At 38.0% G+C, this 144,179-nt stretch overlaps 1 long non-coding RNA gene across 1 annotated transcript; it reads right to left on the minus strand.

The window, feature by feature from the left end:
- Nucleotides 1–45,213: 45,213 nt before the first annotated feature.
- On the minus strand, nt 45,214–99,355 carry LOC121402172. The gene is made up of 3 exons (XR_005966653.1): nt 99,344–99,355; nt 96,664–96,754; nt 45,214–45,602 (listed from the first exon to the last, which is right to left on the minus strand). It is a non-coding gene; the product is annotated as an uncharacterized LOC121402172 (long non-coding RNA).
- Between the last annotated feature and the right edge of the window lie 44,824 nt (nt 99,356–144,179).

A 144,179-nucleotide genomic window follows, 5' to 3' on the forward strand; every position in this document is an offset into this window, starting at 1 on the left:
ACAGACCAACCTCATTTTCTGCTGGATAATTAGCGACAACCCCTATGCTTAGCTTCTCAACAGCTGCTCAGAGCCCATTGAGCATGTGAATGTCACAGACCCTTTCCAAGACGGTGACCTCCTGAGACAAGTTTGAAGTCCTGGATCATTGCTGCTATTGAGAAGCTGAAAATATGGCATTTTTAGTTATACTAATTTTTAGGGCTTAGTTCACCTTTAAAACACACACACACACACACACACACACACACACACACACACACACACACACACACACACACACACACACACACACACACACACACACACACACACACACACACACACACACACACACACACACACACACACACACACACACACACACACACACACACACACACACACACACACACACACACACACACACACACACACACACACACACACACACACACACACACACACTAACTAATTAGAAAGATTTTTTATTTTGCACAGCCTATCTATTTACCTAGTTTTTATTTTTACACTGAACTTTTCTTTAACTAGAATACAAGTATGCAGAGCTAGACATCAGGCTACATACATGGCAACAAAGCACATGTTGCTTAGAGAGGCTACTTTGAACACATTGTTGCAAAATGCGTAAAAGTTTCCCCCAAGGTTATTTCTGCTTTGAAAAGCTAATTTTTCTTCTACATGTTTTTCATAAACATTACCATTGTTTTTCGAGCTGTGCTTTGTGATTTTGAACATAAAGTCTAAGAAACAGAAACACAGTAGACTCATAAATAAATTATGATTTTACTCTTAATTCTTCTCCTCATTGTCAAATTCATGACCAGTGCAGCAGCAGCACCTAACTTCTGAAAAAATGGCCATTACATACTGACTTCACCATTTTTCAAAATTCTATTTGCAGAAGAAACAATAACTTTATTATGTTTTGTGTGCATAAAAATATAGTGATTTCATATAGTGAAATATTTTAAGGTAGACAAGTACATATTCATGGCATGTGAATGCCACAAGAAAGATACTTAAAGGAACAGTAACACTAATAAATTAAAGTGTATCAAAGTAACGAAAATATAATGTACTGTTGTGCTGCACTGTTAAAACTGATGTGTTTGCTTCAGAACCTCTACAATATTTTATATAAAAAAAACACGGGGCATTGTAGTATACAATGGGATTCTTAAGAACTTATCTGTTATCTTGTAACAATATCTGGCATCTAGTAGGGTCGGGGGTTCTGAAGCAAATACACCAGTTTAACCAGTCCCAGGCAACAGCACATTATATTATCATTCCTTTAAAACACTTTCATTTTTTGGTGTTATTATTCCTTCAATGTAAGGGATTCTGAGGAGGAAACAATGGCAAGGAGAAATTATAATACAGATACTGAACAAAGGACAGAACAGGCAGGAGCAGGGCAGAGCAGGCAAAGAGACCGGACAGAAGTAGAACCAGATAAAACTGAGGCAAGGCAGGCAGGTCCCGCTGGTCCAGATCCGCACCCAGAAACTTTTTGTGCCGCAACCTCCCTTTGATGTGCGGTCATGGCAATAACGTTGCGCGAATGGGCATGCACGCAATGCACCGCGCATGCAAACACACACACGGTGCATCGCGTCAGCGTACCAGTGCAGCAAGGGAGGCCGGAGGGGAGCACTGGGCAGCTACCTCTAAAATTGTCTTCTGCCTACCCCTAGTCTGCACCTCTCAGTAGTACTCCCCATCCCTTCCCTCCTGATACCCTCCCCTCCTTCGATGTCCCTCCCTCCTTCTGTCACTGTTCCACCCTCCCCTCCGTCGCTGTCCCCTACCCTCTGTCCCTTCCCTCCATGGTTCACCCCAACCCTCCGTCACTCTTGCATGTGCACATGCACACTAGGGGGACGGGGCTTGCCGGCCAGGTTACCTAGGGCGCCTGCCAGGCCTGGCCTGGCCTGGCCCTGCCCTGAAGCAACATCTAGGAAAAACCACAATGCTCAAGCTACAGATGTTAATGCTCAGGCCAGGAGCTGGGCTGCTGGCTCTGATTGGCTGACTAATAGAGCTGCAAGAATGACATGGAAAAGCCAAGTGAAAGGTAATTAGAGATCTCATAGCTGCTCTCCTGGCCTAGTGGTTAAGGAAAGCAGCCAGAAAACTGGAGATACCTGTCTTAAAGAGCCTAAGGGCAGGATTACACGGCCGATTCCACCCTGATCCGACGCACTGCGCAAAATCGCAGGCGTCACATCGGAAATAAGGTAAGTAATTCAATTGTCGGATCGTGTTGCAGCATTGATGCAGTCGCTGCACAATGTCGTGTCACGTAGCATCAACAATGCGACACTGGCATTACTTACCTTATTTCTGTTGCATCCGACGTGATGCCTGCGATTTTGCACAGCGCGCCGGATCGCAGTGGAATCGGCCATGAAGTCCTGCCCTTATGCTTAATCAGGTGTCAGCTTTGTGAAACCTGAACAATAACTTGGCCAATAAATGAAGAACATATAAATATTATTATACTCACTGTAATTTTTCTATCAACATGGGTTAGTTATCATCAAGTACAGTTTTTTTTTTATTGTTGCAGAAAGAAAAAGCAAATCAGACAAAAATAAGGAATTGGCATTGCTGTATTTCAGAGCTTCAGGTTTCTGTATAATAGATCCCATACGTTTAATTAAAGCATTGGACCTACTCATCAGGCAAAATATGGACAGAGCTAGGGTTGCCACCTGTCTAGTTTTAAATTGGACATCCCCATTTTTCATAGGATTGTCAGGTTCAAAATATTAAGAAAACTGGACAGAAATCCAGCCAATTGCATTTAAGTGATGCAAAAACCCCCACGTCATAACCCCCACGCAACATCATTGTGCCTGCCCCTGAAATCATCATGACCACCCTCAGCATCTCTGCCCTACCCTGATGCCATCAGCCCCTCCCCCTTTATTCGGTTTAACCACTGGAAAAAGTAGCAACCCGATGCTTAACTGGACCCTTTATGGTGCACACAAAATTGTAAACTGAGACAGTAGCCTGTAAATACTGCAATGTTCTGGAGAACTGAACTCCAAGCAAGTTTTAGACCAGAAGATACATTGCACCACTGTAAAGAGAGGGTAACACAGTGCAGAGGGCTTCCATGTCGCCTTTCCCTAAAAGCGGTTAAATGTAATTTTTTTGGTTATCTTGCTTAACATTCATGCAATTCAATTTACTTTGATTTAGGCTTCTCCAGCATTAGTGCACATATAATCTGTGGAACCCCCATTCTTCTTATGTCACATGGGGGATTAGTATCTAGCTAAAAGTAGGTTTCTTTTATACTATATACCTACTTTTGATCGGCTACATCATCTTACGATCTTACCGTATGACATACAGTATGTGTTGACTATGTGATATAGCCAACACCAGAAGTTTATTAGCTATGGTATACAGATTGTAGGGTTCAGGCTGTTGGTTTCATATATCACTTAAGTTGTAGGTTGGAGGCATAGGCAATTCTTATCTCCCACTGCCCTGAGGCAGCTTTCATGATGCTGCCCCCATGCTCATCTTTCCATGGGGCACATGGGGCTAAATGAAACTAGGGCAATTGCACTTTCAGCACTAGAAGAGCTAAATTTCGGGTTTGAAAACCAGAGATATGGCTTATAAAGTTGCCCAGATTGACTTTTTTGCCACCCCTGGTAACTGGTGGGGAACTGCCCCCTGAGGCGAGTCTCTGAACTCACCTTATTGACTCAGCACCCCTGGTTGAAGAATATATGCAGGAGCCTGATTCCTTGAAAATCAAAGCTGCAGTGTACTATCGTAGTGTTATCTATTACTCTATTTGGCAAACCCTTGTTTCTAGCCTTTAAAGATTGGTGGCTGAGTGTTTTCCCTTTTCCCTCAGAGGAACACTGAATTTACTTAAGAATTTGCTAATGTGGGTCTCTGGCTCCTGCTGTTAGCTGGTGAGAAATTTAAGATAGGTGTAAAATTGTGTAAAATGATGTGGTATTAGGGGGTGTGGCAACAAAAATGGGCATGGCCATCTCACTTTTTCTATTCTTCAAATGTTAGGAGGTATGCAAGTGTACATTATCAGTCATGAAGCCTGCCAGAACTATTGTTTCTTGTTAAGCTGTATATAGATTATTTACTGTGGCATATGTATTTACCGGTAATAATAAGACATTAAATTACCTGGAACTACACACTCCCAATTTAAGACCAACAGAGAATAAACAACAGCATTTTCCCAGCAATACACAACATATTATCTTCAGAGTATACTCCACCTCTAATGTAAAAATACTTTCAAATTAAGATTTGCAGCAGCTCTGTATTGCAAAGTAATTAGTTGTTATTAACATATGCCACAGCTGGAAGGTGTCACCATTAGTTCAAAGTTGTTCTATTTTTTAGTAAAAGAAAAAAAAGACATCTCTTCTGAAGTCACTGAAGTGGAGATTTTGCATCTGCTTGTATTGTATCTGTTTGCACTGTAATTGTTATTTGGATTTACAACTATAAATATTTTTCTGAGCACATCTCATGAATATATTTTTCTGATATATTGCCTCAATTGAGGCTACAAATATAGTTCTACAAGCAGTGATTTAAATAATGTTTTAATTCAGCCATTATTCATTTTTCCCCCAAATGGAAACACATTATATAGATGAATTTACAGCAGTTGCAGCTGAACCAATAATCCTGTTAGGTGAGATGCGGTATTTGTTTTCTGTTGTCAAGAAAGAAAAATATATCCAATTATTAATAGGCACTTAGTTTTGACTTAGACCTATGGCATATGGGGTGGGATTTCAGTGTTTTCCTTGGGCTAAACCACCTGAAATAACCTTATTTAGCATTCCATTGTTTCAAATGTTCAATGCCTTTAAAAAGTCAAAAATAGCGCAGTGGAGACTTTCTTATTTTACAGAATGGAGGCAAGGGGTGTTATCGAGCAATTTGTCACTGCTGCTCAAGGTCTTAAACTGTAAATATGGTCAGAGCTTAATGATTGCAGGAAACATTCATTCTCCACATTTTTTAATTTATGCTCCTCATGAGATTTTCTGCATCAGCCATAAAAGAACAGTACCATCCAGGGGTGAGTCTACAATGAACATATGGAGTAATAGTTGATAGAAACAAATTACTGTTATTATTCTTTATTAATACAGGCTGACATATTCTGCAGCGTATTTAACATTTTTGTCATACACATCAGTCTGTGCCCCAGCAGAGCTTACATTCTAAAGTCACTGTCACATTCATCCACAACAGGGTACATTTTATCAGGAGCCAATTAACCTGCATCTGTATTTTTAAAATGTAGCAGGAAAGCAGAGTAACCCCAGGAAACCCAATCCATATATCTGAAGAACATACAGACTCTGCAAATACTGCCCTGGCTTGTACTGAACCTAGGCCTTAAGCACTGCAAGTGTTAACCATTACTCCAACATGCTCTAATTTAAAAATAGGCTAAATGTTTATTTTTTGATCTATTATTCAGAATACACAGGACTTGGGTTTTTCCAAATAAGGGGCCTTTTGTTTTTTGTGGATCAGTGGATCACCAAAGTGTGCTATAAAGTCAATTAAATGAGAACTGATTTCCCTCCACTGAACCTCCATCCCACCCACCCCTCACCTACATCTATTACATTGAAAAGCATTCCTATGTACTGGTCGCCAGCTTTTGAATTGGAAATTGTGGGCAGTTGATGATTTTCTGGTGGGTCAGTGCCTTGGATGTCACAATTGGCTGATCACATCACATTCACTTAAAAGTTCTTTCTAGATTTTGTGATTTGGAAGTTACAGAACACAATCTGAAGTGAAAGAAGATGGTACCCATGAACTCTACTGCACATGTTTATGTTTATGGCAGCTTCATACAGTAGAGCACTATTCAGTATAACAGGGAAGGGGCAAGGGGGGCTGTTTGTTCTCCTTTAATCATTATTAAACCCAATAGGATTTATCTGCTACCATTATGGATACATGAAGCTTAGTTACTTTCAAGTACACAGTACTGTTTCATTATACCATCATAGCGGAAACAGCAGGCGCTAACAGATCCCACGGACAGCATGTAAAGGAACAGCAAACTTTATTTTATGCAAAAAGTGAACAAACACATAGCCTTACTTGTTTTGTGCACCCAGACACTTAATCATTATTTTTGAATTAATGGCTGGTTGCATAAAAATCTTGTGTACTGCCAAACAGAGGCTCTTCTACATAGGGCTAACAAATGGCCAATCCCAGCACTTATTTTGCACGACCCATAAACATTTTTCATGCTTGTGTTGCTCCCCAACTCTTTTTATATCTGAATGTTGTTCATGGGTACAAAAGGTTGGAGACCCCCGCTATAGAACATGGCCTTCCTGTAATTCAGAGCTTTCTGCATATCATGTTCAAATAAGTTATCCCTTAATTGTAAGCAGTGTGAGGGGGGCAGTTCATATTAGCTATATTACGTTTTTTTAAATGAGTGGAGTAATAATTAAAAATGTGCTTCGTCGGTTCCCTTTATCACATATGTTTAAAGATGAGAAAGATGAGTGCAATACATATACAAATAGTAGGAAAAATTAGATAGGAGCAAGTACTTGTTTCACATCACTCGACCCACTTGCTTCATACTGCAAATGCATTTTATGAAGCAAATGGAGCCTGAATGTGAATTATAACTGTGTTTATGAGACCCAGAACCACTTCTCTTTCATTGTGCCCCTCTCTGCTCATTTTAATCGATTTGTCGCTTGTGGATATTCATTAGGCCTTGTGAATTACATCTTCGCAAAGCTGGCAATGAAAGACCAAGATGTGAATGGAAAAGTCAGCAAATTGATGATACCTGAATGTTGTCACAATTTACTGATTGCCATTTGCCCTTGCTGTATAATATTTCTTACTGCTTCATCCCTGTGATTTGCAGGCAACTTCAAAATACTTGAGAGAAGGCATTTACCTACTATAGCAGTAACAATAGCAGGGCTAATGTGCTGAACACCTACAAAATTATCTTTTCAAAAACTGCATTTCATCTAATTCTCATATTTACTGTGTTTGGGCCTTCCATGATCCAGACCTAGGTAAAAGGTTACTTAGGCTTTAGAGCAGGCATGTCCATAGTCATTTTCAAATTTACACCGGCCTCCATCATGAAACTAATAATAATGTGGCCCCCCCAGCACATTGCAATCAGTAATCACGTAGCCGTAGCAGTAATATTTGGGCACATGATTAGTGAAAGGATCGTCTATACTGCTGCCTGTGTGCTGAAGGTGTTAGCAATAGACACGTACTGGAACATAATGACGCACCGCTCTCACATACTTCTTTAGTTTACTGTACTGGCACGTCAGTACGTCTATTGCACCTTCAGCCCTAAAGTACGTGTCTATTGCTAACACCTTCAGCACACACGCAGCAGTATAGACGATCATTTCACTAATCATGTGCCCAAATATTACTGCTACGGCTACGCGATTCCTTGTCTAAATGAGGCGCAGAGATTATGTCCAAACAGAATCCACTTCCATCGTGTACGTGTCCATCTCCAGGAGTAAAAGATCCTGATCACAAGCTAGCTACTTCGGAATAGATTTCAGCCCTCACACATTTTCACCTCACTAAACCTGGCCATCGTTGCAAAAAGTTTTGCTTTAAAGCTTAAAATCACTATGCAATATTTGTGGTTTCTGTACTTGTTACATTATTTAGAATAAATAAGTTTTCCAGATGTCTTGGGTCCACTGTTCAGACATGGCAGCATACAAACCTGCTACAAAATTAAACTGGCTGGGCTGTAGAAGGGGATTTTAGACATTTTTTATGTATGAAAGGGTGTAGAAATTTAGGGAGGCTGTACTGCCATGTATAATAAGTTTGTAATGTTGAATTAATATTTATTAGAATGATTTAGTAATCACAATTAAGGTTACAAATTTGTGTAACTATTGCTGCTTTACCCAGTTAAAATTTCATACTCAACAAAACCAGTTAAAATGCAATATTTTGTCAATATAAGTGGAAATGTTACCTTTAAGTATCTTATAGAATGGCCTAGCCTTAGCAATTTTTATTTTTAGCAATTAGTGTTCATTTTTTGTATTTTTATAGTTTGTTAATTATTTAGCATCTTCAAAAAACATTGGCGCCAGGGCCCCCCTTACAAGTGAAAAATAAATTGGGGCCTCAGAGAATATATTTTAAAAGAAACATTTGTGGCAGGGGCCTATAGAGTATTAAAAGAATAAATTACTGGCCAGGGGATTAAAAAAAAAAAAAAACACACATTGGTGTTTAGTAGAATTGAACTTGTGGCTTCAGGACTTCAACTTCGCCTCCTTTCCTGACTTTGGGTCTTTTCACCGCTTTAGGACTTCAATTTCGGCTGTTTTCATGACTTCAGGTCTTTTTGCCACTTTGGGACTTCAGCTATTTTCATGGCTTTGGCTATTCGGCCTTTCAGCACTTCCGCATTTTGGCTGTTTGGAACTTCAGAAGGGTGTCACGGTTTCTGTGCTGTCAATAGGGGCCCGGATCTGTACTGCTCGGTTCAGGTGTGAGTTCTGGTCCACCGATATGGGACGTAGGACGGGTTGCGCAACCTATACTGTAGGTTTCGGCTCTTCATGAATGACTGCCGCTTCTGAGGTCTGGATGCTTTCCTGAGGTACGATGAACTTTGAACACAATGCAGTAATAGTTTTATCCATTCTCCCAACACACCGGTGTTTACATTACTTATTTTCCCTGGTTACACTGGTTGCTGGGGGACCCTAGCAACTACTTTTGGTACCAAATTCTGTACATTTAAAGTGCCACAGGTACCTCTCATTTGTGTGCATTGGTTACATGAGCACATAGCCAACAAGGGTGCAGATATTCCATACTTGTAATGATTCTAGTGGTGCACAAATGGGAAGCAGCCTGTGACACATTTATCTTTTCTGATTTACTTGGCAAATGGACCAGATTAAATGGTGCTAACCAACCTTAAACATATTCTTACTTTGCTGCTTCAGGAATTTTTAGGCTGTAGAATATCATTAAAGCATGCATTACACTGCTAGCAATCATTGACAGTGAATCATATATCAAACATCCTATGCACACAAGCAAACACAAGAGTCTTATAAGCAATAAGTGTTTCACAGCAGTACTGGTAGGCAATGCAGCACAAACATTTCGGAACAAAACTCTTTCTATTTCAGCTATCTTCCCAGTTATAGGCTGGTTTGTACTTCTCAGAGGGGTTACATATGCTGAACTAAATACTCGTACTCAATAAAGCTTATGCATCTCATGCGGCTTGCCCTACATAAATCTAAATATAGATATATTTAGGAGCACTATTAAGAGTGGAAGAAGAATGTTTATTCTGTTTGGGAAAATCATCAGCTGACAATGATCATTGCAGGGACTGCATTATTTCTACATATAGATTTGTGCTCCTTCTCTGGGTACCACTTATTTTTTCATTCTGGGCTAATTATTGTGCCTGCCCTTAAAAATGGCTTTGCACCTACTGTGGAAGGTGATAATTGACTTTAGCAGTTTGTATTTCAGCTGTTATTCTGCAGAAAGAATCTCCAAGCTTCCATATGGTTGCAACACCCCCCATCTGTAACTTTAATGGTGGTCTTACATCTTTAAAAAATGTACATCAAAATCCACATTTTTCTGACTATTTAAATAAAATAAGTCTGACCAAACTAGAACCACAATTGGACCATATTTATTATTAAAAAAGCAAGATTTAATTGGATAGGGGACAAACACAAAAAAATTAAGCAAAAATCCAATTTTTTATCCCGAATCGCTTGATTTTTTTGTGCTTTTTCCGTAAATCCCAAATTTTTCTGATTTTTGTCCAAAAAGTCCTAAATAGTCGGGTATTCAGGCTAATTCCAGCGCAGAACACAGAAATTTCCATATTGGATATGGACTTCTCCCATTGACTTTATATACAACTTTGGTAGGTCTAAGATGCTGGATTTTTGGATTTGGACTTTTTCTATCCTCGGGGTATAAAAATCTCGAAAAGTTTGAGTTTTTTTTCCACAAAAAAAAACCCTTGAATTTTTCAAGTTTTTGTCATTCAGACTTTAAGAAATAACCCCCTTTATCAACAGCTATCATTAAGATAATCACTGGTACAGAAATAGCTATCGCCATCAATCAGTTGTGCTACTATACACACACACACACTGAACACTACTGTTAAGTGGTAAGACTGAAGATATCATTTCACAAGATCTTAAAAATAAAATCGAAATCCCATTATACTGTGTATGAATTTTTTTAAATAATTTTGCTTAAAGGTAAAGAACCATCATCATGTTCTGGAGCATTTGGCCTCACCTTCCCCAATAGATTATTATTAGTCTCTATTTCTCCATTCTGTGTTATGTTTGCTGATTGTGCCTCCTAAAGAGGAGCGACAAATGTACTTTTGGCAAGCTGATGTTTTTGTAAAAGTGAATCCTAACATAGTGTAAAATGCTGCTTAACCTTTGGATATAAAGACAAGTCTGTTTTGCAGTATTATGTGACGTCTAAACTTGTTTTACATATTTTCAAATTTTTAACAATAACATAGAAAAAGAACTAAAAGAAGCATGACACGTAGGGGCCGATTCACTAACTTCGAGTGAAGGATTCGAAGTAAAAAAACTTCGAAATTCAAAGTGTTTTTTGGGCTACTTCGACCATCGAATGGGCTTCTACGACCTTCGACTACTATGGGGAAGGTCCCCATAGGCTTGGCTAACTTTTTTTGATCAAAGGATATTCCTTCGATCGTTCGGTTCAAAGGAATAATCCTTCGATCATTCGATCGCACTATTTGCGCTAAAATTGATATTCGAAGTCGAAGGATTTTAATTCCCAGTCGAATATCGAGGGTTAATTAACCCTCGATATTCGACCCTTTGGGAATCGGCCCCGTAATGCTCAATTTATAATTAACTATTTCAACATATAATTCATGTAGTAGCTAATAAATTGTAACTGTAATTTTACTTTTCATAGAGATTGTTGGAGACCATTCCAGGTAATATAATTAGCAAACTAGTTACATAAATAGCCCCTGGCCAATTGAAAATGATCAGAATGTTAAAAGCTACTGTATTTCTATAGAAAGGCGTGAGACTGCAGGCTGAGTTCTTATATACAGGTCACAGAAAGTAGCAGTAGGTATAGCACTTTTTTTCCCGCTGTACCACTTCTGTGTGTTTGCATATGTTTTTGCTGTGCCTTGTTAAATAAAAAATAACTGAACGATAAGAACAGTATTGCAGGAAGGGGTCTCTCTTTTATAAATCACCCCTGTCCCCTAGTATGCCATAGTTGTTTTTTTAGCAAACAAAGTTGCTGTAAAATGAAAGTAGTATGCTTACAAACCTTTATACAAGATCTCTTGCTTTAAAGGACATAGCCTTGCCATATTTTGTATATGCTTTACAAAAGGGTCTGGCCTTATGGCTCTACCATTGTTCTACCATGACATCCCAATGGCATTATTTTTTGGCTGTGACCTGTTTGGCTGACTGTGGAATAAATATCATTGTACAGTATCCATTCTGCATAAATGCAACATTTTAGTGAATAGCATACAGTACACAGTTACATGGTTAATTTTGGTTGACTTTGGTTCACTCTTCTATATGAATCTCAGTGCATATATATATATATATATATATATATATATATATATATATATATATATATATATATATATATATAATTACATAGAAAGCCCTATCTATGCATAATCTTGTACTTATCCACATTTAGCCTCTTTTGCCAGATTCTCTAATTCAGTCAAATTGCTCTGCAAACTGGCAGCATCTTCCATGGAATTTATATATAGCAAATAGTGTAGCTACATCAAAGGCCCAAATGAACTTGTATAAAAATATTGGATATGATTGCAGAATTCTTAACAGTAATACTTTGTAGGAATCAATGACTGTGTGGAAAGGCTTTTCCACAGGGGTGTAACTATAGAGGAAGCAGACCCTGTGGGTGCACAAGGTCCTAATTCATATACAATTTAAATAAATATTGGTAAAAATGGTCAACCTGGGGGCCTGAAAAATAATCTGCTGTGGGGCCCAGCAACATCTAGTTACACCACTGCTCCTCCAGGATATATAACTTTACATCCCATTCAATAGGAAATCACCTTATTTAGTTCTGCATTATTTGGGCTACATAAAAGTGTGAAGCATAACACCTCTGTTGACATTGTTCATATATGACTATTCTCCACAAAGGGTTTAGAAACATTTAATATATACATATATATATATAGTCTATACCAGAGATTTAAGTACAGGTGTATTTATATAGTATAGTCTTTTTATCCTTTCTCCATTTGATAAATATACACGGATTTACTTGCACTGCCTCTTCCTCCTCTACACTGTACTTCGAAAATAATTTAAAAAATCAATAGATTTGGATTCTTACGTTAACAAATAAATTGTTGATATCATACAGGAAGATGGATGTACATTTGTATTGAATAATTAAACCAATGTCAACACCAATAATTGAGACATTACTTATTAGGGTCTTTTGTTTAAGATTCAATGTAGATAAAGTAAATGTACTGCCAGATAAGAGGTACTCACAAATTTTCATGAGTTATTGAGATTCAAATTTCTGTTCTATGAATGTCAACTCATGGTCATAAGTAAACCTTCTCTAAAGTTTCTAAGCATGTGCATATGATTGTGGGCATTTCATCTAATTCTAATGAGTTGTCAAAGAGATCAGATTAGCTGATGTGCTTAATGTATATTTCATTGCTTATTTATGCATCACAGCACCTCATTTTCAGCGCTTTCAGTAAGACAGTTATGCACTGCGTGGGATGTAAAATGTTAATAACAACCTATCCGGTAGGAGTCTCAGTAATGCATATTGCACATATCCACATATCTAACAGCATGTGATTGTCCCAGCATCTAACATTCATGATGTTCTTCTTTCTTTCTGGTTCAAACTAATTATAATGTTCACAATAGCAGAGCACAGACTCACCTGAACTCCAGGTGTGCCTAAAATCATGCAGGGCTCCTCAACTGCAGCAATTCAGAACTTGAAAAAAATTAAGTGGCACACTGCCTCTTGAATTAAAAAATACTATTTATTGAATTATTTAAAAAATTAGGTAGCTGGAATGCACAGAGTGCCTAACGCAATTCAGGAACACCCATTAATCATATGATTAAGGGTTGTTCCCGAAACGCGTTAGGCGCTCTATCCACTCCAGTTACCTAACTAAAATTATAACAAAATGATTACTTCCTGAGTAGAACATTCTCTTAAATATTTAGTAATTGTTGAAGCCATTACTTTTAGCAGTTCTGTTGGCTAGAGCTGCTCCACTATATAAAAATCGAATTTCTTAGGTTTAACAAAAATTTGTATATGTAGTTCTGAGGTTAAGATTTTCTTACTGTTTCTGATGAAATATAACATTTACAAGCTTTATATAGTATCACAGAGGAGTGGTACTTTACTGGCTCATGTATCACCAAGCACCAGATTTAAAAAAAAAAAACTGCTCAAATTTAATTTTATCAAACCATTCAAAATTCATTGTTTGCTCTTGCTTAGTAACTTTTGAAATGCATGTAATTCTTGTAACTTGCAAAACCATTTTACAAAGGCTTAAAAGGAAACTAAACCCCTGAACATTCCAGGTCTCTATGAAAATATAGCCCATATGTAAAGCACTGCTTCATCTAAATAAACCATGCTAAAAAAATTAAAATATAGTTAGACGTATCTGAGCCAGATCACCATTTCGTTTTTCTTTTTTTTAAAATAAAAAGCATAATGAGAATAATTCTAAAATGCCTGTGGTGTTTATACAAATGGCCTGTAGATGTCACTGTGCTCAGAATTATACTGTGCATACTTCCTGGACAGCTTAAAAGTGAAAGTTACTGTTGTGTAATGCCTGCATGACTCTGCTAATAAAGCACTGTTATACTCTACTCATCCTCGGCTTCCCAAAACATAACAATGCCCCTTTTCCATGTCCATTTCATCAAAGTCTATGTGAATTGTTTTGAGATAATATTTTTATATAAGAAAGAAAGAAAATCTGTTGAAATCTGCAGTCTGATTTGTTTTGGTACCTTCTGGGTATCCAAAGTTTTGAAACATGTTTCCCTGATGGTTAGCTGCAGAATCCTTTGGCTCAAGGCTACTGAGCATAGATTTCATCATATTGACTGCAATTCACTTGTTGTTTATAAGACTAAAACATCAGATTTATTTTATTTGGTACCTGGTGTGTGTAGTCAAATTTTCAGTAGGTCTGGTCATGAGGAAGTCACTATGCTCCATTAAGCTACTGTTTGTTTATGAGGTTTAGCTGTAGCAGTAATTATTATTTAGTTTTTATGATACAGTACATCTTTCCTCTCACTCACTTGCTTTTGGCACATGTGCAGGGTTGTCCCACCAAACCCTGTGCCAGTTGCACGATTTATTGAATTTGCTATGTTGTTCTTATGGTTATTTTATACTCCCTTATAGTCTGTTGTAGATGGGCCGGGCATAATTTACTAACACAAAGAAATGACCACAGTATTGTCCTTTAGCCCCAAATCACCATAGGAGCATACTTTTTTTAACAGATTTTTTTAGAATTGGCATTAAAGGAATAGTTCAGTGTGAAAGTGAAAACTGGGTAAATAGATAGGCTGTGCAAAATAAAAAATGTTTCTAATATAGTTAGTTAGCCAAAAATGTAATGTATAAAGACTGGAGTGAACAGATGTCTATTAAAACAGCCAGAATCCAACTTCCTGCTTTTCAGCTCTATAACTCTGAGTTAGTCAGCGACTTGAAGGGGGGCCACATGGTACATTTCTGTTCAGTGAGTTTGTAATTGATCCTCAGCATTCAGCTCAGATTCAAAAGCAACAGGTATGACCCATGTGGCTCCCCCTCAAGTCTCTGATTGGTTACTGCCTGGTAGCCAGGGTAACCAGTCAGTGTAAACCAAGAGAGCTGAAAAGCAGGAAGTAGAGTCTGACTGACATGTTATATATCAAGTCACTCCAGCCTTTTTACATTACATTTTTGGCTAACTAACTATATTAGAAACATTTTTTATTTTGCACAGCCTATCTATTTACCCACTTTTTATTTTTACACTGAACAATTCCTTTAAAGAGGCACAGTTCTGATGTTTGTTATTGACTTCTTTTTTAGTTTGAGAAAATGAAAATGACATTTTATTATCTAATTATATTTAGCTGCATATCAATTGAGTGCGTTGATTAATATTTAGGGAGTAAACAAACCATTTTCATCTTATCTGATGCAATCTTGTTGTTTTCTTAGGAAGATGTTAATCAAACATTGAAGTGCTATGTGCGTTTCTGCTGTGACAAAGTGCTTTGCTTTTGCTGGGAATCAGGCAGCAGATTGTCATTCAAACTGACAATGCAAAGAATTATGCATCTGCATTAAAATGCATCCAGATATATGACAAATTTAATTTGTCACCTCCAAGCTGGCAAATCCTATTATTTTCTACTGGAATATAAGGAGACAGCTCTGAAGTAAATAGTTGTATTAGTGTCTCTATTGAAGAACCCGTTCTTAATTTAACTGAATTTATTCATATATATGTATAAAACTAACTATAAAGGCATATTTGTTCAACAAGAATATATGATGTATTCCTGGTTTTCACACATCTGATCTGTTTCTTAAGCTACCAATTTGCATTAGCGTTAGGGGTAAGAATGCATTTATGACCCATAACTTTGCAGAATTATATATAGATGTACATTTTAATTGCTAGCACTTGCCATTGGATCTAGTCCAGTGGTTGATTCCAAAAGATTTCCTTTTCAGAATATTGTCACGTATTCCAAGGGGAAGGGGAAACAAAATTTCTCCTCTTGTAAAAAGGATTGATCAGTTTAGGTAAGTACATCACATTCCTTAGGGGTACGTTTAATTGCATGACAAACTGGTTATATGAACTTCCTGGAGAAAAAGTTTTTGGCATCAATAACAAATGCAGATAATGCTTGTGGTGTTTACTGGGCTAAAATAAAACCATAGCAAAATGATTTACTTTATTTAGATGATATATATAATCCCAAAATGTCATCTTAAAACATTTTTTGAATTTTAATTCAAGTATCTAACTAGTGGTGTGTATTTTTGCTGTTGTATATGCCTACAGTTTCCATTTTGTTTCATGGGTCAATGCAGCTGGTACTGTACCTTCTAAACATCACAGTCATTTATTTTAAATAGAAAACATGCAATATGGAAAACAGTGGCCTTTATATACAGGTACTGTAACCCATTCCTATATGGGTTATGTTATCAATGTGCAACAATATACAACAAACGTGGAAATGGTTAGCCCTTTAGAATGTCTCTCCTGCCGTTCCTTCTCAGTGTCTCAACTGCATACAAAAATATAACAAAAAAAGAAAAATATTGCTAATAACAATATATATATTTTTTTACAGTGGTTGGTGGAGGAGAGGCAGACACTGGGAATTGATATTACATGCGAAACAACCACCATTATCATGTAAGTAGGCATTTCTGCTAAAATTTGGTGAAGGATCCTGAAAACACCAAGTTGAAACTGCGTACACTCTCGGTACAAGAAGAAAAAATCTCTTTAAAGGGGAACCCACACTACCAAATATATACTTTTGTTTTTTGTTTCACAAGGGTGTTATAAGATTAATCAAAAACACTACCCCATATTTTGCTCCTGTTTTTTGCTTTCTCCATATGCTTTAGGCGCTGTTCCACAAGAAAATATTGGGATATATATTTTTATCAGCAATATTTTTCTTTTTTTGTTATATATGGGTTATGTTATCACTGACCATAACGGAGAAACCAATAAGCAAAGAGAACAAATATAAATCCTCAAGTTATGTATCACTTTTATTCTTTTGTGATTTACCACCAACCCTGTTTCTTTGAATTGAATGTGCATGCATTTGTTTTTAAACAGATTCCTACATAGCAGGATCTAAGTGCATTATTCACTGCCAAAAATGCTATAAAATAATATCCATTTACTATAAATACAGGATGGCTGGCCTGATATCTTAGATCAATAAAACACAGTTAATCTGTGGAAATATGTATGGCAAGAAGGAAGTATGCACCACAAGACTGACATGCATGTCTTTCTCTGATATGCAGAACATTTAATTTTTTGGCAAATGAAGCCATATCGGAAGCAATTTGAATCAGATTTTTTCCCTTCCTTGTGGATGAAAAGTAGAATAATTGGAAATAAGTTGAAGTTGATGGATTTAAATATGCTCTCTCTATTATTTTCAATAATACTATGTAACTTACAGTAAAAGTAATAATCATATATACTGTATATACGATTCTGATGAAGATGGCATTTTCAATTGATTGATCCTTTCTGAAGCAGAACAATCCCTCTGTGTGCTTGAAATTGGGCAGGAAATGCTTTAGCTTTATTTTAATTTTACAGTATATAGATGATGCATTAACTAAAGGGGTAATTTACTTACCCTCAAGTACTGTGTGCAAAGTGCGATTTTAGAAGCAATCTCCATGGTTTTTATTACCCACAATACAGCATCAAAATGAATACAGTTGCTTGTGTACTAAAATGCAAATTGAACAAAAATGCACTTAATTGATTACAATTCCGGCATTCTGCATAGAAATGATGTTTGTTTAATGATGTGTGTAATTTTTAAGTTAACTTTGGCAGTGATGCAGCATACTCTGGGAATCCTGGAGCTACCACCACCTTCAAGGGTTAGTGTAGATCTAGGCTTTTTCTGATCGAAGGAAATTAAACGACCAACTTTAGTACCTTTAGACAGAGCTGGGCCAAGCTGGTGGGATGCCCTAGGCAACCCTGCTGACTATTTCACCACCTCCCATGTGCATGCGCTAATTTGCATGCTGATGTACTACAAAGCTGAATGCCAGGGCACCAGAGAGCAAACATAAAATGTTCATGGGGGGGGGGGGGGAAGAGGGCCTGGACTAGGGCAAGTGGATGGAAGAGGTACCGTATATATTCGAGTATAAGTTGAGTTTTTCAGCACCCAAAATATGCTGAGAAAGTCTACCTCGGCTTATACTCGAGCCAGTGCTGAAAGTATACATGTGGCTTCACTTTTTCATGAGTTTAGAATACCAGAAATACCTGTTTTTAACTTTTCCCATCTGGTTAAAACCCCATTGGGCCCTGGCGCTTCTTGGGCCCCACCGACCCAGACCCGCATTTGCCTACGGCCAGAGTTGCCCCCTGATTACGCCCCCGGCCCTAACTGCAGTCGCAACTGCTGCACAGGTACGAGCAGGTTTGTGGCTGGGGTAGGGGGGCATGCACGCTCAGAAGACACAATGCATATGCATGCGCAGAAGAAGCACTGCATTGTTAACTGTCTTTTCTGGGAGAGCAGGTCTGGGCCAGGTAGGAGACTAGAAATGAGGGTGCAGGGGCCCTGTGGCGGAAGCCTCAGGTTTCCAGTCCGACACTATTCCCTGAAGATGGCTGCGCTTCTTACCTGCACCTGCACTTCTGACCTGCACCTGCACCACAGCAGGTCTGGGCCAGGTAGGGGGCTAGAAGTGAGCACCTGCGCTTGTGACCTGCTCCTGTCTGGGCTAGGTAGGGGGCTAGAAGTGAGGGTGCAGGGGCCCTGTGGCGACACTCTTCCCTGAAGTTGGCTGCACTTCTGATCTGCACCTGCTTCTGACCTGCATCTGCTGCATTTCTCACCATAGGCTTATACTCAAGTCAATAAGTTTTCCCAGTTTTTGTAGGTAAAATTAGGTACCTCGGCTTATACTCTGGTCGGCTTATACTCATGTATATATGGTATGTGCTTGGTGGCCCCTTAACCATTGCGCCCTAGACACATGCCTTTTCTGCCTACCCCTAGTTCCTGCTCTGCCTTTAGGGGCAGATTTATCAATGTCTGAAATTAGAGCTCACCATAGAAAAACTCACACACTTTCTATTTATTCTTATGGGATATTTATCAACGTGTGATAAAACGAGTTCACCGTTTAATGAATACACTTCTAAAAATCCCATAGGAATGAGTAGAAAGTTGGTGTGTTTTCTGTGAAGAGCTTTATTTCACACTTGTGTGATGACAGCTGCAGCTGTGGGTCATAAACGACCCCTAATGTTATGGCTATAAAATACAAGTGTATTTGACTGGTGTGGCTCAGTTGGGTTTAAGGCCCATCCCAAAACAGCCCACACTGAGGGATCGTTAAAGACCCTAACCGTATGCATTTCAGAGCATGGTGGTGAAGTGGCTAGCAATGCAGTTGCACTATGCAATGCACTGATAATGTGATTTTGACAGTAAATGGGCAAATGTTTTAAAAAAAAAATTGGAATTTATAATGGGATGAGTTTAATATACATAAAATGTACAGCTTGTAAATATTGATATTTTTCTTTCAATCTTTTTTATTTCTTACAAAATAATAAATCATTTTATTAATGACATTTCCTCATTCCTGATTAAACTAGATTTTGTTAACCTGAAATATTTCACCACAGGGCAATTTTTCTAAATGCTTTTTCCGAAACCATCAATTGTGTATAACAAGTTCCATCATTAGGGGTTATAAAAGTTAATGTAAGAGACTGTGGCAGCTTTTGTTGAAGTAAATGAAGTCACTTTCAGAGGTACAGTATGTGCTCTCAAAACCATTTCATATTGCCACATCTTTCATTAGTGACATCTCATACAAGATGATATGAATTAAATATTCATATGTTCTTTTTATTTTGCAGTCGCTGTGAGGCATTTACTACTAATTGTAATAACTAGTAATAACACAATGCTATTATAACTATAACTAGATTAGACTGCCTTAAAAATCTCCTGTTCCAAGAAAAATGCATGGCTAGGAAGCAATGAGTTATATATATAATATATAATATTTTCCTGAAAGGCCTTAAGGACTGTTGCCAACTGAACACAGACTCTGTGGTTTAGAATTTATGATCACCAAACAGCATATACAAATTATTTTCTCTTGTGGTATGTTTAATGAGTTCTTACATATGCACTTTGTATTCTGATACTGTTTTTATGGTTAAAGAGAGCCTGATGTATCTTTTAAACTCACTGCGAAATTTTGGTATCTCTGTATAAATTATAAGGATACAGTATAAGGCATTTTCAGATTTAAAAACATTTTTTTTAGTATTTTTTATCTGTGTGCGCTATATAGCAACATTGCTATACTCTTCAGAATAGCAAATGCAGATATAAAAGTCAGAGTTTTATATATGTTTATATATGCAACTCAGAATCTACATATCAACCTGACATGATTGATAGAGGAGTCTCAATAAAAATCCCAGGGCTTGTATGAAATTTATACCATACAAAATCCTCAATTCTCATTCTGGTAGATACAGTAACAACACACTCATTAAAACCTCAGACACTTTGTTCCAATCTGCAGTACTTTTTCTGTTGATATAGTGAATAAAGTACCCCCTATTGTAAGATATAAGGATATTATAAGTCACCTAGGAGTTCCATAACCATCTCATTATTTTCTGAAATATACTATGACCAAATCTGCACAGGTTATTTTCCCTTTATATAGATTTGAATTGTACAAATTTTCCGGATTTTCCACTACGAAAACTCTAATTTTTTTGCACAAAACCCAGTACAGATCAGGATATCTTTGGGACTTCTCCCATTGACTTATATACAACCTTGGCAGATCAGAGATGCCGGATTTTCCAATTCTGATTTTTTCCATCATTGGGGTATAATAAATCCTGAAAAATTTTAGGTTTTTTTTTCTTCGAGTTTTTGGCATTCAGACTTTAATAAATAACCCCCTAAGTGTTGTTAGCTTTAAAGTACAGAAGGTTAATGTCACGGTTTCTTTCAGTGCACTAATTGTAGGAAGTTAAATTTGTAGTTGAAACCAGTCCTTGTATCAACCATTCACCTATTAGACAAGTAATATTTTTGATCACTGTGTTTCTTTGTCCCACCCTTCACCTTTTCCCATCTTATGGATTTTCTTTTGTCCTCTGTTTCAATTTTCATTTCAATTTCAGATCTACCAGAGTTATTTTTCACCCCAATAGCTATAACAAGCGCATCATATTCAAATAGGAATTGAGTCACAGTATAAAAAGGGCATGTTTGTGTAGAAGAGTAATATCTATTTACAGTCTCCCAGCTGCTGACATTTACACCCTATCTCTTGTTCATTCTGGTTTTATCTTTGCACATATTTCACTGAAACACCTCAAATTCATGAAAGATTGTTCCAAATCCCATGGGTCAAAGGAAGACTCACAGAGTTAAAGGAATGAGTTGCTCTAAAGGTAACCTGACTATGAATGCATTTTAGCAATCTGACATTGTATCTGGTGTTAACAACTGTATTTCAGGGTACCGTAAAATGGGCCAGCATAGAAATGGACACTTCATTCTCTCCAATCCCTGGAATAAAAGAGAACATAAATTACAGGTTGTGGAAAAATATTATGACAGTATACAATGTGAATGTTATGGATAGAGCAGGAAACTGAATGGTAGAAGGGAAGAATTGTAAGTGAGTGGGAGCATTAATGACGTACTTAAATTACAAGTTAAATTATTATTAAAGAGAAAAGAGAGGGGGAAGAATAAACACAAGAAAATGGCCATATGAAAATAATAAAAAGGAAAACTACTCTTGTATAATGTTAATATGGTGCAGAGCAAAAAAAGAGGGGTTGTGAGAGCACTTCAAGGTTAACTAAAAATATATAAATACAATGGAAGTGCTACTAATCATGTCAAATTAACTACAAACATGCAAAAAAGAGGGGGGCAATTGAGCAATGCACATTCACTAGTTCCCTGTTTCATGAGTATCTATGCAAGTGCATTACAAAAACAGGGGGTTTTAGTTACAAATTTACTATCATAAGATTGGTAAGCCACCATGCCATGTCAAGGTAAACCCCATGTGGTGGTCCCTAAAATTTTTTACTTCCGATCATAGTATTAGAAAGCTGGCACCTCCCTCTTGGGATTAAAAGGCTGGCACCATCCTCACAGTATTAAAAGGCTGGCACCTCCCTCACCTAAACAGAAGCTCTGTCTTATTTATAGCAGTATTTTTGGATGAACTACCAGTATCGAAACCAGAGCCCAACAAGACAAAGCAGAATCAGTTACTCGAAAAAAAAAAAAGATTAATTTAACGGTAACTATTCCTCACTCAGAACAGCCTGCTTTCCCTGTGGAATGACCAGGCAGGCTTTTGAATGGAGGTGCTGCCAGCCTATTTGCGGTGTGTATCTTGCTTTGCATTTCCCATTTAGGGGCCTGTGCTGTGATAAAAATTGATTTAATATGCACAATGTTAAGAATTGGAGTTCTACAGGAGTGCCACCATTTGCTTAGCTCTAAAATAGATTGTCCCCTTTTGAGGAATGTTTGACCATATTTTCTAAATAATTTAGGTCACATACAGATGTAAGGTTAAAATTCTGCACAAGTGAATACAGGCAGATTATAAAACTCCATGAATAACATGTCTTAATTCATAGTTATATGCTTCTCCCAGTGGAAAATAATAGATAGTGTTTCATTTCTGAGCAGGAGGTAGGATTCCCAGAGGGCACTGTGGGTCTGTACAGAATACTTGTGAATATAAAACTGGATTTATTCTTGGACACAGACTAAGGTGTATTCATAACCAGCTGCAAGGCTCTCTACCTAATAATAATCTTGCTATTTGGTGGTCTTATTTTTGATGCAATTCCATACTGAGTCCTGAACATGCACTGATTCAGGAAAGTATACTGTATGTTCTCCTTTAGCTGCTAGGACTGTTTTAGGTAATTGAGTTTGTAGACAAAGTGTTAGATAACTTTATGGACTTTAAGTGATATTTGAAGTTCTTTTGCCTTCCCAAGGTTAACCCCCAATAGAAAGGGCTGAATTACCAAAGTCTGAGCTTTGGTCCTTATAAGGAATCATTAGTGAAAATAGAACCGTTAGTGGTAGTAAGGCTTAATAAAAATATATTATTAGGTATTAATTGTTATAGCAAAATACAGCCTGTTCTAAATGTTTCGATTCTCTGTTGCCGTTCATCAGTAAACCATATAAAACTATAATGTATTATTCTTATTTGCATATGTGCATTTAAATATAAAATGGAAATATGCCATCTGTCATTCAGAACTAAAAATTATTCATAGACAGCAACAGAAAGTCTTCATTTGAATGACCACGAGAGGTGCACTTGTTATTAAAGCCTGTGGTCAGGGCCTAGGCAATATGTTAATAGTGCAATCCTGAGATGGATAAAACAGAGCATGTATGAATGCTTATATGCATAGAATAAATGTTCTTTTACTGTCATTTTAAAGTAACAAATAAAATAAAAACTGTACTCCTAAACGGCATGTATTAACATGTAAATATTTCCTACCTGAACTAACTTGGTAATTGGAAATAGGTTGTTTTTACCAAACTATGAAAAACCCTGAAAACCTCTGCAGAGAGATTTCTAGCAAATACCATAGACAAAGGCCAGCTTTATGAAGAGGAACCTTCAGCAAAGATTCATGATTCATATTTATACAGTGGATGAACCAACTTAAAAAAACTCTCTTAAAAACAAGGGAAATATAATTTAAAACTGTAATGGTGCTATACCCTGGATGAGAAAATTAAAGGAGTGGAACAAAGCGTAACAAGGCGCATAGATTTCGGTGGCAGTGGAATTTGTTTTTTGAGGAATGTATCACAACATGGCAGGTATGCACACTTAAGGATAATTTACTAGGAGGAAACTAATCTCTTGGGGGATTGTGGCCATTGCCAGGATCCTGCTGTCACTTCTTTGTGATCTGACTGTTTTGAAAGTGTGTTCACCCATAAATATGAAATATTAAGCATGAAATGAAAACAGTAAATAGATACAATGTTGTCAGGATAATTTAATTTGTATCTGGTTTTATGGGGAATGAGAAAGAAAGAGAGTGAAACTGAGTAATAGTCTATTTATTTGCTTCTATACATTATTAAGAATTTGTATTGTCAGTTTCAATTTGAAACATGATGCACCGCATTGCACTGTACGCTTCCGCTTTTGGGTTTCTTTTTATTACCTCACACAGAAATGTTAAACACCATGGATTTCTCTCTGTAATAGTTTTGAGCTTGGGGAAAAGGCAGCGAGATATTTATTTTAGTGACTAGGCAAAGAATACCTGGGGCTTGCTGTAATCACCTTAACCCTTTCACTGCCAGTCAATTTGGCTGATTTGGTACTTTTATTGCCAGACCATTTTTGAACATTTTGTACTCTTTCACTTTAAAGGAGTTGTTCACCTTTGAGTTTACTTTTAGAATGATGTAGAGAGTGATATTCTGAGACAAATTGCAATTGGTTTTCATGTCTTATTATTTGTGGTTTAAGTTATTGAGTTATTTAGCTTTTTATTCAGCAGCTCTCCAGTTTGCAATTTCAGCAATCTGGTTGCTCGGTTACCCTAGCAACCATGCATTGATTTTTTTGAATAAGTATGAATAATAATCATATGAATAGGAGAGGGCTTGAATAGAAAGATAAGTAATAAAAAGTAGCAATAAAATAAATTTGAAGCCTTACAGAGCATTTGTTTTTTAGATGGGGTCACTGACCTTCATTTTGAAAGCTGGAAAGAAACAGAAGATTAAGGCAAATAATTCAAAAACTATTCAAAAAAACAAGTAATGAAGACTAATTGGAAAGTTGCTTAAAACTGACCATTGTATAACATAAGTTAACTAAAAGGTGAACCATCCCTTTAAGGGTCTTTCCTGGGGGGGGGGTATTTTAGTTTACCCAGGAAAACAATATATTGCTTTTTTCAGGACAAACTGAGCTTTCAAAAAATGCTAGAATTTTAGTGTAATTCCACTTCTGTAAAAAATATATATCTAATAAAATGAAAAAAAAATCATGTTTCACATAGTACAATCACATCAGAAACATAATTTATTTTATATAAAAGAACACAGCCGATTTGGAACGTTATATGTCTCCTGAACGCGTCAATGCTAAATATATATATATCTAGTTTTATGGAGATTTCTCACTTGTATAGATCAATATCTCTAAGCAGTACTCTACCAAATTTCCAAAGCACCACTCTACAAAACCTTAGAAAACTATGCATTATTAGAAAGAGCAGATTCTGGCTAATCAAAAATGAGTAAATATATCTATGTACTCCAAACAACCAAGTTGCAATTCTTTGAATTTTTGTAAAAAATTTACCTCAAAGCTTCCAATCTACAGCATCATATCTCTCAGACATAATTAGGTACCAATGTAAACCACCCTAAATATGAATGCCAGGAGTCCACTGAACAGTTTGGTGGGCAATAGGTATAGGTTTACCTAAGCATGTGCCTTCCACCCTCACAGTGTTCTACAGGGGCACCATAGAGAGCGTCCTAATGAGCTGCGTCTCTGTCTGGTACAGTAGTGCCAGCACTGCTGACCGGAAAAGTCTAGAGCAGACTGTCAGAGCATCATTGGAGTGGCTCTTCCATCACTACAGGACATCTTCGACAATAGCTGTGCAAGAAAGACCTCCTGCATTGCACTGGACTCCACACACCCCTCACACGGACTGTTCACGCTGCTCCCATCCGCCAGATGCTTTTGCAGCATTAAAGCCCGATCAACCAGGCTGCACAAAAACTTTTTCCCACAGCTATCCGACTCCTTAACTCACTGCCTGCTGTCCCACTACATTCCAGACACACCTGAACTGTGAACTGAACTTTTGTTTTACACTTCTGTACTTTACACACCTGGACTACCTCAGAGACACTCTGATATGTACTAGCTGGAGCCACGTCATCTCATCTCACTGTGTATTCATATACTGCTGAGATGACAATAAAGTTTACTTTGACTTTGATATAGGAGCACCAAAATGTAGACACCCCATTCAAGTTATCAGTTCTGTAATTCCAGAAACTGCAAAATCAACACATTTACATCATTTGGCGAGAGAGGCAAAGATAGAAAAAAGTACCTTCACCCCAGTAAACCATATATTTTCGGAAAATACATATTTCCCTGAATCCAAGTTGGGTATGCATGTCTTCTACTCCAAAGCACCTAGCTGAAAACCTTTCCTAAATTTGATGATTTTGGTGACATTTCCAAAAATCACCTCAAATCTTTCACCCTGCAGCATCTTATTTCCCACATACTATTAGGTATCAAGACAAATCATCCCAAATATGAAAGCCTACGGTCCTCTGAACAGTTTTATGTCCAATAAGTATAGGTTAACCTGAGCATGTGGCATATAGGAAGCCCCAAATTTAAGACCCTCCCATATGCTTATTCTGCATAAGCAAAACATTTACATTTTGGGTATGCTTGTCTTTATACTCCAAAGCACCAAGCTGCAAACCTTCCCTAAATTTGCAGATTTTGCTGACATTTCCAAAAATCACCTCAGTATCTTTTTTCCAACATACTATTAGGTATCAAGATAAATCACCACAAATATGAAAATCTGGGGTTTGCTGAAAAGTTTGGTGCCCAATGTACATAGGTTTATTGAAGTACATGGCATTTAAAGACCCCAAAATCTACATTGTGCATACTTATTTGATGGGCTACATTTACACATTTTCATAAACATTGTCAGATTTATGTGGGATAAAAACTACAAAAATTTATGGTGACCCCTAAAAACCATATATTTTTGTAAATACATGTGGGCCATACGGGGTTAATTCACCAGCTAGTGCACTAGAGCATGGGTTACACGTGACTCTAACACTTCAGGTTAGGGCCTTCGCTATTTGGAAGTGTAACTACAACTCCCACATGCTACTGCGCAATAAACAAAAGACTTGAGCACCAGGAGGTTCTTAATGAAACAGGTGACATCAGTTGTCTACTCACACAGGAGTTGAGGCAACAGCATATAGAGAGTTCACACAGATCTGCAGGCAGGCTCACTTAGAGCAGACACAGGCTGACACTCCCTGGGGACAGACTTGGCAGGTAACCCACTTCACCTCTGCGACAAATTCCAGTAGTGGTCTCTGGATCAACCTCAGGGCAATCACTCTCTCCCGATTGCCTCTCCCCTGGGATCCTATACTACAGGCAATATGGCCTGGGAGCAGGGCCGGATTTACATAGTGGACGCCCCTAGGCCCACTACCGTTTGTCGCCCTTTTCCCCTCCAGGGGAACAGGAGCATTGGGGATTGGTTTATTATCTCCAGCGCATCCCCAGTGTTTTTAAACCAATGTGGCTGTGGATGGGCAGCATGCCGCCCCCCTAAAATCCAGCGCCCTAGGCCCGGGCCTAGGTGGCCTTTCCACAAATCCGGTAAAGCCTGGGAGAGATACCTCCAATCTATCACTCCTATGTTGGAGCTCAGAACTACTCTTTCTCTCTAACCTCTCTGCCTTTCTCTCCTAGAGAGAATATTACAAGTCTGCCCTAGTATATCTATTCCTCATTCACGGGGTTGCCTGGTCTCTGACTTGGACACATGCCTTCTTCTGGGCCTGGTGTACCCAGCCCCTCTGAGCACACCCAGCTGGATCAGCATCCAGAGGCGAAAGAGGCTGGAAGCTGTCACACCTCTACTGGTAGATCACTCTAAGAAAAAGGTGGGGGCCTTAAAGCTGCAGGGCAGATTAACTGTAGGGGCCCCTACATACACATTCTGACAAATCCAAAATAGGTAATTATGTCTTTCTACTCCAAAGACAGCGGTTTTTATGACATTTCTGAAAATTGCCTAAAAATATTGCAATTGGCCGCATTTGTCTCACCCAATTTTTTATGTACAATTGTAAAACACCCTAAATATAGATGCTAAGGGTCTACTGAACAGTTTGATGCCCAATATGCATAAATATACAAAAGCAGCTGGTATGTGTGGACCCCAGATAAAATAGTGCATATGAATTTTCTTGGCTGCCGATTCGCCTTCTGTGAACAAAAACCCCTGACTGCATATTATGTGCAACAAGACCGCCTAACAGCACAAAGACCCACAAAACCATATATATTTGTAAAGTACACATTCTAACGATTCCAAAATAGGCAATAATGTTTTTATTTTATTATTTCTTTTTCCCAACTTACAAATAAAACAAAAGAAGTTCCACTAAACACAGCAACACAAAGAAAGAGGAGAAGAGGAAGAGAAAAAAAAAATATATATATATATATATATATATATATATATATATATATATATATATATATATATATATATATATAACTAAATAAATAACTAAATAAATAAATAAATAAGTAAATAAGGGGTGTTGGTGATATCTTAGGGGGCCAAAGCCCGTGTTTTATAAAGTAAAAAACCTGTGTTTTTTTTTTGTTTTTTTGTTTGTTTTACCAGTGTATTTAAAGTGTAGGTGTCCGTGCTTTTGTAAGGCAAGTGCCACTTTTATAAAGGACAGTTACCCGTGCTATTGTCGTGAAAGGAAACAATAATATCACAGAGGGAAAAAAATATATATATATATAGTGATAGTAATATATAGAGTGTAAGTGCCGATAATCTTATACAAGGCCAGTGAATATATGATTGTTTTAGGGGCCGATGTGGTAGTATTATTTAAAGTGCAAGTGTCGACGATATTGTACAAAACCGATGAGTGTATTGTTTTAGGTACCTATGTGTAGTATTGTTTAAAGTGCAAGTGTCGACGATATTATACAATACCCGTGAGTATAATATTTTGGGGCCCAAATGTGATAATATTGTTTAAAAGTGCGAGTGCTGCCGATATTATACAGGACCCGTGAGTGTGTTACTTTAAGGGGCAAATGTCCATATTATTATTATTATAAAAAAAAAAAAAAAAAAAAGGGGGGGGGAAATATTGTAAGTACAATACATATGACAATAAATACATATAGGAAAGAAAGAAAAAGAAAAAAAGAAAAAGGAAAAGTTAAGAGAAATGAAAGAAAGTATATAGAACAGTAGTAAAATGACTTCATCTCTCTCTCTTGTCATTAGTATCTTAGTATCCATCATGGATGCCTTTATGGATGGTTACCCTATATCCACTCCATAACTGGACTATGTTGCAGGTAAGTGATAATTTCTCTTCCAATTTTCCCACAGGCGTTTAGAATGATCACAGTTTCTATTGGTTTTCTTTGTTCCGAATGACATTAATTCGTACACCAGATTTAGATCAATCAGCGATATTAGTTCTTGTTTATGAGGCACTAGTAGCTGTCAAAATATGAAATATGAGATGTTGCATTGTTTTCGGAAAGCTCTCCAGATTATAGTTAAATAGAGCTAAAGGCTGGGTCAAATGTATCTGTAGCTGAGTGGCTTGGTCCAAAATGGTTTCTGTAAGTCTCCAGATAGCCTTGATTTTCAGGCAATGCCACCATATATGGTTCAAGTCTCCAATAGCATTGCATTCTCTCCAGCACCTTTCTGAAACTTCAGGGTAGAATTTATGTAGCGTATTAGGAGTTTTATACCACCTGTAAAAAAGTTTCCTGGCATTTTCAACATGATAAGTGCAATTTGAGTGTTTAAAAGCCGCATTTGACATAATTGTCCATTGTTGACGGCTCAGCTCTATGCTTAACTCTTGTTCCCATTTTTGTATGTGAGTAGGTTTCTCCACTAGGCCTTCATCCATTAGAAAACTGTATATTATTTTTATCCCTTTCGTGCTCTGTGGGTTCCGTGAAACCATTTTTCCAAATATAGGACTATGTGGTACTAGATTATCTCTTGTACTTCCCAAAAAATTTTTAATTTGTAAATATTTATAAAAATCTTGTTTAGGTAAATTATACTCTTGCATTAACTGATTAAAAGGTTTCAGGAGTGAGTTCTCATATAGTTGGCCTATGGTCTTTAGATGTGCATTTCTCCATTTGGTCAGCTTTAGATGGGGAATGGATACTTCCAATCCTTCTAAATTGGCACTCTGTGATGGAAACTCTAATAATGGTCTTTTTTTGTTAAGCCTGGCCCATACTTCGAGTGCTGTCACCGTGGCATGATTAGCTGTTAAATGACATTTTAACCGAAGTGAATGTCTTGCCCACATCAGGCCTCTGAGCGAAATTGGATGGACAGAGTCTTGCTCTATTTGAAGCCAGTGTAGTTCCTCAGGAAAAAGGTTCCAAGCTCTCATTTGATTTATAATTGTGGCTTGATAGTATGTTTCTATCCTGGGGACTCCAAATCCTCCTTTTTCCCTCACCCTGTGCATGTATTTCTGTTTTATCCGTGGTCTCCGATTAGCCCAGATATAATTTTGGATTATTTGCTGTGCTCTGGAAAAAAATAGATGTGGTATTGTTATCGGTAACATACGAAACACATAAAGAAATTTGGGAAGTATCATCATTTTCACAGTGGCAATTCTGCCCAGCCAGGATGTATAAAGAGGAGCCCATCTAGTTAATAATTCTTGAGTTTCAGCAAGCAATTTGGGATAATTAGCATCATAAGTTTTTTTAATGGAACTGCCCATTTCTATTCCTAAATAGGTAATAGATTGTGTTTGCCATTGAAAAACATAATTCGCTTGCAGATATCTTATAGATTCTTGTGTCATCACTAAAGGGAGAATCTGTGATTTTGCTTCATTGAGCTTGTAATAGGATACTCTACTGAAGTTTTGCAGGGTCTTCATGACCGCCGGTAGTGATGTTTCCGGATTAGTTAGAGTGAGAATAATATCGTCCGCAAACATGGCTAACTTATGATGCACGTTACCTACTTGGATCCCCAAAATCTCTTCTGTCTTTCGTATAGTCCTCGCCAAAGGTTCCAGCGTAAGGTTAAAAATAAGAGGTGAAAGAGGACACCCTTGCCTGGTACCATTGGAGATCTGGAAGGTTTTGGAAAGGAAGCCCATGTTGTTAACTTGGGCAGTAGGTTCAGCATAGAAAGACAATATTGCGTGTTTGATATGGCCATTTATGCCAAAGGATTGCAATGTAAGGTCTAAATATTTCCACTCCACCCTGTCGAAGGCTTTCTCAGCGTCGAGGGCCAACAGTATGGTGGGATGTTTCCTTCTTTTGGTAATTTCCACTAACGCTAATAATTTTCTAGTATTGTCTGATCCCTGCCTGCCTTTTATAAAGCCAGTTTGGTCTAAATTAAGCAAAGAGGGTAAGAAGAGCATCAACCTATTAGATAGGATCTTCGCAAATAGTTTCAGATCCGTATTTAAGAGTGAAATGGGTCTGTAGTTAGCACACTCCGCTGGATTCTTTCCTGGTTTCGGAATCGTAGATATAGTAGCCGCTAGCATCTCTTTTAGGAAAGCTCCTCCTTGAAGTATATAATTAAAAAGTTTAGTTAGAAATGGAAGTAATATATCTTGAAAGTTTTTATAGTACCCGTTGGTAAGTCCATCTGGGCCCGGTGCTTTCCCCCGTGGTAGCGATTTTATAGCTGCTTTTATCTCTTCCATAGTGATGTCGGAGTTCAGTTGCTGAAGTTGGTGAAATTGGAGTTGTGGTATATCAGCTGCTGCTAAAAAAGTTTTAATAGTATACTCAATAGGTTGTTGTATTGTTTTATCTTGATTTAAATTATATAAGGTGGAATAGTAGTCTGCAAACTGATTTGCTATTTCTTTTGGATTTGTAACAGGAAGACCCTTTGTAGATGTCACCTGTGTTATCACTTGGGCAGTTTGTCGTTGTTTAAGTGTGTTAGCTAGTATTTTAGATGCTTTATTACCCTTAGTATATCTATTAAGATTTAATCGTTGTAATTGCCATTCAATTTTTTTATTGTCTATTCCCTGTATCTGATTTCTCAATTCCTGTATTTGTTTTGATCGCCTACGATTAGGGTGTGTCTTATTTGAGGTCTCTAAAGCCTGCAGTTGTTGTGTTAGCTGATTCCTACTCTCCTCATTGCGTCTTTTCGTTTGGGAGGCTATTTTAATTAAGTGCCCTCTAATTACGGCTTTATGTGCACACCATAATGTTGTTTGCTTTATCGGCGGTGTTTCATTTAACTGAAAATACTCTGTGAGAATTTTTTTACACTGTTCTAAGTTTGATTGATCTATAAGTAAAGATTCATTAAGGCGCCACTGCGGTTGTTGACGAAGATTGCGATTATTATCTATATAGATTGCAATTGGGGAATGATCTGCCCATGTGTTAATCCCAATAGTCGAATTTGTAACACTTTGTAGTAAATTTTTATCCACCAAAAAATAGTCTATGCGAGAATATTTAGCATGAGAATGTGAAAAGAAAGTATAGTCTCTTTCCATATTATGCTGTGTTCTCCATACATCAAACAGAGTTCTATGTATGAGCTGTTTCCTCAAAGCTTTTGCATGACGTACAATATCTCTCGGGCTCGCAATTGTTTTTGAGCTACTTGTATCCATGTCATAATGCAAAGGAATATTGAAGTCCCCTCCAATAACCAAAAACCCAGTCTGCACTTTATCGATCTTTTTAAATAACATATTAAAAAATTTTGTCTGGCCTCTGTTGGGGCTATAAATGTTAACAATGGTATAGATTTGATCTTGTATTTTGATTATGAGAATAATATATCTGCCCAAAGGGTCCATCACTTGCAGCAGCACTTGATGCGGCAGGTTTTTATGTAACCAGATGGCCACTCCATTTTTCTTAATAGTATTAGAAGCATAGATCTGAGTGGGGAAATGTTTGGAGGAGAGCCTTGTTGGCTGGTGCTCTACTAAGTGCGTTTCTTGTAATAAAAGAATATCTACACTTTGTTGCCTACTCCAATTTATCAACTTCGTTCTCTTTTGTGGACTATTTAGTCCATTAACATTCTGTGACATTAATTTGATCCCCATGCTAAATTATATATATGTCTATTGAGTGAAATGGACTTACTCAGCTTCGAGAAAACCTTACTGTAGAAGAGTTGTATTGACATCCTGAAAGAACTTGTAGTTCGAGTTTTCACTTTCCAATCAAGTGTTGAGAAACTTATCTTATTCTGGTTAGTCCTGAGTGACAAGAGAGAGGAAATGGAGAGAAAAAAGAAACTACAAATCTAAAAAAAACATACATGTTAGATGAGAACATTATGTTTAAGAATTATATATAACAATACTACAATGGTATTGACTACCAGGGGGGTTCGCCCACTATGCCCTATAAGAGGGAGTACAAAAATAAAGTTCCAATCACAAATAATCTACGAAAGTGGGGTTTAAGATTATTGAGGGGGTTGTGGGGTGATATCCACTCTGAAGAGGTCTCCAAAATTTCTCTTTTTTAATGAGTGTGTACACTGGACTATCTTTTCAGATCGATATGCCCATATGTTTCTTCATGTTTCCAGATCCATCTCTTCCATAGCCTTTTGAGCTTTTTGGCTTTTCCTATTCTGCCTTGTTTGAGTAGCCCATTCGGGCTGGAGTTTTGCTCTTTTTTGGGGTTTATCTCCTAGGTGACTTGGTGTTTCTGGGGACATACCCCATTGCTTCAACAATTGTTCCCCATGCTGTGGTGTATTCATTATTATTGGCTTTCCATCTTTATTAACCCACAGCCTCACCGGGTACAGCCAGCGATACTGAATGTTATTATCTCGCAATTTGGCTGTAACATGGATAAAGTCTTTTCTCTTTTTCTGTGTGTAACTAGAGAGATCTGCGAAACATTGTAGTTGGTTATACTTAGTTGGGATATCTTTTTTATTTCTAAAACACTGCTGCAGCTTTTCTTTTGTATGATAGAAATGAATTCTCATGATCGTGTCTCTAGGGGCCCCCAGTGGGGCATTTTTAGCGCGAGATACTCTGTGGATTCTATCCAGCAGCATATGTTCCTGCGACATTCCTGGCATTAATTCCCCCATCATAGTATTTACATAATCATTAAGCTCTGGAGCTGAAATTGTCTCCGGAATGCCCCTTAATCTAAGGTTATTCCGCCTGTTCCTATCTTCCATGTCGGCCACTTTAATTATTAAACCTTGTACTTCCTCCTGTAGTGCACTATTGGCATCTATAAGTTCATTATGAGAAGCAACAGTTTCTGCCATTTTGCCTTCTAGGTGTTCTGTGCGCTCACCCACCTGTTCAATGTCTGTGCGCAACGATGAGATGGCCGACCGGAAGTCTTCCTGAATCTGTACTCTGAGACCCGCAAGCAGCAGCTTCAGTGAGGAAACAGTAAGCGGTGAGTGATCGCCATCTGTTTGTATAGACGGCTTTTCCGGAACCCGTGTCTGATGTATGGGGCTGCTACCGGCTGAGTCGGCTGAGTCGCCGCCATCTTGGGACGGATTCCGCGGGCCCCGAGGGGAGACTGCCTTAGGATAAAAAGCAGTCATCTTTACCGGGGATGTTTTTTTCCGCGACTTCCCCATGGTATGCCAGGAATCACTCCTCCTTTAGCTGTTTTTGCAGCGTATATTGCGTATATTGCGTATATTGCCAGTCTTCACTCTTGTATATGCTCCCGACTACAGAGAGCTCTCCTATAGCACGTCCAGCTTGCTATCTGGCTTAGCTCCTCCCCTCCATCTGCAATAATGTTTTTCTACTCCAAACTACTATACTGCAAAGCTACGCTAAAGGCAGCAGTTTTTATGACATTTCTGAAAATTGCCTAAAAATATTGCAATTGGTTGCATTTATCTCACCCAATTTCTTACATACAGTTGTAAAACACCCTAAGTATTGATGCCAAGGGTTTACTGAACAGTTTGATGCCCAATATGCATAGATATCCCAAAGCAGCTGGCATATGTGGACCCCAAATAAAAATAGTGCATATCAATTTTCTGACCCTGACTGCATAATATGTGCCCCAAGACTGACTAACAGCACAAAGATTCCCCAAAACCATATATTTTTGTAAAATACACATTCTGATGAATCCATGATTGCTAAAAATGTGTTTGTACTGTGTTAGTGCAAATGACGCTAAAAAAAACATAAGGAACAACAATGCAAGCATAAAACCGCAATAAAATCACAAAAATCAATTACAATTAAGCAAATCAATGAAATAACAAAATAAATGTTCCAACAGCATGGTTAGCGGTCAGAATGCTTGATCCAATAGTCACACTGGGAAATCAACAGTTTTTAGGGGAATAACATGAGGGAAATTGAACTAAAAAAAAAAACAAGTTAAAATAAACCTATAAGTGTGTGCTTGTGTATGTGTGTGTGTACAGCTCTAAAAAGTGTATAAATTTGTGTGTATGTGTATGTGACTAAATATGTTCAAATGTGTTAAAAACAAAAAAAAGCCTGAAAATGTAAAAAAAAAGCTACCTTTAGTTATATGTGTACTGTGTTTGTGTAAATGCATGTATGTGTGTGTGTAAATGTGTAAAAAGAAGGGCACTTACCATTCCTAGGAGAAGAAGGGGTCCTTAGAAGAGCTGGAGGGTCCAGGATCGCAGAGATCAGCAGCAGGAAGTGAGTGGGTGGCGCTGATAACATGAGGTCTGGTCCAGGAAAAAGCCACACAGCAATAGATCAGGTAGAAAGTCAGATTCTGTGATGATCGCATCACAGGACCCGCGTGACAGCCCCCAGGCTCATTGTCTAGGGTGTTGGGGCAGCTAAGACTCGATGCACAGCGTAAAAAACGCTAGTGCAGCGAGTAGACCCTGTACTGCTGAGCACTTAGGTACTACGTGCTTGGCAGTCAGAGCAATTTTCTGCGAGCAAGTAGTATCTATGTGCCTGGAAGTTCAGGGGTTAAAATGGTAGTTGGATTGTTAAATTATTGGGACAATTACATATATATATCTGTGAGAAGGTTGCAGTATAATACATAGAATGGTGCCCTGAACACAAAAGTTCACATAAACACTTCTAATGTGTGCATAGTACCAAGCTGGGAATACTTGTGACTGAAACATGATGCTTGCTTCACTGACAAACAAGTTAGTGTTTTCGTTTTCCTGTAAATCTGAACTAAAGAATCTAAATTTGCCACATACATATCTGTAAATATTGCCTTTACCTTGAGCCACCATTTTGTGATGGTCTGTGCGCTCATTTAGAGATCACCTGACAGGAAATAATGTAGCTCTAACTGTAACAGGAAGAAGTGTGGGAGTGAAAGACAGTTCTGCCTATTCATGGGTGGATTTAAACTTATATAAATATGTGCCCTTAGTGCCCCATAGGAGCTAGAAGGATGGAATTAAGTGCCTAAAATGTTAGTATGGGATTGTTATACCATGGCACATACTATCAGAAAAAAATATTTTCATGAAAAGGTTTTATTTCCACAAGAGAAAAGGCAGCATTAGTAGCAAGGCTTTTAGAGAATATAGATTTGACTGATTTAAAAGCACAGTCTGTAAGGGCATAATGAGTTATGGAAAATGAGAAGTGTTCCAACCTTGACATATATAATTTCCATTAAAAAATCCATTACTTGACATAAAATATGTTATTTTACATATACATTTAAACGCATTTCATGTAAATGCTTTAAGTAAATCTTTGATGAGAAGGTTGAGAATGTTACATTTTATAGCTCTGTGAATAATTTTGGCCACTTGGAAGATGCAGTGTAAAAAACAACTAGCAAAACAATTAGCAAAATGTATTTCAGCAAAAGCTACACAACTACAACCTCAAGGCTTTTCCAAAAGGTTGGTAGTAGTTCTGCAATATTTGGAGTGCAGAGAGTTGCTTTTCTTGCCCTACAAGCTCAATGAGACTAGATACTTTTGAAATTAATTAACTAATCATTTAATGTAATACATTCATGGGTCTGAAGCCAGTTATTATGAAAATCCAACTCAATTCCTACTAGGTGTGACTTGGAACCTCCAGCAAAGCAGAGCAAAACCAACCAGTTTTTATTGACAATCTCTCTATCACCAACCTTTATCTTCATCTTCAAACCTATGAACCAGTCAACCCTACCACCAATGCTGCAATCCTATGGCATTTTCCCTCTAAACTAATTTATAATACCACACTCAAGCTGTAGCAGTATTAAAATACATTTTTGAGGGAACCGCAAGAGGCAAGGCAACATTAGCAGCAAGGCTTTTAAAGGAGGATTTGGATTTGCCTGATTAAAAAGCACAGTATGAAAGGGGACAAATGACTCATAAGAAATTAGAAGTGTTCCAACCTTGACATATATCATTTTCATGAAAAATCCATTACTTGACATAAAATAAGTTATTTAACATATAACTTCAAATAGATTTTATGGAAATGTTTAAGTGAATCCTTGATGATAAGGTTAAGGTGGGTTAAAGAGTGCCCTGGACTAGAATTCACAGGATAATTTTTTCTTTCCATACACCATGTTGAAGCTGTGATTTACATTTTAAACACAGTCCTGCTTATTTACAAATGTAAAACACCAGTGCAAAGATCTAAGATGGACAAAACAAGTGTGTCTACATTGATGCCATTCATTAGAAGTACATTTGCCCATACACACGCCTTGCACAAAGATGCTCACTGATGCAAGGAAACCCTGAAATCACTGGACATCTGCAATCAGTAGTACACTTCACTATACTTGTGCACTTTCCATCAATTATAACAGACACTTACCTAGAAGTATCTTTTATTCTGATATTTTGGGGGGAAATGTTGTATTGTGGGCAAAAAATATAGCCATCTGTGTCAGAAAATTGCACTTTGCACCATACACTGCATTTCTAAATGAGCCTGCTATAATGGTTATTGTGCAAGTGTGCTTACTTATTCACGGCAATTCTAGAATTACACTCAGTTTGGACAGGGTAGTCCAGAGTAGTTCCAAAGCAGGTAGGTATTATTTACTTGCACAAAGTGAATCACAGGCTAATGCATTAATAAACTCCTCTCAAAATGTTTGTTACACTGTGTGTGATTCAATAAATTTGTGCTGTAGGGAGAAAGTGCAGAATCCTTGCACTTACCACTCTTCTGCAGCAGTTCCCTGTAATGGAGCAGGTACAGAGCTTGTGCCACTGTGTGCTATAAGCCCTTGCCTCAGGGCTGCAAGAAGTTATACAGCAGCCTGGGAGTGACTGGCAAGAAGAGGAAGTAGAAAAGCCTAGCAGAAAAAAGCCTGGCAGTAAATAGCCTGGCAGAGAAAGCCGCAAGGTGGTGAGGGATCAGCAAGTTTGTCGGTGGGGCCCATAGAGCTAGAATGCCTCACCAAAAGCTGTCATTTGGATCAGGCTGGCACAAGGAAACCAGACACTTGAAAGACAGAGAGTGTCAGAGGAATCCTGACTAGAGGAACCAGCATCTGCAAAAGATTCCCATCCGAGTATCCAAAGGGACTGGTAGTCACACTGCGTGTCCATAAGTGCTGGACTCCCCTGAAGAGTCACTGTAATGTTCCCAAAAAGACATTTGGAGTATTACTATTTAAAGTGACGGTATCCTAAAGGAAGGTTTGAAGATTTCATAGACTGTGTTTGTAGGACTGAGTACAAAGACTTTCCTTATTTTAGTTAGAGAGGTAGATCACTCCTGCAGACTTAATTAGTAAGGCCCCCTTTGTTAGGAGTTTTTTCTGTATTAGTTGGCCATTTACTTTTAGATAAACAGTTATTTAGTTTACTAAATACTGTAAATCATTACTGTTTCCAAGTGGGGCCACCCATAGGTGCATTCCTGGATCCCACTAGGTGGAGGCACTGCACTAATAAGTACCAGATACCCAGTCTCTCCCAATACCGCTGCGAAGTGGCTCAGGATTGTCCTGTGCCATCAGGTAAGAGTCACATGTGAAGTGTAAAACCGACAGAAGGTCTGTCGAAGGTGTTACACCGACTAACCCCCAATTATGACACATTCAGCTAAGTGAGCAGCAGTTTTTTTCTGGAATTTGTGTCATATCATTATTTACCATGCACTGCTTTTGAAAATGAGCCTTGTAATTAAAGGTCTAATGTTTGCTCAAATTTAGTCATAGCAACCAGTCAAGTGCCTATTTTTCAGCAGCTGACCAGTATATACTGCATGGCTGAGGTTAATGTCTTTAACTAGATCCAGTAAAGCAAAGCCAAGAATTAATGTTAAGAAAGAACTGGGATAGAAGGGAAAACTAAACATGGGGTCAGGGTTGTTTCTGTCCTCCCTGCCAGCTGAGGCAATTATGGAGGTAGGATTGCTAGAGCAGAGAACATGCTTGAGTGAGTTTCTTACCTTGTATTATGACAAAAACAATCCTCACTGGGGTTGTCAAAATAGAATGCTATAGTATTCATTTAAGCAATGATCCCTAATCCCTTCAAGATGTTACTTTTGCTGTATTCATATTTGCTTACTCATACCATACCTTCCTATTAAGCGAATAATTCAGATTCAATGCAATTGCAAATACCCAAAAAAAGACAGTTTTGGCCATATTTGAAACATATCTGAGCAAACAACAACATAAGGACTTGGCATAAAATGCCCAAATTTCTAGAAATGTTGGAAGGTATGGTCATTTGGGTTCATTAAATATCACAGGGCAAATTGACATCTGGGCAGTAACCCAAAGGAACAAATAATAATTAACTATGTTCAGAGAGATGTATGAAAGCAAAACTTTGATTAGATGCCATAGGTGGTATTAATGTGTTCAGTATTAGTATATAAGCCCCACTATCTCTAAATTTTACTCCTCACTGTTACTTCTAAAAAAATGCTCTTCTGCTTTAATGTGAAGTAGAAAAATCAAACAATATGGAGGTACATTTGTAGCCAAAAGGTGATCTTCAAACAACACTTGTCGGGTTCAAAGTTATCAGCACAACTGTCAGAACTCCTGCTTCTTTTATAATAGTTTTAGAGGTTTCTGAAACCACGACTAAACTCACAAACTCTAAAACCACAATTGTCATTTAATTTATTAAAAGAACGGAATTTAAGAAATATGAAACAAACAAAAATCGCTAAACGATATGAAAAAAATCTGAATACCATGAAAATCTCTAAAAATTCCAAAATCCGAAAACCTCTAACATTCTGATTTAAAAATGGCCCAATAGCATCAGTGCTTCTCACATTAATTTCTACAGCACCGTGACAACTTTCACTTGTCGAGGTTTGACATTAAAGGCTTTTGTGTTTTTTTTTTACTTGATAAATCTTAAATTGTAGAGCTTTTTAGAAAACCAGGAAAACCAAACATTTTTGTTGATTTGTGGAAATTTTTTTAATTCATCCCCCTTAGAGAGAAGGGTTTAACAGTCACAGTTACAGTATATCCTACAGCACTTAATATCCCCCCATAAGTTATGTTCTTGCAGCAAGGCAGCACATTTTCATACTAAGCTATGGCTTCTTTCCAATTCTATAGAATAATCTAAGGGAGGTGTGCCATCTCTTTTCAAGGGCATTCTTTTTCACTATTATTTAACATAGTTAGCTGTTAACCCATGACCTCAATTTGTGGAGATGATATTTATTTTTTCGATATACCTCTGCGTTCCTGAGGATTAGTGGGGTCGCTGATACAGCAACAGTGAGTTCTGCATATGAATTAAGACAGAGAACAGCTGCTCTGTGGCTTAGGTGGCAACATAGTTTGCATTTTATTGCTATGTACATTGCATTCAGATCTCCTCTGCTAAAATAGTATATAGTAAGAAAAAATCTGCAGAATTCATTCTGCAAACCAGTTCTGTTATGATTAACACCTGTGAAATTAGATGGTGATTAGCTCCTTGGTCCTCTCCAAGGAAAGCATAATTCTAGCCTGGTGACTAAGATACAGTAGTTCTTGCTTTCCGTAATGTGGCATTAAGATTTCTATTAATAAAATACAGCTTATCTGCAATGCTTAGAAGAGAGAGAGAAGGTAAAATATTTTTAGCCTCAGCATTTACTTTCAAAAGCAATGTGATGTGGTTGGCTGAGAAATTATACTGTGGGCAGCAAAACACTTATTTGATCATACATGATATTGCTTAAAGCACTCTAAATCGCTGGTGCATAAGAATATTCACTGCATAAGCAGGAGTGGGATGCAAAGAGAATGAGCTGCATATGATCAATGATGTGATAAATTGTGGCATGTGAGCGTAACCCTATCGACACTCCCTCTGTCAGTGTTAAGCTCCACGTGTGGCACGGGACAAAACTGAGCCATTCTGCAGTGGTATTGAGAGACACTGGGTACCTGGTACTTACTAGCGCAGTGTCTCAACCTTAAGATTGCCAACTTTTCCCCCGGTGGAGGCCAGGCAGGGGGCGGACTGTGATACAGAGGGGGCGGGTCCGTGATGTAGAGGGGAAGGTCTGTTAAATTGAGGGGCGAGTCTATGACACAGAGATCGGCAATTGGCCGATCGCTGTGTCAATCATGGGGAATCCTGCCCAGTTTTCCAAATAAGAAAAGTTTTAAGAAGTTTTGACCCTGCGGGCCCTTCAAAATACCTGGCTGTCTGGGTCAAAACCAGACAGGTGGCAACTCTACTCCACCTAGTGGGATCTGGAAATGCACCTATGGGTGGCCCAACAAGGAAACAGTAATAATGCACATAGACTAAACAAAATAACTTTTTATCTAACATAAAAGTAAGTAAAGGGGAAACTTATACATGCAACACTCCTGAAAAGTGGCAATGGGACCTCACTAACTAACTAGGGACAGTGGAAACTATCTCTCTTACTAATAAAATAAAGTTGTTTACTCAGTGCCAGACACACAGTTTCTGTAATCTTCGTGCACTCCTTTAGTATGGATAATGGTAATACTTTACAATAACTCTTCAGACGAGTTAAGCACTTATGGACAAGCAGGCACAGGCACAGTATCTAGCTTTCCTGTGCCAGCCTGCCCCAAATAACTGCTTTTGGTGGGGCCTTTCAGATCTTTGGGCCCACATGAGCTCACTGATCTCTTTCTCTCCCCACCTTGTGGATTTCTCTGCCAGGCTTTCCTGTTTACTCCCTTGGCTGGCCACTCCCAGACAGATGTGCAACTTCCTGCAGCCCTGAGATGACTCTGCAATTGGTTGCTAGGCAACCTCTTGCAGCGGACAGGCAGACTCCCACAAGAAGACACAGAATAAGAGCCTACTTCACTACAAGGGAAGGTGGTAAGTGCAGGGATCCAGCGCTGTCACCTTACATGAGCTTTAGTTTGACAACAGGTAGAATAGCAACACTTTCAGCAAACATAAGTATGGATGGAGCACATAAGACGCAGTCTCTGCTGCAAATAATTATTTATTGAATCACAACATGTTTTTGGATCACAAGGATCCTTTATCGACTTGATACATTAGATAGCTTTAAGAAGGGGTTGGATGGCTTTTTAGCAAGTGAAGCAATACAGGGTTATGGAAGATAGCGCAAAGTACAAGTTGATCCAGGGACACAGGAAGGAAATTTTTTCCACTCTGAGGCAATTTGGAGAGGCTTCAGATGGGGGTTTTGCCTTCCTCTGGATCAACTGGCAGATAAAATAAAGTTAAAAGGTTGAACTTGATGGACGTGTGTCTTTTTTCAACCTAACTTACTATGTTACTATATTCATATTTTGTGAGTTAAGTCGTGTTTCAAAAACCTCAAAAACCACCAAAATCCGACCTTTGATAAATAGGCCCCCCAAGTTTCTACATTCAATAAGCAATGTTTTAGGTGTTGCCTACACATTCATTTTTATAAACCTGGCTAATAGAGAAGCACCACAATTTAAATACAATACAGAAAGGCTATGATGCTTTGTCCTCTAACCTTTGTCCAGTCTCCTGTAATACAAGGTGGAATTCTTACTAATCCCTGTATTACTGAATTTACTTATTAATTATGCGACATAAAACTGCGCTTGATTCTGGTATGTGCCCTTATTTCTTCTTTTATGGTCTAATTTATTTTAACATATACTGTAAACAAACCCAACTTTATAGCTTAAGGACAATGGCACAGGTAGCAAGGTTGCCCTTGAGAGACAAGAAACTCTTTTTTATGTTGTTATATGTGTTATACCCTGAAACGCACCTGGCTACACTGAGCATTTCCCTGACTTTCCCAGACTTGCTAACCAGTCCACAGCAGTGTCTACATCATTGTGCCCTTTCAACCACTTGCTTAGATTAGCATTAGGGATGTAGCGAACGTCGGAAAAAATGTTCGCAAACATGTTCACGAACTTCCGGACAAAAATGCGAACGGTTCGCGAACGTCGCGAACCCCATAGACTTCAATGGGAAGGCGAATTTTAAAAGCTAGAAAAGACATTTCTGGCCAGAAAAATGATTTTAAAGTTGTTTAAAGGGTGCAACGACCTGGACAGTGGCATGCCAGAGGGGGATCAAGGGCAAAAATGTTTCTGAAAAATACATTGTTGACACAGCGCTGCGTTTTGTGCTGTAAAGGGCAGAAATCACACTACGTCACTCAGGTGATGTTTCTGGACACGGAATGTGAAAAAGCTCACACAGCTAGGTGGCACTTGGTTAAAGACTGGGCAAACAATGCCTGCAAGGGCAACGTATACACTACAGCAGTGGATATGGAATATATTATTGCTGCTTGAAAAACGTCACTCAGGTGGTGTTTCTGGAGACGGTATTATTATTGATATTTAGACAGAATGTGAACAAGCTCACACAGCTAGCTGGCAGTTGTTTGAAGAACACACTGGGCAAATAATGCCTGCAAGTGCACTACTATTGGTGCACTACTATGAAGAACAGCAAACAGCACTGGACACGTTAAAGAACAGTGAGATAAGTAAAATAAAAAAAAATATATATATATTAAAAAAAAAATTACTCTGGTTGGTGCTGAACTACTAGGAGCAGCACACCAGTCCCACTCCCCAACACAGCTAGACTAATAGCACTGGGCTCTTATAGTAGCAAAGTAAAAAAACAAAAAAGAAAATAAAAGCAGTCCTTACAAGGACTATTGGGTTACAGGCAGCAGTCAGCAGATGAGAGATCAGCAGCAGTGCCCACAGCAGCTACATACAGAGCACTGCAGTAGAAGGTAGATTACTAGCCAGCAAAGCTACCTAACCTAAAATGTCCCTCAAAACCCTGCAGAGTTATGTCCCTACAATACAGAGCAGTATCAAGTAGATTACTAGCCAGCAAAGTTACTATCAGCTGTCCCTCAAATCACTAACAGCTCTCTCCCTACACTAGCTCTTGCAAGCACACACAGGCAGAATGAAAAAACGCTGCAGGGCTTCAGTTTATATATGGAAGGGGAGTGGTCCAGGGGGTGTGGGGGTGGTCCAGGAGGGAGAGCTTCCTGATTGGCTGCCATGTATCTGCTGGTCTGGGGTGAGAGGGCAAAAATAAGCGCCAGCTAAGGCGAACCCAAATTGGCGAACGTCGCGCGACGTTCGCGAACATTCGGCGGACGTGAACACCCGATGTTCGCGCGAACTAGTTCGGGGGCGAACAGTCCGCGACATCCCTAATTAGCATTAGCATTAGATTTGGAAAGACCTTGCCTTCCAAGAAGAGAACAGTTGTTAAATATTAATATTTAATTAATAATATCCAATTAAAAGTCTTTAGTGATGGGCGAATTTGCGCCGTTTCGCTTCGGCTTAAAATTTGCGAATTTCGCGCGAAATTTGCGAAACGGCGCCGGCGTCTCGTTTTTTACGCCGGCGCCCGTTTTTGATGCCGGCGTCCGTTTTTTCGAAAAAAAAATTTGACGCCGGCGAATTTTTTCCGCTAATTTTCGCAAATTTATTCGCTGGCGGCGAATCGTGCGAATTCGCCGCGAATTTGCGCCTGGCGAATAAATTCACCCAACGCTAAAAGTCTACTATTTATAGGCACCACAAACAAAAAATTTCACCATATTCCCCAATGGACACATAGCAAACTATCTTCTGTTCCTTTCTACACAAACATTGAAAAGACTAAAAAGCCTGTACTGTCCATAGACATAGTTTATCATAGGGTGGAGTGTTGTTTTTGTCCCCCCATATTCCCCCATATATTGTGTTATTGCACAATAGTGAAATTGTATGTGTTTCAGGCTTCGCTTTTTTTTTCAGTTGACTTTAAAGTCTCAGTACAAGCAAGTTAAGCAATCCACAGTCATGTCTTATATATATATATATATACACACATACATAAAATAATAGTGGTACATTTGTATAAAGCATACATATACAAAGTAATTGCCTATGCACATGTTTATAAAAGCCTGCACTTTTTCATGAATTTTGTTTTTATTATAGTAATATACAGTATATAACAAAGTGTACACTTTTAGCAAACAACAATATTGGAAAAGTAAGAATAAAAATCCTACACAGCAATACACAGTGTTTTCAGCAGTGACAGCTATGAGTTGTTTAGAATAAATGGCTACCAATTTTCTGCAATAGGATGGGAAAGCTTGACTTCTTCTTGGCACAGATGTTCAAGATCTTTAGGAATGACTAGGGATCATATGTTGACTGCAGTCTTCCATTCTTGCTGCAAATTCTATTTTGGATTCTGCTACTCATTCCAGGCATATGTACTTTATTCTTGCTGAGATGCTCTCTTGTAGCTTTTGCTTTGTACTTAGTATAATAGTCCTGGTGAAAGGTGAATTAGGCTGCTGAGAGAGCTGAGAGGAATAAAAAATACAATATACTGTCAAAAACAGCATACAGTACATATACATCACAAAGCCCTCATTTATATGAGACTGGCATATACTTCATGGTGGTTATTTTTCAAAGGTCGAATTTCAAACTTATGTGAATTTTTTTTAACTCTAATAAATTCAAATGTACTCACAACTTGAATGGGAGGTAATTTATGAAAAAAACTCAAATGTCTAACATTCGATCAAATAGGAATGAACCGAAAATTCAAATCAAATTCGAATTAAGTTGTCCTCTTGAATGTCAGGAAGGCTATTAATGTCTTCAAATAATTCAATGGACCTCTGCCATTGACTTCTACATGAACTGAGCAGGTTTTAGGTAGCAAAGTATCAAATTAGAACTGTGTCAATGGTCGAGATGTGATAAATCTCACATTCGAATTCGAATAGGTGGGTTTTAAATTTGAAATTGTGAGTTTTGACCAAAAAAATTATTTAAAAATTCAAAGTCGAATTTACCATTCGAACATTAGTAAATCTCCCCCTATATATCCTTTAAGGACAGGCAATGTTCATTATTTTGTGGAAACTGATGTGTGTTGTGTGTGGGCACTGTTCTTCCATATCACTGTTATGTTTATATTGCATAATATATTCAAGAGTGCAACTGGAACGAGGTACTTCTGTGTACTGCAGTAATATTTATTTAGGGGAAGTAATATTGGTTGCTTAGTTTGAAATTTGTTCACAATGGTTTTTTGAAACCTTAACTCTGTGACTCCAAAAGCGAGTGTGGGAGCTGCTAAGCGAGTGTTGCATGTGATCTAAGTGTTGCATGTGAATTAAGTGTTAAGCAGTGTTAAAAACCGTAAGGCATTGGTGTTTGTTGTTCATGCTGGGAGTGCTGTGTGCAAGGAGGGAGTAAGTGCAAATAACTGACTGCTGTGTGTTCTGAGAGTTATCTGACTGAGACAAACAGCTTTTTCTTTTCTCAGTTTGGGGTAAACTGGTAGATACATTCCAGGGCCCGATGGCATACACCCCCAGGTTCTAAGAGAGTTTAGTTCAGTTTTAGACCAGCCCCTATTTCTGATTTTCATCTGGTATGGTACCTATGGATTGGAGAAAAGATGATGTCATTCCAATATTTAAAAAGGGATTATGATCTCAGCCTGGCAATTATAGGCCAGTACGTTTGACATTTGTGGTAGGCAAATTATTTAAAGGCTTGTTAAAGGATAACATTCAAAATTTTGTCCTAGTGAATGGCATTATGAGCAGCAATCAGCATGGCTTTATGAAGGATAGGTCATGTCAGACAAATTTGATTGCTTTTTATGATGAGCTAAGTAAGATGCTGGACAGTAGGGGGCAGTAGATGTGATACATTTGGATTTTGCCAAAGCGTTTGATACTGTGCCCCACAAACGACTGCTTTCTAAACTAAGGTCTGTTGAGCTAAATGAAGTTGTTTGCACATGGATAGGAAACTGGCTACAGGATCGGGTACAGAGGGTGGTTGTTAGTGGTACATTCTCTACTTGGAGTAAGGTTCTTAGTGGGGGCCCTCAGTGTTTGCAATAAACTTGTCTGTAGCAAGCAATGCCAGTTGGCAACATCAAGGGCAAATAAGGTCTTTAGTTGTATTAACAGGGGCATTGATTCACTGCAGGAAGTGGTCATTCTTTCACTTTATAGAGCACTGGTAAGGCCACATCTAGAATATGCCATACAGTTCTGGTCTCCATCACTGAAACAGGACATTATTGTATTAGAGAGGGTACAGAGAAGGGCAACTAAGCTGGTAAAAGGTATGAAAAATCTTAGCTATGAAGAAAGACTGGCCTAATTGGGGATGTTCACGCTGGAGAAGAGGTGTTTAAGGGGTGATATGACAACTATGTATAAATATATAAGGGGATCATATAATAATATCTCTAATACTTTATTTACCAGTTGGTCTTTCCAGCTGACACAAGGTCACCCATTACGTTTAGAAGAAAAGAGGTTCCACCTAAATATTCAGAAGGGGTTTTTTACAGTGAAAGCTGTGAAGATGTGGAATACTCTCCCTGAATCAGTTGTACAGGCTGATACATTAGATAGCTTTAAGAAGGGGTTGGATGACTTTTTAGTAAGTGAGGGAATACAGGGTTATAGAAGATAGCTCATAGTACAAGTTGATCCAGGGACTAGTCCGACTGTCATTTTGGAGTCAGGAAGGAATTTTTTCCCCCTCTGAGGCAAATTGGAGAGGCTTCAGATCAACTAGCAGTTAGACAGGGTAAAAAAAGTTAAAAGTTTGAACTTGATGGACATGTGTCTTTTTTCAACCCAACTTACTATGTTACTATGTAATGCAAATAATTGTTCCCAAAGTGAACAATTTTGCATTTTCTAACCCTTTGCCCCTCATATAACAGTAGGTAGCGATAGCAAATTTTATAGTTTGCAAAAGTGTTCAGTGTATGTAATAAAACTTCTTAATGAAAAAGTTGGTATATTTGCTCCAAATGTTTTCACCACCTTCAAGTTGGTCTTAAAGGTTTGCAATCCACAATTAACATTCACAATGCAATACAAGCCTAATGAAAAATATAACATGAGACATGCACATTTTTATTCGCAAATTTGTTCTCTTTGCTAATTTTATTACATTTCTCCCATTGTGTCATAATGATAGTGTTTTTACAACAATCTACATAATGATGAATATTTGATAGGGCACAAGAAATGATAATGTGCGCCTTCTTTGCTCTAAATCCTAAATGCTGCACATCAATTTTTACATGGTTTACTTGTGCATCATTAAAGAATATTTTATGTTGTCTAAATAAATTGATTACATATAACTGAAAGTATAGGCAGAATCTGACAGAATAAAAACATCTTAGTGAAGCACTGTACAGTAGCATACAGTCAAAGGGAATAACATGGATAAGTGGACACATAGGGGCAAATGTATTGAATAAACAGCACAATTGCAAATAAGCAATTAGTCAATATTAGTCAAGAAACGATTCCACTGAAAACCTGCCAAGATGCCATAGAAGCCAAAGGAAGGTATATCTTCAACACTCAAGCAAGTTTAAGGTTCTATATCGCTATTACTACAACAGTTGCAATCTTTAGCTTGCTTGAAAATGTGGCTTTCCTGGATTGTTATTAATCCATTCAAAATTTTTCATAAATATGGCACAGTTTTGTCAGCACCTTACAGATCCCTTATTTATATTCCACCAACATGCTACACAGCACAATAAATACACAGCAATATATAATAAGAAATTTGCTTGGGAATAACTGTTTTTTTTTTGTTTTTTTTAAACCGTTAAATGCTCATGCTCTTTGGAATTGAATTGTAGGGTTTCTAAAATGTATGTAATATTTATCATTAGGACCTAAGTTGTGGGCTTGGCTGAGGATACTAACTTTATATAAAACAAATAACAATAGCAGCACAAACAGCTATTTTAAACATGACTCAAATGAGAGAGCATTTTTACATGATTTTTAGGTAATTTATAAATTTATATTGAACTAGCAAAACAGTCATATTAATTTTGAATAAGCCTTGCATGTATGATAGGCAGATGTCCAAAAGAACAGGAAAACAATCCCCTGTAGAATAGCCAATGCTTCAAAAATGGTCCTCCATGTCAGCAAATGATTTATTTATGCAGACAGTGTGCAACATTGGATGTTTTCTGAACACATTCCCCTCTGTCAGGGCTTGCTGTCATACAATATAGAAAGACCTTCATCTTTCCAAGTATGTGTATATATACAGTATATATATATATATATATATAATCACAGACCAATCACTTTTGTAGAAAACCGTGTAAACATCATCTTTTAGACTGCAATGGGTCAAAAGTCTTGACATCATAGAAGAAGTTGTCATAGCAACAAGTATAATGTAAATAAAAACAAAGTATCTGTAAAAAACACACTTGGAAAATGTACAATGGTCCCTTTGTGAAAATAGGCATATTAGTTATGCATCATTTTACTTTTCAGGTAAGCACACTGTATCAAGTATGCACAATATTTTCTTGCCAATCTTGTCAATGCATAGTGAATACTGCCCTAGACAGTATTCACTTGCTTATTCCAGATAGTGAAACACCAAAAGGATTTTATGTAATTGTAGTCACATTAGATTACACTTTGTGATATACAAATATTTAATGAGTTGGAGTGATTTGTTTGTATTAGCACTATCCACAGTGTCACTTTCTTCCTGTATTTTGATATGCAGTGTGATTAAAGGAAAACTATACCCCCAAAATAATACTTAAGCAATAGATCGTTTATATTAAATTAAGTGGCAAATTAAAGAATCTTACCAAACTGGTATATATACTGTATTTAAATAAATATTGTCATTTTACATCTCTTGCCTTGAACCACCATTTTGTGATGGTGTCTGTGCTGCCTCAGAGATCACCTGACCAGAAATAATACAATTCTAACTGTAACAGGAAGAAGCGAGGAAGCAAAAGACATAATTCTGTCTGTTAATTGGCTCATGTGACCTAACATGTAGGGGTTGTGTGGTTTGTTTGTGTGCACTGTAAATCATAGGATCCCAGAGGGCTGCCCTCATTTTTTTAAAAAGTTAATTTTCTATTTATGATTACCCAATGGCACATACTACTAAAAAAGTATATTATTATGAAAATGGTTTATTCACCAGTAGAATAATGACTCTCGTCCTGCAAATCTATATTCCTTTCAATACAGCTCAAAGCCTTGTTTACACTTGCAGCTGCTGACTTGCGTGGCTTGCTACAGCCAAGTTTATTATCACCAAGGATGCCAAGGTCCTGCTCCATTATGGATTTGCCTAATGTAGTCCCATTAGGGATATAAGTGGCTTACAAATTTTTACATTCCAGGTGCATGACCTTACATTTCACACAGAAGCACATCTGCCAATTAGCCTTCCAAATTGCCAGTTTGTCAAGATCATGCTGCAAGGATGCCATATACTATATGGACACTGATACATTACTTATGATACTATCCCTTAAGTTATTAAAGGAACAGTAACACCAAAAAACTAAAGTGTTTTAAAGGAATTGTTCAGTGTAAAAATAAAAACTGGGTAAATAGATAGGCTGTGCAAAATAGTGCCAGGCCAAGTCAGCCGGGTGTTCAAGGCAACCTGGCCTACTACATAGTACTCTCCTGATGCACACGCACCCACAAGCGCGCGTGCACACTCGTGTCCAGAAAGTGGGGATTGCTGCCACAGGTGGGGAAACAAGTGTCTGAACTAGGGGCAAGGTGGCAGAATAGGTATGGTGCCTGTCCCCACCTCCTTTGCACCCTAGGCATGTGCCTCTTCTGCCTACCCCTAGTTCCGACCCTGGTTTTCAACATAGTTAGTTAGCCAAAAATGTAATCTATAAAGGCTGGAGTTACTGAATGTCATAATAGCCAGAACACTACTTCCTGCTTTGCAGCTCTCTTGGTTTACACTGATTGGTTACCAGGCAGTAACCAATCAGTGACTTGAGGGGGGCCACATGGGTCATAACTGTTGCTTTTGAATCTGATCTTCATGCTAAGGATCAATTGCAAACTCACTGAACAATTATGTCCCATGTAACCCCCTTCTAGTCACTGATTATCTCAGAGTTAGAGAGCTGAAAAGCAGGAAGTTGGGTTCTGTTCTGTTATGTTAGACATCCAGTCAATCCAGCTTTTATAGATTATATTTTTGACCAACTAACTATATTGAAAACATTTTTTTATTTTGCACAGCCTATCTATTTACCAAGTTTTTATTTTTACACTGAACTGTTTCTTTAAAGGAAAGTCAATGCAATGTACCGTTGTTCTTGGCAAAACTGGTTCATTTGGTTCAGAAAATCAATTATAGTTTATAAAAACAAGCTGTGTAGCCATGGGGGCAGCCATTCAAGCACAGGACACAGAATAGATAACAGATAAATTCTGAAGAATCTCATTGTAGACTATAGAGCGTATTTATTATCTGCTGTGTACCCTGTGCCTTTTTTCCTTTTCAGCTTGTTTATATAAACTATAGTTGTGTTTCTGAAATAAACACACCAGTTTTACCAGTGCAGCTCAACAGTACATTATTTATTCATTACTTTTGGACACTTTAATTTTTTGGTGTTACTATTTCTTTAATAAACAAATTAAATATACTTGGTTATCTTCTCTGCTTGCATTTAAATGCTGCTACTGTATCTCAGGCTTTAACAAGCTTTAACATCACTCTGCCAGGTTATTATTAATGTTATAATGTTGTAATGTTATTCAGTAAATTTTATTCGATTAAAATCTGCTGGAATGTTGTTGTTGATGCTGTTGTTACCAGTCACATACCTTACATGCCTCTAATACATCTCATACATCTAACACATGTTTATTTTATATTAGTGTGCTGTCCCTGAGTCCCATTTCTTAAAGGTCGAATTTAAGTGTTTCTAGAGCTTTTTGAAACCATGATTAAACCCTATTTCTCTTAAATGAAGAATGACATTAAAGTTATTAAAAGATCTCATTATAAACATTATAGAATGTATGAATAGAAAGAATAAGATATAAATAAAAATGTAAATCTGGAAACCTCTAAGATCCCTAAGAAACCTTAAGATCTTAATGGTTAAAATAGTGGTCTAATAGGCAGTGCCGAATTTTGTGGGCGGGTGCCTCTAGTCCAGTGGTCCCCAACCAGTAGCTCGCGAGCAACATGTTGCTCTCCAACCCCTTGGATGTTGCTCTCAGGGTCCTTAAAGCAGGTGCTTATTTTTTAATTCCAATCTTGAAAGCCAGTTTTGGTTGCATAAAAACTAAGTATAGTGCCAAGTAGAGCCTCCTGTAGGCTGCCAGTCCACATCGGGGCTACCAAATAGCCAATCACAGCCTTTATTTTGCACCCCAAGGGACTTTTTTATGCTTGTGTTGCTCCCCAACTCTTTTTACATTTGAATGTGGCTCACAGGTAAAAAAGGTTGGGGACCCCTGCTCTAGTCCTAGCTCTCCGCATACCCTGGGAGTGCATATGCGCGCCTGCACCGGAACGCTGGGGAGCTGTGCTCCTCAGTGCTACCCGGAAAGCAGCATGCCGCCCTAGGCCCAGGCCTTTGTGGCCTCCCCACAAATCCAGGCCTGCTAATAGGATCAGCGCAGCTCCCATTGACTTCTATAGTACCTTGACTACTTTTACTTGACAAAGTTTTGTATTAGAATTTTTTGTGCTTTTTACATTTAACAAATCTCAAATTTTTAAGGTTTTAGAGCAATTAAAAAAACAAAAATTTGTACAGAAAAAATATGATTTGTGAAAAATATAGTGAATTTTAGTAAATCAGCCCCTTAGAGGCTTATTTATCAACATTCTCATTTTAGTGAGTTTTCATGGTTTATATATTCAATACATCTTTTACATTTAATACATTTTTAGAACTTTAAAGAGATATAGTAAAAATTTTTCAAGATTAGCGGAAAAAATAGAAATTGGATTGTTACTAAATGGGCCCCATAAAGTGTCTAAGTCTCATAAAGACTAGTATATTGTTCATCTCAAAACTGATCCACCAATTGGCCCCTGAAGAAACAGCAGGATCTTTGCTGCGTAGTGCTTTAAAGATAGATTTTTTTCTATCTTTTACCAAAATGTACACAATTATTGATAGAAAGCAAGGAAGCAGATCTAGCTGCTAAATATTGTATTAATCACACAACATGTTTTAAGATCACGGCTCTTCTTTAGTGTTTCACAAATGTTTTACACTTGATAAAGAGCCTTGAAACATGTTATGTGAATAAAGCACTATTTAGCAGCAAGATCTGCTTTCTTTGTTTCTCTCAATAATTATATATATTTTGGCTTTCAATCTATACACTTCAAAGCCAATAGATAGAGAACTTTTTTTTAGTTTTATCCTTTAAGGTTTATATCTCATTTCTTCTACTAAGATTGACCTTGAAAATATGAGGATGGCTATAATTTCATTTATTACTTTATTACTTTAGTATCTTATTACTTGTGATATAGAAGGGATCCTCCATCCAAAAACCATTGTGCAGTAAAATAAAATTAAATTATAAGCAACTTTTCATTATACTTTCATTCAAAATGTTTTTAAAATTATTTCTAAATGCATTTGAAAGCAGTATCTGTCTGGCTGTTTCTGTTCTTTGAATTCCTGGCTCTAACTCCTAAACCTATTTTTTACATTGTTATAAGAGCCAGACCCAGAGAATAGGAAAGCATAGGCATATTCACTCTCAGTTATACTGACAAATAACTTTAAAACCATACAAATACCATAATTAACCAGAGCCATGACAAGGGGTGTATGTAACAATAGAAGAACAAGTTTGAATGTGATCCGATTCTTTTAAGAAGAATTTTTCAATTACCCTTTATGTTCCCTTTAAATAAAACAATATCACTGTCGATATGTCAAGTGCTCCATATTTGGCACTTGTAATATGTTCCCTAGTTGAACATGAAATTAACTGTTTTGGCAGTAGAACTACTTCAGTCAGATCCACCTTATTACTAAGGGCCCATACTTGCAGCGTTTGATATCAGCCAGATTATATTATTATATTATTAGCCTTTTTCTCTATACGTCTTCCACTTGGTGAGCAAGTTCTAGCAACACTTGATTGCCCCTTAATTCCATATCATGTTGAAAGGGCACTTTGTGACCATTAGTGTTTTTCAAGGTAGATTGCATAATTAATCAACATAAATATGACATTTGCCAAGCTGTCTTTAATGTCACGTAAATTGAAACCATAATGCTGGCTATTTTCAAATACATATGCACAGTGCACATTTCAGTCATATTAGCTTGTAAAAAACAGCTTTTTTCTGTGGAAAATAATGAAAAGTATTTTAATTTAATTCAATTTGAAGCATCCTCAAGAAGTTAATTACATGTGAAGGCTCTAAAAAAGATCTTTATTTACATATCTCCCTGAGGTGTATACATCATATTCTGTCCTGTCCAAGGTCAAGTTAATGTTCATTACTTCACACATGTATCACGATTTACTTAAAGTACAAAAACAATAATAATAATAACAATAATAAAATAAAATATTTTGCAATGAATCTTTATCTCACATACCACTTTCATTCTAGAATTCTGCTAGAGTGAAAGGACAGCTGTTAGTCTTGAATAAGGCTGCACCTACAAGATATTGTAAAATAATGAAGGTCAAAACCAAAATAACTGTAGTTGTGCTAATTTATGTTCAACAAAAATATGTCCCTCTACTTTGAGGTAATCAGAAATGACTCTTCATATTCATACTTACTTGGGATTCCCTGATATTTATAGAAGGGCACTTATATGTATAATAACTGTATTTGTAAGGCACTCTTAATGAGCCACAGCCAGTACAGTTCATAAAAGTACAGTATAAACAAAGGTATAGTATATAACAGTACACACAGGGAGGACAAGTCAAGCAATAAATACAATAAATACAATAAATATGCACAGAGCTCCTATAAGGACACAGAGCATAAGTGCTTTGTGTTAATATACACAATGGGAAGGAAGTCCTTGCCCCGTAGAGCTTACAGTCAGTGGCATAACTAGATGTCACTGGGCCCCATAGCAAATTCATTTTAGGGTCCCAATATATCCCTAGGTTGTCCTGTTTTATCAATATATTTTAAAATGTCTTATTATTTAGGGACTTGTAGGCCCCTTATACCTCCTGTGCCCCCCTGCAGCCACAGGGTCTGCTTCCTCTGTAGTTAATCCACTGCTTACAGTCTGGAACTCATTTGCCATAACTGTTCTGTAGATAATGTTCTGTGTTCCAGGTAATATCTAAAGAGTTCTTTAAGTTTTGCATGTGCTGCAAAGCTTTGCAGCTAACCCACTGCTTTCAGTAGTGACAGGGTTTTTTTATGTTAAACTCTAGTGTAGTGTAAAAAGAACACTATTCAGTGCCTTGGTACCCTGAATTTATTATTGTAAAAATAGAAGTATTATCTCTATTTTATCTTCTTTACTTTTGCAAAAGAATAGCCTTAAATAGGTCACAGTAAAATTTGCAAATTAGGACATTGCTAAAAATGGAGCAAATGTTTTCCATATTGTTTCAAAGCTATAAGACTACAGCAGCCCTGTTATACTGAGGATGTTGTGCTTCTGAACCCTGAGAACTGCACTGAAATAACAGCAGCCTCGGGTCGAAATATTTAGCTTCATACAGTTGGTATACTTCTATTGCAGTCCTAAGATTTATGTACAATTGGTTTTATTTACCAATTTAATATTGCCATGGAAAACTTACCAAATGAGTTGTACTGCAGATTTTTTTTTTTTTAGACAGAAAACATTTTTTTTAAACAACCTCAATTGTGGCAGGATTTACAGCCATAAGTACAGAAGCGTGCTCCCTAAATTCCATTTAGGTCCACAAACACTGGTCTGACAAACTGTCACCATACTTAGGGGCAGATTTATCAAAGATCGAGGTGAATTTTCGAATGAAAAAAATTCGAATTTCGAGCTATTTTTTGTGTACTTCGACTAGGGAATAGTCCAAATTTGATTCGAATTTGAAAAAAATTTAAAAAATTAGAATATCGAAATGTATCATGTAGTGTCTCTTTAAAAATTCGACTTTGATCATTCGCCATCTAAAACCTGCCAAATTGCTGTTTTAGCCTATGGGGGACCTCCTAGAACCCATTTGGAGTCAATTGGTGGACTTTGATTCGAATTTGGACCTATTCAACCAAAAAAACCTTTGACTTAATTTCGGTTGGTCTTTTTGAATTCGAATTTCGAAGTATTTTCAATTCAAAATTTGACCCTTGATAAATATGCCCTTAAATGCTAAATGTTCTGACTCTTCATAGCCAAAGAGCATTTAAATGAGCATTGTGGAACAAACTCTTCTCTCCATCTCCCCATGGGAATTTCTTTGTGCGGATTCTCAAGTGCTCATATGGAATAAACTCGGGTCTCTCATGGGAATGGTGTTGCATATTCAGGTAGACTTTCAATATACAGACTGCGACCCCGGGTAAAGCAATAATGCAGATCAAGATCTTCCAGGTGCGAACTGCCCGGCACGTTCTTGCTCTGCAGCTGCTGCGGAGAAAATGTCTCCTTTGAATGGGCAATGAACTGCGAAGAATTCCTGAGAGCCTTCCTAAAGTAGCCATAATGTCAATGAAGTCTGTGCAGTGATGCTCCTGAAATTGTACTGCAGATTTCTCAAAACTTTCATTCTAAAAATGAAGTCTGACATTTTGGAATCTCTTAATGCAGTGGCTGGATAACTGTAATCTTGTCTATTTGAGAGAGAACTGTCAGATACATTCCAGGGAATTAGGTGCAACGTGTAAACCTTTTCACATCTAACAGATGATTGGCTCTTGGGCCCTGCATGCAATCTGATATTATTTGATGCAATCGTCTCCACACTTAAAAGATCATGCAAAGGTCCATACTGAGATGTTGAAAGAAGGAATTTGGTACATGTGTAGCAATTACAAATTGAATGTAAAGGACAACTATACCCCCCAAATCAAGTGGCATATTAAAGAATCTTACCAAATTGGTATATGTGAACTAACATGTATGGTTTGTTTGTGTGTACCTAGGATCCCGGGGGGGGGGGGGGGGCGAGGCAATTAAAATGGCAAGTACCTAATGGCATATACTACTAAAAAAGTATATTATTATAAAAAAATGTTTATTTACATGAAGCAGGGTTTTACATATGAGCTGTTTTATGCAATATATTTTTAAAGACCTACATTGTTTAGGGGATATAATTTTCCTTTAAGAGTTGAATACAACACTGCATTGTCATACAATTAAAAAGACAAAGTAGGGACACATGTAACAATGTCGCTACACTCTGCACTTGTACAGTATATGCAACTGGATGTAGCCCCTTGGCTATTGTGAGGCTGGCCATGCAGATCGGAGGAGGTTTGAACGGATAGCTTTGTTCTCAGGCTTTTTGTTTACAAACATAAAATGAAAATGCCTTTGAAATGCCAGAATCCAGCTCTGTGTACTACTGATATACAAATGTATGTCCAGTCTACATGTTAAGTGGGTGCTATGTACATTATGTATAACATAATTTCCAAACGGAAATCTGGCTGCCAGCAATGATCATTGAATGCAGCAATGTGCTTCAGTAAGTAAATGACATCTGTGTTTAGTAGACAGCATAGGCAGAAGTACAAGTTAAAGTGCAGGCTGTGCTTTTCTGTCATTTCATTACATTTAGGAACATACTGGGGTCCTTTATAACGTTTGCGCAGCACATATTTATATGCAAATGGTTGTATTGCCCATTTTTTTCCTGAATGCTAAAATATTGCACTGCTGTGCTCGTCTTTTCAGTTTTTATGAATACGCATTGAGAATAAATTTTCACAAATAGCTCGCAAACGAGACAAGTCTTTGCATGAGTGCGCCCACTGCGCGAGGTTGTTATTGCGCGAAAATAGCATTGACAGTAACTTAAATTCGCAATTTGCTAAACTTCTACGCCGCCAAGGTTGTGGTGTAATTCAAACGCAGAGTGTACACATAATATAATCGCAATTCTGTTTGCATACTCTTATTTAGCTTTATAAATGTAATTATGTGCAGGGCGAATATATTCACTGTTTGAACCAATCTGCCCTGCGCAAAGTTTATAAATGAGCACCACTGACATATACTGACATTAATGTATAGGTAAGGAAAGAAGCAGTGAATGATGTGTTTAATAGGGAGAGAGATATAAAGAAACAGGTATAATGTTGATGTTTCATGAGTGAGGGCAAAAACCAGTTTACTTCAGGGGATAAAGAATCTGCTTTTCTAGAAAGAGAGGTGCTAGGATGTATTTGGTGAGCAGAGAGATTCAGAGACTGGTGTATTAATAATTTAGGGTCTGGGGAAGAATACAGAGGTTAATGCTATGAAAGAATCTCATTAAAGCTCATGAACTGGGAAGAGATGTGCTGATGGCAAGTTTTAGGGAGAAAAACAGCTCAACAGCATTTTCAATAAATTTAACTGAAGTGCCACCCTCCTCTTTATCTTCGATGATGTGGCTGTTTGTTTCATTGTATAATTACATGGCAAGTTCATAATGTTTAAAGCATTTAGTTCTACTGGTATGACTATGATCATTTTTGTGAAGACAACGTAAAATGTATGTAACAGCAATAGTTGCACTAGGCACTGAAATCTGAAATGAAAAGGCTTGTTGTAGATGTATGCTTTGACGCTTTCAGTACCAATGTTATAGGTGACATTATCAATTGATGGCAGGCTGAAAACCTTTGAAAATTGTTCCTTATTGGTTGCCAGTGGCATATACATGGATAAATTGCATTCATTGAGTGCCTGCTCCAATAGTTTTTGTTCAGGATGAAAAGAATAATCTAAAGCCATGGCTGCCAAAAGATCCAAACTTAACACTGTTAAACCCAGTTGTAGCACAACCAATTCCCACAAATGACATGTATAAAATAGTGAACTAACTGGAGTTTTCATAAATAAGCAAACATTCCAGCTTTTTTAAATTATGAGTTTATTTAAAGTAGAACAAACCTCACTAATTAGATTTTTGATAAATAAGCCCATTAATGTTCACCGAACAAGTCGAACCTGCTGATTTCAGAAATGGTGACGGACAGTGTAAAATCTGGAATAATATAACAACACAGCTTTTTAAAGAAAAACCCCCAAACCTCATAAATTGTATCTTCAATAAATAAGCTGATTACTTCTAGACAATAAAGTTAGGGGGTTATTTATCAAAGGTCAAATTTTAGAGTAATGTGAATATTTTAAACTCTAGAATTTATTCACAATTTATATGGTATGTTTTTAATGAAAATATTTGAACATCTAAAATTAGATCGAATAGTCCCGACCTGAAAACTCGAATCGTATTTTTCCTCCAAAAAAAGCCTTGACTTTTGAGCGGAAATTATTTTTTAAGAAACATTTTTTATTCAAACAATAGTTCAATATAAATCTTCCATTTCCACATACATGCTTTTCTTTTTTGTTTTCTTTTACATCTTTACATTGTATGCATTACATTGACAGTGATTAGCATTTACAGAAATTATAAACAGATAAATCTTATGCATGTCATAGTTTGTTCTGTCTGTGTTGGCTTTGTGCATTCTGAGTTTCTGTCAGAATCCATGTGTTTAGAAATGGAGGGTTAGATGCACATTGTTATGTCAGATAGATAATCTCATTGCTTTATGCAAGCTTGTAAATGTAAGTAACATATTAACCTTTTCTTTAACAAACAAAAGAATGATGATCATTTAAATTACTCTTTCTGTCTCTTTGTAGGTCTCATCTTGTCTCTAAAGCTGCGATGCCGGAAGCCCCACCTATTTCTCAATATGTGTTTAATCATAGATTGATAGGAGGATCTCCACTTATAGTCCTCGTGATACACCATTCTGTATAATGGAAGCATTCATGGAGCCTTATCTTTACTGTTTGTGGAATTATGTCAATAAACGTTTCCCAAGTTTCGAAAAACCTTTTGAAAATTGCGTTTTTCTTCAAAGATGTTTCTATCCAGTCCATGTGAAAAACTGACTAACTTTTCGAAGAATAGTTTAATAGTGGGGGGGGGGGTGTTCGTTATCCATACTTGTAATATTGTTTTTTTTGCTACAGCTGATATGATCGATAAGAGCCTTTTTGCACCCAGTGTGATTCTGGTATGAGTGCTCGGAATTGTGCCCCATATTGCCCAGGCTGCTAATAATGGGACACAATTCACCAAATGTCTACTTGCATAGTCTCGTATCTGATTCCAGAACCTTCGGATATATGGACAGGACCATAAACAATGTATAAGGTTAACTCCAGTTTGTTCACATTTTGGGCAGTTGCTACTCTCCCTCCTCTGCATTTTATAAAGAATTACGAATTCCCCTTGGCTATTCATTCCTTGGTAGATTTGTGGACCTAAAATGCATTCATGTTGTGACTTCCTCTAGCATGTTAGGTGTATAAAAAATGCACAATAAGCATTTCAGGTTTATAAGTAATCAATATGCCATAAATGTCATAACCACTATAATAACCACTAGTATAACCAATAAAATAATGCTTTTTTTTATTTGAAATGTGTACATGATTGATATTGATCTTTATTTGATTGAGTAAATATTATTATTGTATTAAAGAAATCTGATTATCATGAGTTTAAGGGGAAGAGGAAGATTAAAATGCAAACTTCTGGCTATTCCTAAACCACAATTCAACCCTTCAACTAGTGAAAAGGATACTGGGAGTTATAGCTTAACAATACACAAATAGTCATACAGTAGTACATCCCTGCATTTTAATGTTGCCAGTAGGCACACAATATATTACAACCCCTACTAGAATTTAAATAAAGCTTGACAGAATTTCTATAGAAACTAAACATGCTTTTCTATACCTTTAACACTTTTGTATCATATGGAATAATAAATGCAATTAATTTTTCACCCTTGTAGAGTAGAGCATAACACACAATACATCCATTTAGAGAGCTATACATTGAGAAGAGAGAATGTGAATTACATTACTGTACAGTATCTCCAGTGGTTGAGGGCTTCAGGTAACCAGACTCAGAGTTGCTCTAAAGGCCTATGGCCCTAAATGATGTAGGTGTGCCTATGCTGTATACATAAATATCTTTCACTGTTATTTCATGTTGATAGAGGATAGCTGGAGCCAAGTCGTCTTGTCTCACTGTATATTCGTATACTGCTGTGATGACAATAAAGTTTACTTTGACTTTGAAAAAAGGGATAAAATGTTAAATTAGCTGTTTAGGCTGTTCAGAGGGAAAAAAGCTGTTCTTTGAGTTTAAGGCAAGAGTGTGGACTGTAGCTTAGAGGTTCTAGAGTTAACTCTTTTAGAACGGAGGGAAATCAAATGCATTAAGCTGGGAGGTAAAGAGAGAAAAAATGTTGGGTTGTGACAGAGTTTATAATTCCAAAATATAAAGCGCACTTGTTCAAATTACCCCCAGGGGCACATCAAAATCACCAGACTGCCTAACCCAATTCAAAATATCCACAAGCCATATGATACACCAAAAATTTAATCTCAAAAGAGAGATGTTTCCAGCGTACCAGGGACCCTTTGTTAAAACATATGTACCCAATTTACACACATTAGGAAATATTGTGTCAGCTATTAACATGATTAAGGGGCCCATTCGAGTGAAGGAATAGAGGAAAAAATACTTCGAATTTTTTTTTTTTTTTGGCTACTTCGACCAACGAATGGGCTACTTCGACCTTCGACTTTGAATCGAACGATTCGAACTAAAAATCGTTCGACTATTCGACCATTCGATAGTCGAAGTACTGTCTCTTTAAGAAAAAACTTCGACCCCCTAGTTCACCACCTAAAAGCTACCGAAGTCAGTGTTAGCCTATGGGGAAGGTCCCCATTGGCTTTCTAAGCTTTTTTGGGTCAAATAAAAATCGTTCGATCGATGGATTAAAATCCTTCGAATCGGAGGATTTAATCATTCGATCGAGTGAATAGTGCTAAATCCTTTGACTTCGATATTTGAAGTCGAAGGATTTAACTTCCACAGTCAAATATCAAGGGTTAATTAACCTTATTGACCTTAAGTAAATTTGCCCCCTAATTGTGGACCAGCTACCTCTTTAGGGAAGCTCACTAGGGATGTAGCGAACTGTTCGCCGGCGAACTAGTTCGCGCGAACTTCGACTGTTCGCGTCCGCCGCAAGTTCGCGAACGTCGCGCGACGTTCGCCCATAGGCGTTCGCGTCAAAATCGTTCGACCATTCGACCATTCGATCGCTAAAATCGAACGATTTTCGTTCGATTCGAACGAAAATCGTTCGATCGAACGATTAAAATCCTTCGATCGTTTGAATCGAACGATTTTCGGATGTTCGAAGTTCGCGAACAGTTCGCGAACTGTTCGCATTTTTTGCCGGTGTTTGCGAACGGCGTTCGCGAACACATACTCGGCGGTTCGCTACATCCCTAAAGCTCACATTGACTTATTATGCTAGACCAAAGATGTTCCCTGACTCAGTTTAAGATAATTTAGTACTTTTCAAAGAAATAAAAGTGCACATTCCTAATGTGTTACTTTTTGAATACACAAATAAACACAAATTTAGTAAAATAAATATGAATCCATTTGTTTCATGAGACTCTTTCAGACATTGTAGAAACACCCCCAAAAGAGGAGGCATGACTTGCTTCCAGGACAATCTAGGAAAATTTGAAAGGGAATCCCAACAGGCACAATAATCAATAGTCAGATTTCGAATTCATATGAGTTTTTTCCCATAAACTCCTATGAACTCCCATAAATTAAAAATTCCACTAGTCGAAGTTTATTAATAAAATCAAATTTTTAATACTCGGATGAATTAAAACGACCCGAAAACTGAAATCAAATTCAATTTGAATTCAATCCAACTTGATTCGAGTTTTTTCTCTGAAAAAAACTTGAAGGTCAGACTTGATTCAAATCAAATTCAATTTGAATTCAATCAAACTTGATTGGAGTTTTTTCTCCGAAAAAAACTTGAATGTCAAGAAGGCTGCAAACATCTCCAAATTGATCCCTGCACCTCTCCCACTGAGGTTTTCGGGTAGAACTCCATGGACGATTTTAAATGCAATACCGTTCGTTGAGATGAATCGTAGGTATCACGTCAGATGTGCCAACTCTAAAGTAAGTAATAGGAATGTCGGACGTTGTAGCTGCATGCATCCGACACAACAAAACTGTCGGATGCAAACGCTACATGTTGCGTTTTCATCCGACAGCCATGACGGATGCACACAGCGTCAACGTCCAGCATTCCTATTACTTATCCTAGATTCGGCGCATCTGACGTGACGCCTACGATTCATTTCAACGTGTTGGAACAGATGGTATCGCACTAAAAATCGTCCATGGATTTCTACCCTTATGTACGCTAATTTGAATTCTTAAAGGGCCAGAGTATGATAAATTTTGAAAATCTAATTAGAATTCTTTTTAAAAACTCAAATCGAGTTTGGATAACTCCCTAGTCAGATTTGATAATTTTTCAATTTGACCCTTTACAAATCTGCATCTTAGATTTGCCATAAGTAAGTATGTTTAAAAAAATTTTGTAAAGAGATTTTCCCCAATGCAGCAATTTTCCCAGAATTCCATTGTCATAGTGGTAGCAAGGGCATAATGTGCTTGATGCCATTGTTCTGCATTTGACATAAATCATTAGATTACCGTATATACTTGAGTATAAGCCGAGTTTTTCAGCCCCCAAAATATGCTGAAAAACTCTACCTCGGCTTATACTCGGGTCAAGTGCAAAAACGGTCGCCGGCATCTAAGAATAGTCGCCGGTGCCTAAGAATAGTCGCTGGCGTCCAAGAATAGTCTCCAAGAATATTCGCCGGCGTCCAAGAATGGTCGCCGGCATCCAAAAATGAGACGCCGGCTCCTCCAATGGGAGCAGAAACCCTCAATTTTTTGATTGAAACTTACCAGAAGCTGCTGCATTTCTCACCCTCGGCTTATACTCGAGTCAATAAGCTTTCCCAGTTTTTGGAGGTAAAATTAGGTACCTCGGCTTATACTTGGGACGGCTTATACTTGAGTATATACAGTAACCAAAATGTATCCAACTAAATGTTATTGTTAATTGGACATTTCTGGTGTTTGGTGTGCAAGTGATGTCCATGCCTGACTCTAGGGTTCCTCTGCTTCAGTAGGTGATAAAGTGATCAATTTGGAATGGAAAGCAAGAAGGACTGAGTGGCACCAACCATAAGGAAGTATATTTTGCCAGAGGTACCTTTAATGGAAATAGATTTACACTTAGCTGATTGCTGGGCAATTTCAGGGACCGCAACTGCACTTGCAGACGTAAATAAGCCCTATTGAGTTTTGGGGAACAAGTTGTAGCCTTATGCTGATAAAATGTAATGTTATTACTGTGCTTATTTTTTTATTGTTGTTTTTACACTGTGAAATTTCCCTTCTGTCTTTGTATCCCAAGTATTTGTTTCACAGAAGCAACACTTTTTTGCATTTTAAAACCTATTATGGTTATTTGTAGTTGAAGATCGAATATGCACATCTTTGTACTAGATGCAAAAGGTAATAACTATAATTGCAATACATTAAGGGCAACGTTACTATTAACCACAGATCAGCCTGCAAATTATTTCACAACAACCTCGAAACAGTTAACTCGTCATTTTCTGATTAGCTGAGAACAACCCTCAGTACTGCCAAAAAAGCAAGCTACATTTTCTAAAAGGGCATCTTGCCATTTATATTTAATGAATCCGTATTCCACTGACACAGCTCCGCTTCAGCACCCAGCAGGGATCCAATATTAATGAAAGATTTCCCTGCAGGTAACTTGGGAAAAGTCTCTATACTCCAGGCAACAAACCTTAGGGGAGAATTATTCTGTTAAAAATAAAGAAAAAGAAAGAAATAAATTGTTGCCTTTATGGACTATTTAAACAAAGAAATGAAATGTGTTTTGTCTTTCATTCACTAATATCTCATGACTGATTTACTGATCACTAGGCACAAAAATATTCCATGAAATGTTTGTTTTAAACCCCTTGGGGCTTTGCACATGAGCATTTTTCCAAGAGAGTTTGTGAATTGGTTTATGTGAGAAATTAAACTACTGGTTTAGTACACACTTTTTTGTGCTGTTTTGCATTAATTTTTGTGCCATTTTGAAAAGACCTCCCATAACATTTTCTGGCTACTGACACTCAGGTTTTCCTGTTTGGTTATTTTTCTAGAACACAGAAAACCAAATGCTCAATTTACAGCAATAATAACGCAGTGATAAAAATGAAATTATTGCATCTTTCTTACTGTATTGTCCACAGACTTTATTATTATCTTCCATGCCTCTCCTATTGTGTTACAATAACAAGAAGCTAGAGGAAAAATAGCCTGGTGTCTACTCCACAGTTGCTTAAATGGAGCTTTCTGTAGTAGTTAAAGCTCTCTTAGCCTTTACTTAAGGGTGCTATTAAACTATATAATGACAATGTAGGCATTCCCCTTTACTTGGCAAAATGCCCCTTTGCAAAGCTTTTGTCTCCTGGTCGAGAATGTTCCATATATTTTATTTCTCTGTATTTGTGATTGTATCATCAGTACTTGCTGAGGTCTTTTGATGCTCAGCAGTGTGCCAATTTGTTTGATCCTGTGTCCTCTGCCTGATTTTGCCTCCCCTTGTTAGTACAGTCCTGGTATCTAAATCTGGCCTGTTCTCAGCCCCTCAGTCATCCTCATCATTGCCTGTTTTATACTTTAACATTGTCTCCTGATTTGGTACTGTTGACTCAGATCATCTGAATTAATTTTTGTTTTATTCTTGCTGTATGAATTGTTAACTTGGTATTGTACCTTGTTTGTGCTGGCTCAATCCTGGCTATATGACATTTATTATTTCCCTCTCTACTATATCTGCCTCTGCTTTCTTTGTTAATGATTATTAGGGATGTAGCGAACGTCGGAAAAAAAGTTCGCGAACATATTCGCGAACTTGCGTCAAAAATGCGAACGGTTCGCGAACGTCGCGAACCCCATAGACTTCAATGGGAAGGCGAATTTTAAAAGCTAAAAAAGACATTTCTGGCCAGAAAAATGATTTTAAAGTTGTTTAAAGGGTGTAACGACCTGGACAGTGGCATGCCAGAGGGGGATCAAGGGCAAAAATGTATCTGAAAAATACATTGTTGACACAGCGCTGTGTTTTGTGCTGTAAAGGGCAGAAATCACACTATATTTCTAAACCTGTGTAATAAACTGCTTTAAAACGTCCGGCGTCTACATGCCAATCAAGTCGTGTAAAGGTTACAGCCTGTTCACACGCAAAGACGAAACGCGGCGCTTACTGCATCGCAAAAAAACGCAAAGAGCTTTAATGAATGATACCGTCAAGTGAGCAAATAATAGTTGTTAATTACTAGTTGAGCTTGTCACCTCCAGGATGTTCGTCCTGTTGGTGGCAATATTTCTGTAGTGGTGTGTTTAGCAGTCACCGTGCTTGTGTGCACGTGCACGGTCAGGCAGAGGTAATTCAATGTACAGTGAAGTGAACCAAAAAACACTGATTCTGCAGTGTGGGCCCAGTTTTGGTCTACTTTATTGATCACCTGCGGTGACCATAAAAGATGCGATTTTGCCACTGTTGCAGAACCCTGAAAAATTAGGCATGTGTACTTTCCTGAAAAATTATGTTTTTTTTGTCGCAGCCACTGAAGCACAGAGGCCAGAAAAAATATGCCATATGAATGCTAAAAATATAAAAAAAAATTGTCGCAGCCACTGAAGCACAGAGGCCAGAAAAAATATGCCATATGAATGCTAAAAATATAATTTTTTTTGGTCGCAGCCACTGAAGCACAGAGGCCAGAAAAAATATGCCATATAAATGCTGAAAATATAAAAAAATTTTGTCGCAGCCACTGCAGCACAGAGGCCAGAAAAAATATGCCATATAAATGCTGAAAATATTCATTTTTTTTGTCGCAGCCACTGCAGCACAGAGGCCAGAAAAAATATGCCATATAAATGCTGAAAATATAAAAAAAATTTGTCACAGCCACTGAAGCACTGAGGCCAGAAAAAATATGCCATATAAATGCTGAAAATATGTATTTTTTTGGTCGCAGCCACTGAAGCACAGAGGCCAGAAAAAATATGCCATATAAATGCTGAAAATAGTCATTTTTTTTGTCGCAGCCACTGAAGCACAGAGGCCAGAAAAAATATGCCATATAAATGCTAAAAATAGTCATTTTTTTGTCGCAGCCACGGAAGCACAGAGGCCAGAAAAAATATGCCATATAAATGCTGAAAATATGAATTTTTTTGGTCGCAGCCACTGAAGCACAGAGGCCAGAAAAAATATGCCATATAAATGCTGAAAATAGTCATTTTTTTTGTCGCAGCCACTGAAGCACAGAGGCCAGAAAAAATATGCCATATAAATGCTGAAAATAGTCATTTTTTTTGTCGCAGCCACTGAAGCACAGAGGCCAGAAAAAATATGCCATATAAATGCTAAAAATAGTCTTTTTTTTTGTCGCAGCCACTGAAGCACAGAGGCCAGAAAAAATATGCCATATAAATGCTGAAAATATTCATTTTTTTTGTCGCAGCCACTGCAGCACAGAGGCCAGAAAAAATATGCCATATAAATGCTGAAAATATAAAAAAAATTTGTCGCAGCCACTGCAGCACAGAGGCCAGAAAAAAATATGCCATATAAATGCTGAAAATATTCATTTTTTTTTGTCGCAGCCACTGCAGCACAGAGGCCAGAAAAAATATGCCATATAAATGCTGAAAATATAAAAATTTTTTGTCGCAGCCACTGAAGCACAGAGGCCAGAAAAACTCAGGATTTACCTGGATTCAAATGAAACCAGTAGGGTTTGCACCCTAGTTTGTAACGGTGGCGGAGGGAGGAGGACGCTAAAGAACAGCTGTGTGTGGAGTCATGAGGCGTGCAGAGAAGGACAGCTGCATGGGGAGTCAGAACAAGTCTTCCGGCGTGCAGTAACCCTCCGAGATCCACGCCTCATTCATTTTAATAAAGGTCAGGTAATCCACACTTTTGTGACCTAGGCGAGTTCTCTTCTCAGTTACAATCCCTCCTGCTGCACTGAAGGTTCTTTCTGAGAGGACACTTGAGGCGGGGCAAGACAAGAGGTTCATGGCAAATTGTGACAGCTCTGGCCACAGATCAAGCCTAGGCACCCAGTAGTCCAGGGGTTCATCGCTCCTCAGAGTGTCGATATCTGCAGTTAATGCCAGGTAGTCCGCTACCTGCCGGTCGAGGCGTTCTTTGAGGGTGGATCCCGAAGGGTTCTGGCGCTGCCTTGGACTGAAAAACATTTGCATGTCTGACGTTACAGAGTGGCCAAAGTGCTTTGTCCTTGCAGGTGCGCTCGTGGCAGGATTACTGGCACCTCTGCCCCTGGAATGTTGATGAGTTCCTGAAGTGACATCACCCTTAAAAGCATTGTACAACATGTTTTGCAGGCTGGTTTGTAAATGCAGCATCCTTTCGGACTTGTGGTACGTTGGTAACATTTCTGCCACTTTATGCTTGTACCGAGGGTCTAGTAGCGTTGCGACCCAGTACAGGTCCTTCTCCTTAAGCCTCTTGATACGGGGGTCCTTCAACAGGCATGACAGCATGAAAGACCCCATTCTCACAAGGTTGGATGCAGAGGTATCCATCTCCGCTTCCTCGTTATCGAGGACTACATCATCCACGGTCTCCTTCCCCCAGCCACGTACAAGACCAGGGGTCCCCAAAAGGTCACCACAAGCCCCCTGGGAAGCCTGCTCCTGTTGGTCCTCCTCCTCCACAAAGCCACCTTCCTCCTCTGACTCCACTTCTGACACCTCTCCCTGCGTTGCAGCAGGTGCCTGGGCTCGTTCTGGTGATTCCGACCAGAAATCGTGCACTTCCTGCTCCTCGTCACGCTGGTCTACAGCCTCATCTGTCACTCGTCGCACGGCACGCTCCAGGAAGAAAGCAAAGGGTATTAGGTCGCTGATGGTGCCTTCGGTGCGACTGACCATGTTTGTAACCTCTTCAAAAGGGCGCATGAGCCTGCAGGCATCGCACATAAGCACCCAGTAACGAGGGAAAAAAATCCCCAGCTCTGCAGATCCAGTCCTACCACCCAGTTCAAACAGGTATTCATTGACGGCTCTTTGTTGTTGCAGCAGACGTTCCAACATGAGGAGCGTTGAATTCCAGCGAGTCTGGCTGTCGCAAATTAAACGCCTGACTGGCATGTTGTACCGCTGCTGAATGTCAGCAAGGCGTGCCATGGCTGTGTAGGAATGTCTGAAATGGGCCGACACCTTCCTGGACTGCCTGAGAACGTCCTGGAATCCTGGGTACTTCGAGACAAACGTTGGACTATTAAATTCAGAACATGTGCCATGCAGGGCACATGTGTTAAATTGCCCAGTCTCAGTGCTGCCAACAGATTGCTTCCGTTGTCACACACCACTTTTCCGATCTTCAGTTGGTGTGGGGTCAGCCACCGATCGGCCTGTGACTGCAGAGATGATAGGAGTACAGATCCGGTATGGTTTCTGCTTTCCAGGCACGTCATCCCCAAGACAGCATGACAACGGCGTACCTGGCACGTCGAATAGCCTAGGGGGAGCTGGGGGTGCACAGGTGTGCAGGAGGAGGACCCAGCAGCAGAGGAGGAAGAAGAGGAAGAAGACGAGGTAGAGAGCGAAGGAGGAGTAGAGGTGGTGGCAGAACCGCGTGCAATCCGTGGCGGTGACACCAACTCCACTGTTGTTGTTGAGCCACACATTCCCTGCTTCCCAGCCATTACCAAGTTCACCCAGTGGGCAGTGTAGGTGACATACCTGCCCTGACCATGCTTGGAGGACCATGCGTCAGTAGTCATATGGACCTTTGGCCCAACACTAAGTGACAGAGATGCGGTGACTTGGCTCTGCACATGGTGGTAAAGGTGTGGTATTCCCTTTTTTGAAAAAAAATTGCGGCTGGGTACCTTCCACTGCGGTGTCCCAATTGCTACAAATTTGCGGAAGGCCTCAGAGTCCACCAGCTGGTATGGTAAAAGCTGGCGGGCTAAGAGTGCAGACAAGCCAGCTGTCAGACGCCGGGCAAGGGGGTGACTCGCAGACATTGGCTTCTTACGCTCAAACATGGCCCTCACAGAAACTTGGCTGGGGGCAGATGACTGGGAATGGGAACTGGTGGTCAAGGTGGAAGGCGGAGTGGAGGGTGGTTCAGACGGGTCAAGGACAGCAGAGGTAGAGCAGTAAGATGCTGGACCAGAAGGAGGGTGGCTTTTAGTTTGTCTGTTGCCTTTGAGGTGTTGCTCCCAAAGTGCTTTGTGCTTGCCGTTCATGTGCCTTCGCATAGAAGTTGTACCTATGTGGCTGTTGGGCTTCCCAAGACTCAGTTTCTGACTGCACTCATTGCAAATTACAACGCTTTTGTCAGAGGCACACACATTAAAAAAATCCCACACTGCTGACCTTTTTGAAGCTGGCAATCTGGCGGTAACAGTAGAAGTTGGCGGCGTTGGCCGGCTGACCACAGGTGCCGATACATGTTGTTGCCCTACTGTTCCCTGCGAGCTGTCCTCCCTGCTTCTTCTAAGTCTTATTCTCCTCCTGCCTCTCTGACTCTCCGTCTCTCCATCTGAACTATCCTCCTCTTGCTCTCTTCTACTGGGCACCCACAAAACATCAATCTCCTCATCATCATTCTCCTCAGATGCATCAATTTCTTCTGACAGCTCACAGAAGGAAGCAGCAGCGGGGACCTCCTCATCGCTCATTATGTCCATCTCTGTTGTGTTCTCTGCCAGAATTAAATCTGGTGTAACGTCCTCATCTCCTTCATCTTCTTCTGCCAATAATGGTTGCGCATCACTCAGTTCAAGAAACTCATGTGAAAATAACTCCTCTGACTCCAGTGAAGAAGGGGCGCCGGTGGTGGAGGAAGTGTTACGTGGGGTGGCCATAGCAGTGGAGGATGAGGATGTTGTGGTAAAGTTAGAAACGGTAGAGGATGGGGTGTGCTGTGTAAGCCAGTCAACTACCTCTTCAGCATTTTGGGAGTTCAGGGTCATTGCCTTTTTAAAACTGGGCAATTTCCTAGGGCCACAGGATAGCATAGCAGCACGGCCCCTAGTGCCTCTGCATGGCGGCCTGCCTTTGCCTGGCATTATTTTTAAAACAACAACAACAACTCAGGTGGTGTTTCTGGAGACGGTATTATTATTGATATTTAGACAGATTGAGAAAAAGCTCACACAGCTAGATGGCAGTTGTTTGAAAATGAAGAACACACTGGGCAAACAATGCCTACAAGGTCAACGTATACACTACTACAGCAGTGGATACGGAATATATTATTGCTGCTTGAAAAACGTCACTCGGGTGGTGGTTCTGGAGACGGTATTATTATTGATATTTAGACAGAATGTGAAAAAGCTCACACAGCTAGATGGCAGTTGTTTGAAAATGAAGAACACACTGGGCAAACAATGCCTACAAGGTCAACGTATACACTACTACAGCAGTGGATACGGAATATATTATTGCTGCTTGAAAAACGTCACTCAGGTGGTGTTTCTGGAGACGGTATTATTATTGATATTTAGACAGAATGTGAACAAGCTCACACAGCTAGCTGGCCGTTGTTTGAAAATGAAGAACACACTGGGCAAACAAATTGAAACAATGCCTGCAAGGTCAACGTATACACTACTACAGCAGTGGATACGGAATATATTATTGCTGCTTGAAAAACGTCACTCAGGTGGTGTTTCTGGAGACGGTATTATTATTGATATTTAGACAGAATGTGAAAAAGCTCACACAGCTAGATGGCAGTTGTTTGAAAATGAAGAACACACTGGGCAAACAATGCCTACAAGGTCAACGTATACACTACTACAGCAGTGGATACGGAATATATTATTGCTGCTTGAAAAACGTCACTCGGGTGGTGGTTCTGGAGACGGTATTATTATTGATATTTAGACAGAATGTGAAAAAGCTCACACAGCTAGATGGCAGTTGTTTGAAGAACACACTGGGCAAACAATGCCTACAAGGTCAACGTATACACTACTACAGCAGTGGATACGGAATATATTATTGCTGCTTGAAAAACGTCACTCAGGTGGTGTTTCTGGAGACGGTATTATTATTGATATTTAGACAGAATGTGAAAAAGCTCACACAGCTAGATGGCAGTTGTTTGAAAATGAAGAACACACTGGGCAAACAAATTGAAACAATGCCTGCAAGGTCAACGTATACACTACTACAGCAGTGGATACGGAATATATTATTGCTGCTTGAAAAACGTCATTCGGGTGGTGGTTCTGGAGACGGTATTATTATTGATATTTAGACAGAATGTGAAAAAGCTCACACAGCTAGATGGCAGTTGTTTGAAAATGAAGAACACACTGGGCAAACAAATTTTAACAATGCCTGCAAGGTCAACATATACACTACTACAGCAGTGGATACGGAATATATTATTGCTGCTTGAAAAACGTCACTCAGGTGGTGTTTCTGGAGACGGTATTATTATTGATATTTAGACAGAATGTGAACAAGCTCACACAGCTAGCTGGCCGTTGTTTGAAAATGAAGAACACACTGGGCAAACAAATTGAAACAATGCCTGCAAGGTCAACGTATACACTACTACAGCAGTGGATACGGAATATATTATTGCTGCTTGAAAAACGTCACTCAGGTGGTGTTTCTGGAGACGGTATTATTATTGATATTTAGACAGAATGTGAAAAAGCTCACACAGCTAGATGGCAGTTGTTTGAAAATGAAGAACACACTGGGCAAACAATGCCTACAAGGTCAACGTATACACTACTACAGCAGTGGATACGGAATATATTATTGCTGCTTGAAAAACGTCACTCGGGTGGTGGTTCTGGAGACGGTATTATTATTGATATTTAGACAGAATGTGAAAAAGCTCACACAGCTAGATGGCAGTTGTTTGAAGAACACACTGGGCAAACAATGCCTACAAGGTCAACGTATACACTACTACAGCAGTGGATACGGAATATATTATTGCTGCTTGAAAAACGTCACTCAGGTGGTGTTTCTGGAGACAGTATTATTATTGATATTTAGACAGAATGTGAAAAAGCTCACACAGCTAGATGGCAGTTGTTTGAAGAACACACTGGGCAAATAATGCCCGCAAGTGCACTACTATTGGTGCACTACTATGAAGAACAGCAAACAGCACTGGACACGTTAAAGAACAGTAAGATAAGTAAAATAAAAAAAAATATATATGTATATTAAAAAAAAAAATTACTCGGGTTGGTGCTGCTGAACTACTAGGAGCAGCACAGTAGCACACCAGTCCCACTCCCCAACACAGCTAGACTAATAGCACTGGGCTCTTATAGTAGCAAAGTAAAAAAACAAAAAAGAAAATAAAAGCAGTCCTTACAAGGACTATTGGGTTATTACAGCAGTCAGCAGATGAGATCAGAAGAGATCAGTGCCCACAGCAGCTACATACAGAGCACTGCAGTAGAAGGTAGATTACTAGCCAGCAAAGCTACCTAACCTAAAATGTCCCTCAAATCCCTGCAGAGTTCTGTCCCTCCAATACAGAGCAGTATCAAGTAGATTACTAGCCAGCAAACTTACTATCAACTGTCCCTCAAATCACTAACAGCTCTCTCCCTACACTAGCTCTTCCAAGCACACACAGGCAGAATGAAAAAACGCTGCAGGGCTTCAGTTTATATATGGAAGGGGAGTGGTCCAGGGGGTGTGGGGGTGGTCCAGGAGGGAGAGCTTCCTGATTGGCTGCCATGTATCTGCTGGTCTGGGGTGAGAGGTCAAAAAAAGCGCCAGCTAAGGCGAACCCAAAATGGCGAACGTCGCGCGACGTTCGCGAACATTCGGCGAGCGCGAACAGTCGATGTTCGCACGAACTAGTTCGCCGGCGAACAGTCCGCGACATCCCTAATGATTATTAGGCTTCTGTACTGCTCCAGTTTTCAACTATGTAATATGTAGAAGATTCCTTGATACACCTGGGGTTTTGGTAGGCATACATGACACCCCTTGCATGGAGGATCATGCTTTCTAAAGAACTGCTGACAATTGCAAGACATATGGGGGCAGATTTACTAAAGGGCGAAGTGACTAACATTAACGAAATTTCGTTACTTTGCGGTTTAATAACTTCGCTAGCGAAGGAGATAGACTGTAGCGGTAATTCACTCCCTTACGCCAGGTGAAGTTGCGCTCTGGCGAAGGGACGTGCAAAATTCACTAAGTTGCTGATTTTACTGAACGTTACCTCTTGAGACAGACTTTCCTTTGCCACCTCAGACCAGGCAAAGTGCAATAGATTAGATAAGACTTCCTCAAGAAATTGTTGAAAATATTTCCCAAAAGTCCCAAAAAACACTGGCGACCTTTCATTTTTCAGGGTGATAGGCTGCAAAAGATCGTAAATTTGGCTCCCCCCCTACATTTCCTAACATATGGCACACAAATTATACACTGGGATCATGTGTAGGGCAATATAATAACTCTATTAAGGTTCCCTGGGCTTGTGTAGTGTAATGTATTGGCTGCAACATATACGTCCATTCAACTTCCCACCGTATGCAAATTAGGCAACGCTATTGCAACTTCGATTTGTTTGCCGCTATCACTACTTCGCCAGTGTTCGGCGCCCTGGACACAACTTTGGAATTTGGTGAATTAGGGTTGTCCTGGTGAATCTATGCCTGGTGAAGAGTTGCGATGTGAGTGAAGCGGACGCTATCGCAAATTTGGCGCTTAGTGAATCGGCCCATTGGAGTCAAGGAAGGAATGCACTAGAGATACTTGTTCAGCTTCATGTTTGTAATGCTTGCTGTTCATAAACAGCTATATAGGACAATTAAGAATCACTAATGAATGGAACAAAATTTAACTAGAGTCATTGGGTTTTAGCAGCTTCGTTACTTCTTGTTACTTCCTGTGGATTGCTTTCTATTGAAGTGATTTGCAAACATGGCAAATTAACATGAATAGACAGTTGATCACATAAAAAATTCAACTGTGTATGACCTAAGTGAATCAACCCATAGTGCTGCCCCTTCATGCCAAAAGGAAGTGATCCAAAATGGGTAACAGTGACCAAAGCACTCTGGGTGCCTGTGGTCTTACAGAAACTTTATCACTGCAATATGTGCAATGACAGGGAAAGCCTGAATTTAAGAGGACATGAAAGTATTCTATATTTACAGAACATTCTGCATGGCTGCATCAATTTTTTTTAAGATCACTTCATTAAAAGGAAGGTTAGATCACTATAGCTTAGTCTATTTCTATTCTAAATGCTGTATATGTATTTAACATTTACAGGGACCCAAAAAATTTAAAATGAATGAAAATATAGAAAAATCTAAACAAGCACATGCAATATACATTTATATTTATCTAAATAGTTTTTGAGATTAGGAAATTATAAATGTAGAAAAAAGATCATGTGTGATGGTTTTCAGTGAAATGTGCTGGCCAGGCAAAATATATGTCAGTATGATTCATGTTTTGGACTACTCTATTACAGAAGCTTACAGTTTAATTAACATGACCAGGGTTGGATGCTAGAGGGCAGAACAAATGCATCGTCTTTGACCTAGCCTTGATAAGCTTAGCTTTTTTTCAGCATGGTTTATATCAGAGATGTCAAACTTATTGCCTTGCAGCTTTGTCAAGCCAAAAGCCTTTGTTCGGGACTACTGAAGAACAGATCATTTCAGTGTTTATGTACTGCATATTGATTCTTTCAAACCTAAAATCCTTCTTAAGTATTTCCATCTTGGTTTATCTGCTTAATGCTATATAAGCACTTTGGCTCCTGAAATTGTGCTTAAATATTTTGCAGACATAAAAAGGTCCAAATTTTCCTAGAAAAATTTTGGAAAAAAAATATTGTTTTCAAGTTTTCAAACTATGAAAGGACAACAACTGGTGGGAGGTAAAGATACATAGGGGCAGATTCACTAAGGGCCGAATTTGCGCTAGCATCCGCTTCACTTACATTGCAACACTTCGGCAGGTGTAGATTCAGCAGGTCAATGCTAATTCACTAAAATCTGAAGTTGCATCCAGGGTTACTGTGGCAAGTGAAGCGAAATTGCGCTAGTCTTGCCTAATTTGCATACGGCGAGAAGATAAAGTTGAATGGACGTATATGTTGCAGCCAATACATTATACTACACAAGCCCTCTAAACCTTAATAAAATAAAATTGAGTTGTTATATTGCCCTAGACATGATCCCAGTGTATAGTTTATGTGCCATATGTTAGGAAATGTAGGGGGGAAGCCGGGTACCCCAGATAAAAATTATGATCTTTTGCAGCCTATCAACCTGAAAAATGGCTTTTTTTGGGACTTAGAAAAACTTTCTATTTTTTGAGGAAGTCCTATCTACTCTATTGCACTTCGCCTGGTGGCGAAGGCAAGTCTGGCGCAAAAGGTAACGTTCAGTATAATCCGCTCCTTATTGAATTTACGTAGTTACATCCCTTCACCAGATCGCAACTTCTCCAGGTGTAAGGGGGCGAATTACCGCGTCTATATCCTTCGCTAGCAAGTTACGCCTGCGCCCATTAGTAAATCAGCGAAGTAACGAAATTACGCCACACTGGTGAATTTTCACTAACGTTAGTCACTTCGCCCCATAGAATATTCAATCATATCTAGAAATAGGATCACTGGTGTTCCATGTCTGCTGGGTGGCAAAGACTCCATCCTTTATTTTAGTACAGGAGCAGGAATATTTTATCACTATTAAAAAAATAATTATAACAATTTTTGTATTGCTGTCAATTAACCCAATTAGTAGACTATGATAAAATAGTTCATTTTGAGAAATCCATCCATATAATAATTGTTTCATTCCATTAGAAAGACTGCTGAGAAGCAATCAATGATGAATTTAGCAGACTCCTGCACAGAAGACAAAGGTACCATTGTTACTCCAAACTTGCTGATTTCATGCACAGCAAATAATGCATTTCAGGAATAGAAATCTTTAGCGGTATACTATACACATTAAGATAGTCAGTCTTTAGGGGCTTATCTGGACCTCTAACTCTTCTCTCCAGACTCATATGCACTCTAAGAAGTACATGGACAGAAAATCAAAAGGGGAAATTGGCTAGGATAGGAGTGGATAGGAGAAGAAAAGAATGGGTATTGTGTGATGAGGGATAGGAAAGAATGGAACAAAAGAAAAAAGAAAAGAATGAATGGCAAATAAAGAATGCTAGGCAACATATAAACAGGGAAAACTGGCTACTCTGGATGCAGGGAAGGCAGAACCAAAAAAATAAAAAATAAAGATTGACTGAATTCCAGCAGATAGCACTCATCACCACAAGGTGCAAGATAATAAATACATAAAAATATAAAAAAGATTATCAACACCAGGAATCCAAATCTCAGGGGGTTATCTACAAAAAATCCGACAATTTCTCATTATTTCCTTAAAATTACTTTGACCAAAATCCTGTGCACATTTTTTACTGTGTTTATCAAAAAATTAACCCAATGAAAAGACTTGATTGTGTGAAAAGACTCGATTAAATCATGAAAAAATAATTTCATGATTTAACACCCTTAAACTCAGATTTTTTCAGATTATCACCCAAATTATTCAGATTATTGTATGAAACCCAGAGCAGATCATAATATCTTCCAATTGTAAATGGGACATCTGCCATTGTCTTCTACATGACCTTGGTAGGTTTGAGATGGAGTACTTTTTTATTCGGACTTTTAGCAGCCTCTGGGTTTAATAAATCACAAAAAATTATATATATTTTTTTCCCCTTTAAAACTCTGACCAAAAAAAAAATGGATTTTAATAAATATCCCCCTAAATGTGTTTTAAAGGTCACAAGGGCATTGTCCAAGAACACATTGAGAAATGTACTTAGGGGTTTAGAGAGCAAACATATTGCAACCCCGCCCTTATCTTTACCCATCGAGAACTGATAAAAAGGAAAATGTTTGTCATTCTCACTTTTTGTACGCTTTAACTTTAGGGCCCCACTTATAGGCATATTTTAAGATTTTCAATATCCTTATATGTTTTTCAGTTATAGAGATCTAACACTGAAGACACTGATCAGCTGTAACAGATGTGTGAACTAGTTGCTCTGACAACTGAGAAAGTTACTTGTTACACATGGAAAATAATAACTAGGAATTTATTGCACTTAAAGTTTTGCTCATTATAATCAACGATTTTATAGATTAGTACCGAAAAAACAAAAAAAATATTTATAGCAAACAATGGTTGCAGCATATGACACACATTATGCAAATAAATCATAATTGAATTCTTGGCTGCAAGTTGGATTCATGAAGCGTGGAAATGAGAGCGACACTTGTGACAAGCACAGCGTGTACAGACACTAATGAAGTGACAGCAAATGAACTTAGCTTCACTCATTCAGTGTAGTAGGGAGATAAATGGGGAACAAGAGAAGTGATGGATGGTAAGTGATGGAACTAGATAAGCAAGAGATGGATGGGAGCAGAACATATAACAATATATGGAAGGAAAGGAAATAAAAAAGTAGACCAAAATATGGGAGCTGTTGCATTAGAGGATATGGTTGAGACCAGTTGCTTTCTTTTGATATCACTTCTTGCTACCGAAATGTGCTGCTGAAGGAGCTCCAGAAGAGGTAAATCTAAAAGGGTACCTTTCCTGTGTGCTTGGAATAGTGACACTAAAAAAGTGTAGTTAGTACTTTTTAAAGTGAGTTTAAATGGGGATATTACTTGGAAACGTACCCTACAGTGAGGCAGTTGTGCCCTGTTCTGGAAGTTTGTATTTTTATAAAAATTATAATGCTGTACTTATAGTTTGTATTATTTACAAAAATCTGATTAACCAACATATTATTGTTGAAGGTTAAGTTGCACTGAATAAGCATCGCATTAGACATTTTTAAATTAGGACTTAGTAATAAGAAATCTAATTAAGATACAGTAAACCATTTTTAGGAAATGAGAACTTGTCTTCTTTTCTCAGATTTACTGATAAAATAAGTGATAGAAATGCTGGTAACTGATAGACTCAGGAATCTGATGTGAAAGTCATCCTAATTACAAGAATCTCTAAAAAAAAAAAAAAAAAGACCATGTCACTGATTAATCTCCTGTCACGTCTTCTTACAAAATTGCCAGCGGATGTTATACTGTGCCAGAAATATAAGGAAAGGAGTTTTCATTCATTGACTGGCAAATTGCTCATCATCATTTCTTTATGGTCACAAAGAAATCTTACATTAGAGAAACAAGTCCCCATCTGAGTAAATCAGAATACGAAGGCATTAACAGCTACTTTGTCATAGACTTTGCAGAATTTAGCAATGGTTTCACATATTATTTAACTTTTGCTAAAATTAAAATAGTTGTGTAATTTTTAGATAATATTACATTATCCATTTCATCTAGCTCCTCCCCTCATTGCCATCCAGCTCTTGCAAGGAGAGCAATCTAATTGCTATTTTGTGAAATCTAGCTGTTGAGGCATCCAGGAAGCTGCTAGTCCTACCAGGAGAGAATGGTCTTATCTTTCCATCCATGTAAAACAAGTTACTGCCATGTCATTGGGCCCAATATCAATATTGGCAAGAATACCATCTAAAATAGAAGACAAAAAGGATCTCCTGCACAAGCCATGAGGAGAAGCCTGGAGCCTAACCTCAAATTTACTAAAGGGCAAAGTGCCCGTTGCTAAAATTTGCCAGAAATCCAATCCGCAGAGACATTGCCAATTTTTAATAGTAAGTGGCCACTTTAAGCATTTTCACCAACATCTTTAATCAAGACACATATATGACCTATATGTCACCGCCCTTTTTAAATTGACTTAAGCGTAAGTGTGTTAACGAAGTTTCGCTATGCAGAAATGAACGGTAATGAAAATTTGCTATGAAATCTTTATGCTGACGAAGTTTCACTGGCGAAACTTCGCCAGTGTTCGTCTGCCGAGACGTAACTTTGCATTTCGATGAACTAGTGTATGCACTGTGAATTACCATGTGGAGCCTTCAGAGGTGAAAATTCACCCCTTAGGGAATTTCCTCCCACGTGTCTATATTGCATACTTCTCTATACCGCTACAGGCAAGTAAGCTTATGTGAGAAATTCTCCAAATTTCACTAAATGGCTTTGAGTGGAATTTTTTGTGTTTCTACCATCCATACTGAGCAGTTATCATGTGTATAAAGCACTCTACTAATACTCACATAAGATACCTTCCTTTGCAGTGAATTGTGGACATTTTACATTGATAGCATTCTTGTCATTTCAGGACATCTTTTAATGTCATTTGTTCATGTTGGGGACTTCAGGATATTACCACAAAGCATTTTTTTCATTTTTTTAATCTCCTAACACATTTTACAGACAGCTTTAAATAAACCAGTGTGTGTGATCTCAAGGAATGTGAACAAATAAATACTCCTTTTCAAAGACCTATGTAACCTCATCACATTTTCTTAGTTGCTATTTAATCTAATTCTGACACTCTGCCAAATGTAATTTATCTCTGTAAGGAAGGGGCTCTATTTTAACATGGCTTAGCAACAGCACAGTGAGTGGGTTGCCATACATACAGGATGTGACTTGCACATAAAGTATAATTTTTCCATAATTGAAAAGATGCACCAAACCTCCATGCACCTAGATTTTATTGTATGAGTCTCTGATGGAAAGTGGAGGCGCATGTGAAACCAATGGTGGAAGATATCTGTGGCCTGCCCAGTGCTATAACTGTACACTGCTATCACAATGCATGTAATGAAATTGAAATGGCATGTGCACATGAAAAGACAATTGTCACGATCAGCACCCAGAATCCAGAACCAATGCTAGGCTCCCTGGTCTCGGCTATTGCTTCCACAGCCGCCTTTCACCTTGGGAGGAGCCCTCGGTTAATTGGATGCCGCCAGGTCTTTAAAGAGAGGAGCCAAGCTAAGGGTTCTGGACGAGCAGAGAGGCACGATTAATCCTTTTGCAAAGTATTTTGGGCTGAAGGTCACAGTTCATGGAGCAGACAGAAAGCGTAGTCAAAACCAGGCCGGGTCGGTGGAGGCAGAATACAAACGGAGTCAAACAGGCAGAGGTCAAAGCCTGGAGATCAATCAAGAAGAGTCAGGACAGGCACGGGTCAGAATACGGATAGCAGAATAGTCGGTTTACCAGGCAGAGGTCAGGAGCACGGAAGTCAGATTAGTCAGGCAGGCAGGGGTCAAAACAGGAATCAGGTACTAGATACAGACAGAGCTCTACTCACGAAGCGTTAATGATGAAGTGCCCAGCTATGGGGCATGAAACGCGTTAGAATTGTACACCCTCCACTGTCATCCTTCCTATGCGTGAATAAAGCCGAACGTTGACGTTAACTGTGCCGGATTCCTGGTATTCTTGATCTGCGCCTCTGTAGCAGTTTGTGGCTTTGATGGACTAGATAAAGACAGGAAAAACACCCAGGAACTCTTGGAGATGAACCTAACAACGGGCAAACATTATTGTTACAAGGTTCCTTTAATACTACTTGAATTTGGCGCCTTTGCGCAATGACGTCATGATGCCAGTGTTAATTGAGTATAAAACAGGGAAATTCGCACCGTGTGTGCCATAGAGCAAACCGGCAGCCACAAGAAAGGATCAACGTGGTGGGCGTCCCCGCCGAGAGCACGGCAGGCATTCCTGCCGGCCCACTAGACCACCAAGGTGAGTGTTTCTCAGAACAATATTGTTTTAAAGAAATTTGCAAGTGACGATTATCTTTTCATTCTTTGTAATTTTTGAATGACTAATTATAAGACAGATAAAATACAAACTGAAGAGCTTTGGAATAAAAATTGAATAACGGTAGTCCCTTTAACCTGGCAACCAGTGCTCTGAATGGCATTAGTTAGGATGAAATCCTGATTGATGTAGAAAAAGACCTGAATCAATAGAATGATACTAAACTATACATATTATAAGTAATAATATAAATAGTATTTCTCAATGTTGCTGCTAACCCCGACAAACAAATAGCTAAAACTTTGAGAAAGATTTAACACATCAAAATAAAAATTCCAAAACTTTGTTGCTTTATGTGTATTAATTCCAGTAAAGCTTCTTGAACTACTGGTTCTGCATTTTGGTAAAAAATAGATATATGGGGCCTGTAGACCACCATTAATTCATTAAAGCATGTTATCTTAAAGGAGAAGGAAAGCTACAGAGGTATTTTATTGCCAATAGATTAGCTGCAATAGTGCAAGCTAGAATGCTATATTTATTCTGTAAAATGTTTTACCATACCTGAGTAAAAAGCTGTAGAAACTCTCTGTTTGTTTAGGATAGGAGCTGCAGTATTAACATGGTGTGACATCACTTCCTGCCTGAGTCTCTCCCTGCTCTGGGCTCAGATTACAGTAGAAAAGGGAGGGGGTGGGGAAAAGGAGCAAACTGAGCATGCTCTTGCCCAGGGCAATGAGGTTTAAGCTGAAGGCAGGAAATCTGATACAGAAGCCCATGAGTACACAATAGAAGGAAAGAAATGCCGTGTTTCTTTTGACAGGGGACTCAGAGCAGCATTACTTTGGGGGTTTACTGGTATATTTAGATGGACCTTTCTGATAAGGCTTACTTACCTTTCCTTCTCCTTTAAGGCAAGGAAAAAAGGTTGATCAATGTCTATAGCAATGATAGTGTAAAGTAAAGCATTAATATTCTGGATATGTGTCTGTCACCTCTTTATTTTACAACCCCCCCCCCCAGTGTTTTTCAGTTTGACAACATGTTATTCTTGCTGTATTTATTTTATACATAATTAAAGAGCTCCATTAAATTCTAGATTGTGATAATATCAATTATACATGAAAGAGAAACTGTCGGCTCTACAAGGGAAAAGAGTTTCACAAAGAATAATACATTTTAAAAGCATTTATGATCGTGAAAGTTGTTCAGCATGAACTTGCAGTCCCATTACAAACCAAGAGTACTAAGAGGATCTATATTTATAGGTCAGCCACTACTAGAAACTTTAAGTGGGTAATGGTGGTAACCAATTTAAAGGATTGGTATGCTGTGTTAGTGTATAAGTGCAATTTCTGCATTTATGAAGCTCTTTGTTTTTATAATGGATCTCAACTCAAAACAGTATTTATGAAGCTATTTACTTTGTTTTTAAAATGGATCTCAACTTAAAACAGTAGAAAATGAAGTCACAGACAAAATGAGTGCAGCCACAAAAGCCACAACATGATCACAATTCTGATGATTCCAATGATATAATCAAAAAGTTCAGCAAATGTATCTTATTTATTTAACTTGTTATTGAGAACTTACATGTTTATTTATCTTTATTGCTTGTGTAGCGCTATAGTAAACTGACTTTATTTTGGTCAGTTTAAGCTACTATCGGTGTGGGGTTATACCACATATGAAGCCCTCTCTCTCAGGGGTAAGCCCTCGCAGCGGGGTGGAGGCAGGGTGTAGTGCAACTGTAACCAGGTGCAATAACACAATGATGGGCACCAGTAGTTCTTTAACACTTGAACAATAAACTGTCTTTATTTAACATAGCACATATCCACAATGGAGCTTAGAACAATCAGACAGCATAAAGGTAGCATATACTCACAGAACCAATATAGTCTGAATCCCTGCAGGCCAGGGAATATACAGCAGAGAGAGTTGCAGTTTGTGAGGGGTATTGCCCAGTTTTCAGGATCTCTTTTAGTGGCAGTCTAGGGGAATTCCTACCATCCCTAGTCTCAACACTCTGGATCAGTAATAACCTGGGATCTTAATCCCTGTAATATCCTTGGCGGAGCCTTGAGCTGCTCAACTATATATCCTCTCTATCACTCCTAGAGTGATCTATAAAAGTGTATGCTATCTAACTTCTAGAGCCAATGCGCCTAGGGTCAACAATACCCATTCCCTTCCAGCCTACTTGGTTGGGCTAAAGTAATAGACCCAGACCTCATGGTTTCCAAGACCTTTATACTCTGACACAGTGCCATCTGGTGTACACTGTGAGAACTACAGGGATTACATAAGCACAAGGTCCCCATCAGGACCCACTTAGGTGTCCAGATTACTAGTGATGTGCCTGTCAATAATGTGTAAGGGTGTCTAAATTTTTACATCCCTACACTTATACCTATTATTTTCTCTCTCCTAAGAAAAACATTACATTAAGTGAGAGTAGATTACCACCAAGACCAAACAGCAGCAAGTCAATGTAAGTTTAAAAAGACCCCAGATTTTGAGAAACTTGCTTGTACAAGTATGGGATCCAATATTATAAAGCAGTTTGTCCTTTGCCCTTTTCAACCACACACCAATAATATCTTTCCAATAAGTTCCCACTAAAGCTGGAACAAAAGGGAATATTACAGGCTGGATACCCAGGTGAAAAAAATTGAATTTTAAATCTTCCTCCAGTTTCACCATGCTACAACTAGGAGAACTTATGAGACGAATTCAAACTCCGTATCCTGTGTCCTAATGAATGGCATTATTAGCAGCAATCAGCATGGCTTTGTGAAGGATAGGTCATGTCAGACTAATTTGATTGCTTTTTAAGATGAGGTAAGTAAGATGCTGGACAGTGGGCTGGCAGTAGATGTGATCTATTTGATACCGTGCCCCACAAACCACTGCTTTCTAAACTAAGGTCTGTTGGGCTTAATGAAGTCGTTTGCACATGAATAGGAAACTGGCTACAGGATCAGGTACAGAGGGTGGTTGTTAATGGGACATTCTCTACTTGGAGTAAGGTTCTTAGTGGGGTCCCTCAGGGCTCAGTATTGGGTTCACTTTTATTTAACTTGTTCATTAATGACTTAGGGGAGGGTATTGTAAGTAATGTATCAGTGTTTGCAGATGACACAAAACTATCCAGCCCAATTAATTCCATCCAAGATGTGGCATCCTTGCAACAGGATCTTGACAAACTGGCAATCTGGGCAGCTAAGTGGCAGATGAGATTCAATGTTGATAAATGTAAAGTCATGCACCTGGGATGTAAAAATATCCAAGCCACTTATACCCTTAATGGGACTGCACTAGGCAAATCCATTATGGAAAAGGACCTTGGAGTCCTTGTAGATGATAAACTTGGCTGTAGCAAGCAATGGCAGTCAGCAGCATCAATGGCAAATAAGGTATTGAGCTGTATTAAAAGGGCCATAGAGTCACGGGAGGAGGGGGTCATTCTTCCACTGTATAGAGCACTGGTAAGGCCCCATCTAGAATATGCTGTACAGTTTTGGTCTCCATCACTCAAACAGGACATTATTGTATTAGAGAGGGTACAGAGAAGGGCAACTAAGCTGGTAAAAGGTATGAAAAATCTTAGCTATGAGGAAAGACTGGCCAAATTGTTCATGCTGGAGAAGAGGCGCTTAAGGGGTGATATAACTATGTGTAAATATATATTTTTACAGTGAGAGCTATGAAGATGTGTAATTCTCTCCCTGAACCAGTTGTACTGACTGATACATTAGATAGCTTTAAGAAGGGGTTGGATTTTAGCAAGTGAAGGAATACAGAGTTATGGAAGATAACTCATAGTACAAGTTGATCCAGGGACTAGTTCGATTGCCATTTTGGAGTCAGGAAGGAATTTTTTCCCCCTCTGAGGCAAATTGGAGAGGCTTCAGATGGGGTTTTTTTGCCTTCCTCTGGATCAACTGGCAGATAGGCAGGTTAAAAAAAGTAAAAAGGTTGAACTTGATGGACGTGTGTCTTTTTTCAACATAACTAACTATATTACGTTACTATGTTACTATGTATGTGATATATTACTATTTTTAGGTATTTAAGGCATTCTGTGCATTCTTTTCACTACTGTACACTCTGTGGCCATCTGGCACATGTTGAAATACAAATGCTACATTCAACAAATAGTTGGCTAGAGATATAACTTCTCTGATTTACCTTTATTTACTTCTATATGGGGAATCATTTACACTACTCTTTATTCCTAATCCACAAATCACTCAAATATTCCAAACAGATTTTGCAGCAGCAAAACAGGGCCCACTGAAGCCTAAAATCAGCCACTCAATATAGGATAGGGGAACATAACACCACTTAGTATTTGCTAACTGTAGCATATGCATGTTTACATTACAGGCTCGGTAAGAGGCAGGAACGAGAATTTAGAGGACTGGCATGAGAGAGAAAGCAGAGGAAGGAATGAGAACTGCACACTGAATAAAATTTGGATCTGGATGGATGTGTAATTGTTGCAATCTTAATCTTTGTAATCTTAAACACACACTGAATGATGCAGACATAACACTAACCTGTTCTTTTAGTTACTATATCTAATAAATACAATAAGGGGGTTATTTATCAAAATCCGAATTTTTGTCAGAATTTTCTGAAAGCTACTCTGACCAAATCTGCACAGATTTTCCCCCTTTTTATCAACCCATTTTCCTGAAAATTTCTTGTGCAGTAATAAAACTCAATAAAATCTTGAAAAAATCTGAATACCATGACTTTTTAAAATTTGACTCCTGAATACCGCAACTTTTTGGGATTCAACGCCCAAATATTGCAACTTTTTGGATTTGATGCCCGAATACCACAACTTTTTCAGGAACCCAACGCAGATCAGGATATCTTTGGGACATCTCCCCTTCACTTCTACAGGAACTCAGCAGGTCCGAGTTGAAGTATTTTTTATTTAGACTTTTAACACTCTCGGGGTTTATTTTTCCATGAAACAATTGTGTTTTTCTCCTTTCAAAGGCCAATGAGAAAATAAATCGGACTTTAATAAATAACTCCTAAGTGTTCTCATTTATTTATATATTTAAGCACCTTAAAGGAAAACTATACCCCCAAAATTAATACTAAAGCAACAGATAGTTTATATCAAATAAAGTGGCATGTTAAAGAATCTTACCAAAGTGGTATATATATTTAAGCATATCTTGCCCTTTTACATCTCCTGCCTTGACCCACCATTTTGTGATGGTCTGTGTGCTGCCTCAAAGATCACCTGACCAGAAATACTACAGAATACGGTCTGTTAATTGGCTCATGTGACCTAACATGTTTGGTTTGTTTGGTATGTATGTACGATCCCAGGGGGCAGCCCTAATTTTTTAAAATGATAATTTTCTATTTATGATTGCCAAATGGCACATAATGCTAAAAAAGTATATTATTATGAAAATGGGTTATTTACATGAAGCAGGGTTTTTACACATGAGCTGTTTTATGCAATATCTTTTTATAGAGACCTACATTGTTTGGGGGGTATAGTTTTTCTTCCAGATAATGGATCCCATACCTGTGATAATGATAGTTAACACAGTGTTACTTTGCAATTATTACACTTAATAAAGGGCACCCAGGGGCCAGAAACATGTTGTGTGGGATGCAATTAAAGCATTTATTTGCAAATATTAAGTGATGTGGTGTTCCCCTATACTACATCGAGTGAGCTCTAATTCGCCAGTGTGATGTTACTGGCGTAACTTCGCTAGCGAAGGAAATAGACTCTAGCAGTACTTTGCTCCCTAACACAGGGCCGGAACTAGGGGTAGGCAGAGTAGGCACGTGCCTAGGGCGCAAAGCTGGGAGGGCGCCAGGCACGTACCTCCTCTGTCGCCTACCCCAAGTCGGTTTCCCTTCTCTGCCCGACTCTATGCATTTTTCGTGCTTTGTGCGCTTCAACTTCAATTCACGCATGCGCACGTGAGCGCAAATTCGTGCATGCGCACGTGCACGCTAAACAGGTGCCCCAACTGCCGAGCTTGCATAGGGCGCCTGCCCAGCATGGCCCTGCACTGCCCTAACGCCAGATGAATTTGCGCTCTAGCGAATGGCTGTAACTACGCAAATTCACCAAGATGTGGATTTTTACTGAACATTACCTCTTGCGCCACAATTGCCTTTGCCACCTCAGACAAGGCGAAGTGCAATAGAGTAGATAGGAGTTCCTAAAAAAATAGCTGAAAAATTCCCAAAAAACGCTAGCGTCTTTTCCTTTTTTCAGGGTGATAGGCTGAAAAAGAGCGTAACATTTTTTTGAGGCAACCGGCTTCCTCTCTACATTTCCTAACATATGGCACATAAACTATACACTAGGTCATGTGTAGGGCAATATAACAACTCTATTTTCTTTTATTAAGGTTTCCCTGGCTTGTGTAGTGTAATGTATTTGTTGCAACATATACGTCCATTCAACTTTAACTTCCCGCCGTATGCAAATTAGGCAACGCTCCCGCAACTTCAGCGCCCTGGATGCAACTTCAGATTTTAGTGAATTAGCATTTTTCTGGCGAATCTATGCCTGGCGAAGTGTTGTGCTGTGAGCGAAGACGATGCTGGCGAATTTTCGGAGGTTAGTGAATTTGCCCCATCATATCCTGTGTGCCGAAAATGCATTTAAGTTCAAAAAACGCTGACGACTTTTCCTTTTTTTAAGCGGGATTGCCTGCAAAAGTCCTAACAAACTTTTTTTGGGTAACTGTTTTTTTGCAGACATTTCATAACATATTTCATAACTTTCATTTTACAGTGGGCTCATGTGTACGGCATTATATAAATTCTCTTTATTAAGGTTCCCTGGACATTTTTAATAAAAAGTTGTAACTTGTGAATTAGTGTAGTGGTAGTGAATTTGCACGTGGCGAAGTGGTGCGATGATACAGAAGCGGTCGCTGGCGACATTTCTCCCTTTTGTGTATCTGTCCCATGGATGGGATTCAATTTGAAATGCAATTAAATTCAGAAAAACTTTTCTCATGGTTTGTTACATGAAAACTCTATTGAAAACTATGGGAAAAAATTGGAACTGAATTCGGAAAAAAGTTTTTGTGCCTCAAAGGCCATGACTTTTTATGTAATAAAGTATGAGATAACGTTTTCTCACTGAATTGAATCTGGCCCTATATTTGAATAGAATTGAAGTGTTGTCGTTTTTCGTTCGTTAACCCCAGTGCTTCAGAAGAATGACTTAATTTGAAAAAGTTACCAGTATGTCTACTTGAGACCTATTATAGGTGTTCCTTTATCGCCATTATATTACCTGACAAAGATTTAATGCTGCAAACAGCGTCAATGGCATTGCTCCTTTATATGCTGTAGTTTCTTGATGCAGTTTACTAGTGTTTGTAATTCTGGAGTTGTAAACAATCTTCACTGGGTGCTTAACTATCTTGGAGGAGAATGTATAGAAACCTCACGGAGAAGCAGGGTGGAAACTGTTCATGATATATTCAGCCAGAAGGAAAGGCCTGAATTTCTCATGGTCATTACAAATATAGGCCAGCCAGGAGAAGTGCTGCAGGCTGATTTCAAGGGCTTATATTCCAGATGGATGAGTTAGACCTGAGACTTATGTCAAGAGATGCAGAAGTCAGTAACCCAATGTTCATAATACAGTAAATATTTTATTAGGGACTACTAGAGAATTAATAGATGTATGTGCCCTCTGATTTTATCTGGTGAAAGGGGGTCCTACCTGGGCATTAATAAAATACTGTATTTGTCATAAAATTACTTATAGGAAGTAATGTAATGTGTGCTATATTAGACAATTGCTTTCCATTGCCAAGACAGCACAAGGCATGGTGAAACTCATTCTAGTAAAAGCTTATCCTGGTTAATAACCATTTTAATTTGTTTAAGAACCACCAGCAAATGTGTGTATGAACAACCCCCCCCCCCCCCATATATACAAAGACCTGCACTGAGTGTAAGGAGCCTAATGTAACTCATGTTTAGTAATGAATGAATTAATCTGTCCTGTGAAAATTAGCAAAATGCATTGAAGTCAAATATTGTTTTTTTGTGGAGATTTTACCACAGTTTTGTGAAAAAATGTGCCCAGAATTTCACTGCAAATCCATACCCGGTGAAAAATTTTGCTCATCACTACTTGTCTCCTACCTGGGAACTGGCTACTTGAACTTACTTAATTTACAGTCTTCCCCAGTGTAACTTACTGAAATATGTCAAATATTCTTTGCCAAGAGGAAACATATAAGCACTCAATAATTAATTTCCTGGTTTCCCAAGGCAATATGTTGCTGTAGGATTGCCATAATTCAAAGAAACCTATTACTACAGTACAGTTTAGTCTGCGTTTCTAACATCCATCCCATTTTAAATGGTAAATCTGTTTTTTCTTCTTTGACTTACCCTATGCGTGGCAGGTATTCTTTTATCCAGAGCTACAAAATTGCTTTACCTGGGGCCGCTAGTAAACTGCCAATGTCTCTTTCCAATTTCCTTAATCCCTTTTCCTCTTGCTATACAGGCTGATCCCCTTCTGATGTTGAACTACCCTTGCGGCTGTCACTGTCTATTTCTTTTCTTTTGACATATTTCTTTTGCTCACTTATGATTTTGAAAGTTGTAGTTACATCAATATAAAGCGTTAAGTAAAAAGAATCTGAAATTCTAGTTCACAGGTGTTTGGTGCCATATATAACCATGTTTTTTGTGCCTGCATTCTTGTAAACTTTTATTTAGGTTATAAAGGTAAATGAAAGTCTTTATTTATGTGGTAGTGAATTACATGTTCTTTTCATTATTTACCATAATTGGAAAGCCCCACTATATAATCCAGGATATTAAACAGGAAGCGTTTTTAGTGGCAACAGCATTCTATTACTACTTTTCTTTACATTCATACCCCTGGTTACCCCCATTTTACATGATGGTGATGTTCTATAGTGATTTATATTAAATAGCCTATAACATTTAACTTGCTTTCTAATTGGCAAAACCAGTCCTTGCTAGAGTAGACTCAATCATACTCAAACTAATGTTTGGTCAGTAATTAGGCATCTTGGTGCAGGGGTGATTTAAAAAGGCAAGTAAACCCAAAATTAAAATTTGCTCAATAAGAGAAAACATAATTCTAAGCAAGTTATTATAATTAAAAATGTAGTGTTTTTAAAGTTAACTTTAAAGGGGTTATTTATCAAAATCAGAATTTATCGAATTATTTTCTGCAATATACTCCAACTAAATCCGGACAGTTTATTTCCCCTTATTTATTAATACATTTTCCAGAATTTCATCGAATTGTACGCATTTTTCAGATTTTCCACCTGAAAATTTGGATTTTTATGATTTTTACCCAGAAAACATGAACGCAGCTATCAATAGCAAGACATATACAAATAACTTAAAAACCATGGAAAATTTGTAATGACTGATGAATCATGTTTTCTATTATAAGGCAAAACATATTTTTTTTGGTTGACAGTCCCATTAAATCTACATTATTTTATTTAGTAAAACTGTCAAACTTACTAGAAAAGACTGCCTTGGATAGGCCGTTTGCCAATTCATGGCTGCGTAATGCTCAAATATATATTTATATATATTTTTATATAGACCCCAATGCTGACTCTAGAGGGAATCCCCTCAATTCCAACCTTGACTCAAGATGGGACCTAGAGTCACCACAATGGTCAAATGACTTATGCTATCCATATACAGGTAGTTCCATCCAACTGAATGTTTTTGAAGACTGACCTGCCTGGATATATAAAACAATATATATAAAATACTGGTTCATGAAAGATGCTTCGTTAAACAGAAAGATTGTTAGTATCTCTAATGAATGGTAAAAGGAAAAATTACTCCAGTGAAAAAATTTCAAGTAGGATTCCCTGTGATTGCTATTTTATGTGGATGTTATAAATACATTTAAAATAACTTCTTAAGCTTGGCCCCAGGCCCCACAACTGATGAATGTCTTATGGGCATTCTCAGAGCAGCATTGGTAGTTCTGTCAGAATTTCCTTCCTGTGTTGCTGAGAGGATTTCCAGAAAACCTACACCACTGGTGATGCCTGAGGACTTGTGTTTGATATTCTATGCTTTGAGAGCACAGAAAACGTTACCTTCATAGTAATAATGGCTGCTGTTCTTATTTATGATTCATTAAACACAGACAAATGTTGAAACAGTGATAACATTTGATAGGCACATTTGCCATATTAACTGTATTTGCCTGTTTTTGACTGAAGCTACATTTGTAGAGGTTTCAGTTCAGCTTTTGCATTTCTTTGGTTGAGTGCTGTGACTGAGCACTGAGTAAGACAGATAGGCTGCTGTCTGTTTGAAACTTTAGGATGTCATTTGAATTATTGCTTTGTTGTAGGAGTTATTCAGTACTGTATTACAGTCTAATAGCATAGTATTACAATGAACCCTGTTTTCATATACGTATAGCCAGAAATCAATGAACAATCAACAGCAGGATCAGGAATCCTCTAGTAAAGTGATGACCAATGGATGCATCCCTTCTGCATTGCACATAAAATCTAACATCAAAGTCAAAGTAAACTTTATTGTCATTTCAGCAGTATACGAATACACAGTGAGACGAGGCGACGTGGCTCCAGCTAGTACATATCAGAAAAAGGCACTTAAAATACACAATAAATATGTAAACATTTGAAATGTGCAATATATTGGCAGAAATTGGATATATACATGTGTAACCCTTTAGAATTGTGCAAATAAATTAACAGTTCACAAAGTTAAGTTCACAGTTCAGGTGTGTCTGGAATGTAGTGGGAGGGCAGGCAGTGAGTTGAGGAATCTGATCGCTTGTGGAAAAAAGCTTTCGCGCAGCCTGGTTGTTCGGGCTTTAATACTGCAAAAGCGTCAGCCGGATGGGAGCAGCGTGAACAGTCTGTGTGAGGGGTGTGTGGAGTCCAGTGCAATGCAGGAGGTCTTTCTTGCACAGCATTTTGGAAGATGTCCTGCAGAGATGGTTGCCAGCTGCTCTGACAGTCCGCTGTAGACTTTTCCGGTCAGCAGCGCTGGCACTACTGTACCAGATGGAGATGCAGCTCGTCAGGACGCTCTCTATGGTGCCCCTGTAAAACACTGTGAGGGTGGGAGGCGGAAGGCTGGCCCGTTTCAGTCGTCTTAGGAAGTGAAGATGCTGTTGAGCCTTTTTGGTGATGGAGACAGTGTTGGTGGTCCAGGTGAGGTCATCAGAGATGTGGACTCCTAGGAATTTGGTGTTCTTTACTGTCTCTACTGTGGAGCCGTTGATGTTGAGTGGTGTGTGAGCAGGCAACCCTTTGAGGGGCATTATATCCCTCCCATTACTTCTAGGAACAGGGTGGAACATTTGGTATATAATGCATCTAATATACACTGGCATGCCAGTCCAAAAGACTAAATAATGGAGATACAGTAGTTTTACCACCAGCTTTATTCTTTTCTGAGTGTCCTAGCTTAGTTTAAAGGTTTTATAAGGTATAGAGTGGTACTATCTGGACAGGGAAGTTAATGTTTTAGGTAAGTGGGTAACTGAGAATCCACAGACTAACTATAGTTGGCGTCAGAAGCCCATTTTGATGTAGAGCATCACTGGCATGACAGCTGAGAATATTCCCCTGCACTCATTCTATTGTAACTGATAACACTCCAATAAAATGATATGTTAGTATTCTGTCATTGTAGTCACTGTAGGATTTATTACACTTCTTTCAGGCTATCAATGAAAGTATTCTTAAATATAAAAAACACACATGGCTTTAAATACAGCTTCAGCACAGTAGTGCAGTTTTTATACTCTTTGTAAATGTGGAACTCTACATGACTCTAATAGAAGGAAATCTATTTGGAGGCTTTTTCCCTATAGCATTGCATTTGCTGCTGTCTGCAATGTTCATTTTCTCTCAGAAGAGCAGTGTTCTTCTATTTCTTTTCTATCTGTACTGAGAACATCATGTTTGATCTAGATGAAGACTGTTCTATGTGATTGGAATTATATAGTTTCTATCTGCTCTATCGGATACCTGTATTTAAAGGGCAATTAGGGAGTCATTTTCATTTTTCTTTTTTAAAGAAAACACTTGTGGAAAATTAGGGTAAACCAAAAACAAATAAGTTCATGTTCTTCTGCACCAAAACAAAAGAATGTGCATAATTAGACCATGATCTTGTGTGTGTGACATCAACACAATTTGCACGCAAAGCAAGTTACAATGATACTGTAATCTCATAATGAAATAATGATTTTTTTAAATATAACTTCTCTTATCTCTTCCCTGATCAATGTTACGGTATATATTCCATAAGTATCTGTAAGCATAAATAAATGTCATATAAATGCAAGCAGTTGCTTAGATGAAGGCACCAAGACAGCCACTTAGTATTTTTTTGGGAAGTGAAGTAAAACTTTTTTTATCAAAATAATACTACTGTACACTATACTGACCCTTGTTTTCTCACAAGTGGAATACCAATATCAACATTTGTATTTTAGTGGTTTTAGAAACCACAGTTAAGCTTATTTTCTCTAAAACCAGAAATGCAATGTTATTTATTAAAAGACCCAAATATAAAAAGCATGAAAGCAAAATTACCTGAATGATGAGCTAAACAAATTAGAAAAACTCTAAAACTCTTAAAGGGGTCCTGTCACCCAAAAAAAATATTCAAAATCCTATTTTATCACATTAGTCAAGCAAAATGAACTTTAATTACGCTATATAAATTATTTTAAACTTGTTTCCTTCAGTCTGGGGATTCATACTTATAGCAAGCAGACAGGCACCCTTAAGTGCAAGATGACTTTCCTTCTCCTTTAAGCAGGACAGGAACATAAACTTTGAGTAAAATAGAGATTAAAAAAGGTGTCTCATCTCTTAACCCTCCTAGGAGTATGTGGAGCAAGAGCTTATTAAGGCTCATTTAATAACATAGGTGCTAAATTGCACCGAGAGTTGCCCATTGCTACTATGCATCAAATAAGGGCAGATTTATCATAGAGTGAAATTAGACCTGACCAAAGTCACATTCCTTTACTCTCTATGTAGGGATTTTTAGAGCCATTTTATCTGTGGGTGAATGTTAGAGATCACCATCTGATAAATATGCCTATAACAATCCCATAGGAATGAATAGAGAGTGGTGGAATGTGACTGTGGTCATCTCTAATTTTACTCTTTGATAAATATGCCCCTCACCTTGAATACTTCTATATCCAGGTAAAACTTGAAAGGCTGTTTGCTTGCTATGATAACTACACACAGAATTGCTTTGTAAACAGCACTAAAATAGCACAGGAATACATTTTTCAACTGCGAGGAGCTACAGAACAGAGCAGACCTTTCTGCCCCTGCTTGAGTAAAGAAGATACAGTTAATGACATTGTGCTTAAATAGTTAATAGGAGCTCAGTGTTAAGGGTTTATAATTAGTGTAAGTAGTCAAATGCTTGATAGGTCAGGAATGAGCTGAAGTGGATTTTTGATAAACACTTGGATAAGAAATCAGAGAGCAAAGTTTGACATTTAATAAATAAAGTCATTGACTTTTTCAATGACTATACCAGTGGAAATGTGTAAAACCTTGCAATTTGGAGCTGATGTCATTTTTGGATTTAGCCAAATACTAAACCAGATCCCAAGTATAATTTTCACTTTATAATGTCAATAAAATTGATTAAGAAGAACTAAAGCCATTTTTTTTTAAAAAAAAACTCCTAATCTACTTCATTGAGAACCATTGGAATCTAACTTTTACTCCCCCCCCCCTTTTGCACCATGCTTGGTTCTCCATGATTGGTGAAAAAGTAGAAAAGTACTGGCCCAGGACCTCTGCAGGAATATCTTCATTCCTTATCTCTCTGGGTGTCTCCTGTCCAATATGACTTCTGGGTGCCTTTATAGGGAGTGGTGCGTCACTCCCACCCATGGGCACCAGATCTGTGTTATTTCCAGCCTGTTGTATCTCCCAGAACTTCTTTTCTAATCCACCTTAGAATTAATTCCTCCGTAATATGAATTTTCTACCTTCTCATCACACTGTATATTAAAAACCTGCATAAATGCATAGCTGGCATGCTATGTAGCTATGTAGCTATGTTGTGATAAAGCTGCAATGTTAAATGTAAATATATATCCAGTTTTTCTTATTTTCAACACATTAAAAAAAAACCCTTGCCAAAACAGATATCCCTATTCTATCTATAAATTGATTTAATTAAAGTCTGGATGAGGAAACTGCTAGTATGGTATTATTGTGGGTAATAAGTGTAGCAGAAGGGAATAGAAACATGCCTAGTGTATTAACTGTGCCAATCTCAGCAACCTTCAGCATGTCACTATATTTCTGCATATAACTGCATTTAGTGTACCAGTTGAGGGCACTAGATTTAATGTCTGCACTATTAAAGCAGCAATGAATACAAAACAGAATTACTCACAGCAAAAATTGATTTATAGAGCAGTTTGAGCAGTTTTCAAAGGCAGGAATAACTTCCACTACAGTATAAGAGTAACCAAACAGCTTTTTCTTCTATAGAATATTGTACACAGATCAATCAATGTCTGCAGAATAAAACTCTCAACTGAGACCTGTCAATAATCTGCCCTGGGATCAAGTTATTTATACATTATGTGCTTACCTTTATAGTGACTCGTTGGCTTGTATTTCTTTTACTGTTATGATAAATGTTGTATTGGTAAGTACTGATCTTGAATCCATTGTCAGCAAATCTATCAGACAATAAAGAATAATGTTCTATTTGAGTGGACTGATTTTTTTTTTATAGATCTTGAGGTTTTTAGAACAAGGGACCCAAATAAAGTTTATTTTTTCATCAGAAATAACACTATAGTAATTTGCAGCTGGTTTCAGAGAAAAAGTCCCCAGTGTCCCTGGGTGAAGACCCTGGAACAGTGAAAATCATGCAAGTGGGAGCAGAAAGGCAGCACCGTGAAATGAAGAAAGTAAACAGGAGAGTGAGGAGCCTCTGAGGAGGGCTGCCACAAAGTATAACAAAAAAAATTGCAAGCAGCCTGCCAGTAACATACTGTGTTAGCTCCTTTGAGTCAGCAGAAAAGAGACCAAGATCTCTGAAATGAGGCTGCAGAGTAACCAACTATTATAGCCCTTATCAGACTACTTCTACTTTGTAATTTTTTGAGTGCCACTCACTTTCCATGATAGGAACCATAACAACCAGGTTTGTGGTTGAGAGTGTAAGAATTTAATCATATATGAGTGGAGAGGGCCCTACTGAGTTAATTACTATCCTGATGTCCAGGTAAGTCCTGAGGGACCAGTGATCCCTGTTTCTGCCAGAGAACTCAGCTGGAAGTCATTGGCAAGATTAACTGAAAAATATCATATACCGTGTGTATGTTTCCAAATTTTCATGGAAGAAGACCTGCATTTTAGATAGAAGAAGCTTGAAAAGATACAAGATCTGCTACAATGATGTAATGCTGCACCTGGATCTAGGGAACTGGCCAGAAGTTGCATTATTTCTGCTCTAGGCTGTTTGAACAAACAAACAAGGTTCTTCAGACATTGTGCCTGAAGAATCTTGTTGGTTAAAGTTTGACTTTAAATTAACATTAAACCGCCCATTTACATAACAATCAAACTTTTCTATAACCCTTTCCCCCGATATCACTTTTTTTGTTCCAAAATGATCACAGTTTACGGAAATGTGATGTACCAAATTTGTCCTGGATAGTTGGTGTTATTTACAAGTGTAGCAGGTACTGTAATTTAGTTGCCAGTTTTTTGGCACCCCATTCTCTGATTTCTGATTATTTTTTGGCACCATCATAAATAACAAAATTAATAAATAGTTTATAGCAATAGTAAAGCAATTATTACCTATTGATGTTGTGGTATGGTGACAAAAAGGTCCACAGTTTCCTGGGGAAAAGTGATTGATGGAATGTATTTTGGGCCACGGATTCTGAGATATTGTTACTGAGGTGAGACCAGTAGTGCTGTTAGCAGAGAAACACTATGGGGCAAATTCACTAAGATTCGTAGTTGCGCCAGGCGTAACTTCGCCACACTTCGCCAGGCGTAGTTTCGCCAGCGCTTCGCAAATTCACTAAAATCCAAAGTTGCGATCAGGGGTAGCGTAAGGTTGCGAAGTTGCGCTAGCGTTAATTCGCTAAGTGAAGCGAAGTTACGCTAGCGAAGGCTAATTTGCATACGGCGCCAAATTCAAATTTCAATGGAGGAATACGTATCAGCACTACAAATGGCTAGAAAACCTTCAAAACCTCAAATAAATTTTTTATTTTGCCCTACACATGTGCCCACTGTCTAGGTAAGTTGCCATGAGTCAGGAAATGTAGGGGGGAAGGAGGGGAGCCCCAAAATTTTTTTCGATCTTTTTCAGCCTATCACCCATAATGTAGAAAACACGCCAGCGTTTTTTTGAAGCAATCCCTATCTACTCTATTGCGCTTCGCCTGGTCTGAGGTGGCGAAGGAAGTCTAGCGTAAAGGTAGCGTTCAGTACACTGCGCGCGTTAGTGAATTTGCGTAGTTACGTCGCTAGTGAAACTTCGCCAGGCATAAGGGTGCGAAGTAACACTAGCGAAACTACGCCAGCGTTCGTTAGTGAATTTGCGCAGTAACTAAAATGCCAAATGCTAGCGAAGTAACGCTTCGGCGCTTAGTGAATTTACCCCTATGTCTCTCTGCAATGTTTTTGTAATTGATGATCCGGGACTGGTCTTACTGGGAATCCGCAAGAGTAAGGTGGGACGGATTCCCAAATCCGTAGGCCAGGTTTTCAAGAGGCCCTAGGCCTATTTAGTACACCTGATGCTGAGCAGCAGTGCTGAATGTGTGTGAGACAAACTGCTGGTATTCTCAGCTTCAGAAGAGAAAGAAAAGCATTTGTTTTGTGTTAACCAGAAGGTTGGATTTTCTGTTGAACTGCTGTGTTTCGGTTACCTTCCCCCTGCGAGGGGAAATTTCTGCAGCCGCTGGAAAATAAACGAGGGCAGGAAGCCCTTAAACCGATCCTGGTGTGTGAAGTTGCCTCTTTTGCAGCCTACCAGCGAGTGAACCCCCACAATGTATTATTACATTTGATTATGAAAAAAGAAAGGTTGTGGGTGCACACCTGAGGCCAATTTCAAAAAGTCTAATTCCCTGTCTCAATGATTCAAATAAAAATGCTAGTGCATATAGTTTTGAAACAGGGTTTTTTAGTTACAAAGTTATGATCATAAAATTGATAAGCCACCATACCACGTCAAGGTAAACCCCATACGGTGGTCCCTAACTTGTTTACCTTTAATCATAGTAAAATAGGTATCTTACCTCTCTTCTTAACCTTTTAAATGCCACAGATCGTAGAATCTACGTTCTGTGGCAAAGGTACTTGAAATGCCACAGAACGTAGATTCTATGTTCTGCAGCATTTCCTGTTTCAGGAGCGGAGGAGCGGCTGTTAGAGCCGCTCGCTCCGTTCCTGCTCGATCCCCTGCCCCTAGGCAACGAGCAGAGCAGGGGATCGAGTGGCCCCTGGGGCGCGATCGCCCAGGGGCCCAAAAACAGCAGCAGGCACGTGTTACTTACGTGTCCTGCTGCTGCAGCCTGCACCGGATCGTCGATCTCCGCCCCCACAGCACACAGACAGGAACCACGAGGCAGATGTCTTCCAGGGGCTCTTCCTGATCGCCTGCAACAGTCTCCAGCGATTTTTTCAGGTTAGTGCAACAATTACACACACAAACACACCAACACACACTTATTACAGTAATACACACTTAGATTCACACTTACACACACTTACACATACATTTTTGGGGATTGGGGGGGTCACTTACACTCACTGCACTTACACACATGTGCACACGCACACACGCGCACATAACATGTAATTTACCATTTGTACACACGCACACGCACATACATGGCATTGTGGCCTTTTTTTTTTTTTTCTTATCGCATCGTTTCTTTTTTTGGCTGAAAAAAATGTTTTATTGCCATTACGCATAGCGTATTCGCTAACCGTACTGTGCAATACCTTTTGTATGTTATTTCGGTGATTATATTGCAATTTTGGGTATTTTGGTGCATTTTTAGCCATTTTATTGAATTTTTAGCCATTTTATTGCATTTTCAGCTCTGCATATATTGTGTTCACTTTTTTCTAGCCGTATAACCTGTTTGGCCCATCTAAAATATTCAAACTGTGATTCTGACAGCTGATAACACTAGTCTGGAAAAAAAACATTGATTTTTGTGGTTTTATTGGATTTTTTTGCATTTCACCCTTTACTGCCTTATTTTGTTTTGCCTTGTAAATTTTATCTACTATATATCCATTTGGGGGTCTCTGTGCGCCACATAGTTTGGTATATCTATGCATTTTGGGCATCAAAGTGTTCAGTAGACCTCTGGCGTTCATATTTAGGATGTTTTATGCTGATACGTTACGAAATGTGGGGCATATAATGGGGTAAAATTCAAGCTTTCTGACAATTTTCAGAAATTTGATAAAAACCGTTATGTTCAGCATTGCTTTGCAGTTTGGCAGTTTGCAGTAGAAACACTTATTTACCCATATTGGATTCGTCAGAATGTGTACTTTCTGAAAATATATGGTTTTCTGGGGTCTCTGTACTGTTAGGGGGGGGTCTAATGTCGCATAATACACACACCAGGTGCTTATATTGCAGCAGCCAGCGCGTCAGCTGTGAAAATGTATATACACTATTGTCATTTGGGGGTCTCTGTGCGCCACATAGTTTGGTATATCTATGCATATTGGGCATCAAAGTGTTCAGTAGACCTCTGGCGTTCATATTTAGGATGTTTTATGCTGATACGTTACGAAATGTGGGGCATATAATGGGGTAAAATTCAATCTTTCTGACAATTTTCAGAAATTTGATAAAAACCGTTATGTTCAGCATTGCTTTGCAGTTTGGCAGTTTGCAGTAGAAACACATATTTACCCATATTGGATTCGTCAGAATGTGTACTTTCTGAAAATATATGGTTTTCTGGGGTCTCTGTACTGTTAGGTGGTCTAATGTCGCATATTACACACACCAGGTGCTTATATTGCAGCAGCCAGCGCGTCAGCCGTGAAAATGTATATACACTATTGTCATTTGGTGGTCTCTGTGCGCCGCATAGTTTGGTATATCTATGCATATTGGGCATCAAAGTGTTCAGTAGACCTCTGGCGTTCATATTTAGGATGTTTTATGCTGAAACGTTACGAAATGTGGGGCATATAATGGGGTAAAATTCAATCTTTCTGACGATTTTCAAAAATTTGATAAAAACCGTTATGTTCAGCATTGCTTTGCAGTTTGGCAGTTTGCAGTAGAAACACACATTTACCCATATTGGATTCGTCAGAATGTGTACTTTCTGAAAATATATGGTTTTCTGGGGTCTCTGTACTGTTAGGGGGGTCTAATGTCGCATAATACACACACCAGGTGCTTATATTGCAGCAGCCAGCGCGTCAGCCGTGAAAATGTATATACACTATTGTAATTTGGGGGTCTCTGTGCGCCACATAGTTTGGTATATCTATGCATATTGGGCATCAAAGTGTTCAGTAGACCCCTGGTGTTCATATTTAGGATGTTTTATGCTGATAAGTTACGAAATGTGGGGCATATAATGGGGTAAAATTCAAGCTTTGTGACGATTTTCAGAAATTTGATAAAAATGGTTACGTTCAGCATTGATTTGCAGTCTGGCAGTTTGCAGTAGAAACACTTATTTACCCATATTGGATTCGTCAGAATGTGTACTTTCTGAAAATATATGGTTTTCTGGGGTCTCTGTACTTTTAGGGGGGTCTAATGTCGCATAATACACACACCGAGTGGTTATATTGCAGCAGCCAGCGCGTCAGCCGTGAAAATGTCTATACATATTGTCATTTGGGGGTCTCTGTGCGCCACATAGTTTGGTATATCTATGCATATTGGGCATCAAACTGTTTAGTAGACCCCTATGTTTATATTTAGGATGCTTTATGCTGGTAATGATACATGGACAATACGATGCTGGAAAGTTGAAGCTTTGAGGCAATTTCCAGATATTTCACCAAAACCGCCAAATTTGGCAAAGCCTTGCGACTCAGTAGTTTGGAGCAGAAAGGCATGGGTACCCATTTTAGATTCCGTAGAATGTGTACTTTCCAAAAATATATGGGTTTGGGGGGTAAACATATATTTCTGTGTTTTTACCCCGCAAAAATGCAGTCAATGTGTTGATTTTTCATTAGCTGAAGTTACCCACGGGACTGTTTGTATGCGCTAACTTCATTTTGGGGCCTCTAAATGCCAGATACTTTGGTAAACTTATGAACAATGGCCACCAAAATGTTCAGAGGAACCCTGGCAATCATATTTAGGGTGCTTTTTCTTAGTACGTAATGACACATGGGTGATATGGTGCTGGGAAGTTGAAGCTTTGAGGCAATTTTCAGATATTTCCCCAAAACCGGCAACTTTGGGAAAGCCTTGCGACTCGGTAGTTTGGAGCAATAAGGCATGGGTACCCATTTTAGATTCTGTAGAATGTGTACTTTCCAAAAATGTATGGGTTTGGGGGGTAAACATATATTTCTGTGTTTTTACCCCACAAAAATGCAGTCAATGTGTTGATCTTTCATTAGCTGAAGTTACCCACAGGACTATTTGTATGCGCTAACTTCATTTTGGGGCCTCTAAATGCCAGATACTTTGGTAAACCTATGAACAATGGCCACCAAACTGTTCGGAGGAACCCTGGCAATCATATTTAGGGTGCTTTTTCTTGGTGCATAAGGATACATGGGTGATATGGTGCTGAGAAGTTGAAGCTTTGAGGCAATTTTCAGATATTTCACCAAAACCGACAAATGTGGGAAAGCCTTGCGACTCAGTAGTTTGGAGCAGAAAGGCATGGGTACCCATTTTAGATTCTGTAGAATGTGTACTTTCCAAAAATGTATGGGTTTGGGGGGTAAACATATATTTCTGTGTTTTTACCCCACAAAAATGCAGTCAATGTGTTGATTTTTCATTAGCTGAAGTTACCCACGGGACTGTTTGTATGCGCTAACTTCATTTTGGGGCCTCTAAATGCCAGATACTTTGGTAAACTTATGAACAATGGCCACCAAAATGTTCAGAGGAACCCTGGCAATCATATTTAGGGTGCTTTTTCTTAGTACGTAATGACACATGGGTGATATGGTGCTGGGAAGTTGAAGCTTTGAGGCAATTTTCAGATATTTCACCAAAACCGACAACTTTGGGAAAGCCTTGCGACTCAGTAGTTTGGAGCAGAAAGGCATGGGTACCCATTTTAGATTCAGTAGAATGTGTACTTTCCAAAAATATATGGGTTTGGGGGGTAAACATATATTTCTGTGTTTTTACCCCACAAAAATGCAGTCAATGTGTTGATTTTTCATTAGATGAAGTTACCCACAGGACTATTTGTATGCGCTAACTTCATTTTGAGGCCTCTAAATGCCAGATACTTTGGTAAACCTATGAACAATGGCCACCAAATTGTTTGGAGGAACCCTGGCAATCATATTTAGGGTGCTTTTTCTTGGTGCGTAACGATACATGGGTGATATGGTGCTGGGAAGTTGAAGCTTTGAGGCAATTTTCAGATATTTCACCAAAACCGACAATTTTGGGAAAGCCTTGCGACTCAGTAGTTTGGAGCAGAAAGGCATGGGTACCCATTTTAGATTCGGTAGAATGTGTACTTTCCAAAAATATATGGGTTTTGGGGCTAAACATATATTTCTGTGTTTTTACCCCACAAAAATGCAGTCAATGTGTTGATCTTTCATTAGCTGAAGTTACCCACGGGACTGTTTGTATGCGCTAACTTCATTTTGGGGCCTCTAAATGCCAGATACTTTGGTAAACTTATGAACAATGACCACCAAAATGTTCAGAGGAACCCTGGCAATCATATTTAGGGTGCTTTTTCTTAGTACGTAATGATACATGGGCGATATGGTGCTGGGAAGTTGAAGGTTTGAGGCAATTTTCAGATATTTCACCAAAACCGACAATTTTGGGAAAGCCTTGCGACTCAGTAGTTTGGAGCAGAAAGGCATGGGTACCCATTTTAGATTCAGTAGAATGTTTACTTTCCAAAAATATATGGGTTTGGGGGGTAAACATATATTTCTGTGTTTTTACCCCACAAAAAATGCAGTCAATGTGTTGATTTCTCAGTAGCTGAAGTAAAGTCCTGATCAATTTGGATGTGCTAACTTCATATTGGTGTCTCTAAATGCCAGATACTTTGGTAAACCTATGCATAATGGGTATCAAACTGTTCAGTGGACCCCTGGCAATCATATTTCAGGTGCTTTTTCTTGGTACCTAATATAGTTTGGGATATGCGGAGCAGCAAAATAAAACCTTTGAAATGATTTTTCAGAATTTTGAATTTTTTTTTGAAAAACCGCTATTTTCAGACAAGCTTTTATGTTTGGTAGTTGGGAGTAGAGAGACATAGTTACCCATTTTGTAATCGGCAGAATGTGTACTTTTCAAAAATGTATGGTTTTCTGGGGTAAACCTACGGTTTCAGGATTTTTTGCCTTGGAATCTAAAGCATGCCGTTTTCTGCCTTAGTGCTTTCAAAATTCGGTAATATACTGCCGGGAGTTTTTGCTGTACAGAAATCCTAAATCTCCCTAAAACTATACATATCTGGTATTGGCACGTTCGAGAGACATAAGGCTTTCCAAATCAGTTGGATTTTCATCCCTAAAATGAAATATTTTTCTGGTATAAATTGATATACGATGAAAAATGGTAATTTTTCATTTTTTTTTGGTATTTAGCACTATAAATTTTTTTGCACAGGTGGAAATACATGAAAACTCCGGCAGATTTAGAAAGCTCAGTTTCTACCGAAAAAAACAATGTATAGTTTTCCTAGGTAAACTATAGGTTTCCCCTCAGAAAATGCCCCTAAAGTGAGAGAGCACAAAATGTTTCAAAAACGGCTGGCATTTCGCGTAACCAAAATGTGAAATTCTGCTGGCACTTAAAGGGTTAATAGTATTACTTCATGAGAACAACTCCTATGCCTTGGTTTTAAACTGTGTGCTAAATCCTCCCCCGCCAACTGCTATGCGGCTTTTAAATGGGAGAGACTGCCTTCAGGCTAGATCCTCCCATGCCGCTAGCATTTTCGGCTTTTAAGGGAGAGTGATTGCACAAACCAAAGCAAATAATTAAAGGGACAATAGGACAATAGGATCATAACTTTGGTAACTAAAAACCCCTGTTTTGTAAACATGCACTTGCATTTATACTGAATTATTTATGAGACAGGGGCCCAGGGAAGTGCATTGTAAGTAGCACTTCCATTATATTTAAATATATTTTGATTTAGCCTTGAGTGCTTCCACAATTTTCCTCTAATATAGTATATTGGCCTGAAGCTGTGGCATAGCTTCATGTGGTTTTTCAATAGCACCCCATACCCACCCCTTAAAACTAATGGTGGTCCTACGCTTTTAAATGTGGGCGTTGGTTTGGGCAATCCCTCTCTCTTAAAAGCCTTTACTGGCGGGGGAGGATTTAGCCTTCAAATTGAAACCAATGCTCAACACACACTGAACACAGGTAATGCTATTATGCAGAGAAATATTTTTTTTTTTAAAATAAGTAAGTTAGGGACCGCCATATGGGGTTTACCTTGACGTGGTATGGTGGCTTTTCAATTTTATGATCATAACTTTGGTAACTAAAAACCCCTGTTTTGTAAACATGCACTTGCATTTATACTGAATTATTTATGAGACAGGGGCCCAGGGAAGTGCATTGTAAGTAGCACTTCCATTATATTTAAATATATTTTGATTTAGCCTTGAGTGCTTCCACAATTTTCCTCTTACATTTGATTATGACCATTTAACTTCAGTAATCAGTCAACTAACATGTTGAGTGGAATGTTCTAAATTTAACTGTAGTCTAATCCTACGCTAAGGATGCCTGGAGAAAGTAGAAACTTGGGCAGTATGGTCCATATTTTAACAAACACTGTGAACTGTATTGTTGTACAACAAAAACCTGCAAATAAATGTTGCTCTTGTAACAACCTTCACACCAATGGAGTTGTAATTTTGTATATATGGACTGAGATTTGACTTGCTAAAAGTCTTCCACCACATCTCTCAATCTCATGAGCCAAACATGAACCAAACACTAAAGTAACAGGTAATTTAATTTGTTATATAATATATTTATCTTCCAAATCTACAGTAGGATATTGGCGATGGATGTACAAAATTATGGAAGATCAGAAATTAATGATTAATAATATCTATAACTGTTATAAATTCAAGAGTTTCAAAGAAATTAAGCACTGCAAAAAGAATATGAAACCTTACATATATAATCATAATAGTGTTTTTTATCTTTAGCAATGCATACCTTAGACTAAACAAATATTTTGACATCAACACCAGTATATTTAAAGTCATTGTATAATAACTTTTTACACATAACCGAAATGAATACATTTTCTTCAACTATATGCACATAGACCAAGCCAGGGTGCAATGTGCAAAAAAGACGGGTAAAAATCATCATGTTTTGTGCAGCTTTGCACCCTGTCCTGTGCTTTGCACCATGGACTCCTTGCACTCATATACAGCTTGCACAGCAAGGTCCTCCCCTGGCCTTTGCAGTTAACCCTTAATATATTTTATTGTTAATTATAATTCACTTTGATTTATATTAGTGTGGTTTAAGCTTTAAGAGCTTTGTTCAATAGCAACATGTATAGAAATATATAAATTCACCCCCAAAAAGAGGGATCTAGTAAAGTTTTTCTCTGTAAGCTAAAAGGCTGATTGAAAAATTAATAGAGTGTAAAATCAAATTCTGCTTGTGCCATATAACCAGTAATAATTTACAGATACCAGAGCAAATGAAATTTTGTGATGCCTGTCAAAAAAAGGAAAGAATGTGGATGGAGTTTTTGTTATGAAACAGAAAATGAATCGATATTCTATATGCTTTGTTGTAAAGGGTCACAACACAAAGTAAAATACATTATTTAACAGGAAAGCATACAATAAGTTATTCCCTACAATATTTTAATGTATTTTCAGTAATAAAAACACGTTCATTGCTTGCTGTTATGGGGTTGATAATACATCTATTATTTGCTGTTTTTAGTGATTAATAGCAAATGTAAGGATGTGGAGAAATTCATGCATAGGTGCTGCTGGTGTTCTGTATGGAGATGTCACCTGGCATTGAATGGTGTTATGAGGAACTATACAGGTATGGGACCTTTTTATCCAGAATGCTCGGGACTTGGGGTTTTATATGGATCTTTCTGTAATTTGAATCTCCATACCTTAAGTCTACTAGAAAAGCACGTAAACATTTAATAAACCAAATAGCCTGGTTTTTCTTCCAGAAGGATTAATTACTAGTGATGGCCGAATAAATTCGGCAGGTGAAAATTTAATTATATCTTACTTTGGATCAAGTACAAGGTATTGTTTTATTATTACAGAGAAAAAGGAAATCATTTTAAAAAATCTGGATTAGTTGAATTAAATGGAGTCTATGGAAGATGGCCTTTCTGTAATTCAGAGCTTTCTGGATAACGGGTTTCCGGATAATTAATCCCATAGCTGTATACAGTTGTGTTTAGAATAATAGCAGAATGTTTAAAAAAGTGAATAAAGCTCAAAATCCTTATAGAGGTTTAGAATTCGTTATCTGGAAACCCATTATACAGAAAGCTCCGAATTACGGAAAGGCTGTCTCCCATAGAATCCATTTTATCCAAATAATCCAATTTTTAAAAAAGGGTTTATTTTTTCTCCGTAATAATAAAACAGTACCTTGTACTTGAGCCAAACTAAGATATAATTAATCCTTATTGGAAACAGAACCAGCTATTTTGGGCTTATTAAATGTTTCCATGATTTTCTAGTAGACTTAAAATTTGAAGATCTAAATATTTTGTTTTTTGAGCTAAAACACAAATATTTGAATTAGGGTCTAAAAAATGTGAATTTAAGAGATTTATTAAACACAAAAAGCTTAACTTAAAATTAAAATTTAAATTGAAAATTTGACATCCAAAGTCTGTAGAAGTTAATGAGAGTTGTCCTAGGCAAATTGTAAGCGTTTTTTTTTTTCAATTTAAGTTTAAAACATGTTTAAACTTGTAAACTAACAAATTCAAGGTGTTTTTTTCTGTGATATATACTGTATAATTCCATACTGTAAATGTAATAAAAGCCAAACAATAAAAAGAATAATTAGCATTTCACAATAAAATATTGTTTATTAGCTAAAAACTAATTTCCCCACATCAAACAGTTATTTTATGCACCCCATATGTACCAGATTGGTGACAAAGTTATGCTTTATAATAATTTAACAAATTGTGTTTTTTTTTAAAAATGTTTTAATGTGTGATAGAGGTACTGTAGAAAGGTAAGCCATACATTGTCATACATATGATGACTTTCAATGGCCTGAGAATAAAGTTTATAAATATATATATAATAATAATAATAATAATAATAATAATAATAATAATAATGTAATAGTATTATATTAATAGTATAATAATTGTGGTATTATAATAATAATAATATAATAATAGTAAAATACTATTTCTGTGATAGTGCTTAGTTAGAGTCATATTAGTTTGAACACACATAAAATGAGAAACCTTTGTCAACTAGATAACTAAATGTGGCAAAAAATAAAAGAAACAGGAAAAAACCTAGTAAACAAAATGCTGGTTTGTAGCTTGATGTGGGAGGAAATAAGCTGAGATGCAACATAAAAAGGCTTTCCCTGTGGACTTATAAATAGTGATGGGCGAATTTATTCGGCAGGCGCGAATTCACGGCGAATTTGCGCGATTCGCCGCCAGCGAATAAATTCGCGAAACGCCCGCGAAAATTCGCCCGCAAAAATTCGCCGGTGTCAAAATAACGGGCGCCGGCGTCAAAAACGGGCGCCGGCGCTATTTCGCAAATTTTTTGCCGTTTCGCCAATTTCACGCAAAGGAACAGCGCAAATTCGCCCATCACTATTTATAAAACATAGAGTAGAAAATGTCCTATGAAAGGTGTTTCAGGTGAAGTGTGACTTTTGCTCATTAGATGCTTACGGATATGCGAGTCTTTTTGCCAGGCTTTTGGGCTTTCATATTCTTATATTTTCTAATATAGGCCTCTTATATTTTTGCTATGTTTAGGTGCAGAATTCTGTTTTGTTAATAGAAATTATGGATGTTAATGGTGTGTGTGTGGGGAGGATGTACTATATAACATATGACCCAAGCTTGAGAAAAGTCCTAGAGAGGACCGAATTTCACATTGGCTGTAACTGCATATATCAAATACAATGTTTTACACTAAAACCCTGGAATTGATGGTCATTTAGAAATTTATATGAAGCTTTACCGCTCACCCAGGAATCACGCAAGGAGCAGAGTGTCACCCAGACGAACATATATATCTATCTATCTATCTATCTATCTATCTATCTATCTATCTATCTATCTATCTATCTATCTATCTATCTATCTATCTATCTATCTATCTATCTATCTATCTATCTATCTATCTATCTATCTATATATATATATATATATATATATATATATATATACTATAACAAACAAGGGAAAGTTGTGCTCACCACTATTTTTTAAAACCATTAGGCGGGGGTGCAATGAGGCTGTGACCACAAAATACATATAGTCAAATACAAGAGTCCTTTTGACTCTTGTCAGGGGACTCTTGTATTTGACTATATATATATATATATATATATATATATATATATATATATATATATATATATATATATATATATATACTAGGGATGTAGCGAACTGCCGATTTGGTGTTCGCGAACACCGGCAAAAAATGCGAACGTTCGCGAACAGTTTGCGAACTTCGAACACCCGCTAAAATCGTTCGATTCGAAGGATTTTAATCGTTCGATCGAAGGATTTTCATTCGAATCGAACGAATGGAAATCGTTCGATTTTTAGCGGTCGAAGGAATTCGAATGGTCGAATGGTCGAACGATCGAACGCGAACTCAAAATGCGAACGTTCCCGCGAACTAGTTCGCGGGCGAACAGTTCGCTACATCCCTAATATATATATCCTACAGCAACCAACAAGCAAACATGCCTTTTATTACATATTTATTACATATGGTAGAAAGTCGCTTTGCAGGAGTTCATATTGGTTATGGGTAGAACTATCTTCTGCACCATCACCCAAGTCTCTTCCCTCTACAATCTTTACATAGGGGTCATAAACCAAAGGTTATCCAATATTCTTCTAATGGGCGCTTACTCAAAAGGCTTGTTTCAAAGGATCAAAGGAAGTTGCACTGTGCTGGGACCATTAACAGAGGATATCTCACAGGTTTACTGGCAGCTGATCCCCCCCATAAGCATGTTGTTGGAGCCCTGGGTCTCTCCTTTTGGCAAAGGTCATAAATCTCCCTCTCAGCCCATATTTTACTTTACCAAAAAGTGTGAATACTGAAGGAATCAAAACTGTATCTTTTAATGCTGTGTTTAAAAATTCTAAAACTACCGCTCCATTATAGACATGACTCAGGGCCTTTTGCTGGGACTCCTTAAGACAACATTGACAATATCAGGCTAGTTATGTCCCTAAATAATCATTTTTAGAGGACTGGATTTGAATAATACTGAAATAATGTATTTCTTCAGCCCCTATGGAAAAGACATTTTGTAGGTTAATGTCTTTTTGAATAGTTAGAAAGTGCTTGAAATTTGCCTCAGATACACAAGTCAATGAGCGTACAGAAATGCTGCTAATGTATTCTTAGCCCTAAGCTAGTTCAGAACCTTTATTCTGTTTACACTTATATGTGCAAATAATGATTTCTTTCAATTGCTGTATTTATAGAAAAAATGTTCAGATGAATAATTGTTAGCATTTATGTGTAAAAACAATTAACATTTCCCCCTATAATTTGAAGAGTTTTGTCACATAAGTTGCCTAGTTAATTCATCTAGGGATTTACGCAGTTACATGCAAATAAGCTTCATTTTTGCCGATATGCACTTTACATCGGTATTCATTATCTTTTTATATGTGCTACGAAGAGACAGAAGTCTCTGCCCTACAGTTTTCTTTTAGTTCTACTGGATCTCATTAATGTCATAAAGGTCTATCTTTGGATACAGCAAGCGACTTTAGACAGGGTCAGAATGCAACTGAAATGAGTTCAATCTGAGATAAAATCTATACTTTTACACTCAAGTTAAAACAGAAATAAAAAAATGATATGGACGTAGAGCCTTCTGCAAGCTTTGTAAGGGTAAATACGTATACTTATATATGTATAGAGAGAGAGAGAGAGAGAGAGAGAGAGAGAAATCTATGGCCATTTTAACTGGAATTTAAATTGGCCAGAGCAGCTTAAAGGGATACTGTCATGGGGAAAAAATGAATCAGTTAATAGTGCTGATCCAGCAGAATTCTGCACTGAAATCCATTTCTCAAAAGAGCAAACAGATTTTTTTATATTCAATTTTGAAATCTGACATGGGGCTAGACATATTGTCAATTTCCCAGCTGCCCCAAGTCATGTGACTTGTGCTCTGATAAACTTCAATCACTCTTTACTGCTGTACTGCAAGTTGGAGTGATATCACCCCCCCCTCCCTTTTCCCCCCCAGCAGCCAAACAAAACAACAATGGGAAGGTAACCAGATATAAGCTCCCTAACACAAGATAACATCTGCCTGGTAGATCTAAGAACAACCCTCAATAGTAAAAACCCATGTCTCACTGAGACACATTCAGTTACATTGAGAAGGAAAAACAGCAGCCTGCCAGAAAGCATTTCTCTCCTAAAGTGCAGGCACAAGTCACATGACCAGGGGCAGCTAGGAAATTGACAAAATGTCTAACCCCCATGTCAGATTTCAAAACTGAATATAAAAAAATCTGTTTGCTCTTTTGAGAAATGGATTTCAGTGCAGAATTCTGCTGGAGTAGCACTATTAACTGATGCGTTTTCCGATGGCAGGATCCCTTTAAGTGTAATACAAAGACAAATCCAGAGCCCAAGTTTAGCCCACTTTTCAATGTGATCTCCTTTCATTCTCACTTTTTTTATCTGAAAGACAATCATCTGGACTGTAGGAATCCTTTGTAGCTGGTGTTTCTATTCTTTATTATGTAATAGGGCAGACTCATCCCTTTTCTTAGCTTCTGCACCTTTTCAGCTATGACAGCAGTGATGGTACTTGGAATGATATTGTCCTATTTATTACTGAGAATCTGTAATGACCTAAAATACCTACAATATTAATAATCTTTAATACTGTTCAAGGAGATTTCCATTTAGCAAATAGTGATCTTCTGTGCATATTCTGGTTACCAGTTCAGACTATTGTCAATTCCAAATGATCACCTCTGACTGTGTAGTTCAGCCAAGTACATTGTTGTCATATGTTCTTGGTGATGTTTTTGTTTACCACAGTCTGGTGTTGCTAATTAACCATCTCTACAATGCAAAAAATACACAGTATAGGTAAAACATCAATATTTTGTGAAAATAACTCTCTTAGTATATATAGTGTCAATATAATCAGCCCCTGCAATACTTACAATAAAACATACACACAAAATAAGGTTGCTTTATTTTTATCATGAACATTTAATCTGCTTGTATGTTTTTTTTGGAGTGTGGCTGCACACACAGGCACAGAGAGAACAAGCAAACTCCAGATAATTTAATCTATGGCCCCTGCACTGCAATTTAGCAATGCTAACCACTGTGCTGCCTTTACATTAAAATAAACATTCAGTTGCATCTAAGAAGCAAAGAAGCAATTTTTTTTACGGGCATCAGAGGGTCATTGATCACAATCATTTACCTTACCCCATTATCAGTGGAGTGATGCATTAAATGGGGCACTCTTGGTACCTCCTGGGCACAGTTCAGTTGCTGGAAGTTCCATTTTAACTCATACCAATGTTTCTATGCTGCAGTGCATGTTAAAGGAGCATGGTGGATTTATTAAGCATAAAGTACAATAAAATTAAATGAAATATTGAAATTGGAAACTGTGGTTTTGATAGCTTCCTTGTAAGGACTAACTGCATTGCTATGAAACACATAACAAAACAGTATTTTAGACTGACTGTAATAATCTGGATTTAAGATTTAATTTTGGGCATCCAGCCAGCAGTTGTGATTTCTCAAGATCACATTATCAGCCTCACAGCTAGTGCACTTGAGCAAACACATGATTTATAGGGGTGATGCTATTTTTCTGTACCTGCATACACTCGGTGGTAAAAGATCTACAATTCCCACTGCCATTTATATAGCATCCAGTGTTGGTGCTCCTGCAGTGACGCAAGCCACTCAAAAAAACAACAACACATTTTTCTCATGTTTTAATCAGTCTGTTAATTTTTTCTAGGCTTGCCAAAGATGGTGGTGAGGAGTTATTTACAAATTATAGACACATATAAGATCAAGTAATGCTTTTCAGGGGTCATACTGACCAAATACTGACCTATTTGATGGAAAATTTTGGTTGATCTTTTTGAATTTCAAATTCGACCCTTGATAAATATGCCCCATAAGTTCACATATTAAAAAGATTGCAGAGTTGACAAAAAAGTAATAGTGTAAATTCTTGCTCAAACCATTATTCCACCTGTGTGACAATAAGCTGGCAGGGAGGTTTTCAGAAAGGAAGCAATAAATATGACTTTTGTGGTAGACAGATGAACTCGTGAAAAATAAGGACAAGAAGAAAGAACAGTGAGCGATGGAAGGCAACCTAGAAACAATGAGAAACATAAGAAAAAGGGTGAGCGAATGGGGGAGAAAAGAGTTTTGTACTGTTGCTTCATTTATTAGATGGATAACTCAGTTGCTTCTCCTGTCTTCCATGATTAATAGGGAGATAAGGGACATGACTGATCCCAATTTGCCTCTGCTGCAGAAATACCAAACTTCCTTTCCCCTGTCCCCACCTTTTTATCATGATGCATCTGTCCCATTACTCAAGTTCGTCTATTAACATCCAGGACTAAGAATAGAGAAAGCAACTCATGTAATATTAAAGAAAACCCCAGACTGATTCATAAATACTAGGATTGAAATTGCACCTACACATCTCTTCTAGACCATTCTCCTAGGTGAAAGGGGCATGGATTGCAAGCATGTTATACCATAAACGAATGAAAAATATGCAGAAGCTGAAAGAGTTGTTGTCTTTCACACATACTCCATGAGCCAATGCTTCTTGCACCAATATTTGATCTTGTCAGGAGCGTTGTATGGGCAGACTAGGTGAATGGAAGCTGGAAGCTAGGCCAATATGAATTTTATGTTAGAATCTACAAAAGGGTAACAACAAAAACAAATTAAAATGTTTCAATCACTGTGCATTTATCCAACACAAGCAAAACATTTATCAAAATAAAGAAAACATTGCCATAAATGTGTGATCCTGACCACACCAGCCAAGCTCATTATTTACTATAGGGCATATTTAGTATTGTTATGTCTTTTCTATAGTGTTTGTGTTAATTGCTTCTGGTGACCTACCACTTGTACACTACTTATTGCAGAGTAGCATAATGATTGATTCATTTATTACAACTTGTTCTATAATAAGACTTGTGTCCGTGATAGTTTCCCCTACTTAATCTGTAAATAGCAATTCAAAAAAATATTCTAATCGTGTTGGTATTTTGCACCTGATGGGCAATGCCACATACACCAACTCACTTGAGCGTTAGGCACTGCACTTTTGTTTTTGCTCAGTATTTTGGAGAATCTCAGGTTTGTCAGCATATGGAAAATAGTCTGTGGTAATGTAAATACCATCAAAGTTATGCAAACAAGTATTCCATAATGGTGACATGTTCCGCTCCCTTTGGTATTTGAGGTCTGTGTGTATGTCACCATTGTAATAATTCTACACTTACACATATTTTGTATCCGTATCATTACTTCACTGACTGTGCACAGCTGCTACAAACTAGACAAATTGGTCATTTCTACTGCAAGCTTCATAGTTCACGCTATTTGTTTTCATGTTTTCTGACAGTTCCTGCATGTAGTATCACTGACAACAAACGGTTGAGAAATGAACATATTGGCAAAATATAAAACACTGTGACATCTAATGCCGTCAGAAGCTGTTCAAGGAAATGTCTTTCTGAGATCAAGATCATTCAAAACTTGTCTGATTTGTTGATACAATTGACAGACTCTTAAAAGGTTGTTTTCTGCTTCTCATATCTTGACAACTGCAGAGAATGGATGCTTGCATTTCAAGTGACAGTTCCACTGTGAAATACATGTATGTATATATATTTGTACAGGCACCTTTGCCTCTCCTTGTACTGTGTATATATATATAAAATAGTAATAGATATATGTGTTCATTTTTTTTATCTTAGCTTAACTTTTTCCCATTTGATCTATAATGAAGGACCCTAGGCAGTATCAATCTCAGCGACTAGCATTTGTTGTCAGATTCATTATTATTACATTTGAAGAAACCATAGAGATTATGTGAACAAAATGAAATGATGTATTACAGTAGCAGCACATTATTGCTCCCTGTGGCATGTTATTTCCTGTAGAATTGCACAGAAATCATTTTCTTAGCTGTTGCCTAATGAATTTCTCACACAAGCATGGTGAATGTATCATGTATATAAAGCTGAGGTCACAACAAATTTATTGAAGAGTTACAACGCAGTGGTTCTGTACTACTGAATTGTTAAGATAGGATTGTTCACTGAGAGATATTGAGGTTGGTTTCTCCAACAGAAACCAGGGACTTTGCTCTAAAGAAGAGGTCATTCATTCAAATTCACGATTGTCGAACAGAAATCATTAACCCACTGTGACAGCTGTTCATTTATTCAGGTCACTGATGTAGTAGACTTGATTTAGGGAAACACACATATATATATATATATATATATATATATATATATATATATATATATATATATATATATATATATATATATATATATATATATATATAAAATAAAACAAGTAATGGCGCACAGCCCAGTTACATTGTGTGGTGCACATTGTCAAAAATGTGTTGCTGCCACAACAACAGAATAAATAGAAAAAGAAAAAAATAGACAGCACTGTTGTTGATGCGATGTGTTCATTTTGTGGAGGGGTTGCATTGATTCTTTATCGCATTTCCAACAAGACCTAAATGAAATGCACCCAAATATTACCTATACACTACACATGAATGTTGAATCTATACAATTTTTGGATGTAAAGATAACTAAAGGTGCGAAAAGATTTAACACGGAGTTATACTCAAAACCGACTGATAGGAATCAGTTGTTACACTATAAAAGTTACCATCCTAAGCATATCACAAATTTCACCCCTATTAGCCAGTTTTCACGGGTTGAACCGTTGAAAGGATAGTGAGTGAACCTGACAGCAGGAATCAACAGTTGGATGAAATGTATAAGAAATTCCAGGTACGTGGGTATCCTCTGTATGTACTAGATAAAGCGAAATATAGGGTTAAACATAGGAGAGAAAAATTGGGGGGGTTATGGTCCACAAATCCCCTTTGTTACACCGCTTAGTGACAATAGTGATATTGTGACATCTACACTTCAGAAACATTGGGGCATTTTGAAGTCAGCCTACTCAGAGATTATGGAGTTTGGACAAACACCTACAGTATAATCTCTTATTGCAAAGGTAGAAGTTTGGGGAGTCAGTTGGTATGTTCAGAAACTCGAACAAATGAGAGGCCAGTGCAAACATATATTGGTCCTAGGTTATGGGGCATGTTCCCTTGTTTATCTTGTAACCAATGCAGTTGTGTTAACAAGTCTGCGGTCTTCCATTAACGGGACGTTACTATCCATTGAAAGGACACCAATTCGTGATGTATGCTCTGGTCTGCCATGTGGTCTCATCTATGTGGGTGAGACCACGATGCAGATAAAGACTCATATATCCCAACATAGATCGACCATTAGAAGGTCTAATACCAAATTACTGGTTTGCAAATATTATGTAGAAAAGGGACATTCAGATTCAGAATTAAAATTCATGGTATTGGAGGAGTTCCGTCCACTCAGATGTGGGGGGGATCGTGAGCTGTTATTGAGAAAGAGAGAGGTATGGTGGATCCATCAATTAATTAACCCCCAATGGGTTAAAAAAGGATTATGATTTGTATGAATTTTTATAGGTAATGTTTTCCACTGTTTTTCTATTTTTGGATAATTTCCAATGTTATGGCGAAGGGCAGCATAGATGTAGCTACCAAAGGGTTAATTGAATGGGCTAGAGCGTGTTGTTATGTCATATCCCATTAGTGAGTTCCTGTTTTATACCTTAAAAGGGATGTACTAATTTGTATCTCATTGTACCTATTGAACACATGTACTTGAAAAAGAAGTCTGTGTAATTTAAAACTTTGCACTGCTGCGATCAAGGATCCACTTTTGATACATTTAGGGGCAGATTTACTAAGCTCGAGTGAATAATTCAAATGGAAAAATATTAGAATTTCGAAGTATTTTTTTGGGTACTTCGTCCATCGAATTGGTCAAATTCAATCAAATTCGATCGAATCGTTCAACTATTCGACCATTCGATAATCAAAGTACTGTCTCTTTAAAAAATACTTCAACTTCATACTTCACCACTTTAAACCTACCGAGGTGCAATGTTAGCCTATGGGGACCTTCCCCAGCAGTTTTTGAAGGATTTTTTGATCGAATAAAAATCCTTCGATCGGTCGATTAAAATCCTTCGAATCGTTAGCTTTTGTGCTAAATCCTTCTAATTAAATTTTTCGAATTCGAAGGATTTTTACTTCGAGGGTCAAAATTCAACCCTTGATAAATCTGCCCCTTAAATTGCATCAACAACAGTGAGTGCTGTGTCTTTTTTTCCCATATATATATATATATATACATATATATATAATATCAAAACAGGGGGGTTGTGGGAGCACTCTAAAGGCTTTAAAGTATATATATATATATAAGTATAATAAATGCTATTGCATATGTACCCAAATAGGGGTTATTTTGTTACAAAGTTATGATCATAAAATTGATAAGCCACCATACCACGTCAAGGTAACAAAATAACCCCTATTTGGGTACATATGCAATAGCATTTATTATACTTATATATTTATATACTTTAAAGCCTTTAGAGTGCTCCCACAACCCCCCTGTTTTGATATTGTATATTTAGCCGGAAGCTGTGGCATAGCTTCAGTGGTTGTAGCACCCCATACCCCCCCTTTAAACTAGTGGTGTTCCTATGCTTTTAAAATTGGGCGTTTGTTTTGGGAATATCTCTCCTTTAAAAGCCTGATTGCTGGCTGGGGAGGATTTAGCCCTCAGTGAAAAAACAGCGTTCAATGGACATTGATTACAGGTAATGCTAAAATGCACATAAAAAATAAAACAAGTTAGGGACCGCCATTCGGGGGTTTACCTTGACGTGGTATGGTGGCTTATCAATTTTATGATCATAACTTTGTAACAAAATAACCCCTATTTGGGTACATATGCAATAGCATTTATTATACTTATATATATATATATACTTTAAAGCCTTTAGAGTGCTCCCACAACCCCCTGTTTTGATATTACATATATATATATATATACACACATATATATATATATATATATATATATATATATATATATATATATATATATATATATATATATATATATATATATATATATATAGCTTTAAAGCTTTCTATAATAAATAAGAAATTGGAGTTCATGTGCACTCATACAAAACTATACAATTACACTGTTGGATACATTGGCAGTGAGATTATAATTACTGTGAGATTATAATTACAGAACATTTATTTAATGAATGACTGGAAGAATGAATGAAGCTACAAAAATGTCAGGGCTGACTTCTGTGCCCTTCAACATAATCTGAAAAAACAGAATATGCCCTGTGCCATAGAAGAATAAGAGTGCAAGATCATGAGCAAATCTGTCCCAAAAATGGTGAAAACTTTGTGAAACACATAAAAGTCTATGGGCAACATTTTTGTGTCAGCAACTTTTTTGTAGCAAAATAGTCTATGGTCTACTGTGACATTTATGTCTACTGTGAGTCATTTTTGTCTTATGCCGCACATTTACTGCCATTACCTGAAACTTTTCACTGGCGGTGAAACTCGGAAATTCACTGCGAAAAGATACATGGCAAAATTCATTCATCACCAATCAAAGGGTGATGTAGTGCAAAGTGCAAATTTCAGACAGAATTTGCCATGTGGTTTATCCACAAAACAGCGTTTCAGAACTTGAGTTTAACCTAAAATCTTTGTGCTGAATTTGTATTGACTCTCGTTGTGTGTAGTATGTCAAATACACCATGACCAGATTTATTTGTTATATTAGTTGAGACTATTGATGCAACCTGCCGAGGGAACACTGAAGTTAAAGCAAAGTCTGGTCTGATGGTAATTCCAGGGATCCCTTGTGAAGATTGCTGCACTTGCCTGTAATTCATTGAAAGGGTGGGTTGATGATTGCTGCTAGTTGAAAAAAAGGCATGTGTAGATACAAGTATTTTCCTGAATAGCTTGAATGCATGCTCAGTTTTGCATCCATCTCAGTGCTTTGCATTCTTAAAAATGGTTGCCCATAACCTTTCATGGTGCACTGGTCGCCCTAGGCAACCCAGACTACGACTACGTCGCCCCCCACCGTTCGCGCATGCACAGAACCCATTTATAAATAGAAGAAGACTTGAAAGCTCTTTAAATCTCCTGCAGGCCAAATTCACAGTGAGAGGATGGTGAGGAGTGGTCTGGCCTAGGGCACCCACATCATCCTCTAAATCTGGGTTTGGTTGGCAAAATAAAACAGAAGTTTGCTGTGCTTATAAGAATAAATACAAAGCATCTTTTACCCTTCTTGCTTATTATCTGCTTGTTAATAGACATGTTATAATATTGTATACAGCAAAATCCCCTGATCTATTTGTTCAAAAGAAAGTGGTTAAGTAAAAAGCAAATTCTGCTATCCTGAGTAATGTTGAATTGTTTTAATAAGAACGTCTATTCATACTGTCAGCAGAAATATTGTATTATCAATCCTGCATGTGTCTGCTCCCCCAATGTTTCTCACGTATCAGAATAGAATTTCTCATGTAGGCGGCACAGTGTACAAAAAGCCATTTTATTTTGTAAAAAAATAAATAGAGTCATACTTCAGATTTCAAGGACAAAAAATTCCAGTAACGGTAGGTTTACCCTACAAAACCATACATTTTTGTAAAGAACAGATTCTGATTAATCCAAATACACATCTCTCACATTTCACTAGGCTAGGGCCCCCAAAACGAAGACATTCCATATGATATATCATTTATAGTGTTCTAGATATTGCAAATCAACACATTTACTGCATTTTACATAGGGTAAAGCTACAAAAGTATACTAACCAAAGAGAATCATATATTTTTGGAAAGTATACATTCCCGAATCCAAAAGAGCAAATATGTATTTCTTCTCCACAGTACCAAGCCACAAAGCTTTCCTACATTTGTCAGTTTTGGTGACATTTCTAAAAATCACCTAAAAGCTTCCACTTTGGAGAATTTTATCTCCCACATAGCACTAGGTACCAAGATTACCAGAGGTCCTCTGAACAGTTTGATGCCCAATGTGGTTTACTTTTATGTGGCCTCTAGGGGTCCCAATATGAGCTATTACTTTTTCATTCCAGCTACTGCAAAATCAACACATTTACTGCACTTTACGTAGAGTAAATTTAGAGAAAAGTATGCAAACCCCAAAAAGCCATGTATTTTTGGAAAATACACAATTCTCTGAATCTAAAATGGGTAACCATGTCTTTCTACTACAATGTTCCAAACAAACAAGTCTTCCTTAAGTAAAATTTTAAAATACATACTGCATGCATTTATGGTACTAGACATTATTTAAATTGCTTCCCTGTTTTTAACTGCTTGAAAGGGAGCAATTTTAATTTGCCTGCTTAATGTTTTTTTTTTGTTTATATAAAGATGAAAGTTTTTCTGTTGCTTTGTTTGTTTGTTGTGCATGTTTGCTGTGCATTGAGACATGGTATGAGCAAATGCAGTAATATTCTCAGAGACAAATATTTTTTCCCGATGTAGGTCAACAAATATTTTTTTTTAAAGTGGACCCGTCACCCAAAAAAAATTATTCAAAATCTTATTTTATCACATTAGTCAAGCAAAATGAACTTTAATTACACTGTATAAATTATTTGAATCTTGTTTCCTTCAGTCTGGGAATTCATAATTATAACAAGCAGGCAGGAGCCATTTTGTGGACACTGTTATTAAGACAAGTCTTGTATCATCTCAGAATCTTGTTTGTGCACCAGAATGGGGGACCTGATGTCCATCCCCATGTCCTGGCTACACAATTAAATGGTGAAGAGAACGGGGGAATGTGGGGAGAGCAGTGACATCTAATAGGTGCTGAATGGAAAGTGAAAGCAGTTGTCTGCCCCGCCTCTATGCCTAGGCATAGAGGCAGGGCAGACAATATTTGATTGACAGCTGAGATTTTTAAATGAGTTTACAACAGTTATGAATGCTTTAATAAAAAATTGAAATTGGATTTCATGTTTAATTTGAAAAGGACTTTTATTATACGGATTTTTATGTCTGGGTGACGGGTCCACTTTAAAAAGGACATGGGTCCCTCCCCACAGGCAATCTCCTTGTGTACGTAATTCATTTGGATACAAAATGCAACAAAACTTTCAGAGTCTATCCCTTTATCTGGGAGGATATTTATCTATCTGTCCATCTGATTTTGGTCATATTATGGGTTACAACTAACTACAGTATATCAAAACAATTCAAAAACAGGCTTTTTTCAGAAGGACAAAGCATGTACTTAGAGCTTTTAAAAGGTAAAATTTCCAGGTGCTACTAAGACATTCATTTCAGTGGGAAAAGGGTGAGACAAATGGTTCAACTAAACGTGGCAATAGGTGTTACAATTACGATCTTTCCTGTGACCAATGGTTGCAGGAAAGATCACTCATTTTCAATACTGTTAGAACTGAATTGTCAGATATACAGGTAGAAACAATAGAATTCTACCTGTATCTGAGGATTCAGCACCAACAGTGACCGATGTTTGGATGCCGTCAGAGGCTTCTGTTCAAAATTTCCCCACCAGCCCCATTGAGGAGCCGACCGATATCAATGTCTTCTGCTGATATCGGTTGGCTCGTCTCCCGCCATAGATGCACAGTATTTTGTCCTAAATATTATTGTTGCGTCTATGACCACCTTTAGTCTACTGCAGCCATCATAGGTGGCTAAATGTTCCAGCCAAATTTACTTGCATGTTATATACTATACAAATCAAAGGTGGTTTCATTTTTTCAGTATTAATAGAAAAAACAACTACCAAATAGTGAGAGTTTAATGGAAGTCCTCCTTTTTTCCAACCTCTTTATAAAAGGTATAGCAAAGCATTATAAGTAGCATGCTATGGCTAAGCATTTTATTGCTTGGTGATGTAAGTTTCCCATTTCAACATCCAATTAGACAGGCCGATGAATCATAAGATGCTGGACTCATTCGTCATCTGTAAAACGTTGGCCTTCTTTTCATTGTTTCTGAAGTGTGATATATGACAGCTATAAATGGCTTTCCAGTTTATATGAATATTTATGCCTGTGTCTGTTGATGTGTTCCTGGCTACTTCTTACAAACCAATTGGTCCTTTGCCATTTGGCCTACAGTTTTCCTCTTAAGTGTTCAGACTTCAGTTTAAATTACCATGCAGGTCTCAATTATAAATGCTTTGTGGCACTCCAGTAGAGGTGTGCTTAGTAAAATGGAAAGTAGTTATCTTATTTAGACTTCATTTAAGAACATTCAGGAGAGATATCCAAGCATTGGCAAATAAAAATACTTTGTATATCTGAGGAAGGGCACAGTGCCCTGGAATGCTATATTAAGAAATTCCCCTCTAAATGGAGCTGATTTGTCTACTGCCTGTGTATTTGAATCAGATGCATTATATATAATTAATTCACTGTATGATAAACTGTGAAACCACAGCCATCTTATAACACAACAAACCACAAAAAATATAGCTTTATCTAAACAACAATTCAACAGTTTTTTCCTCATAGTGTGCTACCATGAAAAAGTACTATATGTCATATTGCCAAACACATAAGTAATACAATCATAAGGCGATAGTAAATTGAGAGGCACCCAGTCTACCCAGAGTTTCTCCTTTTTCCTCTGTGGACACCTCTTTTGTGGAACCCAGTTTGGATCTATCTAAGTCCCTATCACCTGTCTCTGGTTCCCTGACTAGGCAACAATGTCCTTGGGATCTAATTCCTTCTATCACTCCTCAGACTCCAGAGCTGCTCAATATAGGTAGCCTGGCTGGCTATCCTAGAGAGAATATTAGAGAATCTAGCTACCCTTCAATAGTCCTGACTAATGATGGTTCCAGAAGTAACTCCACTTCACTTAGGAGAGTAATTAGGAGAAGCCTCTGACAAAAAGGTGCGAGACTGCATGGCACAGTCATTATATTTTATTACACAGTTCCACCTAGAGGCCAAAACTGGTATAGCTAGGGGTCATACTTTGACCCAGGAAATGGGGAATTACTCACTTTCTTAGACTAAGGGTCCCCTATGTGCCCATTCCTTATGGAGTAAATGTGGATGCATTTATCAGGGCAATAGGCAATTACATTTTTAGGGTAATGTTATAAAAATCCCATATCTAACAGAGCTGACAACTACCCCAATTGTATCATGATTTGCCAGATTTAGTCTCTGTCCACTGGTCTCCCATTACTGTCATGCATTCCCCTGATTTCTGATGATCTCTGATGGATTTTTAACAATTCACAACAAAAATCCAGTGTGAGCATGAGCAGAACATTTCACTGATGTCAGTGGAGTGAAGCATGCATGTGAAGTGCACATGTGCAGCATGGTTTCAGTGGCTACAGGAAAAGTTTTGCACATGTCATAACTTCTGGTGATGGCACACACCTGCGCCACATGCAGCATGCCACACAATCCCCTGGACTCTACGATCAAAAAGTTGACAGCTTTGTATCTAATATCCCATAGCAGAAGTTTGTTTTCATGGGAAACTTGCATCAGCCCTCAAAGGAGAACTAAACCCCTCAATAAGAAAAGCCCCTTCCTACTACCCTAGGTAGTCCCCCCTCCCTGCTTCCCCCCGCATAGTTAGTTGCCCCTGAAATTGCCCCTAAGAGTTTGCTCATGTTTCATGCAGAGTAAGCGCAGCTGAGCTCATGGGTGCCATCTTACGGTCTTCTTCAGGTCCTCTTCCCTTCAGTAATTTCCGGCACTTTTGGTGAATGTGCAGTTGCTACGAACTCGAAGGCTGCTCCAACTGCACATGTGCCAATACAGCGCTCACTTACAGAAGAAGACCAGAGATCCGGAAGGTGGAGCCCATGAGCTCCACCTCTGCACTGCACCGATATACGAGCGAACTCTTAGGGGCAATTTAATGGGTAACTAACTATGTGGGTGGGGGGGGGGAAGCAAGGGGGGGGACTACCTAGGGTAGTAGGAAGGGGCTTTTCTTATTGAGGGGTTTAGTTCTCCTTTGAGGGCTGATGCAAGTTTCCCATATGTTGCAACCAGAAGAATGGCTAAGTGCCCAGTCCTAGCATAGCAATTAACTCCAGAACACGTAGAATGCTTAAGGGTTTCTTCCCGTGTTTAATGTTCAAGCCAACAATACAACGTTTCAGGGGCGTACCCCTTCGTCATCGTAAGTGCCCAGTCCCATAAAGATGGATGCGACTATCATTTCTAATGAGGACTAAACTGTTGTACTGATCCAATCTTTTGTCAAACAGCTTTATCATTGTACATAAATGTATATTGTGTATGCTAATTGTTTAATTATGTAATATCATATTCCTAGCACTCTAGTGTTAAGAGAATTAATACAATATACAATGCAGACAAAAGAGTGATTCTATATATTTTTTTTTATTTTTATTTTTTTTAAACTTGAATATCTCTGTCCTTGTTTTCATTTGACAATCCCAAATTCTGGAACTACCAAAGGTGGATTTTACAGTAAACTGGGTGGAGTTGGCTAGATTGGTGGAATACACAGGTTTCAGATCAGTGTAGCGTTTTTTTTCTATAATATCTGTAAGCAATTATATGAAATGTGTTAATTTGCTAAAGTAAAAGGCAATTAGCCATGTTCTAATAGTGTTCTGTTCATTCTCCTTAATCAAGTCCAACATGTATTAAAAAATATACTGAAAAGAAAATATTAAAGTAATAGAAAAGTAATAGCAAAGATAATCAATACCTTTAGAAAAATGTGTTTTACTGTAAGATAAAAGCAATACTGTAGAAAATTTTTTCCCTTTCATGATGTTTATATAGCATTACACTTTGGTGTACAGTAAGTTTTTCCATTGCAGTGGGATGTTGTTATATATAGATATTGTTTTCCTATGTTCCATCCATTGCACTTCATCCACATTCTCTGCTGTTTCTTATGAGAGAAGCAATTAAAGGAAAACAAATGTGTACTTGTAGATACATAAATGTACATCTGCATGCCTTTATTGTACTAGAGATATTTTAAATGGCTGCACCGTTTTTAACAGCTTGAAAGGGAGCAATTTCCTTTGGTTAATTACATGTTTTTATTTCCTATAATCCTATGGTTTCTATTTTAAAAGACTTGATGACAACATTACTTGTTTTTAGTAGAAATATTAGTATTATGTATAATTAGGACACATTTGGTGTCTGTCTTTATTGCTTCTCAGTATGGTTCCCTTGATCTGAATTGGAGGGTGGCAAAAAGTCTTTATTAAAATAATTTCATGTATCAGGGATTACATTATTATTATTATTATTATTATTAATAACGTGTATAACGAGTGCCAACATATTGTGCAGCACTATAAAATGAATACGCTTATCCAAAAAAATCACATGAATTACATAGATATACCAGTACAAAAGGTGTGAAAGGCCATGTGCAAAAGAGCTTACAATCTAAAGGGGAAGGGAATGATACACAAGGTGTGGGAGCGGGCAATATCAGAACATTCAAACAAACTGCCATGAATTCCCAGGTTTTAGGGTAGCATAACTTGCCTGCTTAATGCAGTGATCTCAAAACAACTGCGTAGTTAAAGGTAACTAAATGGAAAGGTAGGTATTTCAATTGCAGCCAGAAAGATAGACAGCAATTTGAGTTAAAAAGTACACCTCCACACTGTTTAGGGTTCAGATTGCAGAAGATCTAGTTTACTGGGCAAAATGAATGCTGGGTAACAATGAAATGCATAACCTTATTGTCTGTTAAGAGCATACCTTTAAATACATGCTTGTAAATGATATCTGCTTATATGTGGAAATGCAAGAGAATGTAACCAGGTCTGTCCTACACAATTTGCTAAGCAATAAAATGAATCCTTTGTAATTACTTCTATCTGGTCCACTGAACAACAAAATAAGATGGTCTGAAAATAAACTCTGCTTATGATGTTAGTTGATGTTTGTTATTTTTGCATATATACATCCATAATAATCTCAATTAACCCTATCTTGCACAAGTTGTTTAAATAGGTTAACAATAACAATGCTGTTTTAATATTCAGCTTAATATCCCTGTGCAATTTTGTTTCAAATACAGTATTCGGTGCTATTCATGTTGAACACATAAAATACTTTGCATTCCATATTTGTTTATACAGATTTCTCAAAAAAATGCAATGTAAATTGTAATATATTTTATAACTATTGTTTTTTCACTTGGGAAATATTTTACATTTCAGAAATAAAGATAACCATGTCAGATATTAATTGTAATCCTTCATTAATAAAACTACTTGTGTATTTCATGGGACAAAAAAAGTCTACAATTTTTGCATAAGAATTAATTTTTTCGCCTAAAAATGCTGAGTGCTATAAAGTAGGAATGCACCGAATCCACTTTTTTGGATTTGATGAACCCCCGAATCCTTCACGAAAGATTCGGCTGAATACCGAACTGAATCCGAACCCTAATTTGCATATGCAAATTAGGGGTGGGAAGGGGAAAACATTTTTTACTTCCTTGTTTTCTGACAAAAAGTCATGCAATTTCCCTCCGTCCCTTAATTTGCATATGCAAATTAGGATTTGGATTCGGTTCGACCGGGGCAGAAGGATTCGGCTGAATCCTGCTGAAAAAGGCCAAATCTCGAACCGAATCCTGGATTCAGTGCATCCCTACTTTAAAGGGGACCTACTGTGTTTGTCAAGCAAGACAAACTTTACTTACATCATAACATATATTTAAATCTTGTTTTCTCAGTTCCTTTGCAATCCAGAATTAGAGCACATAGACAGTCTCCATTATGTCAACACTGTTAGTATGAAAAGCTTTGCATCATCCCAAAATCTTGGTTATGCACCAGAATAGGGGGTGATGCCCATGCACAGGCTACACAGTTGTAGACAGTGAGGAGGGAGGGGAAATGTGAGGAGGGCAGTGATATCTAGGAAGTGCAAAATGGTGCGCCTAAAGCATAAATGTGGGACAGGCACTAAATGATAGCAAAGCTATTTAAATGGGTTTCATGAGTTTATTCTAAGATAACTTTTATTATGCAGCTTTTTATGTCTGGGTGACAGGTCCACTTTCAGCATTATTACAAGAGCAGGAAAAGCAAAACTTTGCAGCATCTGCTGATCAGCACACTGTATCCTAATAAAGAGAGAATAATTATAGGGAACAATTATGCATCTAATTCTAGCATCCTGTCTTCTTATACTACTGTATTTCTTCAGCAGCTTTTGCAACTAATTAGAATGAATTTAATAATGTTATACTAATGCAATGCCTGGTGTTAAATAAAATCTAAAGGATTTCTTTAAAGACCAGCAATGGATTAGCTTTAATTTGAATTACATCGGCCATTTCTTTTTAAGCAGTACTTTCTCTAGCAATTATCTAGAGATGATAATCATATATGGTAGAAAGTAAAAGCATGATCTGACAACCTTCGTGCAGAGAGCTTTTTTGGCTTACTGGGGGTATTTATCAAAGACTGGCAACGCTTTAGGGTAAACACAGACAACAGGCAATTTTTTATATAATGTGTTTGCCACGCATTACATTTCTTGAGTTAACTGATCTCATGTCTTCCAGTAGGTCTGTACCCACAGAGAAAAAAAGATTGAGAATTATGACTGGTATTACTAAGAGCTGGTATGATTATACACTTGTCTGGGTGGTGACTTTAGACTGATAAGCAAATTGTAATATGTTAATTTCTGTGGTAGGAAAGCCGTTAGAGAGGGTATTAAGGTATGAAATTCTGGATTACAAAATACAGTGCTTTAAGTATGTACCAGCATGGCTTGATGCACAGTGTATCATGCTAGGCAATTTTAAGTTTGCAATAACATAGCAGCTGCAGAAATCATTATGCACTTATAATACACAAAAGCCATGAATATCCTGTAAATTATATCCTTATAAACGGTGAGTAGTGATGTCATCAGTTATAAACGGTGAGTAGTGATGTAATTTCTATCACATGACTCACTAAAATGTGTGTATTATAATAAATAAAGTATCCCCAGTTGTAAAATATGAGGATATTAGAAGTTACCTCGGAGTTCCATGACCTTCGGCCTCGTGTTTTTATATGGTCATGAAACTCCTCGGTAACTTATAATATCCTTGTATTTTACAAGAGGGGGTACTTTATTCACTATATATTGATACAGTATTTTATGAACAGTTACTTTTTACATGAAAACCTTAAACATAAGCTTTATTCTAGGTTACAGAACTGTCTGAAAGATACATTACAAAGAGTGGTAATACATTTAACAATTTCTAGCTGGACCAGTTTTGTTAGCATAGTACCTCAGGGGGCTGTCCTTAGTCCTTTGCTTTTTAATCTGCTCATAAATGACATTGACGTTGGCATGGCAAGTATTGCTTTCGTGTTTGCTGCTGATAATAAATTCTGCAAAACTGAAGGTTCCATGAAGAATGTTTCCAGAGAGATTTGAATAAATTGGAGGACTGTGCAGCTAATTGGCAAATAAGATTTGATTGATCAACACAAAGTAATATATTTGGTAAATATGAACATGAAAGTGATTTACTAAATGAAAATTCTGCTGGTAGCCATTAGAATTCTGGGAGGTTTTGCAGATTATTACAATGCTGTAGTTAGTGTCAGCCTGAGCATTTCATAGTTAATAGCATGTTCACTTATGTAATGGCTGCATTGATGAAAGTATAATTTTGCCTTTATATTGGCCAATGCAAATACCTAATTACCATTTTACTATTCCTAGAAAACTTGCAATTATACCATTTGTATAGACCTTAATCAGCTGAAAAGAGTTTAAAGACATTCAACTAAACTAGTAAGGGATTTTAACATTTAAAATTTTAGGAAAAAATATTAAAACTGTGAGGAGGGACATAATACTCTTTACAAATACATACATAAAGGACATTATAGACAGATTGTAAGGCATGTTTTTTCATATAGAAGAGAAAAAGGGACAGGAGGCTACCCCTTTAAATTAAGAGAGAATGTTTACAAGAAGATACACCAATTAATCTTCACTGTGATTGTGATAAAGTTGTGGAATGCTCTGCAATGTTTCTTTGCCTGCTATGTGTGGACATACTTGTATGTGTACATGTATACGTTATCAATAATTTTTTTATAGTTCTAATGTGGTTCAGTGATTCAGGATATATCACATCTTTGGCTTGACAGTCTAAATCATTTTCAGAAGTCAAATCTGACAACAATGTAGGTCATTGTCATGTGATCTTGTCAGTTTGATTAGATTCTAGTGTGTTTTATTAAAACAGTTATGATAAGAAAATGTATCTTATTTAATGGGCTGAAAATATCTGCTGGTATGGCAAATCTGTTTTGTGCTCACAGTGTCTCAAACATGAACAGGTTAATCATACCTTAATGTGACACATTTTATTCTTTAATGTCTCATTAATCAATGCAGTAACACAACTATAATATTAGGTGTTTATACTTCATTCACTGTGCTCAACCTGTTATTTATTAAAGAATGAATATGCTGAATCAACTGTAATGAACGCTTACCCTGGTGGTCCAGTGGCTTCCTCCTGAGCATGCGGGGACACCCGCCATGCCTCCGACGGGGACACCTGGCGCATGCGTCTGTTCCCTTCTGGTGCCGGCTCCTCTATGGCATGTGCGCCGGCGCACTTCCGGGTTTATGCGACGTGTGATGATGTCATTGTGCATTGGTGCGAGATTCAAAAAGTATAAAAGGGGATTTCAGTGTACAGATGATTGCCCGTTGTTAGGTTCTATTAGAAAAGTTCCTGGGTGTTTATTCCTCGCGAATCCTGATTGATCTTTTGTGTTTGACCTTGCCTGACTTCTTGATTCCTCTGATCTCTCCAATCCTGACCCTTGCCTGCCTGACTACTCTGATATCTTCAATCCTGACCATAGCCTGCCTGTTTAACTCCCAAATCTCCAATCTGACCTTTGCCTGTCCAGCGACTATTCTACGCTCTCCAATCCTGATTCCAGTCTTTCTGACTATTCTACTCTGCTTGTGCTGGCCCGGCCTGCCTGTTCCACGCTGTGTTGTCTGGCCTGCCCTCCTGAGGTTTTCTTCCATTCCAATATCCTGGTGAGACGATCGTGCCCCTTTGCTCGTCCAGAACCGTTAGCTTTGCTCCTCTCTCAAATAAGACCTGGTGGCATCCAATTAGCCGAGGGCTCCTCCCGAGGTGAAAGGCGGTTATAGGCGGAAGTGGGAGCCGTGACCAGGGAGCTTAGCTTGGGTTCTGGATTTAGGGTACCGATTTGTGACATCAAAACAGCAGATAATTGCATGCTGAAAAGCAAGGAACTATTTGCCCCTCAAATCACCCAAACTCATCCTTTATGAAATAGTCCAAAATGAACATATCTTACAAGGGTGTACAGCTGGCACCAGTTTGTCAAACTACATGTGCCATATATGATAAGACCCTTATTGCAAAACCTCTAAGAAAGCCTTATTGTATACAAATTATTTCCCAATGTCTACATGTTTAAATCTTTAAATGTTGGGCACAAGCGCCAAGCTTCTCCAATATTAAGGTACAACATATATAGAGTGTTAAACAAGTTTTGTGCATTATACCCATTAGGAAATGTTCTACTTGGTTTGTATTTGTGAGCATGATATGCATTGCCAATTATTAGTCCATAGCAATTGTGTGGAGCCCACAGTACTAACCTACTAGTTAAATGGTTCCAATAACACTCCAGTCATGACCTTTATCCCTGTCGAATGTTGCAACCTCCTAACCTATACTTCTTTACTGGTGGCTAGTTTACAACTCCCCTTAGATTACTCTTTTTTTCTACAGTAGCTATTAGTTTTATTATTTATCAACTATACAATTCATTTTACTTTATAACTTAAAAAGCCACTCTAGTTATGTGTAACTAATGCTTATAAAATAGCCCTGTGTAACATTTTTCCAAAACAAGACACATTACCAATTAGTGATGGGCAAATTTATTTGTTCTAAAAATTCCCAGGCGTCAAATAATTTTTATTTTTTTTGCGCCAACGGCAATTCTGATGCCGGTGACAATTCAGACGCCGACAATTAATAGACTCCCATTGACCATCAGAATTGTAGCTGCTGTCAGAATGGTCGCTGGAGTCCAAAAAAATTGACGCCGGCGTGAAAATTCGCATTACACGTATTTCGCAGGAAATTTGCCAATTTTTCATCGAAGCGAAACGGGAGAAATTCGCCCATCACTATTGTCGATTAAAAATTCTTGATTAATGTTTATATGAACACATTATCACAAAATTGTATCATGTATATCACTAGTGTAATTCTGGGATCCAATGTTACTAGCTGACTAAAATTTCATGTATAGGTACCTTAGTTTACCCACATAATTGTGGCTACTAATTTCAGGGAGCTAGATCTCAATTACTCAACATAAAAGAAAATATTGATTAGTACTGTTCCATGTCGTGATGCTTTAACGCTTGCTTTTTCCACATATTTCTCTTTTTCACCCTGAAGTTACATTTTTTCTCAAGCTGTCATGAAAATAGATCCCACAATGTGATTTCAGTTTCTGCCATTGCCAAAACACCAAGCAGTTAACTATTCTGTGATTCTGTTTCCATAACTGTCCTAAAACATATTGAATTCTGTATCAGGGACCAAGTAATAGTTTGGGGCCATTCTAATTAACTAACTTGACTCCTAAACTCTGAGCCAGTATCTCTTATTATCCATAAATTAAAAAGGCACCTCCTCTCTTTCTCTGGGAGCTGAAACTCTCTCTGTACAGGTGAGCCCTTTCTCTGTGTCTCGGCACCTTTGTGTGCTTTTATATGTACCACACAGCAGGCCTAATTATACACTGCTGTTTCTAGAATTGGAAGGATTGTATTGGCAATGCATGTTTTACAGATTTTTCTCAAGTAAAAAGAAAAATACTTTGGTGCTAGGGCTTACTCATTTTTAAAAATATGTTATAGTTGCAGAGGAAGATCACTGATACAAAACAAGAAATAGGGGTTAAGTGTAATTGATGGGTATCGCTCTCTACTATGATATTTTTTCAGCAGCTTTTGGATATAATGAGGCAGAATTAAATTACATGCTCTATACTTAGCCTTAGACAAAGTCTGCAGTAAGGTTTTACTTTTAATCACAGTGACAGAGATAATTTATTTCAATGCCACTTTTTTTGCCATAGGAGCATCTGTTAAAATTGTCCAAATATGGTAGTAATATCTGTAACATTCCTATTATTAACTGTAACACATGTGGATTAAATACAATTTTGATTATAGTATTTGAGGGTTTGCATTTAAAAGCACCATGCAGTTAGAATTAATCTGATAAATTAATAACAGTTTGCTAAGATTGTACACCCACATGCTCTATGGCATAGCAGCATGAAAAATGCTATAGGGTTAGTCACCAAGGACAAAGAACAGACAATATGTTTAACAGAACTGGAGCTAATTAATATGCTGTGTGTATGTGAGAGCAAAAGCATTTAAAGGAAATAGAAAAGTGCATATGTAGTTAAGTGCATAAACTGTAGATCAGGGGTCCCCAACCGGACAGTCCTGAACTGGGCCGCCGAACAATGAACACAGTGCGCCGAATTTGACACCGGCACATCCAAATTGGACGCCGACCCCTCTGACCCCCTCCAACAACTTCACGACCGCCACTGACCCCCTCTGACCCCCCTGTCAGCTACTTTCAGCTCTAACTTCTGAATGCTTCTGCTCTACTAAAGGATGAGTACATGCTTTCTGGTGTCCTGGAAGTCCACAATATATGAAGAGTTGAAGCAGCAACACCATGCCTCATAAAAAATATATTTATTTTGTACATTTAAAAACAGAATCTCCAGACCAATGCCTTACATGTTTTGGGCATTGCCGCCCTAAATCATAGGCATTGATTAAGCAATGATTAAAGGCAGCAATGCCTGAAACGTGTAAGGTGTTGGTCTGGGGTTCTCTGTTTTTAAATGGACTAAATATTTTTTTTTATGAAACATGGTGTTGCTGCTTCAACTTTTTATATATTAAGGACTTTGTAATTTTTTTCTGAAGTATTTTGTGATTTTTTGTTGGTTCTATTTGTTGGGGCAACTAACCTGGACTCATGATATCATGCATGTGTTTGCCTGAAATTTTATTGGTGGGTACACAAAGGTGAAGTTCCTTTTTCAGTAATCTCTATTGCAGAGGTTAATGAAGAATGGACTTTGATGGGTGGGGTTTGTGACTTTAAATAAGGGGTCCCCAATCTTTTTTACCAATAAGTCATATTTGAATATACGCAAAAAAAGCATGAAAAAAGAGTGTCCATGGGGCACCCAATAAGGGGTGTGATTGGAATTTGGAAGCCCTATGGACAGGAGGTTCTGTTTGGCAGTACCCATGACCTTTATGCGTTCAAAACTTGCTTTCAAGTCAGAAATTAACCTACTTACAGGCTGTTTGAAGCAATATCAAAGGCAGAGCCTCCATCAAAAACCACTGGCCCCAATACAAAGAAAATTCCTGGGCCCCACCACAGGACCTGCCCCAGACCCAATGCACCCAAAACACCACAGTAAAAAAGTGGTGGTCAGGAGCCCCATAGAAGATTAAAAAAAAAATAGATGATAAAAAAAATTTACATTTTGGGCCCTGGCTTGTCAAACTCCTCACCTTTATAAATGAATAACTGCTGGGATTTAAACTCATTAAATCTGTTTTTACTTGAAAACTTGTTCACTATGCAAATCATTAATTATCACAACTGCAAGCCACTAAAAATGTAGATAATAGCTACCCCGCCATTCATTTAAGCATAATAAAAACTATTTAGAGGAAATACACACCCAATTTGTATTTGCATAATAAAAGAAAATTACGATTTAACACAGGTATGTTTTCTGTAGGTTATGCGCGAAATAAACTTTGTCAATCTTGGGTACCTAAATAACCCGGGAGAGGTCAAATGAGCAACTTCTTGATTAATTGCATTTGCTTCAAAGACACTAACTTTAATTTATGAAGGAGGTACAGAGGGCAAAACCACCACAAGGCAGGTAATTAAAGAGACCACAGTTGAGTAAACTGTCTATTCAATGCTGACTGTTACCTGGGAATCTGTAGTTACTGTCTGCCACACTATCTCCAAAGGATATAAGTATGGAAAGATGTAACAATTTGTTTTTCCTGTCTGACAGTATCTGAAGGTGACCCAATTAAGAGACAGCCATAATTAACACATTTTACTGCAGCACAGCTTCTTACCTGGCATACTGGGAACATCCATAAAGGTGTTACATACAGTATGTACCATGCAGGGCATTTTACATTTTCAGTGTTTTAAGAGGAAAGAGTAGAGGTGGGACATGGTTAAAATAACCATAAGATAATATAAGATAATAAATAATAAATAAGATAACATATAACATTGTCACATCCTTGGAATCATTCTTAATCACTGACCATTATTAAAGGAAATTTTGCTTTTGACATTCTGTTAAAAAGGGAACAGAGAATAAAATATATTTCCTGTTCTATGAATTTATGAGTAGAGATGTCGCGAACTGTTCGCCGGCGAACTTGTTCGCGCGAACATCGGGTGTTCGCGCTCGCCGGAAGTTCGCGAACGTCGCGCGACGTTCGCCATTTTGGGTTCGCCATTGTTGGCGCTTTTTTTTGCCCTCTCACCCCAGACCAGCAGGTACATGGCAGCCAATCAGGAAGCTCTCCCCTGGACCACTCCCCTTCCCTATAAAAACCGAAGCCCTGCAGCGTTTTTTCACTCTGCCTGTGTGTGCTGAAGAGATAGTGTAGGGAGAGAGCTGCTGCCTGTTAGTGATTTCAGGGACAGTTGAAAGTTTGCTGGCTAGTAATCGTTTTGATACTGCTCTGTTATTGGAGGGACAGAAGTCTGCAGGGGTTTGAGGGACATTTTAGCTTAGGTAGCTTTGCTGGCTAGTAATCTACCTTCTACTGCAGTGCTCTGTATGTAGCTGCAGTGGGCAGCTGTCCTGCTTCTGATCTCATCTGCTGACTGCTGCAATAACAGTAGTCCTTGTAAGGACTGCTTTTATTTATTTTTTTGTTGTTTTACTACTACTACTACTACTACTACTATAAGAGCCCAGTGCTATTAGTCTAGCAGTGTTGGGGAGTGGGACTGGTGTGCTAATCTGCTGCTCCTAGTAGTTCAGCAGCACCAACTTTAATTTTTTTTTTTTAATATTCATTTTTTTTTATTTTACTTTTTTTTATTTTACTACCGCTGTAGTAGTGTATAAGTTGACCTTTTAGGCATTATTTGCCCTGTAGGCATTATTTGCACACTGTTTTCTTCAACCCGCCATCGAGCTGTGTGACCTTGTTCCCATTCTGTCTAAATATCCATAATATTACCGTCTCCAGAAAAAACACCGGAGTCACTTTTTTCAAGCAGCATTCATATATTTTACGTAATCCGTATCCACCGCTGTAGTAGTGTATACGTTGGCCTTGTAGGCATTATTTGCACACTGTTTTCTTCAACCCGCCATCGAGCTGTGTGACCTTGTTCCCATTCTGTCTAAATATCCATAATATTACCGTCTCCAGAAAAAACACCGGAGTCACTTTTTTCAAGCAGCATTCATATATTTTACGTAATCCGTATCCACCGCTGTAGTAGTGTATACGTTGGCCTTGTAGGCATTATTTGCACACTGTTTTCTTCAACCCGCCATCGAGCTGTGTGACCTTGTTCCCATTCTGTCTAAATATCCATAATATTACCGTCTCCAGAAAAAACACCGGAGTCACTTTTTTCAAGCAGCCATAATATATTTTACGTAATCCGTATCCACCGCTGTAGTAGTGTATACGTTGACCTTGTAGGCATTGTTTGCCCAGTTTTTTTGGCCACAGCCACTGAAGCACAGAGGCCAGAAAAAATATGCCATATAAATGCTGAAAATAGTCATTTTTTGCCATACGTTGACTCAACGTATATGGCAAAAAATGACTATTTTCAGCATTTATGTGGCATATTTTTTCTGGCAACTGTGCTTCAGTGGCTGCAACCAAAAAAACTGGGCAAACAATGTCTACAAGGTCAACGTATGGCGAAAAATTACTATTTCAGCATTTATATGGCATATTTTTTCTGGCAACTGTGCTTCAGTGGCTGCGTCCAAAAAAACTGGGCAAACAATGTCTACAAGGTCAACGTATGGCGAAAAATGACTATTTTCAGCATTTATATGGCATATTTTTTCTGGCAACTGTGCTTCAGTGGCTGCGTCCAAAAAACTGGGCAAACAATGCCTACAAGGTCAACGTATGGCAGTTGTTTAAAGAGAACAGTAGATTACTAGCCAGCAAAGCTACCTAAGCTAAAATGTCCCTCAAATCCCTGCAGACTTCTGTCCCTCCAATACAGAGCAGTATCAAGCAGATTACTAGCCAGCAAACTTACTATCATCTGTCCCTGAAATCACTAACAGCTCTCCCCCTACACTATCTCTTCCAAGCACACACAGGCAGATTTTTCAGATACATTTTTGCCCTTGATCCCCCTCTGGCATGCCACTGTCCAGGTCGTTGCACCCTTTAAACAACTTTAAAATCATTTTTCTGGCCAGAAATGTCTTTTCTAGATGTTAAAGTTCGCCTTCCCATTGAAGTCTATGGGGTTCGCGAACCGTTCGCGAACCGCTCGCATTTTTGCGCAAGTTCGCGAATATGTTCGCGAACTTTTTTTCCGACGTTCGCTACATCCCTATTTATGAGAGTAATACATAAATCTAATCTGATCAAATTCACAAGATGCCCTTTTGAAGAAGCTATTTGTCTGATCTTTACTTTTCCTTTCAAAGATACAAGCCTTTCAAACCATATATTTAAAAATCACCTTTAAAAAATATCTTTTTTAAAAAGAGCAGTGTTTTAGTTCTCAGTGTTGTTACTGGTTATTTGCTACATCAAAATCAATAACAGCTGGGGCTATAACTGTGAGCAATGTTGTGATTAAAAGATCTTTTCCATGAGATACTATTTACTATAGTTTTCATCAAGAATTTACAATCATGCACTGAAAGCAGTTCCCTATTGTCAATATAACATTTGATGGTCACCTGGGGGGGGGGGCGATCGAGGAGTACGGATATAAGCAAGCGAGAAACTAATAGTCCCCATCCCAGTCACAACAAGGTTATCAGTTATTTCTTTCTGTGGCTAGTTGTCACTACAGTGACCACAGTATTAAAGCTGAAGCAAAAGTGGTTGTTGACCTTTTCTTCTGAGCTGGACCCTTATGAGCTAGGCTTGGGCAGCTTAAGGGAAATATCTACACAGAAGAAGGGCTGCTACAGAAACAGCATGGTAGAGTGGTTGGTTGACCTTACCCTATGAGCCGGTATTGCTGGAGGCAGGTCTCCACAGTGTGGATGGGTAGCTACTGGACCAGCATGGCAAAGTGGTTGGTTGACCTTACCCTCTGAGCCAGGCATGTATGGCTGGAGGGGGAGTCTCTACAGAGCAGTCAGGCTGTTACAGATGGAGCACAGTAGAGTGGCCAGTTGGCCTTACTCTTTGAGCTGGGCTGTCTGAGCAGTTCTCCACAGTGAGGAAGGGCTGCTATTGAAGCATCATAGTAGAGTGGCCAGTTGGCTTTATCCTCGTAGCTGGGCTATTGGAGCTGAGTCTCAGTAGAGTGGAACAGCACAGTAGAGTGGCTGGTTGGCCTTACCCTTGAAGCTGGGCTGTCAGAGCTGGGTCCCCACAGTGAGGAAGGGCTGCTATGGAAGCAGCACAGTAGAGTGGCTGGTTGGCCTTACCCTCAGAGCTGGGCTGTTGGAACTGGGTCTCCACAGCGAGGAAGGGCTGCTACTGAAGCAGCATAGTAGAGTGGCTGGTTGGCCTTACCCTCAGAGCTGGGCTGTTGGAACTGGGTCTCCACAGCGAGGAAGGGCTGCTACTGAAGCAGCATAGTAGAGGGGCTGGTTCGCCTTACCCTCTGAGCTTGGCTGTTGGAGCTGGGTCTCCGCAGCAAGCTGGGCAGTCGGATCTGGATCTTTACAGTGAGGAAGGTCTGCTATGGAAGCAGCATAGTCGAGTGGCTGGTTAGCCTTACCCTCAGAGCTGGGCTGTTTATTTGATAAAATGTGAATAAATGCTGTTGCAATTTTACCCCATCTGGCTCCTGGTGTTTCATTAAAGGGGACCCGTCACCAAAAAAAAAACATTCCAAATCCTATTTTATCTCATTAGTCAAGCAAAATGAACTTTAATTACACTATATAAATTATTTGAATCTTGTTTCCTTCAGTCTGGGTATTCATAATTATAACAAGCAGGCAGCAGCCATTTTGTGGACACTGTTATTAAGGCAAGTCTTGCATCATCTCAGAATCTTGTTTGTGCACCAGAATGGGGGACCTGATGTCCATTTCCTTGCCCTGACTACACAATTAAATGGTAAAGAGAATGGGGGAAGGTGTGGAGAGCAGTGACATCTAGGAAGTGCTGAATGGAAAGTGAAAGTAATTGTCTGCCTCGCCTCTATGCCACTGGCATAGAGGAGGGGCAGACAATATTTGATTGACAGCTGAGATTTTTAAATGAGCTTACAACAGCTATGAATGCTTTAATAAAAAATAGAAATTGGATTTCATGTTTAATTTGAAAAGGACTTTTATTATACAGATTTTTGTGTCTGGATGACAGGTCCACTTTAAGGTATGTAACAATGGGGTTAAGTGGGATGGCTGAAAGCGAAGGGTCAATTAAGGAGTCCCCTTGTCATGAATTCTGACTTTGACATATACATTAACATTCTAGTACTATGCAAAATACTGTTTGTACCAAAGAAAACTATTCATAGACAGAGCTGAGAAAATTCATATGCACTATTTTCATTTGGGGGTCCTCATATGCCCATGTGCTTTGGTATATCTATGCATATTGGGCATAAAACTGTGCAGTAGACCCTTGGTGTTAATATTTAGGGTGTTTTCCAATTGTATGTAAGAAATTGGGTGAGATAAATTTGGCCAATTGCAATATTTTCAGGTGATTTTCAGAAACGTCATAAAAACCACCGCATTTTAACGTAGCTTTGCAGTATGGTAGTTTAAAGTTGAAAGACATAATTACCTATTTTAGATTTGTCAAAATGTGTACTTTACAAAAATATATGTTGATATTCCGGCTTTGACCCTTGCCTGTCTGACTCCGTTTGAATTCTTCCTGTACCGACCCGGCCTGATTTGACTATGTCTTTTGTCTAGTCCTTGTACTGCCCCAAAGACTTTGCCTTACTATCGTGCCCCTTTGCTCGTCCAGAACCCTTTGCTTGGCACCTCTCTTATTAAGACCTGGCGGCATCCAATTAGCCGAGGGCTCCTCCCGAGGTGAAAGTTGGCTGTTTTAGGCAGAAGCAAGAGCCAAGACCAGGGTGCTTAGCATTGGTTCTGGATTAAGGGTGCTGATCGTGTCAGCTGCTTTGGTAAATCTATGCATATTTAGCATCAAACTGGTCAGTAGACCCTTGGCATTCATATTTAGGGTGTTGTACCATTGTATGTAAAAAATTGGATGAGATAAATGTGGCAAATTTAAATATTTTTGTAATTGTAATCCATCAAATTAGTATGCACAAGGTCAATTTTGGGGTCGTTACATGCTATATACTTTGATAAACCTATGTACATTCAGTATCAAACTGTTCAGTGTACCCCAGGCATTCATATTTAGGGTGTTTTACCTTGGCGCCTAATAGTATGTGGGAGATAATTACAGAAGTTAGCTCAAATGGGGTGTCTACATTTTGGGGCCCTTATGGTCCCGTACTTAGGTAAACATATACATATTATACATAAAAATATTCAGTGGACCCGAGGCTTTCACATTTATTGTGTTTTATTTTGGTATCTAATATTATATGGGAGATAAGATGCTACAAGTTGGAAGTTTTTAGGTGATTTTTGGAAATGTCACCAAAATTGCCAAATTTAGGAAAGGTTTGCGGCTTGGTGCTTTGGAGTAGAAATATATGCATACCCAATCTGGATTTGGGGGAATGTGTACTTTACCAAAATATTCAGTGTTGAACGTACTTCTTTCTATCTTTGCCCCAAAAAAATGCTGTAAATGCGTTGATTTTGCAGTATCTGGAATTACAAAACTGATAGATTGATTGGGTTTTCTTAATTTTGGGGCCTCTGCATGCCACATACTTAGGTAAACCAATACACATTGGGCATCAAACTGTTCAGTGGACTCCTGGCATTCATATTTAGGGTGTAGCTGATAGCTAATGATATGTGGGGGATATGATGCTGTAGACTGGAAGCATTGAGGTAATTTTTCAAAAAATTCATACATTTTTATAACAAATGAAAACTTTAGGAAATAATTTCAACTTGGTAATTTGGAGTACATAGATATATTTACCCATTTTGGGTTTGCTAGAATCTGGTCTTTGTAATGATGTGCAGTATTCTAGGGCAAACCTACTGTTGTGGAATGTTTGGCCTTGAAATCAGAAGTATGTCAAATCTGCTGTGTTCTCGTACTTAAAATATATAATGTTTCATGGTGTACGTGTTTGTATTATAGGAAACATTTTTTTCATTTTTTTATACACTTAGAAGCCTATATCTTTTTACAGAAGTGGAATTACACCAAAATTGTAGCATATTTTGAAAGCTTAGGTTGACCTCACCACAGTTGAGATGGACTGCATGTGCTACAGTGTTTTGATTTCCCAGAGACAATTTGCTATTTTTTAATAGGCAATGTATTTGCTTTCAGTATGTACCCACTCCTTATTTAGAGGCCAGATGTGTTAGCCAATTGTCTAAAATGTAAGCATGCCTGGGCACAGCGTAAAAGTGTGAATATGATCATCAATATTATGATACATCATACTATTTTTTCCATGCTCAGTGACCTACATTTTGTGCTCCTTATACTAGTTATGTGCATTTGTTTACTGGCCATCGATGCAACCAGTTTTTAAATGGTGACATAAATTCCAACTTTGTAATGCGCAAATATTGTTGAGACTGGGTCATCGTACAGCAGATTAAATAGTGAGGTTAACATTTTTGGTGTTTAGTACTGTTAGGTGTCCATCCCCTTATTAAGCTTCAACTTGCAATTTTTGTGAACAGTACTGACAATTTGCCCTATTTAAAACATTGGGACACATTCATTAATACTGATCAAATAGTCACCTATCTGACAGTGCAATTGTGAAATTCTCTTTGAGCCAAACCTTGCACAAGCCTGTGTTACGTTCAGACTCATATAATGACGTTTCAGATACTGTACTGTAGAGAACCTGGAAGAACGCCAACAAAAGAAAGGTTGTAATGATAATAAAATAAATAAATACAAATTAGTGTTTATATCAGGTCTTAGTTTATATCAATAATGACATAAAATAGTAAATTATATGGAAACATGTTTAACAATATGATTGTAATAAAAAATTAGCTAAAAAAATGTTAATATAAACCAACATGCTGTATAAAATGTTTTACCAGTTAAAATAAATGGCTAACTGGACACAATTTTTCTGGGCAGCAATGTTGCAGGTGTGTGCACATTGGCATCATTCATCATCATCACTTTGACAGTCCACCCTTTAGAATGTCTTGTTGTGTAACTTGTTTATTGTGGACCACACTGCATTATTATGTCCAGAATACAAAGGGATTGGAAAATGAATTAGAATACTAAAAGTGACTCTTGAAGGGAATATTTCCTTTCAAGAATATATTTACAGAGTTCGGACTCAGAGTTCTGTCCACTGAGATGGAACACATTCCGCATAATTTTACTCTTTCAGAATATTTAAATTATTTCAATGGTAAAAATAAGCTTCTATCTCCCCTTTGCATTTCTAAAAGTAGTGTTTTTTTACATCTTCATGCATGCAACCACATTGAAAGTGCTAGAAAAAATAATCCATTAATTACTGTCAAAACATTTTCATATGTTTAGCACTAGAATTTTTCAGTCATCTGATTACTGCAGTTTTTTAAACTAAAAAGTTGTAACAATCAAATACAAATACTGTTTATTACACCATGTGGTTTTTTTTTCTAATAAATACAATATCATAGATGGGGCTGACTGGCAATATTTAGAGACACGTGATTTTGATTCACGGGTACGAGATTTAATATCCAGAAACCCACTGCATAAAAGCAGTCCTAGGTTTTATGTAATCGGTAAATCAGCTCCATGAATGATTTTTTATTTACCTAATAAAATAAGGATCATTTAAGGTTGCACGAGCAAGTGCAAAGCTGAAAACACATCATTCACAAGGTATTATTTATATGCTACGAGAGATGGGAGATTAATGGGAGACAGGAAGACCAGTAAGTAGGAAATTGCAATAGTCTTAATGGGATAGGAAAAGCACATGAATTAGGGTTTAGTCTTTTGTATGTGAAAGAAAGGGGCATAACTTGATTATACTGCGGAGGAAGAAGTGGCAGGTTTTGGCAGTAGTATTAATATGATTATAGAAGGAGAGAGACTGGTCATGATCCCCAATTAGCAAGCTGAATTAATAGGGTTAATGGTCATGCCATGAATAGAAATGGTAAAAGGAAGATATGGCATAGGTTTGGGTGAAAAGACCATGAGCTCAGTTTCAGCAGTCAGCAATCTGGGTCTGAACATCAGTGGTTAGTGAAGGGGTGTCTAAATTTATCTGGATGTCATCGGCATAGAGTTGATTTTTAAGTCCAAACAAAGTTATAAGGTCTTCTAAAGAGAGAGTGTACAAGGAGAACAACAAAGGACCAAGAACAGGACCCTGAGGCGCCCCCACACTAAGATAAACTGGGGGAAAGAATTGTTAGCAAAAGTAACAGAAAAAGAGCGGTCAGAAAAATAAGAAGAGAAGATGTAACTTGATCCTGGACACCAAGGGGCAGATGTATTAACCCTCGATATTCGACTGGGGAGGAGAAATCGATCGATGCAGTGTGGATGGTCGCCTTTTCGCCGTTTCTGAAGAGGACAGGAAGTGGATTTTCTGTAAGTTATTTCTTTATAAAGGCTTTGCTTTTTAAAAGTTTAATTTGTCTTGGTGTTTATTTTTTGTTGTGCACTAACGAATTTTTAAACATTTTTTTTAAGGTTACTGGTCCTTTAAGAGTGAATTTCCTCTCCACATCCCGTCCATACGTTATTAGAAAAACTAGAACATTCATGCGGTAGGAACAAGCCCAAGCAGCAATTACTGCAAAGTGCTTTTATTTACACAACATGTTTTAGGTGTCAAACCTTTTATCAGCGCTTGATGTAGGGTTTGACACCCGAAACATGTCGTGTAAATAAATGCACTTTGCAGTAATTTCTGCTTGGGCTTGTTCCTACCACATGAATGTTCTAATAGTGTCAAGCCAGGGCTGGATGGCTTTTTAGCATGCCAGGAAATACAGGTTTATTGAAAATAGCTCTTAGT

Source organism: Xenopus laevis, chromosome 3S (genome assembly GCF_017654675.1).
Source record: "Xenopus laevis strain J_2021 chromosome 3S, Xenopus_laevis_v10.1, whole genome shotgun sequence".
Lineage (NCBI taxonomy): Eukaryota > Metazoa > Chordata > Amphibia > Anura > Pipidae > Xenopus > Xenopus laevis.